Source organism: Phaenicophaeus curvirostris, chromosome 1 (genome assembly GCF_032191515.1).
Source record: "Phaenicophaeus curvirostris isolate KB17595 chromosome 1, BPBGC_Pcur_1.0, whole genome shotgun sequence".
Classification (NCBI taxonomy): domain Eukaryota; kingdom Metazoa; phylum Chordata; class Aves; order Cuculiformes; family Cuculidae; genus Phaenicophaeus; species Phaenicophaeus curvirostris.
Genome location: NC_091392.1, coordinates 55,514,862 through 55,659,040, shown reverse-complemented (window position 1 = coordinate 55,659,040; position 144,179 = coordinate 55,514,862). Strand labels below are relative to the sequence as shown.

At 39.5% G+C, this 144,179-nt stretch overlaps 1 long non-coding RNA gene across 1 annotated transcript; it reads left to right on the top strand.

Moving 5' to 3' along the window:
* Window positions 1-72,028: 72,028 nt before the first annotated feature.
* On the top strand, window positions 72,029-124,639 carry LOC138716653 (uncharacterized). The gene is made up of 3 exons (XR_011336698.1): window positions 72,029-72,178; window positions 88,983-89,092; window positions 124,409-124,639. It is a non-coding gene; the product is annotated as an uncharacterized lncRNA (long non-coding RNA).
* Window positions 124,640-144,179: the final 19,540 nt, after the last annotated feature.

The window sequence follows — 144,179 nt, the reverse complement described above, 5'->3', positions numbered from 1 at the left end:
ATCCTTCCAACAACATGCAAGAGTTCTTGCTTTTACAATTAAGCCACACAAATGCCTAGCAGAACTATAATTCTGAGCAGAAATCTTGGCAATACCAAGAAGTCTTTTTTTTTTGAAGAAACACTATTACTATTATAGTTTCTACCTATGGAAATTCTTTTTAATGTTCACAGAAAATAATCCTAGATTCAACTGTTAGCAGGGGCAACTCAAGGATGTGAATTACTCTGTTTCTCTCCTTTGGGAATACTTATGCATCAGTCAAGGTGATGGGCTACATTTATGACAGTAAATATGGGGTAGGTGAGAAGAGAATGATAAAAGAGTTTGTTCCATCTCTTCAGTCCACTTCATACTGCATGGTGCTGCAGCACCTATGCAGGGGATGCTGCAGCCCCTATGCAGGGGAACATATTCTGGCAAGGATTACATGCATCCTACCACTGGTTCACAGTCTGATTGCTAATCTCTTCTTGAACTTGCTTCGACCAGTCATCAGACTCCGAGGCTGGTGGCAAAACTGCATTTTAGCCCTTGAGTGACCCAGATCCACCTATCTACTAATCAAAAACACTCCAAGAGATTCTAAGTGAAGTGAAGACTGAAATCAGTGTAGATAAAACTTTAGCATGGAAGTGCAAATCTTTGCTGTCTCAGGTGGTGACGTTATATTCTCTTCTTTACAAACTCATGAAGCTCCACTGCAGAAGCATGGCCTCACACTTGTAGGGGAGAATCTATTCTAGGAAATAATGTTCTGATGGTAACAAAATTTTTCCTAATTTCTAGGCTATGTTCACTGTGGCCAGTTTATACTTGGCCTCAACCATCCTGACGTTGTCCTCTAGGGCTATTATTTTTTCCCTCACCTGTTTTACCCCTTAGGTGTAGCAAACACATCACCTTGCAGTTCTTGTTTTGCCAGACAAGTTAAGCACTTTCAGTTGCTTGTCACTACTTTGTTCATTGTATTTTTTCCAGCTTGCATTAATCTTTCTCAAACACAAGCAATCAGAACTATATACAGAGGAGGTTTCACAAGTACAATTACATAAGTAGTTTCTTATCTCTCCTGGAAAAAGGATTTATGGGGATTGTGCTTGCCTTCTTCAGAGTCAGATCACATTGATGGCTCGTAATCATCCTGTGTGCAACAGCTCATGGTTATTTCTCCCTCTCATTTATTTCCAAGTAGTGTGTTCTAGCAAAAAATCTTATTAGTAATTGAAAAACTTTGCAATCATAATGTTATATTTTGTTCCATTTCTATTACTTTAGACCTCAAAGTTGTCCACTTCTTCCCTTGAAATAGCCTGCTCCCTCACTGTGGTGACAAATGCTTTCAAGTAAGAATTGTCAGCAGTTTTCATTAGCTCATTTCTATTTCTGTGCCAAATACTCTGATGACAATATTGAACAATATAGACCCTGGCTGATCTTTTAGAAACTCCTTTGCTAGTCTTCCTCTAGCCAGAAGTTCCCCTTTCAATGCTACTCATTCTCTCTTTGTTGAATATGTAATTTCATAGTGACACTTCCACCTTTCATTCATTCTGAAAGACAGTTGTTATGGAAAGGTATCTGGATAGCCTGGCATGGTGAACACATGTTGGACTTTCATTTCTTCATATTTTCCCACATCTCTAAGTAATATTTCTTCAAAATGCTATCTAGACACTATTACGGATCTAACAAAGTACACAAGAAATGTTGGCATTTGATTCTGGACAAAGGTGGATTATCTGGAAACTGGAACCTGTTTTTAGCTCTCTAAGATGGGAGGGAGTGCAAAACAGTGAGGAAACCTTTTTTTTTGCTGCATTGGTTTCCCCACATCTACTCTAACTGGGAGACTTTATTTTATGACCTATGTAAATGTCACCTTTAGAAAAATATTTCTTTCAAGAAGGACAGTACTCTCTTCAAGTGTAATAATTAAACACTACTAAAAAGATCTCAGAATATGATACCTTGTTTTCTCCTCTGATCCAGTGTGTCTCAGTAGCACTTATTTTAGATACTTATCATTAAGAATTTATGAGGTTTTCTTTTCTAGAGCCCTGATGGCAGTGAATATCAAACGTATCAAATATTATCCACTGACTGAATGTTGTGTGTAAGCAAGGATGATGATAATTTCTTCACCATCACACCAGGACCTTGAGCTGCTACCATTTGAATTAAGGAGCCAAATCTCTATGGCAAGAGTCTACAATACATTTAACTTCTGGGTTTCGTTACAAAGAGGGATTTGTACCACTCATTCACCACTAGGTTAAACAATCTAATCAGGAGTTTGTAGAGCTGTCCTGTTTGCTTAAGCCCGCTGAAATTTTAAATAAACATTACGTATGTGGAAAGTAGCAGGAAGTAGAATAACCTTTAGAAGCCAGTTGTCTGTTTATTGCCCGTCTTATAATGAAGCTGGTTTGTTTGGTTTTTTGGGTTTTTTTTTTATTTGACTTGGATGTCAACTACTCACTTAATATTGTATACATGTGCTATAACCGTAAGCATAAAGGTGTTTTTTATGTCTTTGGTGTTTCTGTGTTTAGACACATCTCTATTTGTGATCATTCTCTCCTTCTCAAGAAATAATTGAGATGAACAATCATAATAAGCCAACTACTGTGAAGTTTGGAAAGACAGGGAGACCAAGGACCAGTTGTCTGGCTAGAAGAACACATGATGAGAGGCAAGTATGTGATAATCAAAAGAAGGTGCAAATGTTCGATTACAGATGAATCAAATGATGAAGAAAAAGCCCTGGATCTTTTTTACCTTATTGACACTCTTCATAAACTATAAAAATAATTTATCCCACATCGGAACTCTCATCTGGATGTTGCATTCATGAAAGATCATGCATGCCCATGAAGTCCCACATCAAATATCCTTGTAGAATGTAAGCCTTTGGGTCGTTATCAGGTATATTTACCCATGATGTGGAACTTCTGACTCAGAGAGCTCGTTTTACAACTCTGATGAGAACACATAGGGAGTGCCTGGGTGTGGGATTGCCCTTCTGTCATGAAAACAACCAAAACAGAATTTATAGCAAGGAGTGTTCAGAGCAGGTAACCTGTGTGAATGAATATCCTGTGTGGGCTGCAGGCCAGTTGCGTCCTCCGCTTATTGTTTGCTAAGGCACTGTGGTTCAGTGTAGGCATGTATTTATTTTGCATGTCTATGAACAGAAAGTGGAAGTCCAACCTAGTTGGCCTGGTTTGATACGTAGCTCACTAGTTTGATAAGTCTGGCTAATAATTTTTTCCACCGAGATATGCATATCTGCTGGCAAAACTCCACCTGACCACCCACTGCTGGTTACAGCTGGTCATAGCTCAGGCTAGCAGGCTTTAAAGCAATGCTGCTGTTTCTGAGGCTGCTTGGACCTTCAGTGGACCAAACTGAAAGAACCAACATAAAAGGCTGTAATGGTCCCAACGGTGTTTGCCACAAACACCTGGCACAGACCTTTCTGTGCATCCTAACAATGCTTGTGAAAGCTGTGACATCAACACCCACACACTGCAAAAGGGCAGGGTAGCTGGGTTAATCTGGTCTCAGTGAAAGCTTGCTCATTTAGCTTACCACAAAGCTATATCCACTTTCTTGGATCAGAAGGTATGCTGAAGTGGCTTCCCATAGGGAGTTGCATGTTATGTGGTTACACAGCTTCCTGGGGAGATGCTTGCTGGGCAGATGGCTCTCAGGTTTTCTAGGTTAGACTCTGTTAGGTGGGACACTCAACCTTTCCAGCAGATTAGCATGTCCATGGGCCACTGATACTTGAAAGAGGGGAATGGGCACAGTGATCCAAAAGCAGAAGAGGAGGCATGGGGCTCAGGGTCTTTCTTCCCACCACATAAGAAAGGAAGAATTTAAGGTATGAGAGCCAGAAAGATGTCAGCAATAGGCTGCAGCCACTGATTTTCTATTTTGCTCCAGGAGGAGGACAGTGCAGGACATCAGAAGCAGCCCCACCATCTGACTCTGGGAAAGGTACAACAGAGACACTGCTTTAGCCCATAACATCACTGACATGGCAGGGAGCCATGCAGAATGTCCCCCCTCAAGATCAGCCAGTTTGCAGGCTGACATTTTACATAAACCAGTCCCAATACTGGGTGGAAACCCAGGCTGAAATTTATGGTGGTTCAACTGTCCCAGGTTCAGGGCAGTGGTACCCATCAGGAAGGTGGTATGTGTACACAGCTGGGAGGTAGCTGTGTCAGCCACCAGTGTTTTACCTCCTTGAATGAATTTGCCGTGGTTTTAATTTTCACTTTTTAATGAAAGAGCCTTTTAAGGTTTCAGGTTTTGACCAGCATTTTGATGCGTTCTGTTAATAAACTGCTGGAATTGTTGTGTCAGTTGTATCATTTGGATAAGAAGATTAACCCAATGTCTGAAAATGAATGCATTTCTTAAGTCTATTTTTAATCCCTAAACATGAAATCTAAATATGTTTCTAGACAGTCAGAAAGGTGATTATCTCTGTTCTCTCCATCTAAGGCAATGTGCTTTCCTAATAATGTTATTTATAGCTAGAGGCTGTTAAAGTGTAGCACAGACAGTCTGCCTACACATCATGTAAAACTGCTTGCTGGAATAATTACACATTTTTCTTAAGCAATGTGGTAACCAAGAGATAGCTGAGTGCTAAGTAGCTTGACTGGCTGCTTACCTGTATGTCCCAAAAGCTGAGTTCATCTCGAGAGGAAGTTTCTTGCCATACTGTGCTGTTCTCTCCCTTTACAAATTTTTGCTAGGTGACTCTGATGCACAGCTGACAGCTGTAAGTCTTCTTTGACAGGGTAAGCTGCAAAGTGGCCCCACCGTTTTCAGATTTAAAGATGTTGCAGTAAGTTCAAAAGCAGATGGCTAGAGAGCGATGCAGAGCAGAACTACCTGTCTTACAGCTGAGAAGCTGTGCTTGGAACCAGGGCATTGGTCCCGAAATCAAACACTCTGTGGGTCTGCTTATGGTGCTCCTGAATGCCTCTTGGAAGAGATTATTCATCTCCTTCCAAATGAAAGAAGTTTAAATAGATGAGAATTTAAAAAGGAGCTGGGGCCTATGCAAGAAGTTCAAATATCATAGATAGTGAAGGGAAGAAAAACCTGCAACAATTAGTCACTATTTGTAGCAATTTGGAAACAAGAGCATGCCCAATTAACACATTTGGTTTAAGACACACCCCAAAAAAGCAATTGTTTTAATGCAACACAGACATACATAGCAAAACTCTTGCCCACAGGATATTCTGGAAGGCAAAACTTTATGTGTGTTCAAAAAGGAATCAGACAAATTCTTGCAGGAACAGCTCTTGCCAACTCTTTTGGATGGAACCTCTGGCTTAGGAAGTCCGTAAGCTGACTGTTAGGAGAAGGTTGGATAACTTGGGGGATGATAATTTAATTAATTGCGTATGCTTCTGGTATCCCTTAAACAACTTTTTCTAGCCACTATGAAGATTGGTAGATTGGGCTAAATAGACTTTTGATTAACCAAAGTACATCAGTTCTTATACTTCAGCGTTCTGCTCCTTCTCTGCCAAAGAAACAACTTCAATCAGATAATGTGTTTTTAAGTAGCAAAGAGAACGCAGAAAAATGGCATACTGAGAAGTAAGACTCATGGACTCCAAATAATGAAGTAACTTATGGCAAACTAGGAAATAAGTGTCATTTGAATTGATATCATGATGAATTGTGCTATAGAGTTAGATAGAGAAAGGCTTATTAGGGAAGTCAGCAAGAAAGTTAAAATATGGACCTTGATCAAGAGTATCCCAGTAAGCCAAACTACAGTGGATAATCACACCTAAGCAAATCTCTAACTTAATAGTGTTAGCTATTCTGTTCAAGGACAGGGAAATAAAGATGAAAGAAAATACTAAGAGCAGCAGAATTGGCCAGGGAGGGGAAAAAAATTATAAGGCAGCCAATTTCCAGCATCTAGAGGAGAGAAGGACGAGTAATGTGACATGAATATTAAAAAGCTAGCAAGATTTTTTTTTAAAAAAAAATTTATGCAAGAATAAAGCCTAAGAATACTCATCTTTTCTTGTTTTTACTCTGTGTTCTATGTGCTTGGTACCTTTGCTGAATATTATTAATAATGATATATTTGAAAGTTGTTTTTCAGATTGCTGTAATAAGGATTCAGGGCCCAAATGTCAAAGGATAAATAAAAACACTGGAACTTGTCTGGAATGACCTCAAAGACAGAGAAATGGAAAAAAAAAATAGCACAGTGAAAACACCATCTATGGATTAAGGTATTTGGTATACCTGAGCAGTGACAGTTAAGTTTGTAGTGTGCTTGGCCTTTGGTACTCCATGTGTGGTCTGTTTGCATTTCTTGGGGCAGGACCAACCCAAGCAGAGTGTCACTTTAGGAGTGACATCATGGCATAGCTGTACTCTAGGGTGATACTAAGAGAAAGTAAGACTCCACAGAAATCAATTACACATCAGTCATTTTTATTATAGGAAATAAAAAAGAGTCTATGAGACCTCCAAAAAGTGGCAATTTGTTTGTAAAAACATTGCTAAAACAGTACTGTAATTTTCACCATATAAGGTAAAGAAAAGGAGTAGATATAGGCAAGTATTTTTCCTCCATAGGAAGCAGAATTACTCAAGAAATTGAGACATTACCAGAAACAAGCTGAGAAAAGCAAACATTAGGAAAAATAATAAAGCTCTTGTGCCAGGAAGACTTGTTGATGTTCCCAGGCAAAGAAACATGTTAAGTACTTTAACCATTCTTTGGAATGAGGGATGTATCAGCACTCTCCAGAAATTAATCTTTATTTTATCACGTGAGTTGCTTCTATGAAACAGCCAGGAAACTATTGACTTGAGTCGCTCTCCTACCTAGGGAAAGCAAAGCTGTTAATGTAGATCACAGTCAAAGCACAGGATAAGTTATGATTTAATTATAGCTATTAAATATGAAGTCACACATTACTAATTGGAGGAATTGCCAGAAAGAATTTTAAAGGGAAGTCAATGATTTTATGATCCTGGACGTCTAAAAAGTTTCCTATGGAGTTTGAGTGAAAAAAATTACACTACAGGTTTGTCTATGCAGTACAGCTAGATGAGCTAGCTCTGCATGAAAGTTATCTGGGGACTCTGGCAGCAGCACAGCCATTAGCACAGTATTGGGCCCCTGAATCAGGGCTAATTAGCCCAAGGGGAGCATTGTAGTAGCATAACAGCATAATGGTGCTTCCATTTTGGGAGATACATTGTTTAACACTCACTCTGGACATCTCTAACACTGCAATGAAGTCAATGACCTTCTGAGCTCAGAAATGAAATATGTTAAAATAGTGTAAAGAAGTGTTTGAATAATCTCCATTTAAGTATAAGCATCAGCCTTCCCATAGAAGATATCCCAAAGATATCTAAAAGGTGAAGTCACTCAGAGTTGAAAAAGGTATCATGGAACATTTTTAGTTACTGCATGAGTATCTGTTTAATTTGTTTCTTTCAAGAGAAGATGTATATTGAAGCCTATGCAAAAGAAATATATCACTGTCATGGGGTAGACAAGGTTTTTTTGGTGCACTTGAAGATACTTCTGTAGCCTTGCCAATTCTACACTCAGTTTTAGGGATTTTTTCAGACAAGGATGAAGTAACAGGGCACTTTTCCGACTAAGTTAGCTCAACCTACCCAGCATAGTTTAATGGAAAATTACCATAATTTTTGCTGTCGCTCAGTATCTCCTGCTCAGTTCTGGTCAAAAGAGTAGCTTAATAAGACAAGACTGATTTTCAAATCAGAGAAGACCTTAGTGATGTCCGTGTGCCGATCATTTGCTGAACTTGTACTTCATCTAGATATTCAGATTATTCTGAGATATAGTCAAGCTTCAGATCACTACTCATATGGCAGCCAGGGAGTACAGCTGGATACATAGGCTCTGCATTTTAAATAAGCAGTGCTGGCTGCTAGTATATGAGGTACCAAGACAGTTGAAGGAAGGAAGTAATGACTGGTCTGGGTTGACTAGTCAAACATGTAAAGAGAAAAATAGTAACTGTGTAGTAGTCCTGTGGAGTCTAGGTGTTTAGTATTTTGCTACTTGTCAAAATGAAGTTTGAGTCTTTTGTCCCTGTGACCCCAGTCTGGAAGAACTGAAAGTTTTGAGAGCAAAACCCTACCCTGAAAAAGCGATGAGGCTTAGCTTTTGGTCACTAAAATTAAATCAAACTGCTCTGTTCATGACCAGTCATGTCAGAGGCAAATAAGAGAGGAGATTATTCTGTTAAGATGATGTGTCTTTAAACAAAGATTTAAAAAATATGTACTATAAATATAGCATTCCCTGGAGAGAGAGAAATAGTATGTGCGCAGACTTCTTAATAGAAAATGAAAATATCTGAGAAGACAAAAAACACAGTTGGAGAAAAAAGCCACCCCAAATGAGGCTGACTGAAATACTATCACAAAATGTGCTGTAACTTCATAGATTACAATTAAAAATAAAATGTAAGTTTCTGTTTGAGGATGAGAATCTCCCAAATCACATTTGCAACAGTAGAGACATTAAAGTTACAGTAATGCATTAACTCATGGTTTAAAGAGCTATTGTGACATATTTCCATGAGCTAGTACCAAAAATAATTTCTATTCTTATATATCAATAGCTACAAAAGCAGTGCAAACCTACAGACCAATAGTTTAAGGATACTCATTGCAAAGCTGCATGCCAAGACACAGTAGTTGGGCGAATGGCAGGTGTTACCTTTTAGTATGTGTCATTATTTGGAGCTTGTCTGGCACTAGTTTCCTAGCACCTCCTGTCTTAGAGTTGCTACAACAAAATATTTGCCCTCAGATATCACTACACTGATTATTTCTTATCACGTCATACAGTGGAGAAGAAAAGGGGAATCTCAGGTTTTACTTCTCTTTTTGTTTCCATGGACACAGTTTTCTAATTCTGTGAGGAATCAAGATCTGCTGCCTTCATTAACTTCTTTCTTGGAATGAAATTCTTTATCACCTTTTACAAGTCATTGAAATAATTCAGAAAAAAAAAGAAAAGAAAACAAATACAAGACCGAAATTAAAACACATACTACAATTCCAAGTAAACAGGAAGTTGTAGGTTAAGGCAGAATAGAAAACACAATTTAATAAATTGCCTTAGAGAGAATTCTATGAGGATGTTAACTCTACAATTTAATATAAAAACTCTCTTCTGATGTTTTTTGTGAAGATAGATTTTAGACTTTTTTGTTTGTTTTATGCTTATTGCATATTATGTGTAATATATGCTTGAGTGCTTTGCTTGCCAGGAATCTGTGTCAATAAGATACCTGTGTTTATCAGAAAAGAAGAAGAAAATGTTCAAGATGTTCAGGCATTTTCACCTGGAATGCTTCCTACCTAACACCTTGTTAAAGCAACTCTTAGCAATTTCCCATTGTTTTACTGTTTCTAAGTGTTAATTCTTCATATGTACAGAAGCTATTGTTCCTTGTGACAGACTAAACCTGTGGCAAGTCTGACATTCAAAAAAGCAGACTCAGCGTCCACTTGTGTAATGAGTTGTTGACTAGCCTTGGGTTTGCAGCAGCCACAGAAAAAGCTGCTCAGGGCTAAGGAAAGGATTTGTTCATTGAATGACAGGGCCAAGTGAACACAATAGGGTCAGGCTCCATCTGCAGCATTTAATGCAGAAATTTCCTTCCTTCCCTGTGCTGTGCATCTGCTGTGAGCTGCTGCTTGCCAGCTGCCAGATCCCACTGTCCCCCTTCCACCAAAACCCCGCTGAGGTAGGTGGGATGTATTGGAAAACTGTGGTCTGGGAAAGAGGAAGAACTGCACTGAGCCAGGAATATCAGGGATCAGGGAGAGGTGAATGAAAAGGTGTATGAATTGTGGACCAGAGAGCCCAAGCTCACTTTTGCAGGGGGTGTTCTGGCTGAGAATAGAGGACAGGAAACAGAAGGATTTGTGAGGAAGGATTTAGAGACAAGGCCAAATAGTATTCAGAACTACAAGGCTAATATTAAGTTTTGAATTTTACAAATATATTAACCATACATTTCTATCCAGTGCTACAGTTCAGTCGTAAAAGCAGATGCTAGAAAGTGTTTGAACAATTTTTATGATGTATTGCCACTGCTGCTTACTTGGCTGCTAGAAGATTTCTGTATATGAAAACGCTAAAACAGATCCTCAAAGAGACACATTGGCCACCAGTCTTCTGAGCAGTGAGTATGCTAAATGTATTAGATGTGCAGGATTTGTTTCTTTTTTATGTAAACTTTATACATAGGTGATTAAATCTACAATTTAAGTGACTTTTGGGGCTATTTCTGAAAGCAGATATAATGCCTATTCGGTGTACTTCTTTAAGTAGAGTTTATCAAACTTATGGAAGTATTTGCTTTTGACCAAAGAACAAGAAGTTGTAGCACAAAGGTTAATTTTCTGCAAGTGGCATTACAGTGCCTGACAGACTTAGGGCAAAAACAACTCTTTAATTAAAATGATGGTTTCTTCCCATGAAAATGTACGCTGCAAATTAGCATCTGTCCAGCACAGCAACATTTGGTTAATGGAAGACTGACTTTTTTCCATAGAGGTGTATTCCTTTTCTTGTTGTATTCCAAATACCAAAAGGAGGTATTATTGAGGTTGCTCAAAAGAGCTGCTCTTCTTTGAACACGCCCTACTCATAGCTTGGTCTGGTTGTCGAAACCAGCCTAGCCTTATGGAGGCTTGGAGTCAAATGCTAATAAACTTGTCCAATGCATCTAACCTTAAAATGCAGAAGTTTGGCACTGCAAGAGGCAGATAACATCAGTACCTCTCAAAATCGTAGGAAATGTGACTCAGTTTTATCTTATCTTTGTGCCATCTCCTGAGCCAGCAGACATTCAGTTCCTCTTGGGCAGGAGAGTAAGAACCAAACAAAATGTTTGATGTCTGCAGCAGCTGGTTACACTCATGCCTCCACCCTGGAGGACCTGAGTTGCTGCTGACAGCTGCACTCTGTTTTGCAGCTCTCCCTTCCCTGAATCATCTTGCAAACCCCACCGGAGACCACAATCTCAATTTGAGCAAAACCAATACATGCACATATGTCATAAAGATATTTTGGAGTCTTGTTCTGAAACTTGTCTGCTGAGTTATGAATGAAAATACAAGCATATTTAGTGTTCTTAGAAGTACAGGTTGTGTTACTACTTGAGATTTCTGTATATGTAAGCATGCGTGCAGTTATGTGAATGTATGGGAGTATTAAATTTACAGAATCTATTTCATATAAGACGGTCTCTTAAGTTTAAAAACAGACAGAAGTAATTAAAATGTTGATTAGAAGAGACTTTGGTCATCGGTGTGTACTGCCTCCCACGCAAACCAGTTGTATGTTGCCTTCACCAGATCAGGGCAGCCATGACTTTGTCTAGCCAGGTCTTGAAAATCCTGAAGGATGAAGATCGCGTGTTTCTCTGGGCAGCCTTACTCTGGTGCTACACTGCAGTTCTTGTGAAGAAGTTTTTCTGACATCCAGACTCAACTTCTATCATTGCCTGTGATATTTTTGGGCAAAATAATTAAGCAAGAAGCAGGACTTATAAAATGTTTAGTGCTCCAAGTTGCATAGAGGTCTCTACTTTAACACTACTAACACTACCGAGTTGGCTACTAAAGCTGGCCTGAGCATGTGCTTGTATGCACAAATCAGGCACCAGCCCTCCTACTGGCTGCTCCATAAAGGACTAACATCATTGTGCATGCTTTATTTATGTATGTGCTACTCTAACCACCTGGGATTTTGAAAAAACAGGTTTGAAAGTGTGAACATGTGATATCTGTTTCCTTTAAAATCATAATTGTTCCTGGTTTCAGTTTATTGTGCCAAATTCAGCAGGAAGTGAATGTCAATAAAGGGTTTTTCACTGGATGTAGATACTGCTGTGGTATACAAACATTTATTAGAGGTAGTCATGGTAACTGGAACAATGTATTACAGAGACTTAATATGCAATTCTTATTAATGTAGTATTCCACCGCTCCAAAGGCAGGAACTTTTGACTATTCCAGGCTCTCAATTGGCCATTTAAAATTGGTGTAAAATACAGCACTGGGAATAAACTTTTGAAATTCAAGGGGGAGTTAAAACTAGTGGCAGGATTACTTAAGTTCCAGAGTCAATTTAAAAGTCACACTTCCAAGAGTGGGTACTGTATCATTCTTCATCAGAAAAAGACAGCCTGAGTTAAAAGCCTCACAGACATGTTATAAAAATGTTTCAAAGGACCAGAGTATAATGGATTTATAATAATCTGCCTTCCAGTCAGAGATTTTTCTCTGCTAGGAAGAATGATCTGACTTAAATTTGTTACTTTATTTATTTGTGCATTCAAATTTCACAATGAACTGACATCAACACTTGCTGTGAAAACTGCGTGCAGATGGGGAGCTGTGTGGTTGTCCCTGAACTTCCAACAATGGACTCTACAAATATTTCTGTGTTAAACAATCTGTCCCGTGTGAAAAACAACCTCACCATTCTAGTGACAGGGCTTTAATTAAGTCTCTCTTCTGTGATCAGCAGAACCTGCTCTGTCTGACATGATAATCTTCTGTCATCTCCTTTTGCCTCTGGTCATCATTAGGAGAATGAAAGCCTCAAAGTCAGTCAAAGCATATGAAAAGGAGAAAGTAAAAGTACTTTCCAGAATATTTAAAATAATGTTACCCTTAGTAACATGAAACCCCTTCTGGCTCCTCAATGAATTTTATTTTGTCCAGTATCACATATGAATGCTGACTTGTTATTACTAGGTGCTTAAAAAGTTAAGTTGACTGATTTTTCATTAATCATAGAAAAACAATAACATGAGTGTATTCCCTTAGAAGAAAATCTCTTCCATCCCAATTACACTCATTCATTTTTCAAATTCTTACACAGGTACTAGAAATAGAGGCCAATTTCACATCTCTCAGGCTAAAGACTGCCATTTTAATTTCTTAAATCTGATATGATACTGATGAGATGTATGAAGTGTGGGTGTGAATGTGCATGTCAGGACATGATCCTGCAATTCCCTTAATCTTTTTTTTTTGGAACAAAATACCAATTTATGCACAGCTTCTAAACTTTGAATGATTCAGATATTCAAATCCTTATTAGTATCATTATCTAAACTTGCTTTTATAAAGAAGTAGAAAAGCAGAACAGGTATACAGCACTCTGCATGTCTCTATGAAGATTCGTAAGTCTGGTGTCTCTCCATTTGCTCTTGTCAGGTGATCCAAGAGAGGAACTGAATTATTACAGAAAATTGCATTGAAGTTGAGATTGAAGAGAGAGATCGGTGGAAAAACATCAAGAATCGGACTGGGAAAAGGGGACAGTGGGGGAAGCATAGAGAAGGGAAACTATGAGTAGAAGGGCTATACAACGAGAAGGAATGTCTGTAAAGATGAGATCTGGTAGATATAGACCTAGCTTTGCTTTAGGGGCAGTGAATGATAGATATGATTTTCCTTCTGATAGTCTCTATAGTAGCTCTAAGCGTGCATTTCCTCTGAGCCCATGGTGTAACTACGCACAGTCGTCTGATGTCTCTGCTACAACCCTGTGTTTTGAGAGCAAAGGGTAAGGAAAGCATGCACTTACAGGTGCATATTTTCAGTTCTTCTGGTTGCAGCTACGTTAATATTGTTTAGCTGCTTTCGCCCTTCTTTCTTTGCTATTTGAACTAGCAATCTGAGAGCTGACAGAGCAGCTCAACTGAGAGTGGCAGAGCAGGTGACTGTGGTTTCTTCAGCGGTAATCAGCAAAAACCTCCATGGTGATTGACATAAACTTGCAGGTTATGATCAATACACTGTGCAGCTCATGTTTTGGCATGCAGCTGGCCTCTCAGGACTGATTTGGTACAGAGTGCATTGTGAACGACCCCATCTTCTGAAAAGCCTCTATAATAGAGGCTGTTTCTGAGTCACGAAAAAAGTGGCTTATGGTTGCATGAAAGCATTTCAGATCACATCAAAAGCCTTTCCTGATTCATTCAGGAATGGATCTAGTTTGTTCAAGTCATGATAAATTACTAGCACTGATCAGAGTGTATCAACTATCATTTCTACCATGATTCACTAATCTGCAATTAGGGAATTAACTGTGCCTAAGGGAGCTCTCTGGGATGAGCATGACTCAACATGTTGGCCAGTGTGATGGTCACCAACCAACTCCTGAGCTGCTTCAAAAAACACTGCCTTCTATAAAATGTCTGTATTTCCCCATCGTAACTCCACCATGACAGCCTAAGCTACACAGGGACCCTGCCAGGTGCAGGAAAAGGAGAGGTAAGCTTTTAAGAGCAAACCTTGAAGCCAATTTTTCATTATTGTTTTCTTAGGTCCAGAGGAAATATGAGGATGAATACTGAGAAGTCATAAAAATGCAAAACCAGAAATCAAAATTTAGACCCAGGAAAGAGATTGCAGAAAGTTTCCTAATAATTAAAAAAAAAAAGCTGAATTGCTGCATTTTTAATAGTAACTACTGTGAATGAGGATGTGAATAAGCTGGTTCAGCAGGCCCTTAGAGTCATGCCATCAGCTACTACTGGGCTCCTATAAATCTGTGAGAAATACAGAACTGTATAACAGTTTCTTTAGGATAGGAAGTGCCTTGTCTTATGCAAGATGAAGGTAAGATGTAAGCAGGCCAAACTTTGGTTAGTATCACTGTGCATATTTTCACCAGATAGTATGAATAATTACTAATAACAATGAAGTGATTGTATTATATCAGTCGTTAAAAGGTCCCAAATATTTTGTAATAAAAATAAATAATTTCAAATGAAAAATTATTTTTGATGACATGATAAGCTTGAAATGGTGAGTATTCCCACAGATTCCAGGCTATGAGATTTCTGTTTCTTGAGACGTGTGTGGTTCAGGCCTACCTGTTGATACACATTTATATGCCATCCTGTACATGCTGTGGCTTTCTATCTATGCACTGGTAGATGCTTCTAGATAGACAGACATATTTACATATCTGGGCAGATACATAGGAAGGTGAACATATTTATAAATACAAAGGATTATAATGCCTGTATTAATCAAATATATGACAAATCTACATTGTAAATCGTCATTGAAACAAGAGAAATGTAGTGCATAAGTAATTTCTTGAAACATGTTACAAGAGTATACCTTCTCCTACTCTATACTTGAAAGCACCCCATACCGTTAAATGGACAATTTCTTGCAGATCCAGATAATGCAAAATGATGTCTATATTTTTCATTACAACTCTTGTCCAATCAGCAGCTGTAGTCATGAAGTTTATATGTTTACCAATATCACAATGGGCATTAGAGGCAAAATCCTATCCGTGTTCCTCAGTCTGCTAGAAGCCCAATGTCTTTGACTTTTCACTTTGAACAATCATTCTCCACAAGCCAAGCATGAAGAACTGAGACTATGATTTCACTCATCTTCATTTTACGTTGTTTGCAGTGTACAATGGGAAAGAAAACTGAATGACTCTATGCCATTTGTTAAATCATTCAGGATTTCTCTACACGTCATTCTGATAACGTAAGGAAGATTTGTAGATTTTTTGGTACTAGTTTTATATAAAAGAAAATAATACTTCTGAAAGGAAGATATATTTATGACTGGAAAAAAGTAGTGGCTTGTCTATGTATGATTCACTCTGTGTATATTTATTCATCTATCTGCTTGGACAACATGCGCATAATATTCAGAATCTGTTCACTGTTTTTTAATAATGCAGTATAAAACAACGTGCATAAGAGATTTTATACTGAGTTTCCTTTTATGTTCGACTAGAAAGGAAGGAAAAACCTGCAATAATTTTTACAAACTGGCAAGATTTTGTATAATTTTAGTCTGATCTGGAAGCAATAAAGAAGTATTCCTAATTTCTTGCAGTGTTTAGATTTTATGACAACACAAATAAATCCTTCCAAATCTGCCGGTAGTGCCTATTAGATGAAAAACAAAGAGCCAAATTCAGTGATTACCCTCTGACTGGTTAGAGTGTAGGAGGATGTTAATTAAAACCCCAGATTGCCATCCTTTTGTCAGGAGGTCAAGTGACCTAGGTTAACAAAGTTACGGGGCAAAGCCTTTTGATTTTGTGATTTCAAAGGTCCTTTCATCCTTGTGGGTCTGTCTCCAGCAGTCTTGGGAGGGTCAGCTGTACACTCACTTTCTTCTCCAAGCGCCTGGACCATCCAGCCTTGGAGATACAGCCCAAACAGTGCCCTGACTGCGTATCCCTGAGAGCACAAGTGGCACGTTTATTTTCACATTTTAATTGAACCTTTTGGAGGTCTAGAGGAGAAAAAAGGAGCAGGGAAGAGTGGTGAGGTTTTGGTTGCGGCGGAGTAGGAGAAATTGACGTACTCAACTTCCCACTTCATAGGCAAAAGCCCGTGGAATGAGGGATCTTCATCTCACAATCCTGCAGGGAACCAGACAAAGAGAATAATTTTTCCCCTTGCTCTTTATAAGGGAGCTGTAGGAGAAAAGATGTGGGCTCCAGATCCCAAGGGGCTGGAGGTGCTTGCTGTTAGCTCTGAAGTGGGAACTCAACTTCTGAAAGGGGAGTGATTTGAGACACTTTTCTGTGCAATTTCTAATTGGTTGTATTTATGTCACTGCCTAATCAAAGCTAGGATTTATCTTAATGAATGTCAGCTGCTTAGGAGAGGTAAAGGCCTAACTCTGGGTTTGGAGTTTCCCTCTGGGAACCAGGCATGCAAAACACAGCACAAGCATTGCAATACCTGAATTAATGTGCCTTGATACTTTATGAGCTACATGCTCTAGGTGTTTAGCTAAAGGTCTCTGCAAATATTATATAAAGACAAATAAAAAAGATCTGGCTTCAGACTTTCTTTACATCATTAAGTGTGCATGGATCCTCACGCATAGGATGTTCAGAAAAAAAATTTTCACAGAAAGGGTCATTGGACACTGGAACAGGCTGCCCAGGGAGGTGGTTGAGTCACCTTCCCTGGAGGTATTTAAAAGACAGGTGGATGAGGTGCTGATGGGCATGGTTTAGTGGTTGATAGGAATGGTTGGACTTGATGATCCTGTGGGTTTTTTCCAACCTAGTGATTCTGTGATTCTACAAAATAATAATCAAATTGATTTTGTCTGAATTAGAAAAATCATTGTAACTGTGGTGTAATTCTTAGTTACACCACTATGTCTGTGGAATGAAAGTGATACACATGACTTCTCTAATGAATTACAAGGACGTAACAGAGTTCATATTTCAGTATTTTCAAGAAAGAAATAGCCTTCGTCTCATGCCTTTACAGATGTCTCTTTGCAACTTAAGTTGTGAAATGTCTGCTGAAATCAGTCTGCCTTTGTGTGCAGAAATCTTTGCAAACAATGTGTATGAGGGGCAGAATGGGGTCCTAGCAATCAACAGAAGAGCTAACCCTTAAAATACTGTGCAGATCCCTTCACCTGAAAAAGGCATTTACTTTTTGCCAGCAGAAAGTCGGAATTCGTCAAGTAAACCATTCATTATTCTTGTTCCAACCAAGCAGGTGTGTGACAGATAAACCAAAGTGGCAAGCACAAGGGGAGTAAAATGTGTAAACCATTATATAAGAGTTCTTACTGTTGCAAGGATAATATAGTTGTAGTTAACACTGTAAACCATTAATCTTAGTAGCAAAGCACTAAAAGCTGAGATATATCTCTGTTTGCCTTTCCTAGGGCACTAAAAGAAATGAACTTGGAGATCTACAGACCCCACAGAGACATGTCATGTTTTCATTTCCTCTATCTCCTTCAGAGATAACAAAAGATCCCTGATGACTGTTCCTATTGTCTTGTTAAGGCTAATGACTTGTGCTTGATGACATTAAAACCTTCTTCTGCCACTGTTTCTTCTGCTTTGACAAGTGACTGACAACCCACTAGAGCATGGAGGAGAAAGAAAAACTCACTGCAGCCTGTCTCATCCATAAATCTCAAAGCTGGGTACCAGGGAGAAAAATTGCAGTCATACCACCTGACCTTGGTGCTCCCTTCCGCTCCACAGTCAAGGTGGTGGTGGAATCAAGCCTGTGGGAACCACCGTGGGTAGGTGGGACAAGATCCTTGGGGCTGGAAAGGATGCTGGGAGAATGGCAAGGTGCCAGAAGCCAGGCGCCCACTGCAATGATGCAAACAGGGTGATCATTTGCCTCTGTGCTGGTTTCAGTCTCTTTCAGGGAATATGAGAAAAGAACTTTATTCTTTTGGTCACGTGATGTTAAACTTCTTCAGAGAGGAGCAGACAGAGGTCTCTATAACCTCAACAAAGTTTTTCCAAGAGCTGTTAAGCATGTGTTCTCCCAGCTCCTCTTCTCCCTGGAGTAGGGGTGAAAAAAGAACAATCATTCACACATATCTTTGTTGGATATAATTTTCTTACATCTCAATCCTTAAAGATTAGCATGTCACAAGCATCTTTGTTACCTAGCAACTAGGATAAAGCCAAGAAAAAAAGCCTAAATATCAATTCCTTACAAGTAATATAAACACTAATACTCTAAGCTTTAAACTCTTAGGGAATCTTCCTTTCATTACTAATGAAACTATCATGCATTTTCCTAACATAATGAAGAAATTGTCATCTTAATGAACTCTGCTGCTATTGATCGATGTCTATTTTTGAAGTGGCTCTTGTGCTCTTCAAACGTTTTCTTGGCATGGCTTTATGCTGTAAAACTTTCATGTTAGCCACTGAATATCAAAATTACTTCGGTGACATCTGGCATGACGAAAGTAAACAAGATAATTCCTTATCTAGAGGTACCTGAAAGACAACTTCCTCTTTGAACAATCCCACATATTGTGGCAACTTGCAAACCTGATCTGTATCTCGCATTTTGCCCCCAACCTTCCCCCACTGTAAAGGGCAATGCTGTTCTGAGAAACTGCAGAATAGAAATGGTAGCACAGATGCTTTTTTTACGTTCATTCATAAAGCTATTCAGCATGGTTAACAAGCAAAATTTCTATTCTAACTGCTCCAGGAGTCACTACGTACAGGAAAGGATTGCTCATTAAAATGGTGATAGGAGCCAAGTCTCTATCAGACTTTAGAAAAAATGCTGTCCCTTGAGGACTGCAAAAGCAGCAGAACTCATAGTAGGCTTCACAACAATCTTCCAGGGGAATGATAATGGCTCTAAACTCCTGTTCCCACAGGCCAAACATACCCTTCTGATGCAGTCAGCTTGCAGGTAGAGTTTGTGAGTAGAAGATTTACACATATGTAGTTAAAACCAGAATTTGAACAAAAGACCCTTCTGTACTTGTATTCTTAGAATCAAAGAATCATTTAGTTAGGAAAAGATCCTTTAGATCATTGAGACTAACTGTTAACCTAACAGTGCCAAATTCACCACTAAGTCATATACCTAAGTGCTACATCTACACATCTTTTAAATACCTCCAAGGGTGGTGACTCAACCACTTCCCTAGGCAACCTGTTCCAGTGCTTGACAACGCTTTTGGTGAGGAATCTTTTCCTAATATTCAATGTAAACCTCTCCTGGTGCAACTTGAACCTTTTTTCTCTTGTCCTGTAGTTTATAAACATGAAGTTGTGAGTGTACCTCTGACCTAGACACATGAGTCACCATTCATTTCACATAGCTTCCTTGCTCTTACTTTGGTTGGTAAATACATTAAAACAGCCTTGTTTTGTTTGCTTGGATTAGTCCACTGGTCTTGTGGAGCACCTATTCAGCTCCTGGGTCAGGCCAAGATGATCAAGCCCTGACACCATGCAAGGTCTTAATTGTCAGGGCTTAGTTCTTGTATTTGAAAAATGGTCTGTCAGACCACTTGCAGAAAGGAAATTTCTGCTGGCAGCCCCTGATCATAGAATCATAGAATCATAGAATCACCAGGTTGGAAGAGACCCACCGGATCATCGAGTCCAACCATTCCTATCAAACACTAAACCATGCCCCTTAGGACCTTGTCCACCCGTGCCTTAAACACCTCCAGGGAAGGGGACTCAACCACCTCCCTGGGTAGCCTGTTCCAGTGCCCAATGACCCTTTCTGTGAAAAATTTTTTCCTAATGTCCAGCCTAAACCTCCCCTGGTGGAGCTTGAGGCCATTCCCTCTTGTCCTGTCCCCTGTCACTTGGGAGAAGAGGCCAGCACCCTCCTCTTTACAACCTCCTTTCAGGTAGTTATAGAGAGCAATGAGGTCTCCCCTCAGCCTCCTCTTCTCCAGGCTAAACAACCCCAGCTCTCTCAGCCGCTCAGCCGCTCCTGATACATAAAAATAAAATGTCCTGTTCCCATGGCCCCCTTTCCAAAAGATCTCAAATCAGGGGATGTAACAGGAATGAATGTCTCAAGGACTATGTTCATCATTTTGGCCTTCAGCTCAATGCATTGTTACAACAGCTGCTTGCAACAACTGTCCCTGCGATTCATCTGGGCCTTGCCAAGAGAACATGGATTCCTTACCCTAGTCTTGATAATAGATGCCTCTTGCCCATCTAGTTGATGGTGTCCATAAGGTTCCAGTGGCATCTTCTTGGAAGGTGAGGAAAATTCCAAGGCCTAGGTTTAAACCTTCTACCTCTCTCACAAATAGACACCCTTCCTGCCCTATCACACTGAAGCTGGTACAACTATTCAACTATTGATTCCCTAAGTTGTAGGTGACATATTATCTGAATTTTTCACAGATCATCTATATTAAAATAATGAACTTCAGTGGTATCCCGTCTCTCTGGTTCATCTACAAGTGGGTCATCAGTAGTGATTTCTAGTTTAATTGGGGGCTGTGTTGGTACAGAGTCAACTACTTTACTTACTTCCTTGTTAGACTCACCTGGCCTATTCCAAATGTGTCCATCCCAGTCCCTGTCACACATAGCTGTGCTGACTTTTATGGGGTCTAGATAGCTACCTCATAACAGCATTTCACAATGTTTTCTTTCTTTCTCTATACCCTGTGGAACTAATTGGTTTTTTCAAGATACTCCATTTTCCCAGAGTAACTGCCAGCTTTTAATTTAGCTTTAATTCTCAATACTTTACTGAAAGAATTCCACTTTCTAATTTCTTCTTCCAACTTCTCAGGTTCCTAGTTCTCAATTTTGCATATTGCATCTAATAGCCTGCACATCCTTTTCCTTTCCTCTCTCTTTATTTTACACATATCCTTCCAATTGCTGAATTCACTCCATATGGCTTTCAAATCACAGCTTATTGCCTTTAATCATTCCTTATCCCACTTAGGATCTTGCCATCCATTTACCATAAGCCCTTTCTGCAACAGATACGATTTATCAGGGGGATCAGTGATCATTCTAATTCAAGGATCGTGCTCACTACTGTTAATTCCGTCACCCAGCTCTAAGGGGACAGGCAGATTTACCGGGGATCTTCAGTAGAACAATAACACAAAAAGTTGTTGTTACAATGAAAACTTTATTTTAACCTGGACCCTCTGCAGGGTGGGTCATTTTACAAAACTAGTATTGGACATCCTCTGCAGATCAGGTCATTGTAACAAATTAACCGTAACTTGAGCTCAAAGTACACATATAAAACTCACTCATGCCTCAGAGGAAGCAGCCTATGGTGGAGGTGACACTAACCACTGGGTAATCATGGCCCTGCAATCCAACAGCAGCAGCTCTCGTCTAAGTTCCATCTAAGTTCCATCTAAATTCCAAGGTACCCAGAACCCCTTTAAAAGAAAAGTGGGTACATGACAAGCTTGCCTACACCTAATGGCCACCTGCCCCACAATATAGCATACTAAAATTTAGGAGTAGGTGGCACACCTTCACAGGGCCTGATGTGATTGCCTCCTGCCACGGGGCACTAGGATTCTGCCATTGCCTTTCACAATGACTCTGGATCGGTCATGGCCGTGAAGTGCATGGCTTGTGCCTATTGCCTCTGTCCAAAAGGAGCAGCCCACATCCTAACAGGGTGCCCCTGTCTCAGTGAGGATCCCATAGGGAATGCCCATGTCCTAGTGAGGTGGCAGTGACTGGTACATGCCCAGTACCCAGGGGGTCATGTCCCTTCAGGAATAGTGCTAGACTAATCACACTCCTAATTCTCAATGGTTAAGATTTTTGTCAAACGAAGAGTGAGTTTTTGGCTTCTCTCTGAACTTCAAATGCCACTTGCCGCAAAGAGAATTTTGAGCAGAACTATGTCATGGCTGCTCGGCTCAAAATTCTATATATAGCACTGAATGTAGCTTGCATGGAGCTCTGGGCAAAGGTTCTTCTCACTGAGAAGTTCAGGGCACAGCCCCAAAAGTGTAGGGTTCAGTCCCATTCCCTTGCCAGGCTCAGCGTCCATTGGTGAGCACAGTAATGGGAGGAGCAGGCTTCAAAATCCTCCTACACAGCACCTCCCTAGCTCTGCCTCAGTTTTGTAGCCTGCTGGGAAGCTGGGGAAAGGTCACGTAACATCACAGGGCCAGGCGTGGCATTGGCAAACCTTGCAAGCACAGACACATGGGGCAGCCACTTGGTCCTGGTGATCACTACCTTAATTCTGCTCAGGGTGACAGCTCATGTCAGCTTTCCTATGGAGGTGCTTTTCCTTGGGAGAGATCGGGACACAGCTCATCCCAGTTCTGTTCCCCACCATGGTTCTCTGCATGGTTTCTCTGTCCCTCAATGGCCTTGGCCTTTATATCCTCCCTGACTGGGTCAGGATGTGCATCCTTCCTGAAGACTTGAAGTATATGCCCACTGTCACAGAGAACATAGCCTCCAAATGGCCCAGCAGCATTGGCCTTTGCAGCCTCCATGACTGAATAAGAGCAGGTAAGAAAGCCTTAGTAGTTCCCAAGAGGTCCTTTGCCTCTTCCTCGGAGACACATGAAGCTGCAGGGCTGAAACCCTCTGTGAATCCTCAGTATGACATGGGGCCTGCTGGAGGTTTCCTCCACCCAATGTGCTACCTGTTGCAGTTCTTCAAGACTGGAGTTCTTCTAGAGGAAGCCAAGCCCGGCAGGACATTCTTGGTCTCTGAAGCCTCTACTCACTTCATTGTGCACCTAACCCTGTCATTTTCAGGGAAAGGGACAGGCAAGCTCCTCTTCCATGGGGATAGACTGCTGGGGAAAGAACATCTTCATTGATTACAACATGATCTGCCAATGGGAGGCCAACACTGCTCTGCTGGTCAGACACCTGAGGCATGTCTACTGTCTGCACATGAAAGAGCTCCAGCACCAACACTCCAAAAAGAAGGCAAGAGAAAAAGTCAAGAAGTGGGGAGCCTTCTCTAGCTCTCTGTGCAGCTCCATCGGGAGCATGCATCTGGTGGACCTGCAACATGAAAGGCAGCTATGCAATCAGATGCTGCTGTCCATGCATGGTGGGACATGAGGCAGAAGAGAACAGGGTATCCATGGCTATGAGGTGTCCCATGACAGTTCAGCATCCCAAGGGGAGGGCCCCACATCCTATCAGAATGCCCATGTTCTTTTGAGGTTCCCAATGACTGCCTATGTCCCGTTAAAGTGCCTGCTGTGTGCTCATGTCCCTATAAGGTGTGTTGTGGTTGCTCCCCATGTCCCTATAAGGTGAAAGTGGCCCCTACCTGCCCATGATTCACTGAGTTCCTTGGGTTTTTGGGCCTCCAACACCGGTGCTAGGCAAGCATCACCCCAGAAACAGAGACAGGTATTAGGAGGTGGGTTGATAACTATTCCAAATGTAGTATTTTCATCCCGCTAACAGTGAATTCTCTTCAGGATGACACCCAGCTGGTACATCAGGACATGCCTCAGCCTACCAAAGGCTCCTGGGATGAGTACAACTTCTGGTGACTGGAGGCCATTATTGCCCTGAGATTTGTCTCTTTGCTCTCTAGGTGACAGCAAAGCTTGCCAGGAAGCACAGTTGGAAAAACAGTATTTTCTGAATAAAATGAACTGACATGAGAGAACACTGTGAATTTGACCATAGACTCCACTGTGCCCTTCCAAATCACTTGCCATGGCAGCACTGCATTTAACCAGTTTAAGCCAAATTCTACTTTGTTCATTCCTATAATTCCACCAACGTCAAATGTTTTGCATTGCTCACATTATTACTTCATAGAGTTTTCCCTAGTCAAGGGCGATTTTGGTTAGCTTATGTAATAATTGCCTTGAATTTGCCAGCACAAGCTAGGTAAAATCTCTTCAGCGTCTCAGCTTCTTAAATACAACTCTGTCTCATTGCTATTTTTATTTTCCTTTTCCGATCCTCATTCTGGCCTGAATCAGAAATACAAGAAAGTTCACACCTGTCAATGTTAGAGCCCTGGAAAAGGATATAACAATTTCGTAGTACTTGCTCAAGCCTGTCTAGATTTAAATTTCCCTGTTCCCATGGGCATATATTATATGGTTAAAACTGAATTCAGAACACCAAACTGTCTGATTATCATCTTTCCTTAAACACATATTTTCAAGAACAAGCCAACTTTAATAAAGGACTTGAGTTTGAGTGGCTATGTCTGTGACATGTTAGGCACAATATCTGACTTTTTGTTTAGGGTGTTAGAAATTTAGAATGTCTTGCTTTTATTTCCAGCTCAGGGATGTCTTGCACACTACTGAGGTAGTGTCTTATGTCCACTGTGCAGCCATATTCAGGGAACAAGAAGTAAGGGAAGATGAGTTCTGCAGCTACTCATGTTTCACATGATCTGCAATACACATTTAGTTTTAAGCAGTGAGAATGCAAGTCTTTTCAATTTTCTCCAAAATCCATTTCTTTTCTACTACGAAATCTTCCTTGTTCAGGCTCCATGCAGCCCTAGGAAGATGTAATTAATCAATAAACTATTTGGGTATAAATAGAGATTTAAGTGCCTTTGAAACAGAACAATTGTTGTACTTATTTAATTGTCTTCTTCTTTTTGTTCTTGTTTTTGTTCAAGTTGTTACATTGTCTTATTTGATTACTTGGGATATTAGGGAACAAACTGATCTAGTAGCACTTACATAAAAAAGGAAAATCAGTTCTCTACATAACTCTTAGTGCCTTTCCTATTCAATTATCTTCTGTTATTTGTTTGATTAGTACATTTGACCTGACGATTCAACTGGGAAATTTGAGCTTTAACTAGTTTTGGACTTCTCTGTGAAAGGAGAGAAAGTAGGACTTTGATAGCTGGAGATAGTGGTTTTAGGCCATTATTCTAAACATTTTTTCATGGGAACGTCTTCTGGGAGTTGAAGTAAAGTCCTCCTACAGTTTTGAAATTACTGTCTCACCTTGTGTAGGGAGGGCGGGTTTCCTGCAGATTATAGCTCAGGGCAGAATCCACACTTTTTTTCCCACATGTATGTAGGAAGTTATGAATCAGCAAGCATAAATCCAGAATGCCTTCTTAAGGCTGGCTATTTCTCATCCTTATGAGTCAGTAGCACCTTTTCCATCCAGCTTGACTGTCTCCCCACCTACTCTTCTGGAAAATAAAAATAATATAAAAAAAAGGAATTCAAACAATTTAATTCAAAACCCCCGCAATACTCCCACACAAAGACTGTCCTTGCCAATTTTGACATACAATCACATAGGAGAAAACTCTGAATAAGGCAAAGACTTGCATACGGTTGTTAGAATGGACTTGTTGGTTACTTTGGACAAGTCTGATATTGCTACATCCCGTGCTGGCTTTCTCCTGAAGCTTGTTGGTCTTTCTCTAGCTCAACAATGACAACTTTGCCTGTTCTCAGATTTGGAAACTGTGACAGAGACAGGCTTGAGCAGAATACAGAGCAAGAAGGCTTGAGCAAACTGGAAAAATGTTGAAGATGCCTTCCCTAAGCTCCACAGGCACTGCCATCACAAAGGCTGGAGTCACATTTACACAGAAGTTGTTAAAGCAGGAGTTGATTATATGGAGATCGACTGTGCCATGATGAGGTAAAGCATCAGTCATGCCCATTGCAAACCAGCTCAGCATCCCTTCGGATGCAGTTATCCTATAATACTTGATATAAACGGGCATGGATTATTTATGTGACTTGAGAAATATATGCTCAGTACTTTGCCATGCACTGGGAGTGGTCAAGAGAAAACGTTGCCACCAAAGGTGCAGGAATCTATAAATTATGAGACATAAAATTGGATGGACCACCCATTGTGAGAGCTAGGATGCACTGGAGTAAGAGGAGCTGCTGTAGATGTTTTGGTATTTTGAAAATATAAGGCATAAGAGCTAGAGAAAGGAAACACAGGTTTCAGTGATGGTGAGAGGCACATAAGGTGTTGTGATACTGATAAGGTATATTAGTCCAATATTAAATTTTAGAATCTTCAATATTCATTGAAATAATTCTTAAAAGAGAAATTAAAAAAGGAAAAGTGCATAATATATATAAACATTCAGAAATAGTTTTGTATAATTCTACATTTGGTTTTATGGAAAACAAAGGATCAATTGAGTGGCAAAGCTAAGTATTTGTAAGAGAAGTGTCGTGGTTTAGCCCTGGTCTGGCTAAAGTTCTGCAGCTAAAACCATGCAGTTAGACTGACAAATCCCCCCCCGCCCCACCCCCAAGGAAAGGGGAGAGGGAAATGAGAGGAAAAAGATTTGGGTTGGAAACTAAAACTACAGCTTTAATGAATTAATGATAATAATAATAATAATCATAATGATGGTGATGAAAATAATTAGAAAGTAATAAAATATATACAAATATATGAGATTACACCCCCACCCCTTGATGACTATACATCACCACAAACACTGTAGAACAGAAACAAGGGAATGGGTCCACAGGTAGGAGGAAGCTGAACTCAGGAAGTGGATTCAGGAATGCATAGATCCGGGATTGGGAGCAATCAGATAGACAAAATCCTCACCGGACATTGGCTATCATAGAAGAGGCTGACCCTCGTGGTCTCTCAGTTTTTATAACGAGTATGATGTATACGGGATGCAATACTCTGTTGGTCAGTTTAGGTTCACCTGCCCTATTCTCCCCTCCTCACAGGTGCAGTCCTTTTCTGCCAGCTCAAGGATTTCCTTGGTTGCTAGAGGAATAAGCATAAGCATTGGCCTTTTTGCACACCAATATCTTGTGTTATCACTTCTAAGAAGGACTCTGTCTGAAAAACATGCAGTTAGCTTTCAGAGAATGAAGTTACTTAGAGTAACTGAGTTAAAAGTCAGAAAACTGACTCTATTTTAGCTCAAATCACAACAAAATTAAAGTTGTATATGGATCAATATGATATTTACTTATGCAATCGTTTATCTTTTTTCAGAAGCCTTGCCCCAAACAGTGTGCATTACTAGCTCTTCTCTAGTAACACATCAGGGGTGTAAAGTGAGCAATCGTCTGCTCTCCAACGTCTTTGCCTCAGTTGTGGAGAAATTTATGTGTGCAGTGGATGAAGCTGAGAACATCAGAAACAGCAAGGATAATCTCATAGTTGAGGTACCTACAATATGGCCATAATTGACATATTTTAACTTTTTCTCACAGGATGGAACTCAGCTCCTGCCTCTGTCAGAGACTTTACACATGTTGATAGGCCAAACTGACAAGATGCCTCCAAACTTATGTTCTTCATCTTCTATGCACCCCTGTAAACCGGCTGATCACTTCTAGATATGGTCAAGCAGAATTGGGCTTTGCATATGGAGTTGTTAAGTAGGCTAAAAAGTCAGGATCCAGGTGTCTCAGATGAACAGTCCTTATTAGTAGATAATTTTTAACTTTAGTTTGGGCTACAATTCTAAAGTGAATAGGGGAAAATGAACTCCCATAGAGCAATGTAGGAAAAGGTAACACCTTGTTTCTACGGTGATAACTTCCATAAACCAAGAGAGATTTAACTAATTATTCTGCCTTCAGAGATGGTGAGTAGCAGGCATTAAATAAGGCTTAGGGAAATAGAATCATAGAATCATAGAATCATAGAATCATAGAATAACCAGGTTGGAAGAGACCCACTGGATCATCGAGTCCAACCGTTCCTATCAAACACATCAAACACTAAACCATACTAAAATAGCTACAGGAAAACCAAAATATTGAAGATCTGCTGTTGAAATGGTATTGGTAGTTTAGGCAAGGATAGAGGAGGCCTCTCATGCACAATCATCTAATTTCTGGCTCTCATAATGTGTATGATTGCTCAAGGAAATCACCTGGACCTTCTTAACTCCCTGAGTAAGTTGTTCTGCTTTTCTGCTTTCTTCATGTTCTTCTAATATAGGTTTTTATTATTATTATTATTTCATAGTTTTAAAGAAAATAACAAGGTGAAAATCCATCACATAGTATTACACTGGCTTCTACAACAGGAAAGTAGACAAATTAGTTCCAGGGGCAGTTGTCTATAGAGCCTCTAGACCTAATAGAATAAATGGTACCAGGCAGTTAGGGTATGAAGTAGGTAATTTTTTCTGCAAATTGGTTTTGGAAAGGTTGAAATTTGTGCTTTAAAGCTGTGTTTCTGTTGACAATAGAGGAAAAGTGTCGCTCTAGAGGAAAGGTGTCGCTCTAGTCTTTGGAACTGAGGACAATCCTGTGGCCAAACTTTACAGCCCTGATATTACAAACAGGTATGGAAGTACTCATGGTGTAGATTATAGAGCGTTGCATGTGTTTTCATGAAAATGATCTCTAGGGCATAATTTTTTAAGGGCTGCAGAATCTTCTTTTTCCTTTGTGCAGACATAGCACACATTGGCATATACATAAGAAAGAGTGTAGGAGAGTAGTAGGACAAATCAAGATCCATATTCATCTTTGTTGTTAGCTTTACATTTTAGGGGCATAGAGGGCATCATCTGAGAGCCAAGATGTGGCATACAAAGTGTGAGATTGGAAACCACTGCTGTATAAAAGATGTAAATTTAAATGCTCAAAATTTTTAGCCTACAAAGAGAAATATTGAAATCACAGAGATTGCAGAGAAGTTTCAGTCTCAGACAACTCTTGTCATTTACCCCATAATTCTTAAGAGTAAAGATTTACTTACATCCCCTTAGAGGGAAAGGGCCTGTTGGATGTACAAGATAATTGAGACTGACTTAATGAACTGTGGGTATTAGTCTTTCTTTTATGAACTGGTAAATTCATCTTGGAAGAAATATGCTTTCTGTACTTAGTAAGAGATAAAGATGTCCCACTAATTGTTAAGCGAAATAAAATGAGATCCTGTGATATTAGTATGGATGCCACAGTTCTCTTCTAAAGAATGTAAAATGTTAATAATACTCATAGATATGCTAGCCTGTACCATAAAATAGAACAACTAAATACAGTCTTCCTCTCTTAGAAAAAAATATTGTTTAAAAATGGCTACAGTAACTTTCAGGAATGATTTCTCAGTGAGTCATTCGTCACCATAAAAAATGAGTTTAGCTTACCAAGAAAATGTTTGCTTCCTGCTATAACCAGAATTCAGTATATCGGCAAGAAAATTGAATCATCTCACTTGGCTGTAATGAACAGCTGAGATATACTGAAATCATAACTAAGTACAACAATCAAGTACCTTGACAAGCTGGAAGTGTTGTTTTAAGGTGAGCAACTGAAGCTATTAACTCCTAAATAAAAAAATGGATTTGATTTAACCAAAACCAAACACAACTGACCACCACATGAAACTGTCAAGTTGCAATGAGTAATAATAATACACTCGGTAGTGATCTAGAAAAAACATATCTGTGAGGGACTTACAGGACTGAACATAAGCTCTGTTGTATTCTTACCAGTGCTTCTGTAATTGGATGTTATCTAAAGCAACATTTTTTTGTCCCAGTCATGTTAAGGTCTTACGGATCAAAGATGACAAAAGAGCAAAAAACCAGTCCCCATAGAGAATGGAAGAGGATAAAAACATATAGGAACGCAGAGTGTCATCAATCTATGCTGTTCTTTTAAGCACTCATTTCTCACACCTGTCACCTAAGCACTGCATGAAACAAAACCAACAAAAAAATCCTAGACCCACTGTCCCTCCAAAAAAGTCAAAAGGGAAAATGTCAGGACTGGAATGCTAATCCCTGTTATTCATTTCTCTTCTTCTGATGACCTTTTCTGGTAATCTTGTCAATCAACAGCAAAAGCAAGAAAAGGACTACTTGTGTGAACAATGGTGGCAGAGAGAGAGATGGAAAGAGAGCAATTATCAAAATCAAATAAAATCAGGATGCAGCAGCAGGTAAAAATGTGTGAATAAAAATAGAGGCAACTTTTTCTGACAGCAATTTTTTGTGAGCTTTCTTAGGCCAGAGAAATGATCTGAAGGACATTATTAAGAGAGGCAATAATGGTTGCCTTCAGAAAAGAAACTTTCTTTTACCTCCTCTCTTTCCAGAAGAGAGATGATGCTCAGATGTGATAGTACTCAATACATTTTAAATATCTGTTTAAGGATATGACAAACAGTAGGCAAGAGCAAGCCAGCAGGAGGGAAACTCAGGGGTTTGGCAGTAATGGTGTGTCTATGTGATGCTGTACAGTATTCCCTGGATAGAGTCTTGTATTACACAGTTGGGTGCTTCCAGTTGTTGGACTAGTTCAACCACATATAGCACATTAAAGCATTTAATACCTTACTAACTTAATACTGCAACTGCATGTTCAAGGAAAAAGATGGAGTTGGAGGCCAAAGGGATATTAAGGACCTATTCTGACATGGAAGAAATGGAGAACAAGGCTCTGCTTTTCAGTCTCTGTGGAACTGGATATTACAAGCATTACTTTTTCTGAACTAACTGAAGAAATGCTTTTAGCAACCCTCCATGCCCATCCCTGCAGACCTTTCTTGGTGGGGATACTTTATGGCTGGAGAGATCTTTCTCTCCTGATGTTCAGGTCTGGTCTTAGTACTCCTTGTACTTAGCCCACCCTAATATTCCAGCCCTGTGGGTTGTAAGCAAACTGACAGCTCACCTGGGAAATATTTGCTGGAAGGAAAAAGCTAGAGGGTCTGGAAAGAGAAATTCAGAAGCAGAATTGGAGACGTAGGGGTAAGGATAGATCACCATGGGCAAGACTGTTTGAAAGGAAGGGTAAGGGTGGACTTGTAGAGGAATGAATAGAATGGGAAAAAATTGAACAATATGCAGGTCAGGAAGAGGAAAGGGTCCATTCTTGATGTTTGCCTGAAGACTCAAACATCAAACATCATTATTGTCCTGCTATGTAAACCCTTGGGAGAGACCAATAAAATTTCCATCCTCTCTACAGCAAGATTTGCAAAATCTCAGTTAATAGAAGTGTTCCAGACAGCAGAGTGACTAACCTCCCCATACCACTTCAAATCTGTCTCATAACCAATTTCCTCTTTTGAAGAGTTCTCATCCCACTGCACGGAAGTGCTCGCCCACATTTCTGGAACAACAGAAAAAGAAACAAAGGATGACAAAGTGGACAGAGCCTTACCTAACCACACAGTCAGTTGTTCTGTCTGCACAGGCGTAAATCTGAATTACAGTCACTCATGTCAAAAATGACTCCCTTGCCCTTCAATATCAGCCAGTGAGTATGGATGCAACACTGAGACTTCTAATGCTGTTCTCAAGGAGAGAGAGCTGTTAATTCAACTGAAATACATCACAGTCCAATCAGTGTTAGAAAGATCTTATTTAATTCCAAACCAGCACTGTTGGGTTTTTTTTTCCCAAATGGTCACTTTTTGAGCAATGTTACTTCAGATCAGCAATGATCCATCTCCAGGAATACCCAGATTATAGTAGAGTTGTGCCTCTGGCTTCTCCCAGATGGCAATCAGGCCAGCACATGACATAGCAAATTGGATGACAACATGCTTTGGAGAAGGCATGGAGGAAGATTCACCTTGGAACAGACATGCATGCAAGTAAACCTTTCATTTCCAGTCTCTTTAATACTGCAAAAAAGTAAAACCACGTGGCTTGCCACATGGAGGATACCAATTGTCATGCTGATTTCCACAAGGAAGACGCTGATCATTTCAGTAGATATCCATACTTCATCAAATCTATCCTGGCAAGTGTGTTAGTGACTAGTGAAATAGGGGCACGTGAAACAATTTCAGCTGAGCTCTCAAGGCTAAACAACCCCAGCTCTCTCAGCCACTCCTCATAAGACTTGTTCTCCAGCCCCTTCACCAGCTTTGTTGCTCTTCTCTGGACACACTCCAGAGCCTCAACATCCTTCTTGTGGTGAGGGACCCAGAACTGAACACAGTATTCGAGGAGCAGTCTCACCAGTGCCGAGTATAGAGGGAGAATAACCTCCCTGGACCTGCTGGTCACGCCATTTCTGATACAAGCCAAGATGCCATTGGCCTTCTTGGCCACCTGGGCACACTGCTGGCTCGTGTTCAGTCGCTGTCAACCAACACTCCCAGGTCCTTCTCTTCCACGCAGCTTTCCAGCCAGTCTTCTCCTAGTCTGTAGCACTGCATAGGGTTGTTGTGCCCCAAGTGCAGGACCCGGCACTTGGCCTTGTTAAACTTCCTGCCATTGGACAGGAGAATGCTGTGAGAAACTGTGTCAAAGACTTTACTGAAGTCCAGGAAAACCACATCCACAGCCTTTCCCTCATCCAGCAGCCGAGTCACTTTGTCATAGAAGGCGATCAGGTTAGTTTGGCAAGACCTGCCTTTTGTGAACCAGTGTTGACTGGGCCTGATCACCCAGTTCTCTTGCATGTGCTTCATGATAGCACTCAAGATCACCTGTTCCGTGACTTTCCCTGGCACTGAGGTCAGACTGACAGGCCTGTAGTTTCCAGGGAGTTGCTGAGGGAACTGGGGCTGTTTAGCCTTGAGAAGAGGAGGCTGAGGGGAGACCTTATTGCTCTCTATAACTGCCTGAAAGGAGGTTGTCGAGCTGGCCTCTTCTCCCAAGTGACAGGTGATAGGACAAGGGAGTATGGCCTCAAGCTGTGTTGGGGAGGTTCAGACTGGATATCAGGAAAAAATTTTTCATGGAAAGGGTCATTGAGCAGTGGCAGAGGCTACCCAGGGAGGTGGTTGTGTCACCATCCCTGGAGGTTTTTAAAAGATGGGTAGATGAGGCGCTCAGGGACGTAGTTTAGTGGCAGATAGGAATGGTTGGGCTTGATGATCCAAGAGGTCTTTTCCAACCCAGTGATTCTATGATTCTAATGCTGAAGGTTAAGAAGGTCTAAAGTCAGTGTTAGATAGTTATGCAGACCATTTGGTGTCAAGATTCATGCTTTAAAATTTTGACTATTGAGAAATCATATAAGCATGAACATTAGCAGCATCAACATGCTCTCCAGGAACAATATCTCTGGGTGTACCTTCCTACAACCAGAATATGCAGATATCCTATAGAATTTAAGACATTGATGAAAATAAATTAAGAATAAAGAATACTGAGCCATACTTTTATGGAGTAATTCATACTTTTATAATACTGCATGTATAATCCTACAAAACCTGAAATGCAAAGACATTGACAGGCAATTTGATTTGGCAGCCACTCATCATAGGTATGACTGAAAATGCCCACTGTTACTAGCCTACACAGACCCATGCACTTTTAGCTCATATTTCTATGTCCTACCACGGTATGCTTTACAGCAGCATTATATAAGACCTCATCTAAAATGAGCTAACAGTATGTGACACTTCAGTTGACTTAACATAACATAACCTGAAAAAAAATGCCCCAAATTCTTGGTATTATTAGGTAATTGTGGAACTTGAAAGAAGCTGGAACACTTCACATTTTCTGGTAGTGATACATTCCTTTGTGAGCATGTCAATCAAACCCAAAATGCATTACATGCACGAGATTTAAGTGGGACTCTGTGTTTGTTTCCATGTCCCATCTTAGCATATGTATATATAAATATATATACTTATGTATATGTGTATATATATGCACACACTTGCAGTGGAGACAACTTTGCTTTTACTGAAAGGAGGGCAAATGTAAGGTTTTGCCTTCCTTCAATGGAGTTGTACCAACAAATTCTATGGAAATTAATGTAGGCAGTTCTCTCTAGATGCTGTCATTTTTTCCTTTGAGGACCATAGAACTGGAAGGGACCTCATGGCTTGCCTTTTCAGGTCTCCTTCCTATTTTCAGTTACCCCCTTGTCTCACACACTGTAAGGCTTTGTTCTGGATGCTTACGTGAAGTGTATCATGCCCTATGATGTAGAAAAGCACACAACACTCAAGCTCTTTGAGAAGATTGCCTTTCTCTCTGTGGACCATGAATATGAGCCAGCTGGCCAAGAAGGCTAGTGGCTTCCTGTCCTTTTATGAGAAATACTGTGACCAGTAGGACTAGGGAAGTAATTGTCCCCTTGTACCTGGCACTGGCAGGGCTGCACCTCAAATACTTACTTCAGTTTTGAGTCACTACAAGATAAACATTGAGGTGCTGCAGCATGTCCAAAGAAGCACCACAAGATTGGTGAAGGGTCTAGACCATAAGTCTTATAAGGAGAGGCTGAGGGAACTAAGGCTGCTTAGTCTGGAGAAAAGGAGGCTAAGGAGAGACCTTGTCACTGTCTACAACTATGTGAAAGGAGGCTGTAATAAGGTGAGTGTTGGTCTCTTCTAAGTAACAAACAAAAGGACGAGAGAAAATGGCCTCAAGTTGCACCAGGAGAGATTTAGACTGGATATTAGGAAAAGTTTCTTCACCAAAAGGGCTGTCAAGCTTTGGAACAGGTTTCTCAGAGAAGTGATTGAGACACCATCCCTGGAGGTATTTAAAAGGCATGTAGATGTGATACTCGAGGACATGTTTTAGTGGTGGACTTGGCAATACTAAGTTAAGGGTTGGACCTGATGATCTTAAAGGTCTTTTCCAACCTAAATGATTCTATGGTTCTATGGGAGGAGACATATATTTTGCCAGCAGCTTCTGTGAATATTTGACAGGACAGGAACGCTGAGTTTGAAAGTGCTTGTTTCTTTCACACCTTATATGAGGATGCTCCCTGTTGTGCACTTCTGCTGTGCCACAATGGAGGCCAGAAGGAGCAGTAACTACTTACTCTCAGCTCCTCCTTTCTTCTTGAGAGCACAGAAATATTTTGGGTTTGTTTTTTTTTTTTTTTGTCTTTATTGGCTTTGTAGTGAATGGATCACACATAGCCTGGATATGTAAACCTGGAGTTTGTTCGTCAGAAGAGAGAACTTTTGCTAAATTCATGAAACTACTAAGCAAGTCAACTGACAATACCTGAAACGAATTTTGTCAGCCTTAAAATGCAGACAGATTTGGGAAGAGGAGGTATTACAAAAATGGATTTGCCACAGATTTGTACCACATTATTTCAAATCCCTTTTGAAATCCACTGGAAACTTAGAACCTCTGTTGCAGGGTAGATAAGGAGAAGTAGTCAAGACAGGAAAAGGCTCTTGCTGCCTCAAAGGTTGAAGCTTTAGCTTCAGCCATTTAGAAATGCATAGATGGTCAGGAAACATGCTTCCTCATAGTTGACTCTCTACTTGCTAGCAATGAGAAGAATCCAATGTCCTGCATTTTTACAATAACTGCAAGTAAGTAAAATAATGCCGTTAGATTAGATTTGAGGCAGACATGCTACAAAGAAGAGAAAGATTCCTGCCTGACCTAGAAAAAATTACATTCTTACCCCAGATAGGTTTACAGGATTCTCATAGACTCAGGTCACAAGCATCAGGTTTCTAAGGATCATGAAACTGTTATTTTTTTGTGTTATTATTTAATAATGTGCTTGATGGTGCCTTGATGGAAATTTAACAAAGAAAAGGGCAAGCTACATCAGTCTGAGAATATACCAGGTGGGGTGCGTTGCTCCATGATCATCTGGCTGTCTATAGAATGTCTGATATTTTATTTCATTGATCTACGTGGTCTTTTCTTTGGCTTTTGTTTTCCCTCTGGATTTTCTTTGACTTCAGCCATATTTTTTTAAATTCTCTTTTGCTGTTAGCTTGCCATTCTCTTCCTTTTTGAAATTGGGTCTGGCTTTGCATTTCTATTTCTTCCTGGCTTTCCTCAGGGATCCCTTATGAGGAACATATCACAAATTCAAGCTTGCAGACTGTAGTTACTGCTCCAACTATAATCTTCCATGCTATGATAATGTTTGTGAATAGTAATCTCAAAGCTTCTGTTACAGCTCAATGGAAAGTTCTAAGTAAGGTACTAAACCTTCCAGCCACTCAGAAGATTCAATCAGGGCAGTGGAGGCAGATGCTCACGTTTTGAGCAGGGCACATTACTAAGAGTCTTTACACTGTTACATCGCAGTGAATACGTGACCTTCAGGTTAAATTCCAGCCAATTTCAAGTCATAAATCTCCCTGGTATCATCAATGACTGCTAGTGTTTCATCTCCACTGTTTCATTCACTGACATCAATTTGCATATTTTTCCTAAAAGTGGTAGTCAGAGGAGCCAGGGACAGATCGTGCCTTAGCTGTGAATCTTCAGAACTGGAAAAGCAATTAAGCTTGCCCCCTTCTATAACTTGTACAAGGCACTTTTTTTTTTTTTTTGTGGGCTTGCCTGTAACTGCAAGATCTGAAGATCTTCACAATTGATCTTTATGTAGATTTCTCTGTATATTTATTTTTATAAGGTCTTGTGATGTTCATGGAAAGAATAGTACCGCTATTAGTAATTCCATAACTAAAACCAGCTTCCAGACTCCTTCTCTTCATCAGTAAATGTCTTATAAGAACCCCATACAGTATCTCCACAGTTGTACTTGTTCATGCAATTAATGTCTTCCTGTTTTGTGGGAGTTGCTTCCAGGCTGCAGGGAAAAAAAACCACAGTCTGCAAATACTAATATTTTTAATGCATTTGGGTAATATTTTAACTTCTATAAAATCCTCAGAAGAAATTAAAGTCCATAAAGCTACTTTAAAATAACAAGAGGGATAAACTTAAACCCACAGAAGATAGGAAACTGTGTGGTAAGTAATCTGAAAACCTAGTCTGATGATACATAGTTAGAAAGCTGAGATATTGCTAAGTAATGGGACACACTACGCTTATAACTCTACAGGAAGTCATCTGATCTCTTCATACTGCTACGCTGGTTGTAGGACAGTACAATGGTTGGACTCAATGATCCAGTGGGTCCTTTCCAACCTAGCGATTCTATGATTCTGTGATTCTATATACTGGTGATTATTCTTAACATTATAAACCACCGACCATCACTGTTTATCAGTCGTTTCCTGTGTGATTCTGGAGCAAGGATAAAGTAAAAAAAAAGGTACTATATACATTTTCATTCTAGAGATATGGCCTATGTATTTATTAAACAATAGAATGCAAGATATTAAATAGATAATTAAAGCATGGGTTTTTTTGTTATGTACTACATACTTAGAGAAAATTTCAGTGTTAGAATACCTGGATATCAGGTGCCTAGCCTTAAATTATACAAAGTGCTGTGGTGGATGGAGATAGTTTGGTGTCCCAGAGGATGACCTAGAATACCTATCTACTGGACTGCCTAGAGTATGGAACACAAGCTCAGGGAGCCTCTCTAGGTACCAGCTAAACAAACGTTAATGAGTTTTAAGACTAGGGTTTTTTTTTGTTTCCAAAGAATTGATTATGAAATTTGAGATTGTCTCATTGATAACTTATCCAAGTAAGATCCTTTTCTTTCTTTACTCTGTCTTATCTTGTGCACTTAATCTCTCCTTAGTGCAGACATGTACTGTCTAATTACAAAGCTTCCCGAGGGACAAAGAATTTGTTTTGGGACCACGAATTTAGTCCACATGATATTTGGGAACCCATAAGATCATAAATTCCTGAAAATGTTATATGCAGATTAAAAACAAAGCCCCCCCCCAAAAACCGAAGTGAGGAAACTCAGAGACAAGACTGCAGGACCATTTAACGAACAGTTCTAAATATAATAGGAATCAGAACATATTTGGCTAAGTGCTGGGAGAGGACTTCTTTGTACTTGAAGTACTCAATCTGCATGAGACAACAAGGATATTTTCCCTACTACATTCTGAACTGGTTTACAGTTCTCTAGATACTTCTGGCAGTAAATGATCCATAGGACATGTAAAGCTAAGAAATCATAATTGCTCTCTAAAACCTGGACCTAGAGCAGATTAACTTGATAGGATTGGCATTAAGGTCAGGTAAGAATTATAAGTTACTTGTGTCTCATGAATCCGTTGACACAGAATTTTGCTGAGAAGCCCAGAGAGATTTTGATATGCAATCATTTAAGTCTTATCATTTAAGGAGAAAGAAAGACTAGGTTAGTTTGTCATGTATTTAATTTTCTTTGGAGTGGAAAAACAAATACAAAAAATCAAAGAAGCAGCACATGGTTTCATACAGTGTAATTGAAAACATCTGTAAGTAATTCTGCTTTACTAGTCTTTCCAAGGGCATGTATCTGGTTAATTTAGTATGGCAGCCTCAATTAAACAATCCCTGGTAGCATGTTGTGACTAATTGCTTACTGTTTACCAGAGTCTTTTTTTTTCCTTTGAAAAAGGATCCTTCCTTTCTTGAAAGCATGCCTGTTTTAAATTGAAGCTAGTGCTTTGAATCTGATTATTTGAATTTAAGATGACCAAAGCAATAAAAAACAAGTAAGTCAAATAAATGAATTTACACTCCTCGCCATCTGTTTAGCAGGTGACAGAGAACATATGCTATTTTCTTGATTTATTGGAGAATTATAGTGTGTTAGTGATTTAAAGTGTGCTATAACAAAGTTAACAATCATTATCATAGGATTTGTATGTAGGGTAACAGAAAGAAATTTGTCCACCTGAAGTATTCACAATAGACTTTGAGTTCAGTGCACTTTCTTACTTTAGGAAGAAAAAAATCCCTAATTTTTCCCTTATCCTTTGCTCTCCTGAAACAGTCAGCTTACGTTTCACTCCTAGAGTGTTTAGTTCAACAACAGTGAATCGCTTATTCCCAATTCTAAAAAATTTGAAAAAATTATGGAAAAAAAAATTTGGGAGAAAATTATCATCTGAGAAACAAGAAATTGTACACTTGTTTTATTTTAAAGTATGCATGGTATATAAAGGTCTTTTTTAAAACAGTAACGGAATCTAATAGTTCTACGGACTAACCTATAGCCCTTTGTGTGTAGTGGAAGCATTTTAGATTGTTGATGCAAATCCGTAAGTCTGAATCTGAAGCTTAACACATCTAAATTTTTTTCAGTGTTCCCTAGAGCTATTCCACCACTGTAGGGAAAACCTTAACTTTTTCGCCTAGCCAACCAATTAAGGACACTGAAAACAGGAGGAGTTGCTTCAGTTTGGGGACTCTTGAAAGTTTAGCTGCTTCATTGAAATACCTTAAAGGAAGACTAAAGAAAGCTTGCATCGAAATCTAAAGAGCATTAATTTTCACAGGTTAAGGGACATGAGAAAGCATTAGCCTTATCTCACAGCTCTTCCTGGTGCCACAAGCACATTCCTGCTCTCTGCACTGCCAGTCTTCTCCAGGCTACTCAACGTCTAGATTGCATCTGCCTTCAACTCTCTAGGCCAGCATTTCTTGAAAACCATTTCTTGGCTGCTTTCCATAGCCATGCCTGAGCCTAGTCAGGTGTTACACAATTCCTGGATTGAGCTTTTATAGCTACTTTGAGTAGAATGAATTTTTAGAAACTTCTGATCTGGGAAGAATGGAAGCTGTGCCTGCTAGATGTGGACACAGAGCTTGTTCTCTGGTTTACAGCCCAAGGGCAAAATCCCTTCAAATCCCATCAAACAAAAGACTTGAGTGTAGTCATTCCTTCTAATTTTAAATTTCAGTACATTTAAAGAAATTCCAAAATTAATCACTATTTGAAACAAATTTCCAATGCTTCATTCTTTAAATACCCAAATTCAAGTGGCAGAATTTTTGGATATTTTCCCTGGTTTTCTCTGCCTAAAGTTGTTTGAAGAACATCACGAAGGTTTACAGATTGTTTCTTTCAACCAGAAAATGCATTTTTCAAGAGGAAAAACTTTGCCTGTCAAATGTTGCTGATCTCTCACAAAACCAGGGCTGAAAGATCCCTCCAGCATAGTCTTAAATGATTCTATGCATCACAATAAAGAACCTAAACAGTGTCAAACTGGTCATCACTGGATTGCCTCTAGGCATAGGCAGTTGTTTAAAGCAACAGACCTCTGGGGCCAGAAAATGGCCATGATGTTAGCTACTGATTCATGTTCTGCAGATGCCCAGACGCTGGAAAGCCAAGAGTGCTGCTGTGGCATGGGAATACTTGACAGCAGATATCATTCAGGGCATAGCTATTCCTACAGGCAGCAGTCACTATATCCAAAATAATCAGCAAGGCTGATTTTCCAGGATTTTCCCACAGTTCCACTTTCTCTGTAGCCTATTTCCTCAGCAGGTCCTGATCTAGTGTCACTGGGCAGTGACAATTATTTTTCTTACACTGCTGAAAACATCTGAACTGGTCATGCCTCACTCATTCATCATGCAGCTATGGTGGGGTACAAACTCTTCAGGCGAGATAGGAAGGGTAGGAGAGGAGGCGGGGTAGCCCTCTTTGTAAGGGAGGACTTGGACACCACTGAGCTGGATTGTGGCGATGAGGAGATTGAGTGCCTGTGGGTTAAAATCAGAGGAGCCCACAAGAAGGTAGATTTTGCTATGGGAGTCTGTTACAGACCACCCAGCCAAGGAGAAGCAGCTGATGAGCTCTTCTATAAACAGCTGGGTTTAATCTCTAGATCAATGCCTCTCGTTCTTGTGGGAGACTTCAGTCTTCCTGATATCTGCTGGAAGTACAATAGAGCAGAAAGGAAGCAGTCTAGGAGGTTCCTGGAGTGCGTGGAAGACAACTTCCTTGCACAGCTGGTGAATGAACCAACAAGGGAAGGTGCCCTCCTGGACCTGCTGTTTGTGAACAGAGAAGGCTTTGTGGGGGATGTGGCAGTAGGTGGACGCCTAGGACAAAGTGATCATGCGATGATAAGAGTTTTCTGTTCTAGGTGAAGTGAAGAGGGTGGTTAGTAGGACAGTAGCATTAAATTTCCAGAGGGCAGACTTTGAACTCTTCAGAAGGCTGGTTGGCAAAGTCTCATGGGAGACAGTACTTAAGGGCAAGGGAGCCCATGAGGGCTGGGAGCTCTTCAAAAAGGAAATCCTGGCAGCTCAGGAGAAAACCATCCCCATGTTCTGGAAAAGAAGCCAGCAGGGGAGAAAACCAGCTTGGTTGAACAGAGAGATCTTGAGTGATATCAAGAAGAAGAGAAATGTTTATGGGCTCTGGAAGAGGGGACAGGCCTCTTGGGTGGATTACAGGAGGGAAGTGAGATTGTGTAGAGAAAAAATCAGAAGGGCTAAGGCTCAAGTAGAAATCAGATTGGCCAAGTCTGTGAAAGATAACAAAAAATCCTTCTATAAATATATAAATAATAAAAGGAGTACTAGGAAGACCATACAGTCCCTATTGGACGCAGAAGGAACAACAGTGACAAGGGATGAGGAAAAGGCTGAGGAACTTAATGCTTTCTTTGCCTCAGTCTTTAATTGTAAAGAAAGTCGTTCCATCTGTGTACAAACCCAGGAGCTAGAGGAGCAAAATGAGGCTCCCATGATCCAAGAGGAGGTGGTCAGAGCCTTGCTAGCCTGACTAGACACCCACAAGTCTATGGGGCCGGATGGGATTCATCCAAGGGTATTGAAGGAGCTGGCGGATGTGCTGGCCAAACCCCTTTCCATCATTTTCCAACGGTCCTGGAAGACTGGGGAAGTCCCACTGGACTGGAGGCTGGCTGATGTTGTGCCCATCTACAAGAAGGGTCACAGGGAGGACCCAGGAAACTACAGGCCTGTCAGTCTGACCTCAGTGCCAGGGAAAGTCATGGAGCAGGTGATCTTGAGTGCTATCATGAAGCACATGCAAGAGAACCAGGTGATCAGGCCCAGTCAACACGGGTTCACAAAAGACAGGTCTTGCCAAACTAACCTGATCGCCTTCTATGACAAAGTGACTCGGCCGCTGGATGAGGGGAAGGCTGTGGATGTGGTCTTCCTGGACTTCAGTAAAGCCTTTGACACAGTTTCTCCCAGCATTCTGCTTCAGAAACTGTCAGCCTCTGGCCTGGACAGGCGCACACTCTCCTGGGTGGAAAACTGGTTGGATGGCCGGGCCCAGAGAGTGGTGGTAAATGGTGTGAAATCCAGCTGGAGGCCAGTGACAAGTGGGGTTCCCCAGGGCTCAGTTCTGGGTCCAGTCCTGTTCAATGTCTTTATCAATGACCTGGATGAAGGCATTGAGTGCACCCTTAGCAAGTTTGCGGACGACACTAACCTGGGTGGAAGTGTTGATCTGCTGGAGGGTAGGGAGGCTCTGCAAAGGGATCTGAACAGGCTGGATTGATGGGCAGAGACCAATGGCATGAGGTTTAACAAGGCCAAATGCTGGGTCCTGCACTTGGGGCACAACAACCCTATGCAGTGCTACAGACTAGGAGAAGTCTGTCTAGAAAGCTGCCTGGAGGAGAGGGACCTGGGGCTGTTGGTTGACAGCTGACTGAACATGAGCCAGCAGTGTGCCCAGGTGGCCAAGAAGGCCAATGGCATCTTGGCCTGTATCAGAAACGGTGTGACCAGCAGGTCCAGGGAGGTTATTCTCCCTGTGTGTTCAGCACTGGTGAGACCGCTCCTCAAATACTGTGTTCCATTCTGGGCCCCTCACCACAAGAAGGATGTTGAGGCTCTGGAGTGAGTCCAGAGAAGAGCAATGAAGCTGGGAAGGGGCTGGAGAACAGGCCTTATGAGGAGTGGCTGAGAGAGCTGGGGGTGTTTAGCCTGGAGAAGAGGAGGCTGAGGGGAGACCTCATTGCTCTCTAGAACTACCTGAAAGGAGGTTGTAGAGAGGAGGGTGCTCTCCTCTTCTCCCAAGTGACAGGGGACAGGACAAGAGGGAATGGCCTCAAGCTCCACTAGGGGAGATTTAGGCTGGACATTAGGAAAAAAATTTTCACCGAAAGGGTCATTGGACACTGGAACAGGCTACCCAGGGAGGTGGTTGAGTCCCCTTCCCAGGAGGTGTTTAAGGCACAGGTGGACGAGGTGCTGAGGGATATGGTTTAGTGTTTGATGGGAACGGTTGGACTCGATGAACCGATGGGTCTCTTCCAACCTGGTTATTCTGTGATTCTATGATTTGAAATCACTGGAGGTTTGTTTTTGTCATTTAAATAGGGCAAAACAGAGACTCACCAGATCTAGTTTCCAGTCTGTAGAAGAGAATGTGAAAAGTGCTGTGCCCTTTTTGTCTGGCTTGCACTGGTCTGTGCTGGTGTGCCAGGTTGCAGCTGTGCTAGCTCAGAGGTCTCTGCACCTAAGTTTATTGCATAACATGGCCAAACACGGCTGACTTTGCTATTATTCTCCAGTGAGGTGAACAAGAACTGAATTGGTGAAACCTGCTCTTGTTTCTTAAGAATAAGGATTAAAAAAAAAAAATAAAAAAACCAAGTTATTTTCAGTATGCACGTGGAAACCTTGCCCACAATGTGCCAGGACACTGAGAGATTAATAATTTTCCAAACCTTAGGTGATTTTTTCCCCAGCTGTGCGGGACTTCATGGGGAGGGACCTGTGACATTACCAACCAGGCAGGCATGGTGTCCTACTCTTCAGTAAGGACCACTACCATCTTCCCAGGAGAGGGAAAAGTCTTTGCATTAGATATTCAGAGGCTGTTTTTTCCCCAAAGATGACTTTATAACAACAATCATCTTCTGGTCCAGAGCTCAGGCCTCCACTGGGACAGTTTCAGATGAGTTTTGCTGACAGGTGTTGGGAGACTCAGATGAATATAGATGTTTCTGTAATATTGATTAGTAAGCCTTGTCCTTTAGTAATTTATATTCCTCATGTTGTAAGGAGCGTGAGGGCTAAAACAAATGAGGATTTAGATATCTTATACTAGGGTTTAGATGCAAACATTGCCTGTAGCCAGCCTCATTGCCTGAAAACCCTTCAGCACTGGTAGGGTTCTATAGTGCATCACTCTCTTCAGAACAGGAAACTTGGGACAGTTTTCTTCCAATCACAAAGCAGGTTCAAACCTTCTCTCACTTTACTCAAGAATTCAGGCGAACCTGGGAACAGGATGCTCAGTGTTGTGTGTACTTAATGGGCTGCTGCAAAAATGCTAGCTATCTTTGGACATTAAGGCATCATAGTGCATTACAGAAACCATTCTTGCAGATGGCAGAGTGGCCCAGGTCATGTGGACACACAGACAGCAAATCAATGCTAATATAGATTCAGGCTTTCTCTTGAAAGGGGAGACACATTTCTAGTACAGGAAATTCCGGTACCCGGTTAGAGGAGTAATATGGCAGCGTATAGAGCTGCACTTTATCTTACTGTTACTGCCAAGTCACTCAAAGGTACCAGTTCATGCCTGGCTATTTCAGCAAGAGAGCTTAGCATCTTCCAGCAGCCCAGGCCCTTGCCAAAGACAGTCACTGTTTTCATCAAGGTTGCCAGGCATTCTTCAAATAAAAGTCCTGTTAACTCTTTGGTAAGATCTTTTAATTTTCTTTTCCTTACCTGTAACCCAACTTGTGTGATGGAAAGCAATTCAGAATTAAACACAAACACTGTTTAAAAAGGCTGTACAACACCAGAAGGAATATGTGACAAAGAACACTGAGATACACTTACAAAAGCATTCTTCACTACCTGATTTTGACCATGGAAACACACTGATGCGAAGCCCTGTGATGTGGCAGCCTGCTCTTTCAAGCTGTTCTTATTTGATCTATTTCTAGGAGAATCTGAAAGACTCTTCAGTTTATTTAAAACTCAAGGCCCCTGTCTAATCAATGTTAGCAATGTCACAGAAACTGAACCAACACTCTGCCATTATTCTGAGCAGAACCAAAGTTTCAAAGAACTCATACTCTTCCTAATAAAATCTAAGTAATAAAATTCTCTGTGTTCCACCTCTGTGTTGATCTAATGGATCAGCACCATTTCCCCCCCCATAATCATCAATTCTTGTCAAAGAATCAAATGCATTTTGACATATGTTACAGGCTTTGAAATTTGCATTCAGTTAAGGTGTTTTAGAGGTAGATTTTGAACATGTTCTAACAGAGGCGTATTCCAAGAATACCCTAACCTTCTATTTTCCGCGTGAAGAATGGAGATGGTATAGCATGGCATTCATCACATGGCCACAATGAAAAGAATCTGTAAGAACTTTCATCTTAATTAGCTCACCAGCTGTATTTGCTGCCATGCCAACCTCAGGTACCATTTCCATGTGCCTCTGTCACTGAAGACTACCCTTTTTCCAGGAGAGACATCTCATTATCCTTCAAAGAATGAAAACATACTTGAGAGATACAATAGAGGGATAGGGCAGCAGATGCTGAGCAACATCTGAACTAAAAAAGATTTCTGCCAAAACAGAGTGATTGATATATTTGATAAATTATAGAGCAATGACCCTTTCTTTCTTGAGCTATAGCAATTATTAAGCAAAAACCACCCCATAGTAATTTCTTGGACCCCAACCTTCCCATTTTCTGATGCATTTGTTCTCTTTCAGAACTGGATGACTGCATGAGTTGCCCTGTCTTTCTGTCTTGCCACAGATGCTCAGGTTTCTGGTGACTCTGCTCCCCATTTAATTTACACTGTTGTCAAATTGCACAACAGTTATGGAGCCAGGGGCCACAACACTGCCAAAGCAGCCATTCCAGAACATTCAGCAATAGGAAAGGATCAACTGTTTGGGCTTGCTCACATTAAGAAACCCTGTGAAAGAGGTGATGCCCTTTCTGTCATAAACACTGCTCACTCCTGAGTCAGATGTGCTGTAGAGAGATTAATGTTTTCTAAATATTTTCTTTTTTTTTCTTATTATTTTTCCATAGTCTGGAGGAGCCTGTTTATTCCCACTGACTTTTGAGGGAGGCATGTGGAAGTTAAATGGTTAAATTTAGTTTTGTAGTTGATGACACATGAGTTCCTTTTAGCAAGAACCAGCTAGCTGGGAGGAGAAACAATGGTTTCTCCTTTGTATTATTTTGGAAGCTATAAAGCTGCCTTCCATTTTTCCAAGAGATTATACTGAAAACTTTCTATGCTATTTCACTCTGAATCTCATTGTGTTCCTTAAGAAGGTTTTATATTTCACAATGAGTGTTGTCAGCCTGATTTAGCCTTGGGATGAAAATAAAATATAACAGAATGGAAGTACAGAGAAATGAAGAAAATGACATGGAAAAATGAAAGACAGAACTAGAAGATGTTAAGGCAGAGCTGAAAAAGTCTTATACTTTCAACACTTTAGGGTCAAATCGTGCAATTATTTCACTCTACTCAGCATTTCCTAGACCTCACCTGGAATGATGAGATCACTTTTGGTCCCATATGTTCAAGGGACGGATTAAAAAACTGTAGGCAGTACAACAAAGGGTCACCAAGATGATTAAGGAGCTGGAGAAATAGTCATATGAAGAAAAATTAGGATTGCTTAGGCTAGAGAAGAGAGAACTTAGTGGGCACACAGTTACAGTCTTCCAGTTACCAACAAGACAGAGGTACTCTCACTACATAAATGCATGGTGACAGGCCAGGGACAATGGGAGTGAGTTGTTGCACAAGAAATTCCATCTGATGTTAAGAAAATACTCTTCATCAAGAGAAAAAAACAGACATTGGAAAGGTTGCCATGAGAAGAGGTGAAAATACTCAAGATCTGGCTTAGTAAGGCCCTAGATACCCTAGTCTAAGTCCCTGATTATTTCCTATTCCTTTTCCTTTTTCTTTTTCTTCTCCTTCTCCAACTCATTTTCATACAGTAGAAAATAGAGAAAGATAGAAAAGAACCCTGCTTCTTCATTTCCAGGAAAAAAAGACCAGTGCTTGTTAGTGGCAAAGGATTTTTAAGTGGTGTTTGTTTTCCAAGCATTTTCTTAACCAGCATCACCCATAAGAGTGTCTGTACTGATCTTACAGGTCAGTTTCCAGCCCCAGGAGCCCTCCCAGGAGACTGCAGGGCCTCAGAAGACTGTTCCCATCTTCAGGAAGGAAGGAAGGGAGTAGAGAATATTGAAGATACTGAGGATGCCTTGAGTTCCCCAGGATTTCCATCAGATCTGTGTGCTTCCTCTGCTGATATTTCAGCCCAAAAAGGTCCCTTCACTCCTGCCCCTACCATGTGGAATGCTTCTAGATACTATTTCACCTTCTGGGTCTTCAAAGCTACAGGCAGCTGGGAGATGACAGCTGAGGGTAAGAGAGAAAAGAAATTGCTTTGCTAAAGCCCTTTCAGGAACATTTCTGACTGGTGGATTCTGTGGCTGGGGGAAATGACTTTCCAAGGCAGCAACACTTGCCTATCTCTCTCAGAAGGATAACATCTGTTCTGAAATGAAGAGCTGTAGGTAACTCTTAAAAAAAAATAAAAATATATATATATTAGAAAAATGTGTGGACAACACCCCTGAGCAGAAATGAGCAAACTGTCATGAAACCCTTTTTTGGTGTAGACATATTTGACATCTGGATATTTTATTTTCATTTTTCAGCAAGATATATCTATGCCCAAAATTAACTACACGAATCAGAATTCTGGCTTTGTGAGGAAATATGATTTTTATAAAAGAATGAAAAATCATTTTAGTCGAAATATTTCTCTTACTATGTGCATTTGCTGCCATTACGGTAACTATTATTACTTTCTATAAATCACTATACAAACCCCCAAACATTCTAAAATTCCACTGTACCAAATGGCAGAAGGAAAGATGGTCAGAAAGGCAGAGACAGATAGATAGATGAGTACGAGAAACAGTGAGGTGATACCCTTTGCATGAGAGCCAGTGGAACCAATGGCTTGGTACCATGACCTTACAAGCAGTTTAAGCCAGGAGAATCCAGCAGCACTGCCAAAAGAGTCAGTCTTGCCCAGTCTTTTTCTCTGGCTGATTATTCCAACTTCTGCATCCCCTGCACCCCTCCCTTCTCCAGCTACTATAGCCCAGTAGAAGCTTTGAAGAAGAAAACAGCTAACCAAGCAATATGTGGTTATTTTTACCCATGTCAACTTCCTGACCCTTCATTGTGCTGCAACACAACTGTTTCTGGTGGCACATGTCAGGGGACCAGAAAAGGGCAAAAAAGAGTGATCTGTATGGGTTGGAGGGAAGTGCCTTTTTTTAGTGGAGGTGTTCTTTATTGCAGGTTCAAGCTGATAATGAAGTATATGGCACAATAAATGTTTTTATAGGCAGAAAAGGGAATTTGGAGGGTGGATAATTAATTTGTTTGTAGGATGCTTTAAAGGAGCTCCACCCTGTGGAACACAGCAGGCAGGGGGAAAAATTATGACTATTTATTAAAAAATGTAGGAAGCTGATGATATTCCCTGGTACCATAGTTTGACTAAAAGAAGGAATTTTCTTTAAAATAAATGAGACATACTGGCCAATCAGAGCCAAAAAAAAAAAAAAAAGAAGCAAAATGAGTTTTGATGATAAAGGAAGAGGAATAAATAGAAGAATGGACCAAGAGGAGTGAAAAAGTTGAAACCACAGCTTCAGAAGTGAACCTTCATTATGCTTAAAACACAGCACTGAATTCCACCTTCCCTCAAAGCTGAAAGTGCTCCTCCTTTCCTCAGTGCAGAGAAGAGAAAGGCTAAAGTAATCATCTGCAGGCATCCTATGATGGAGTGATGGAGGGACTCTATGTAGCTGTTATCATTGCTTGAAGGAGATGTAGAAGTGTGTCACAACTTTTAGGTTGTGACAAAGTGATCTCCACTGATCCTTGTTTGTAGTGTTTGGCAGCAGGACCATAGCACAACAAGTTGTTCCCAACTGTTAGCTTTTGAGATTTGGGGAAAAATTTTTATATGGAATGTTTGCCTATTAGCCTTAGTATCTGTATTTTCATCTAGGTGAACGTATCTAATAATTTTCTCTCTCTCTGAGCTCCCCATACCTTCAACACTGAAACACTCATTGCTCTTGCAGTAGGTCCATACAGCCACGGCAAGAAAAGGTGGTTTTCCTGAAACAAGGATGCAGCTCACTGACGTTCAAGGAGAGAGATGCACTGCTGACAGAGAGCAAAGAGGCTAATTATACTGCAATATACACCTCTTGGTACGTCAATGGCTTAGTCATTCATGACAAGGGACCAGCAAAGAGGCACTTGTACTTAACTTTAATTACTCCTGAAACAAAGGCATCCCATTGCCATTCTCTGATATGCAAAGGCAGGTACAACCTTAAATGTTTTGCAAGATGCAACACTGAACTTTGCTATGCATTAAAGAGCATTGTTCAGAGAATGTTGTTCTCTTACATTAGTAACTGAGTATCTGAGGCACAGATGGGAGAGCTAGATACCTTGGAGTCAGCTAGGAGCAGAATCTGGTTCTTCTGGATACTGGTTCTGTGCCTTATCTGGTAGATCACATTGTCTCTTAAGAGTTTAATCTGACATTCAATGTGCACTTAGCTACGGTCTAGGATACATCTCATTAATGTAAAATAAGACCAGTTGGGTATCGGCATTATGTGCAACAGTGAGCTAATCATTCATGGGAGGTTAACTGAAACACTGAATTTGTGGACCTTGTCTCTTAAGACTGTTCATTTGTCTTCACTGGAAGCATTAGGACTGTAAATTGTGTAAAATATTCCTAGGTTCATTTGTTTTATTCTTTTATAATGATGGCTCTGGTATTAAAATCTCTAGGTTTGTTTGCCTCTGGAAGGAGGGTTTTTTTCACTGGAAATCCTCTTTTCAACTCCTCTGCATGAAGCTCTGTGAGCAAGAATCATGCATGAAGAGAAAAGAACACAAGGGCTTTAGGTTAAGATCACTGTTTAGGCACAGGCCAATGATCAAACATCAGCTTGTGTGGCAGGGAGAGTGCTATGTAATTTATAAATCCGATGCCTTGTCCAAATGACCAAAAGACCTTGAGTAAATTTTGGTCAAAAGCACTTGCAGACAGAAAAGCAAAGTGTCTGTAAAATTCTATCCCTTGGAGAGTGTTGTACAGAGAGTTGCTACTGCAGTAGTTTGATCTGCAACTCATTGGAACCCATTGACTCATGGGTGATTTTCAAAGGGACATAGTGAGCTTTTGTCAGCATAGTGTTCATTCATTTAGGAAGAGTTTGGATGACTGGAGAGGTGTTATTCTGGAAATGCCTTGGGTTATTTATCCAGTCCTTAAAATAACGTTGTCATTGTATTGTAGCACAAACATTCTTTCTATTAACAAATTGAGTATTTTACTCATTGCTATCTTTCCTCATGCTTAAGCATGAATATTTCTCATAGCAAACTGTAGGAAATATTCAAGTACTCTGATTACGATGTAAAATATTTTTTTAGGCTGGAATGTCTTTATCCTGCTTGGCTTAAACTTTCTTATTATAGTACTTTTCATGAAAACACTAATTTTGTACAAATTTCTACATCTTTAGTATAATTATTCCAGTTCCAGCATTCCCATGTGCTTTGCTGTTGCTGACAGCACCATTGCTTTTTCTCCCTGCTGAAGGTGCAGGCCAGAGTGGAGGATGCTATGCTGCAGAGGTACGTCTGTGACAGAAGAAGGTACACTGAGGCTTCAGTTTGGAAAAAAATCCTGTTAGATTTATGGTAGAGCACAGCTTGCTAAAAAACACAGAAACCAACTGCTGGAAGTGAGAAACAGGTTGCTAATTTGCTCCTGAGTCTGTTGATGCAATTTCCACTAACAGTAGCCAGCATATAGAAATGGCATAGAAATGGGCATAGAAATGAGTTAGGAGAAAGTGTTCTGGAAAAATGTGGCATTGAAATTACAGCTATTTCCTAATAATATTCTTCCCAAAGACTTGAAAAATTAAAAGCCTGAATGTGCTAGTGCACCTATTTTTGTCTGCCCAAGACAGCATTTGATTGGCCTGTCGTCACAAATTCCAAAAGCATCAAATTTTGTCACTGATGATAACAGAAGCCTTTCTTTCACCACAAGATTATTAACAGTGGATCTGTGGTTGGCTGGGCATTGTTTAAGTCAGGGTAGAAAACTGCAACACTTTGTTTCCATGAAGATCATGGTGTAAGACAACTAAGCACTTGCTACCATGTGATAGCCACCTACAAACGTGGATTTTCTTAATACTGAGGGCAAATACTGAGGTGCACCATGTTGTCTGAAGCTAATCTTCCTCTTCTGGCATGTGCAATGGGTGCCTTTCTCCTTGAGAAGTGCTACTCAGGCAAAATAGAGATGCCTATGAGAAATACTTCTTCATCTATGTCTCTCTGACATAATCACCTCATTCCACAGTAAGTTCTTGGGTAAGGTAATACCTGCTGGGTCTTGGCTTGTGTGTCATGGTGAAGTTTGTCACACTTACCGCAGAGAGGCTGGACAAAGAGCCAAGTCACAGCACATGGGTGATGCCGCTCTGGGTCCACACTTCCACTCCCCTCTACAATTTGAAAAGCCTGGAGCAGGAATAGGTTTCAGTAAGAAGGACATTCCTCAGGAATCTGGATTTTCTCTCATGTCTTCCAACAGGAGAAAAACCAAATCCTGTCCCTATACTCAACTGATTCCTTGGATTCAGGCAAGTGAGCTGGGTTTTGTGCATGGGCTATGCTACAGTGCATTCGCTTATTCAGCTGGTCCTTCTCTGACACCAAGCACAGCCCTACTATGAAGATGCCCTGCCATGGCATCCCAGGGGAAGAGCTTTCCACAAGACTGTGTGTTAAACTTTTTGGGCTGACTGCTACCAGGAATACTTCTTCCCACCACTGTGATGTGGAATGATAACTTACTGTGTTAGGCTCTCACCCTGAGGACAGATCTGGTGTTGGCTTTAAAAAATGTTCAAAGAAATTTGTGAAAGGTTTTCTTATGCCTTTTAGTAGGTCAATGGGTCTCTGTAGCTTTTGCACTTCCAGCATGTACAGACTCAATGGCACTGATATCCTCTGCCCTCCAAAAGTAATACAAAGTACTTTGGGCTGGAGCCCTACATTAAAAATAAAAATAAATTAACGTGATTTGACTGCACACAGGTTACAATGGAAAAATTATTAAGATTCCTATTCTTAAGGCAATTAGAATATAATTTGGGCAATTTCTCATGTCTGGAAAATCTCTGTTAAGAATTATGTCTCTCTAGCACCATAAGACTAACATTTGTATATTGATAGGGAATATAAAAAAGGTGCTTTTAAAATAGCTAGATAGATTCTCATTGAGCATGAGTTATTGTCACTATAACTTATAGCATTTTGACACTTTTTTTTTTCTAAATTCTGGTTTCTTCTCCAGTGTGTGAACCAACAGAAGAATTTTGAACAATTCTGCCAGAGTCTGGGTGTTTAGTTGTTACCCCCAAATATTGTGTTCCCCTCACAATAATCCCACAGGTGTTCATATCTTTGACTTCCTGAAGTGTTAATATGATTTGAATTGATATATTCTATTGTCTCCTGCCTTGACCCTTAGTCGTTTTGAACTATGCTTTTAAGATAAGTAACATGACCACAGAAGAAGAATTTAGCTTAGGTACAGATCATAGGAAGATAGTGCTATAAGTGTGAAATAAACAGAGGTAACTGAAACCACTTGCTATCTCAGGTTCAAATCCATCCCCACATTTTTTTTTTTTTTTTTTTGAGATGCAGGTAAATGCCAGCTCCCACTGAAGTTACTGAAACAGGTTAGCGTCTTGTCTCTGCAAAGCATTTACTTTTGGTTGCTGGGTTACTCTGGAAAGCGAGATTCCACTCACTGGTGTAAATACCCTTGTATAGAAACTTATTATATTCACCAGTACTTTGCCATAATATGAGAGTTGGGTGCAGGATCTACCTCCTTTGCTGTGCAGGCTCTTTCACCTGGTGACTTTTATTGGTCCCGGGAGAAATAGGGACAGAGTTTCACCTGAATGATGACAGAAGTACCAAATTACAGCAAAGAAGGAAGCATATTTTGTTTTCATAGAATAGTTTGGGTTGGAAGGGACCTTAAAGATCATCTAGTTCCAACCTCCCCTGCCATGGGCAGGGACACCTCCCTCTAGATCAGGCTACCCAAGGCCCCATCCAACCTGGCCTTGAACACCTCCAGGGATGGGGCAGCCACAACTTCCCTTGGCAATCTGTTCCAGTGTCTCATCACTCTCACAGTGAAGAAATTCTTCCTAATGCCTAGTCTAAATCTGCCCCTCTCCAGTTTATACCAACTCCCCCTCATCCTATCACTGCAAGTCTTTACGAATAGTCCCTCTCCAGCTTTCTTGTAGGCCCCTTTCACGTACTGGAAGGTTGTTTTGCAGAGTAACTTATAAGTGGAACCTCTTGTATAGGGAGTACAGGGGATTTTACTTGCCAGAACTAGGAAGCAGCAGAGGAAAAGGAGTGCAACAAATGTTACCATCCTTCCCATGGTTTACAATACACATGTTGCCCAAAACACCAGTGTTACAAGGTAGGCATTGTGATAGTTCCTTCTGCTCAGCGCTGCATTGCCTAGCCTGAACCTGAGCAGCACCAGTAGCCCCATTGTGTCCCTGCTTCTTTCTGCACAGTACTTGCTTCAGTGGCGGGGTGATTGCATCCTGCCATTCACAAGACCACCTTACTCACCCAGTTTTCACTTTTTGTCAAGCAAAGTGCCTGTGCGGAGCAAAGCTGTTGCATCTCTGATATGTGCGGGAATCTCTGGGGCTTGGGATGATCAAAGATGAGACAACACAGGGATTATGAGGGACATGAAAGAAGTCCCACCACTGATGTCATCTTGAAGCAGTCTTCCTTGTAGGATAAAGTAGCCCTTTTGGTGTATGGGATCAGGACCTCTCAAGCAGCAGGTTCAAGTTGGCTAAGCCATAGATTCAGCAAACATGGATCATTGCCTCCTACCTCCATAACTCAGGTCCTGCAGGAACTTGTTTGAAGGTGTAGCGTCACTGCAAGAGCCAGATTTATTGCAATAGTTCTTTGGCATCTTCAGTGTCATGATACATTGAAACAACACAGCTTAAATAATACTATAAAACATCAGTAGCATGGCATAAGGACAAAAATACTACACTGTCTGAAAAAAACAAGTTGCAACAAGCCAGCTTCTGTAGTGGTCAGTATGAGATCTTCCAGGTTTGCATGAGTCTTGCCCAGTGTACTTCCGTTCTCAAAGTGAAAGTCTTAAAGTGAGCACACTTGTTGATTTTGCAACAATATCTGCAAATTTTATATGTATTTTCACTCTTTATTAAAAAAAGTAATAGCAGAATATACAAAAATATTCTAGACAATACACACAAAGATCTTGCTGCATAATTGATAGTTTGATTTATGAGTCTGTTTAGTATTCTTCCTATCTCAAAGCAAGATTTACATGTTTCACATCAAACCAAACAAAAAATATCTGGTCAAAATATGAGGAGAGGGAAGATCACACAACACTCCCAAACTCACTAACATGCATTTTATATTTTCCCATATATTTTTTTCCACATTCACTAGGATATATTTATAACAAGCCTTTAAATCTTTGATAAAGAATCCCAAGACAGATAATTAAAGGCCTTTTCTGTCAGCTGTGCTATGTAATAAAATGAATACTGATCTACCACAACAAAGAGTCTATACTCCAAAATGAAAGCCTCAACTCATTAATGGCCACATCACTAACAATGGCAGGACGTAAATATACTGAGTGAATGCTTTAGAGATCCAGCATTACCATCAACATTTGAGATCATATCGGTCTTCTTGGAAAAAAAATAGTTATTTTACCTACTCTGGACAATGGAAAGGCTTGTTTAAAACAAACTGAAAAATCTCACATACTTCTTTTTCCAAACCTGCAAACCCTTTAGATCATTAGGTGCATGAGACCAATTGTTGTCACTGAATTAATTTGGACTTAAAGCAGGAGTGAAGTCCTCTCACCCATCTGTCCATCTGTAATACACAGGATATTAGACAACCGATCACAATTGCCCCTTCTAGACTTAAATCCACCAATCTTTCTTCAAAATATCATACTCAAAACTGTATATGCTTGCATCCCCGACTACCTAGTTGTTTGAAAACAATTTTCAGTTCTTCATGTTTTCTTCTTGTAAAACTGTATTTTAAAAAGACCATTTATAATACATGTTTTGCATTTAGTCTCAATTTTCAGTCTCATAGGAGCCACTAAGGCCAGACTTTTCTTCTTGCTTTACATATGGTTGGCAATAAATGAAGCAGTTTTCATTTTGATGAAAATCTCTGTGTATAACCTGTCACCCTGAGGAAGAGGCACATCCTGTTTAATAAGAATTTCCTCCAAGTAATCCAAAAGAAGTCCATTCAAAATCTGCATACAACCAAAAGAAAAGAGTGGGAAAATGATTTATATATTATGCTGTAATAAGAATGTTAAAAGCAACAAATACAGTACGTATGTAAGCTTAGAGGGCTTGCAGTCTTTGCTTCTCTATACTGTTTTCAAAGAAAACACAGATTCAGAAGAATTCCTTATTAAAGCAAAAATGGAATCTAATGAATTTTGTTGGCACTATATTTTTGTCACTGATATTGAGGGTGACATAAGATGACAATTAACAGTAATATGAAAATGTTTCACAACTTTTAAATTCAAGAGACTACTAAAGATTTTCTACTTTACCAGGTTTTACCTCCGTAGACACTGTCAGACTTCCTTACAGCTTGTGGATATGTTAGAGGTGTTCAAGAAATGATTGGATACATCCATTTCATCAGATAAAAATCCAATGAGACTGTGTTGTTACTGAATATGAAGACAGTGTTTCTGGTTAAAGAAGTCCCTTCGTGGTAGTTTTCTGCTTGCTGGAAGAGTTTTGTGGGGTAATATCTCCACACGCGCTTAGGCTATTCTTGTATTCTCACCTGCACATCCACTGTGGACCATTGCTGGGAACTGGTTAATGTTCTTTCATCCAATACTGTTTTCATCTGATCTAACACAGTGCTCTCTATTCCTTTGAAAGCATTAGTCAGATCAACCAAGCAAGCCAATCTACCGGATTTGTGGTTGTCTGAAGGTACAAGAAATCAATACGTCCCTAGTGCCAAAAATAATCAATTTAAAAATGCCCAGATCACAGCAGCTGGTGAACCATGCTACGTAAAAAGGCAAATTAACTTAATCCCCTCATCCTCTCAAACTCTCAGACTTATGTTTTCTTATATCTGGAGCAACAATTTACAAGTTTTCTACCAACTCAGTAAAGATGCGGTAAGTTACTGATTCTGTTTCACCTTCTCATCTATAAAGTGAGCCTGAGTCATAAGGCAATGCCCTTATGGACAGTCATTGGAGGTCTACTGGACTGATTTTATAAACATTTAGATTGTGAGGAAAGCATATGGTGACCAAACTCTTTTTGTAGAGATAGCCAGTGTTTGGGAAGAGATTTTTCTCTTTGTTGTAGAGATAGACAGACAATTAGAACAAATCCTTCTGGTGTGCACCTAATGGAGCTGGCAGGTTTGGAGTGCAGGTCTTTGTTAAATGTGCAGCAACACACCACCGCAAAGCTCTTCTGTTCTTAGTTACCATTCAGGAACAACTGAACAGCTACAAGAAAAGATTGAGTACCAGTGATCTGATAAATCATGGAAGAGAATCCTGATTTTTGCTCTGAAAGTTTATCAGAAAATACTTAGACTGGAGCTGAAACAAGGTTTGTACCTTATGAGGACATAAACTTTTGCATCCAGTAAAGTTACAGGATATAATAAATTTTCTTAATTAGCAGGTGAAAGCTTCTTGTTTGTTCTCTGTTCCCTGAGAGCTTCTCAGCCATTTGAAATGTTACTTCAATTCCCTTTTCCTGCTCTCAGAAACTAACCCTGTACCTACTGCTCAAAAACACTCAATGGGACAAGTAGCACATTAACAGAAGACAAGCACTTTGCAGGGAATAACTTTCCAGTGCTCTTTGCTGTTTGTGCCCATTTCTGTAATTCAATGACCCACTTACTGAAAAACTTAGTCACAAATGGAAGAATATGAAACAGTACATTTAGATTAATCTATATGTAGCAAAATGGCCCTTGGGATTCTGATTCATGGCTGAGTTCCTCTGTGTAATGGTACTGCAAGTAGTAAATAATTATGGGCTTGTTTGAGTCTACCAAGGGGAATCTTATTTTTATTTAGGCAGTGGATGCTGTGCAATTAAAAACAATTATTCTAGGGCAGGGAAAGTATTTCTCCCTCAGGAACAGTAAGGCTGCAGGCTAATGTATGTCTCTCTTGAGAGACTCCTTCTTGCTGCCTACTGCTGAGGGCACTTATGTGTAGGTGAAGAGACAAAAAGAGGGACAGGAGCCTGGCATGTTACTAAACCCTAAGTGTCTCCCAAGGAATTGATTTTATGTGTCATTGCAACAAAAGTTCTGCAGAGAATTTGGTTCTTCCTATAACATTTGAGTAAAGCTGTGTAGAGAAAGCTAAAGCCATTCCACTAAAGATTTCAGCACTTTGCCATTTGATTCTGATCTGCCATTGAATGAGACCCACAAATGCCAAAATTATGTCTGAAGGCAAGAGAAGCTCCAAACTCAAGGCAAAACTGATAGGCCCTGGGAGACTTTTGCTGCCAAGGAGCTGCAAAACTGATGGGATTCTGCAGAGCATTTCAGTTTAACAGAGGCTGCTAAAGCTGACAGAGTCAGACACCTTTTAGATCAGCAGAAATTATGAGCTATTTGAAATATAAATAAAGATTTTGCATCTTATTCCTTACAGCTATGTAATCAAATTTACTTTTAGGTCACGGTGCAAGAAAAATTTGATTCTTCCTTTGAATAATCTGGTAAAACACAAGTAACTGGTTGGCTAAAATTTTAGTCATTGATATTTTATCAGATGTGGATCTAGCTGTATTTCCCTTCCTACCCCTCTCTCTGCACCCACAGGCTGTATCCCATTATGCCATGTCATGTTGGGTTACCTCTTACTTTAGCAACAGATGCCATGATGTGACACCCCATAATTCACAGAGACAGGAACAAAGTACTCTAAACAGCAGAGTGACTGTGCTTTTGTAATATCTGGGGCATCTGCAGACTGCTGGATGATGGCTCAGGTTTTTGGCTTTCTGCATAGAAGTTAGATAGCTCAGCAGATATGCAATGCTTAATGGGCTAAAATGCTAGGGTAATAAGTACCATGAAGAACCCACTGCCTGGAGTCTCAGCAGCCTATGAAGCAGAAAGTAATCAGCTCAGTCTTCTCCAGTGAGTGTCACTGCAGCTCCTATGTGTGGTTTCAAGGTGCCTGAATGCTTTCAAAGTGAAAGAGAAAAGTAGAGCAGACACACCATCCAAACCATAATATCTTAGTTCTTAAAGAAGTTGTTGCTTCGAAATACCTTGATGAACAACACATTGATGATGGAGCTGTTTGTGTTTCTAGAGGCGGCTGGCATAACTTGCTCATTCTGCAGACTCATATTGATGTTTATTCATTCTCTTTTTTGTGGTCAGGCTTCCAAAAAGGATATGAAGCCCCTTGTTCTCTCCAGAGAAATAATCCTAAACCAACATCAGCTCCACAAGATTTGTAACCTGAGATTTAGATAGCATGCAGCAAATTAATAAAGGAACACACATTGCATTTAAACTAATAAGTTAGAATGTTTTTAATAGTCAGTGATCTTCACTAGCATAATCCTGCTAAAGACTGTTACCTTATAGACGTGTTCAGTTATTTAGTGAAAATCACAGCCTCTGGGTTCAGTTCCTAGAGCTGATGCACACTTTAGGTTCATCTACCTCATTTCCTCATCTGAAAAATGCAGATAATTGTGAAATTTCCAAACGTTTGTCATTTATAACTCTGATTTTTTTTTAGGAGGACCTAAATCTTTTTCAGTTGTTAGTATACCAGGGTGATCCAGCATCACTTAAGGTTCCACACTGAATCGCAGAGCAGATTATTGCTGCTTTGTACTGACAATAATAGTTGTGTTAATGTTAAGTAACATCGGGAAAGATACCAGGGGTTGATTAGGCTTCCTTTGCTGTTTCCACCATTCTGCCTCAAGCATATTGAGACCATTAGCCTCTTTGATCGGGTAGGTGTGTAAAATGAGAACACCAAGACTCTATGAGGTTAATATTTATTTTACAAATATTATTTAATCGGGAAGAAGTTGCATTCCATGCTCTGACTGTAGATCTGAACCTAGTTATGTAGCAAAATGGCCAGGCTGCGTGCAAAGTGTTAGACAGAAAAGAAGCTACTGCATTTAATGTAGCATTTATCACTTTGTATAACACAGTAGTGTTACTGAATTAAATATGAGCTGAGCATTAAGGTTTTGCCCTGTGTCCTGGACAATCAGTTATGGTCAAGTGTAATGGATTTTAATGTTCATCCATATGAGCAGTTAGAGTCTGGAGAAGTTTATAGAATGTATGTGGGATCATAGGTCTTGAGTCCAAATGAGTCTAACAGAATCCCATATTCATGATAGGACAAGGCTTATCTTTCTCCTAAACCATCCAAAGCCTTCTGGTTTTGCTCTGTCCTTTGATTTGTTTAGTTGTGTATCGTTTTGAGATGTGATCTTTCAGAGGGTGGGGTACCCTATACTCATAGCTGCTTCTCTCCTGTCTTAGGTACACAAAGCCAGAGTGAAATCCTTTAAGATAAAAATGAACCATTTACAGCTCTGGCATGCCTATTTAATTTAACTAGTTGAAAGAAATTTGATACAAAACTCTAAATACAGAGAAACAAGGTTTCACAGCCAAAGTATTTCAGAGTTTATGCTGTTTGATGCTTTTGACGATCAACCAACATTTTCTGCATTAGCCAGCCACTCTATAGACTTAATCACTCAGTGGAAAACCCACTTTTCTCTTAAAAACTATTTTCAGCCAGATACTTTAGTAAATCCTTAACATGTCAATGCTTGTAATGTCTGCAGATGCATTTTTCTTTCTTATAAATGGTTAAGATCAGCAATAGACTGCTACCTGGAACAGTGGTCATACAGTATCCTGTATATAGTAAAGTCTTAGAGTTCTTCAGAACTTAAAAGACAGCAGAAAAATGTGGAAAAATATTATTGCTTTTCTGGTACTATATGTGTCAAAAAGAGAAGAAACATAAATTCAAAGAATGTAATTTAAATTTCCTTGAAATTTTGATTAAAGAAAAAGAAAGGTAAATAAATTAAACATGTACTTTTAAAGCCCTGCTGTTACTAAGCATTTCAAAATACAGCAGTGTTTCAAAACATTATTCTTTAACAAGAATGTGTACCTTTTCACAAGGGAGTTCTTTGGTGAGCTATAAAACAGAACAATAATGGAAGATTAGCCAATGTTCTGTTTTTATAAGAATCAAAATTAAAAAAGGAAAACAGAAAAATAAAATCGTCTGCCAACTTCAAGAGTTTCAAGGCATGAAATTCCTCAAGACTGAGACAGAATTTAATGATTTATATCTAAGGATACGGTGTAGAGTGTTGAAATATTGAAAAAACCCACCAAACCAGAAAAAGATTAGTTGACTTTTTTGTGATTAATGAAGATATGTCCACAAAGGGTTTCTAATTGTGACACCCCAGATGTCTGGGATGCATGAACATGCCACACCCAAAACCAATTTTAACTTTCAGCTCCTTTTTTTCCTGTGGAGTTACATGAAATAGAATACTGTTTAAGGCCAGCTTTCCCAACAGGAACATGTTCAACTCAGAAGTCGATTTAGAATTGGGGAAAGCAAATCTCTTTCCCTCCCAAAACAGGGAGGAGGCACACATGCTACATGATCCTTTTGCTTCACACAAATTGTGTCAGTACTCTGGATTTTGTTCGTTGTGACAGTTGCCATGAGTTGTGTAGTTTGATATTTACTTGAATTGACCTTGTAATTTGCAATATAGTCAATTCTAATTGACTATAAGCAGAAATTAGGTGGTACCAGGAGAATCAGTGATCATATAGGTAGTGTCATATGATGTGTAAATGTAAATAATGTAAACTTACTCACCCTCTGTCTTTCTTAGTGGGGAGGGTGCTGAAATGATGAGCTTAGATGAACTGCCTCACTTTTATTTGTGTAAAGGTCTATGAGGCAAATCCTCTGTGCTTGCTTTTACAAAAATCAGGCATATGTTATTGCTCAATCTGCAGCTCTGGCCAGATATTCATACTTAATAGCTCCTTAAAAATGCACAGGTCAAAAGATCTTTCTTGGTCTGTAAATTTCTGCGTGTTTTTATTTCCCGTTAGTTGTTGAAATTAGCAAAAAATTACTGATAACAGAAAATCAAATCCTGGTGCTGCCGGTTTTATTGCATGAGCCTATGGCGAGCTATCAGTCCTCTTCTAGGAGTCCTGGTGAATGTTAAAATGGGTTTGTTTTCTAGGCCTAGTTGTGGCAAGGCATGACTGCAAAAGGAGCTGAAATATTGTGTGTAAGTAAGTACAAGCCTCTTTTCACAGGTGACAAATAAAGACAATATTTTGAGAGGGATACTGTGGGTTGCAGCCATTTGTTACCAACATTCGTGCTCGATACTCTGTACACCATGCATTTAGATAACTCTGTTTCTTTAAAAATAAGATCAGATCTTGAAACAGGAACTCTCCAGCTTAGCGTGTTTGCTGAACAAACACTGAAAGGCAGCAGGGAGGTAAATCATTGTTGCATGCAGAGGGGAAGCGTGGCATTACTTATGAATGACTGCATGCATGGCTGCCTGACTCAATGAATGAATCACCCAGAATGAGACTGTGCAGCTCGAATGAGCACAGAAACTGCTCTGATTTTCATTTATAAAGCTTAATCATAAATATTGTATATTCTACTAGGTAAGGGAGGAAGCCACATTCAGTCCTGGTTAATGTGTTTTATTTCCAGGCCTGGATTGTTGTGGTACTCACCCCTCTGAGGTCACCTGTGGGTATACAATCCTTTCAGTTCCAGCAGTGCAAACATTTCAAACCAGGGTGGAGTTCACTAATCTGATGGGTTGCATCACATACACATTCATTAAAAAGAACAGTGCCACCGGGAAAAAAATACTGTGAACTCTCTCTTATACTGTAGAGTTTTAGAATACAGGGATATTTTCTAATAACTGAAATATTTCCATGCTGGATTCCATTATTAAATAAAACTAGGCAGAACCTAGCAGGCCAACATTTATAAAGCATTCACAGCATGGCAAATTCCTCATATCAGACTACCTAAAATGTTGGCAACATTGATGGTTTCAGGTGACGTACCACATTTTGGAGTCTTGGAAACTTTCATAGGAAACAGGTTTCAAATGATGAAATATTATCTGCACTGAGGTACAGTGCCTGTGCTGTGACTAGTTTAACTCTTCATGTGGAAGTTACGTCTTGTAGGATCAAAATTTTCACAATTTTATTTTGATTTTTAGAAAGAATGAACAAAATGGCACCATATTTTGCACTCTTCTACCTCTGCTTGAAAAATAGTTTTGCTACTTTGTGTAATCAGAAAAGTTTACTATGCCACAATCATCAGAAGTCACACTGTTTCTCCAGTAAAAATAAATCTTCATTGATAACAAGTGATGTTGGAAATCTACTCAAATGTTTTGAACATTTTCAGTGTTCCAAAATCTTTTAGGACTTTGTGTTTGATTTCAAGCTCTATGACTAGAAATTGATTTATACTAATGAGCTATGTTGTCATTTTATTTCAAGATATCACTTGAAAAAACAAACAGAAAACATGAATTTTGAAAAAGAGACTACTAAAATACATCTGCTGGGTAAGCCAGATGATTTTTAACTAAAAGACATTGTTATTCTTCGGGCTTTGAGCCTAGAGAGATTTAGATGTATCACAGCTGTGGTTTTTGAATATGTCACACAAAAAATTAAGTTATAGGACAAGGTAGAACATGTAACATAAATTGCAGAAAAGACAGCACGGAGATGGTGGCAAACAAATTTAGAGAAAAATCTTAAAGCTAATATCAAAAGTTACATTTACAGAAAAATCCAGCTAGCACAAAGAGAGTTTTCTGCTTCTTCAAAAGGTGTTCAAGATGAACATAGGCTGCTTCAGTTGAGATGAACAGAGGCTTAAGGTGAGGTGAAAAAGATGTATGAGTAACAAGGAAAGCAGGTAGTTAGATTATGTATCCTATTGTGTAAATTCTCAATCTTCCCTGAATAAATTTCCTTTGAAGAGATTTGTAGCAGGATCAGCAATACCTCACATGCAGCTGTACATATTGAGCCTAGGGACACTCCAACATATGTGGACAAGCCTCACAGGAGATCACTGCTGAGATCATGAGCAGTGTTGTCATGCACCAGTGATGTTCAGATGGATACCAACTTCATCACAGACTCACAGATACTTGCAGAAAATCTCTAGTGCTGCTGGGAATGTGCCCCAGGCAAATCAGGACGAGCATTCATGGTAAAGGAGTCCCTCTCCTTTAGTGTCAATTCTGCCCTTATAAACCCTGGCTACAAGCAATGCTGCTTTCTGTCAATGAGCTAGGGCCTGTGCTCCAGAGGTAGGGTACTCATGTGCTAGGACACCCTTTTCTGCATGATCCTGGTCACAAGTGTGACAGAGAACTCGGTCACAAAAAGCACAGATGCTCACCACATGATTTGCTGTGACCACAGCCATGGTCATGGCTCCTCATAACTCCTCTGAACACACAGCTGTTGACATGTGGTGTGGATTTTGAGTGTCTCATTGGTAATGCAGATTGGCATTTCCCGGTACACTACATCTAACATTTGCTTCTTGTAATCAGGCGGGACTGCTCTTGCAGAACATGGGGCTGCAAGCCACATGCTGTGTATTCTAGACACCCAAAGGACAGGGAGCCACAAATGGAAGGTGACAGTGTCTTACCAACGTGCTTTTGCAGATGCATTGTATTGAACATGCTAGTCTCAGTAGCTCTGGCTAATTTCTCCTACAGACAGGGAATTGTGGTGCCAACACCACCAGTACCGTGTCACTGTCAGTCATACACTATAGCCCCACTACAGGGGACGTGGTGCAACAATTCAAGAGTTGTGCACAGCTTAGAACTTGCAGAAAACCTCATTACTTCTGGCTGTTCTCTGCTTGTCGGTTAGCTCTAGATCTAGAAATCTCACCCTATTGCAACCCTTCCTACTGCAGCTGATTGTCCTATGAGGTGCACACTTCACTTTCCTTGAGGCAAAAGTCCAGATGCCTGCATAGGATTTCAAAATGCTGTCTAGGTCATGAATACAAAACTACTCTAAATGATCTGTGGAAATACTAGCATAAAAAGCAATGTCTTATCCAGATGCAGTATCTCCTATAAGCGTATGAAGATACCCTTGTAAAAGGGTACCCCAACACATGAACCTTTCCTCCTTGCAAACATGCAGGCACAGCTTCAACTTGATGGTTGATTGCTCTTGCAAAACCTCCTGTTGGGGCAGTGTCTGACCTGCCAGCAGCTCTTGCTTCCCAGTGGTTCACTGCTCAGGCTTTTCCGCACAGCAGCTCCTTCTTGCTCACACACAGCTTTTAGGACTGCTGAACCACATCTCCTCTGATTGCAAGATGTATTTCCTCCTCCTGCTTGCTTGGCACTGTGGCAACTGCTGTTGGGGTTCAGGGAAGAGCTGAGAGTACCCTTCCCCCTTGTTGAGCTGGGAGGCTGGAGGAAGAGAGCTGATGTAAGGAACTGAGATTCAGTAGCCTGAAATGCATCAGAAATATTGGTTATGATAATTTAACCTGCAGTGTTAGTCAGCTCTAGAGCTACTCTCATTCTCCTGTTCTTCCCTGAGAACAGAAACCTGTAAAAAATGCAAATAAGAGATCTAGATCTGGTGCCTATTCATCTCCAGGTTTCTGCTTGTCTTTTAGGGTCTGGGATTTAGGTTTGATTCAGGTCAAAAGCTGCAGAGCTCTAGGCAATACAGGTCTGCACCAGGAAATACACTGCCCCTTCTTTCCCCTCCAAACCAGAGCTGTAGAGTAAACAGCAGCTTCTGCACAGATGCTTCCACTTGTTTCTGTCCTCAGCTATTTTAGAAATCAACTTTCCAGGTCAGGTCTCGAATGCCTTTTGAATGGAACATTCTTGCATTTGCTGTCCTTCCCCCAGCTTTCACTGCCAGATCATGTAGTGCAACACAGACTGCCTAAAAATAGTAACATAGGAATCAGTTTTAATCCTTTCCTTTTTGTTTCATTATCTCGATTCAATACCTTTGATCTGTTTTATTGTGATTATACTTAAGTAAACAGTCCTTTCAATAAGGAAGTCAGTCCTTTTAGAAAACATGCACTTCTAAATAACTGAGTGAGGTGAGTCATGCAGCGGGAAAAAAGTTAAGAATCACAAACACCAACTCTGGCAATACATTGCTTCTGTTAGTAGCAATTTCTTTATGACCTTAAGACTTCCGTAGCAACATAAATATTTTACACAGTTAAAGCAATTTGAATAATCTTAGTTAGCTCAGGCATTAAAAATGCAGCAGTGAAGGAAGAGAAGCTCCCTAACAGCATCCAGGCTTAGAATTATGGTTGCAATCATGACCATGTCACTACATGTTCATAACTTTCCGGGTGAATTTACAACACAGAAGTCTCCTGTTTGCCAAAATGTGGAGAACTGAAGCTGGGACCTCTAGAACCAGCACTCATAAGCTTCATGTTGGGTTGAAGTGCTGTAAATACTTGGAGTAAATCTTGCCTCTGTGGGCTAAGTATTACATGCAGGGGATTGTAGTAGCATGCAGGTACTCCACAAAGAACAAGTTTCAATAATGTTATAAATTGAGCAGATTTAATGTTTATTAATATGATAATCACTGTTTGGTATGTGCTCTGTGTCAAAATAGGGGACAGAGAAATTTTGTCTACATCCATTATGTTAAATAAAATAAGGTTGCTCTGGTGAACCTCCTATGGGGGCAAATACTTCCAAAATTATTTCAAAGAAATATAATTGCAAAGCAAAATAATTGCTTTGTTTGAGAGCTTTTGCAGTTGAAAAAAAACCACCCAAAACAGCATAGGGTCTGGCCTGCAGGCTTTCAGGGAAGTGTTTTCATAACATGAAACCGGAGCTATGTGTTGCTTGTGTGTGTAGGAGACAAAAAGAGTTGAGGCTTTCATGTATTAAACGCTAAAATCCAGAAATAAACATCTCCCTAATGAAGATCATGCAAGCTTTCTTCCTGATTGCTTGGCTTTCTGGTTTGATATATATCTTGTCTATCTTATTTGAATTTGATGGTTTAAGGATTGGAGCACCTAGCAACTGTGGTTATTATTGCAAAATCAGTAACAAACATTGCTAAGGGTGATGAGTTTGTTTGCAGGTATGTGCAGAAAAAACACTTTGGATCTAGATCTTATATGGATCTGCTACATGAGCTACACCTTCCTGCTATAGCTAGTCTCATGTCTTGGCCCAAGCACTGGCCTGGACATGGTCTTTAGGAGGAAGGTGAAAACATGTTTTGCATATCATGTATGCCACATCTATAGGATGTGTATGCCATGACTTCATGCGAGATGTCATTTCTTAACTGTTGCGGCATTTTTTGTGGCCCTTGGACCCATATCAAGTTCAATATTTGCTGAATGAAACTTATTCATTTAAGCACTATGGGTATGGTATTCCACAAAGATGTTCTTGCACATGCAATATTAGCAGAACAGAAAATATTGTCGTTAAATAAATGTGCTTTTTACAATACACATATTAGTGTGTTTATTTCTGGTCTGTTCTTGTCCTACAGAGGAAAGATACTTGAGCAATGAAGGTGCTGTGGATCACTCTCACTGTAGACCAACTCTAATGTTATTACTTTCTTATTTACTCTATTTTTCTAAATACGTAGAAGATTATTTTAATAATTTACCTATCCTTTGCTTCAAGCTACTACTATGTAAACTTTCTGCTAGGATCACCTTGAAAATGTTTTATTTTCAACAGGAAGAATCCCCATTGTCTTTAGTTTTTCTCATATATTAGTTAAATTAAATCTAATCATTTTTTCTTTTGGCTAATGTTGCCATATTTCCAATGTCAGAATATTACTGTCTAGATTATTTCAGCTGTATTCCCAGTGAATGACATTACTAGTCTCAGGGCTGCCCAGAATAGAGACTAAGACATAAACTGTTCCTTCTTTTCTTTCACATGCAGTACTATCTGAACTTTATGTAGGACTGTTCACAGGAATAAACAGCTGGCAAGGTGAATCAGGGTTGAAAAATTTGGCCCTAAAGCTTAACCAAGGGGCATATCAGATCGGTTCTCCAAAGATAAATGAACAATGTTATCATTTTATTAAGACAAATACTACTTTGGTCTATAAAATAAACAAGCTTCCTCTCAGTCCTGTCATATGATATTCATGCTGGAATTCACTCAAACAAGAATCCATTCATTTCATAATAAATAACTGATGGTTATACAACACCTTTGACCACAAAGCCTTTTAAAGGCAGTGTTGTGTTCCTTCCACAGTTATAAAAAAAAGAAAATAAAAATCCAGAAAAAGTGAGACATAAGTTTAATAGCATGAGTAAACTGCAAGCAGATGAAAGATATTTCACAAGCAAAAGGCCAGCTTTATCAGAGAAGTTATTTTTTTCTCATTATTTCCTTGAAGCAAACAGACACTCAGTACGCACTCAGAGAAACTGAGTCACGACACATAATTGACCAACAGTCACAGAAACTGTTGGTTTTGGAGCCGGCTTTAAAACCAAGGATCTTCTATTCTCCAATTCATTGTTCATAGACCTTCTTTCCTGGGTGGACTACATGAAAGCAAAAAATACCTTTAATCAACTTTTTTTTTTTTTTTTCCCAGTGGAGGAAAACATAAAGGGAGGAATGCATGTCATGCTTGAAAATGCTGAAATTCACTTCAGTGTATTGAAAGGGCTTATAGCTCAGGGAACTCTTGACCTGAATCTGTTTCTAGGAATCTGCAGAACAAGTTTGTTCTTCTGGTTATTACATTTATTGTTTGGATGACTATAACCATATTCATGGAAAACATAAGTAAATCATGAAAGTCTTATGGTAGTTACTATGAATATTCAGTCATCTGAAACTTCATCTAGGGAGTATGTTGATCATTCATTACTTCATCATTGTAGTTGCACAACCAGATTGTACAAACAAAACCATACACCCAAAATGACATGTTGCTTACCACTAACAGTACACAGTGAATAATACTGAAGTGCTTTCCTGCCAGATTGTCTGCAGTGCAGGATGTGTCCATCTAAATAATGTGGTGAACCCCTAGCATCACGAAGAGGCAGGGAGTGTTCCCAAATGACTGGCAAACAGGAATAAATAAACTAATAGTCATTGGAGGAATGATTTGTGATAGGTTATGTGGTAACACTTGCTCTTTCATCCACATGTTTTTTTCTAGATGTGAGCAAACTTATCCTATGTTTCTCATAAAATAGTTACATTTTTGAAGCATGAAAGTCATCAGGCTAATGCAGGTCTAACAGCTCCCTAACAGTTTGTGGGTATCCTTAAATCAAACAGAATTTTAAAAGAGTTTGGATTTAGTATGTTTGAAGCTGAATCTTTCAAGGTACATTTCAAGTTATCTAGAAAGCCATGGACGCCATCAAAATTTGTGTATTTATAGGGTGTGTTACATCTATGCAAGCTTATGAAGGTTAGAGCTTGGATGTTAACTTATTCAGCTCACTAATATGAAGCTTAGAATGAATTCCCAGTACTGGTGGCTTTTTCATATATAGATATATATCTGTTCAGGCTTATCTTACCTCAGCCACACTCGCCACCACTTTAGTCCTCTTAGAATCATTTACACCACTGCAAAGTATGATTGAAATATCATCTCATCATAGCCTAACAGTCCTATATATTATCTCTGCTCCAATAATGAGGGCTCATAGGCCGAATCTCAGTGATGTGTTCTGCATATAAAGCATGCACAGATCTTTAGGAGCTTGAAGCACAGAAGCGTTTACAATCCTAGAATATTCAGTCTATGTCTTAACATATTGAATCCAACATTCTACCTTCTAATTTAAGACATTCCTAAAAATGTATTTTCCTTCTTCTGCATCCAGTATTTGACAAGTGTCTATTTTTTGCTTTTATCAACAGTATAGTTCCTATATTGGTTTGCAAATCTATAGTAGCAGTATTTCTGGAGAAAAAAATATACTGCTTTATTTCTTACTAGTTAAAACCAAAAGGAGCTGTGATGATACTAGCATTGGTTGCTTTTTCAGGCATATGTACAGAGTGAAAATGCCCAGCTGGACCTGTACATTCCTTCCTACAGTAGAGATTTTTGCTACAATGCTCCAGTAGCTTTTACCTTTTTACCTCGTTACCTCTTTATCTGCAGCTTTGGTACTTGCTTGTCCCTTAAACAGTTAGCAGGAAGAGGTTTCTCCTCAACTGGATCTTTTTGTAGATGTTCCTGTCACTGATAGCTTCCTACAAGGCCCTAGAAACAGACTTTTCGTAGAACACACTGCTGGAAATCACAATATTTTGAAGTCAGTTTTGACATAGTGACCATGCAAGACCCATACTGCTTACTGGTGAGATTCTGTCCTGAACTAACCCTGTCCTGCTGGACTGTCACTGGCTCTAGTGCCCATCCAAGAAAAATTTCAGACTGTTTATTTCTTTTTTATCTCTGGAGAATTTCTGCATCTCATCATGTCTCATGAAAACAGCCTGACTTTTACTTTTCTTAGGATAGAGCTTGTTCTGTACTCTTAAGACTAGATTGAATATTTTTTAGTTGCTGGAAAATTTGTCATATACTACAGTGGCCTTTGATTTATTCTCCATTTCCTTTCACTTCCCGTACCATTGGAGTTGGTCAATTTTCATCTTTTACGGGAGAATAAGGATTTGTTTTTATGCCAGTCACTTCATCCATAATGAATCTTCATCCTTCCCAGTGGAAAAAAGCCAGCCTAGATGCTTGCTTAGCTGTTCAAATTAGACACCGGATTTTACCTTACAACTCTTACACAGAGCACGTGGACTTTGGGACATTGAGTCTGGGGGAGGAGGTGTGACAAACAGTGCTTAACAGCAGGTGGTTTTGTTTTTTGATGAGACATGCTGTTATTTACCCAGAGGAGAAAAGGAAGGCAAACAGAGAAGATGGGGAAGTTTAGCCCATATGGGAGGGCAAGCAGAAGTGGGAGAACTGAAGTAAATGTAATCAGTAGTATTGTATGGCAGTTTATAACCTGAATCCAAGAAACATGGCAAGAATTCAGTTACTTGATTTGGCTGAGAGTCAGTGAAAGGGATGTTACTTATGGTTTTGAAGAATTTGGCAACAGAACAACTACATGTGAATGATGTTCCAAGGGAGGACATTGTACCAAGACAAAAATTTCATATAGATAATATTTGGCTCCAAACTTGCAAGATTTGGATATCTATGGTACAAAAGTCAAGACACTAACAGGAAAGATCAAACAAACCCAATGAATCTTTATTACCTCACAAACATCATCAAAAACTGTATAGCCAGCTGTGATGCTCATCTGCTCCTATGTAAATGAGAAGTAGGAAACCAAAAATCTGATTTTTTTTTCCTCTTGAAAAATCCACCTTGAAGTGTTTCTTCCTTGAAAAGTTAGTATTTTACCATTTTTCATCAGTTTTCAGTTTGCAGCTGCAGATCATTTACCACATTCCTGTGCAGCAGTGCTGCAGACTTGTTAACCTCTGACCCTAGTTTCCTGTTGAGCTGTGACTAAGCTGTGCCCCCAAGGCCTGGCTCCAGCAGCACGAGCGGACATATGCCCTCACTGGGGCCCCATATTTTGAGTGAAATCAGTCTGCTGCAATATTAAGCTCCAGAAGCTGGGATTCTGCCACCAGGGGACCTTTATGTGTTCTACCTCCTCAATAAGGCTCAGGGCATATGCCAAACCAATATCTATGCAGCTGTAATGAAACCACTGCGTTTGTCTCACTGTTAAGGCAAAATACAATCAGCCTTCAACGTCGCTTTGGCTAAGTTAATTTTCTCACATCTGCACTTCCCAGACTAGTTGGAAGCCTGGAGCTAGCAGTGTTCTCCAGGGGTCAGTATTGGGTCCAGTCTTGTTCAGCATATTGATCAATGACCTGGATGAGGCGATGGAGTGTCCTCTGAGCAAGTTTGCTGATGACACAAGACTGGTAGGGGTGGCTGATACACCAGAAGGCAGTGCTGCCATTCAGCAGGGCCTAGACAGGCTAGTGAGTTGGTCAGAGAGGAACCTAGTTCAGCAAAGGCAAGTGTAGGGTTTTCACCTAGGGATGAATCAACCCACTCACACATGCCAGTTGGAGGTTGACCTGCTGGAAAGCAGCACTGCGGAGAAGGACCTGGGAATCCTAGTGGACAAGTTAACCATGAGCCAGTAATGTACTCTTGTGGCCAAGAAGGCCAGTGGTAACCTCAGGTACATTAAGAAGAATATGTCCAGCAGGTTGAGGGAAGTTATCCTCCCCCTGGTGAGGCTCCATTTGGAGTCCAGTTCTGGGCTCCCCAGTTCAACAAAGGCAAAGCAGTGCCATACTTTATCAGGTAATTTATTAATGGTACTCCAAATTGCACACTAACATTTTTGGTGATATTTTGTTCATGGTTTCTTGTGTTCTGGATGAGGTGAAAGCAGGTGTAGCACAAAGAGATTTGCCACATAGGACTGGTGCTCTGAAGTCTGCTTTCATTTAGGAACAAAAGACAGGCTGAAGTTAGGAGGGAGGAAATATAGATCACATCTGTGCCAAATATCTAATGCATAACATTAACAAAAAAAGCAAAAGAGGAAAGGAAATTTAAACTTGGAGAGGGGAGGCATCTCTAGGGAAAAGGCACATTAAAAAGAATAAGAGGAACCCAAGACGAGTCTGTTCTTGATTTGAAGACCACAGCATAGCAGCCTGCTGAGAGGAACTGAAAGAGTCTCTTTTGTAACAACAAGGTCTTTGAGCATTGCACAACCATTTGAGAAGTGTTCTGGGACATCCACGAGACTTCTGTGAATAAACATAGAGGAGGATGCAGCTGTTGAACACTGTCTCACAGTTTACAGACATAAAACAAAGGTAAGTTCTGGTGCTCAGACTACTAACTTGGTGAAGATATTTGCTGAAGTCTGGGAACTGATACTAAGACAGTGTTGGGCACAGGGAACTAAGTGTCTCTCTGCTCCTTGGTTTTATGCTGCCAACACCTGCTTTTCCTTCCATTGCCTCATGGGCTTGGGAAACATAAGGGACTTGAGCCTGTATCTGTAGGTACTATTCCTTTGTAGGGATCTTGCTTGCTCAGGGAACTTCCAGGGCTCGGTGCTGGGTCCAGTTATATTCAATATCTTTATCAATGACCTTGATGAAGGAATTGAATGCACCCTTAGCAAATTCACAGATGACATTAAGCTGGGAGGAAGTGTCAATCTGCTTGAGGGTAGGGAGGCTCTAAAAAGGGATCTGAACAGGCTGAATTTATTGGCTGAGGCCAACAGGATGAGGATGAACAAGGCCAAGTGCAGACTTCTGCGCTTGGGACACAATAACTCCATGCAGCTTTACAGACTTGGGGAGGAGTGGCTAGAAAGCTGCCTGGCAGAGAAGGACCTGGGAGCTGGGATTGACAGCTGACTGAATATGAGCCAGCTGTGTGCCCAGGAGGCCAAGAAGTCTTGGCTTGTATCAGAAACAGTGTGGCCAGCAGGATGAGGGAAGAGATTCTGTCCCTGTACCCAGCACTGGTGAGGCTGCACCTCGAATACTGTGTTCAGTTTTGGGACCCTCATTACAAGGAAGACATTGAGGTCCTGGAGCATGTCCAGAGAAGGGCAACAAAACTGGCAAAGGGCCTGGAGAACAAGTCTTACGGGGAGCAGCTGAGGGAACTGGGGTTGTTTACCCTTGAGAAGAGGAGGCTGAGGGGAAACCTTATCACTGTCTCGTACTACCTGAAAGGACGTTGTAGAGAAATGGATATTGGTCTCTTTGCCCAAGTGATAGGTGATAGGATGATGGGAAATGGCCGCAAACTAAGCCAGGGGAGGTTCAGTTTGGACATTAGGAAAAATTTCTTCACCTCAAGGGTGATTTGGCACTGCAACAGGCTGTCCAGGGAGGTGGCTGAGTCATCATCACTGAAAGTATTTAAAAGATGGGTAGATGAAGCGCTTAGGGATATGATTTAGTAGTGGATAGGTGCAGTTGGGCTTGATGATCTCAAAGTTCTTTCCTAACCTAGCGATGCTATGATTCTATGATCCTGTCTTCTGTGAAGGCAGAAGTGAAACTTCCCTTCATTTCACTACGCGTATTCATTTTAGTCCAACATTTATCCTGTTCCATGTGCTTTATCCTGTTGTTTTACTGCCATAAGTTATTTGCATTAAGAAAAAGAAAATAAAATAGGAAAGAAAAAAGCCAGCAAGTCTGAAGTGAAAAATCTGTGTCCATATGCACACTATCGTTTATAACAAAGTGGTTGTCCAAGGTTTGAGAATCCTGATAAAGCACAAATTTGACTGACAGTTCTAAAAGTCAGGCTCAGAACCCACAAAGTATTGTAAACTGTGCCCCCCCACGCCCTCAGCACTTTCAGGAAAATAAAAAGAGTGACTATCAGGCTTTGGACTTCTCCAGTTTTCTTCTGCCTGCATAGCAGTCAAAAAGTAGGAAACTTAAAAAGTACAACCTTGCAGGGTTCCAAATATTTGCTTTTGAGAGTTGTTATATGAAGGCATTTACAGTACTCTAGCAATTAATTGTAATTGCTTTGTCCCTTAGTGTCTGGATGTCTTGAATGAGGATAGCAATATTAATAGTACTGATTGTAATTGCAGCTTCTCCTTCAGCCAAGTTCTGCCCTCTTTTAATTTCATAAAGCCTGACTGAAGATGTTGAGTGTTACTGTGGTCTAACTGAGAAACTAGTGTCACTGATGCTTTGGACCATATAAGGCAAACTTACTCTGCTGCACTTCATAGGCTACAAGCAAATTGCAGGGACTCCTGCTAACGATTACCTCCTGCAGTCCCAAAGGGTTTCCAGGGATCACAGCCCAGGAAGAATTTTGGAATGACTTTGTTGAATGATTTTGCTTATTGTTCTAGTGCAGATATATGGGTTGTTGTCTATGCAGGGAGCTGGCATTACAGCCCTTACAGTTAAGGCTGTTTTGATAGGGAAGTACTGTTTTTCTATCCTAATGCTTGAGAAAGGGCATCTGTTATTCTCAGCAGATAAAAACTGTCTGCAAGCTGGAACCTTGTAATGGGTGCAAATTAATATTTCGCTGTGGATTTATTGTAATATTTTATCTTGAGACTTGGGAAGGGTGGCAGCAATTTATTTATGCTAGTTCATGCCAATAAGGAATTCTTGATGTCAGTGGGAACAGAGCAAAATACTGAAAGTTTTTGGGTAGACCACAGAGCTGGTGTACTCAGCCCATGAAGCTCATTGATTAGATTTGGTTCATATAGAAACAGAACAAATTACTGCATGATGGTATTTTCTATTCTGAGAAGAAAAGATGGCTCTATAACCTTTCAGGCTGTGTGTAATTGGCCTAAGGACTGATTCCTAGTCCTGAGACTCTAGTCACATGGACTGGCTCGTGTCCTCCCTGTTCTATAGCAGATTTGTCTTGAAGAAAACTTGCTACAGACATTGAACAATAAAATAATGTGGACAATCAGAGCTCCAGTGTTCAAGCTTATTCCCTGGCTCTCTGTTACTTAGCACTGAAGCTATATCCTCAAAGTCCATTACAGACCTCTTTTCTGTAATTCTGTGAAAGTGATTGTTTGTTATAATGAGTTGCTAAAAGAAAGCCGGTAATCTTATTAGAGTAACTATCTTTCAATGAATATATGGTATGTAGGCTCAAGTATTTTGTCATTAAGGGATGTCCACTGAGAGAAAAGAAATGCCATACTTTTGATTAACAAGACTTTAAAGTCTTCCAGCTCCTCTGTTCTACTGGCACAGTTCAAGCTCATGTCACCGATGACTGAAAGTTTTAAGACAATCTATATGCAATAGTGCTCCTGTCTTTACTATGAACCAGTGCCCATACCACAGAGTCCAGAAGCACAATCACAAAAAATCACAACTACAGCTTTGCTGACATGGGAAGTTTCCAAGTCTCCAACGGACTTTTAGCCCAAAGACCTTAAAAAGTGTTTGCTGAAGAATGATAATCGAGCAACTCATAATGCTGATGTCTATATATCTCCCTGTTTCGTATCACAAGAGTTGTGTTCTGTATCTGACAATGAATATGAAGCCACATAGTTATATTAAAAATAGTCACTCACATTCTTCATGATACAGGAATAGGGGCAGGTTGGAGAAGAAAAACAGGCATATAAGCAGTGCGCACATTTCCTTTCATAGACAGACTTTTCCTTATGAATTACAAGCAGTGTTTAATGACTGAGACATAGAGGGAGGAAACATGGTCTGGTTGCATGAATGCTGGAGCCTTTTCTAGATCATGTATTGTGGAACACTGAGATCATTTAAAAGAAATAAGGAAGAACATGAAAGAACTCCTGTATACTTATACCAGATGTATCCTGGTGAAAAGACAAGGACTGAAAATTTAAAACAAAATGGTTTATGTATCATTTTTCTCCAGAAGAAAAGAATCAACCAGGTTGCTGCTTGACTTTCATAAGGCTTGTTGTAGAGCATATTACCTGTCATAATATCAGATATTTTTAATTTCTGTACAAAGGCACAGATGTACTTTTGCGAAATGGAGCATTCAATCCTTCCTCATGATAAAACCCCTTCAGTTTGAAACAAATGATCTTGACTAAATGTTGTACCGAAGTCTTAATACCAGGCAACTTTCAGAAGTAATTAGGTACTACTTTATCACTTTGTCAATTCTCTCCTTATCCGCAGATAAACGTACTATATAAACTCACTGTCTAAAAGGGACATGCTGCTACTGAGATCTTTGTACCCTTTCTTTCAGAACAGTGTTACTTTGTTTTTAAAAATGGTTCCCCACCTTACTCAGAAAAAACAGCTGCATTGATGATCAGTTATTACTCATTAGATATTAACTCATGAGCACTTATTCACAAGAGGACTCATTTGACTTAATCATGTTTTATAGTTTGATGAACTAAATACACATACTTGTCTTTCTGAGAGAAGTAGCATAAGAACAGCATAGTGTTTGTAACAGAGTGTCTGAGATGCGATGGTCTCTCCATGTGGAGCAGCAAGTCAAGCCCCTAGTGCCAGACCATACTTGTTTTGGACCTCCAGTGAGAGCAGATTAATTTGGTGCATACGATGCCCATCACAAAGTCAGCCCTTAATTTCCTCACTGGGAAGTTTTTTTCTTATGTGCTTTGAGATGAAAACAAGCAAGGGTGAATGACATGGTAAAGTTTGCCAGTTATTTTGAGGTTTTGTGGATCTTAGCCTGCAAGTGGTTTGAGAGATCAGGACTGGAATTAATTTTCAAAGCCATATCAAAGGATAAAATGAAGACTTTCTGTACAGGAAGAACTTTTAAAACGTGTGGGTGTTATTCATTTCACCTCTGAATATTTTTTATCTCCTTTGAGACCAAAATGTTTTGTATGCATTTGGCAATTAAAGTGATGGGGTTGTGAAACAGAGCTGATAAAATACTTTGAGAAAATCAGAAGAGTAACTTTTCATGAGCAAAGGAGGAAGGGAAGAGAAGGTAGATCTGATAAGATTGCAGCACATAACAGTGACAACCAGAGCTGCTCTGTATCAAGATGAGAGAGAAACAACTGCACTGATAAAAAGGAAATATTTGGCCACCGTCAGCTTCCCCAGAGCATCAACTAGCACAACAGACCTAATGAGTAACTCCACGTTGGCAGCATGAGTCATTTCTCTCAGCTGCATGAAAAGAGCTTAAAGACTATGCTCTAGGCACCCCAGCCTCTCCTATTTCAAATCAGCAGAGAATATTTTAGAGGACCTGAATGGAATAATTATCTGAATGGGAAATATTCAGAGGACTTTTGTTTAGTGGGGTAAATTATAAATCAACACCAGATAACCTGTGGAGAGAGGTCATTTGAATAAGAGCAATGCAGCCTTTGGAAAAGAAGCCAAGAGATCAGCTGGCCTCTGTTCATGTTATGGCTCAATGACTGAAATGTTTTGTGCAATTGTGACTGTTGTGGTTGTGAGACTTTCACTGGAACATGTATAAAAAGAACCCCCTGAATTATAATGGTAAGGGGTGTTTGGCCTGGTCACAGGAAACTCAGCAGGCTTCCAACTAAATACAGAAATTACATAAGCAAATACTTAAATTTAAGAAGAGAAGTAGCCATGTAGAATTAAGGTATCTTTTGGGTTATTTACAAGGATAGCAATAGCAAGGTAGCAAGAACCGTCTCTTTCTTTTCCCCACTCTCTCACTTGATTTGTTTCAGAGCTAGTGCGTGAGAGCTTGGTTGAATATACAGGCAAAAACAACTACACAACACTGGGAGCAGTCACAGGACCATATCTTAACTGCTTTCAGAAAGGTAGAAATGTTGAAAAAGCATTGCGATAGGAATTAGAGTAGTTTGGCTTCATGATACCCTGGGCCAGGCCTGGCCATGCTTGTAAATTACGCTGAAGCTGCTATTTACTTTTTTATGTGTTTGCCTGTTTAAGTAAATACAATGTTTGGAGTAATTTACAAAGAATCTGGACAACTCTAGTATTAATCCATATGGGAGATGACTCGGAAAAAAGTAAGTTACTCTGAGAAGGCTGCATGCAGGTGAAAGCAGAGATTTTGTTCACCTTTTTTCAAGCATTTGCTGAACCATGTTGTACCTAATATAGGGTACTTAAAATAGATAGATCTTGAGCTTAATATCTGAGCCACTGTTTTCATATATTACATGGTACAAACTGTACAGAAATTGGTCCATGTACAAGGTGCAACCTGCAACAAACAGTTTTGCCCCACTGGAGGCTGATCTTTTTAAGGCTTGCAACCATCTTTATACTTTTACTTATTTTCACACTACCCTAGTTCATTGGTATGAAACTAATTAAAATAGAAGCATCCTGGAGACAAGATGCATACTTAATTCTGCCTACCAGTAGGAAATCGTATGATAAGAAATGCAAAAACAGAGTTTTGGAGGTCAGACTTAAAAATTAAAACTGTCTTTTGCAAGACTAGTTCACGGTGTGAACATTTTTTTTTTCTCACTTATGTACTTCGACCCATCCAGGACATATTCTCAGGAATAGCCAGGGAGCTCCATTAACTTCACTAAAGCACAAACTCAGCTTGGCATGATCTTTTAGAAAATATTGTTGAGATTTATATGGAAAATACCAGTTTCACTTGACAGGCTGAGATAGTTGGGGTTGTTCAGCCTGGAGAAAAGAAGGCTGTGGGGAGACCTTATCGCAGCCTCCCAGTAATTGAAGGGGGCCTATAGGAAAGATGGGGACAGATTTTAGTAAGATCTACTGTGACAGGGCAAGGACTAATGCTTTTAAACTAAAAGAGGGTAAATTTAGACTGGATATATGGAAGAAATTTTTTACAATGAGGGTGATGAAACGCTGGAATGGGTTGTCAGGCAGGTAGTGGAAGCCCCATCCCTGGAAACATTCAAGGTCAGGTTTGATGGGGCTCTGAGCAACTTGATCTAGTTAAAGATGTCCTTGCTTTTGCGGGAGGGTTGGACTAGATGATTTGTTAATGTCCCTTCCAACCCAAAGCATTCTGTGATTCCATGATTCTCTTTAATAACTCATAAGAACCACAGCCTTTTCTCTAACAGCTTCTTTACCACTGTATAAACTCATTCAGAAACTTAAATTACTTTGACTGCCAATGATTAAAGAACATTTTACAAAGCCCCATGCGGCACACACTAGCCTTCTATAAAATAATGCAAAAATAATTGGCAGGAAGCAACTGAATACTTAAGAGAATTGTAGGAAATAGTTCAGTAAAGTTATGAGGCTAAATTCATCCCCCGTGTAATTCCACTGACTTCATTCTGTTTGTAGATTTGGAATAAGCATCTCAATGCACCCTGCACATGCTGGAAAGTGCCACTTTTAGGCTGACCTGTTATGCCACTGCTGGGCTCTGTGCTGAGCTAAATCCTGCTCTTGACTGCCAAGTTTATTCAGATTAGTGATGTGAGTATATATACCTTCCCTGGGAACTAAAAGATATTATTGTCCTGTCATCATAAAATGGAAGAAATTTTACCAGGATCTTATGCAGCCTCTTTGGTTTTCTAGGTGCTTTTTCTAAGCAATAGCAGTGCATGTGTATGTCTGTATGTGCATATGAAGGTATATATAGACACAGACTGTAAAAGTACTTATTCATTAATTTATTGACTGTAGCAGTCCTCTCAATCGTACACATATGCTTTAGCTAGTCAAATGCACTGAATGAAAAGAAAGCATTTTCCTGGCAAAAAAATAAGGAATTGAATTTAAAATAAAATTGGCAACTTGAAGTTAATAACTTGCTTTAATCTCTCTTCAGGAAAGACTAGCAGTTTAATTTTTTGCATCATTCTTTTAAGGCATGTTAGGACTGGACGTTGCTCAGCCCACCATGGAGTTTGTGATCAAGTTCTGAAATACTCCACTGCAAAACAGACACAGGAATCCTGTCTGTTGAGCGTGGGAGTGAGGGAAATGCTGGGCTATGGGAAAAGCACAAATTTACAGAAAAGCAGTAAATCATCTTCTTTCTTTTTTATGGCTACATTTCAGCTCAAATGTTTTTCTCATTCACTGAAACAAGATTTTCTCTTAGTTACCATGCCTGGCAGTGACGAGTAGTGAGCAGTAAGCCTAAATAACAGGGCTGGTAGAGGAGACGAACTGTGAGTCTTCTACCCCCTTTTTTACTTTACTTTCCACTGTTCAGTTCAAGCCAATTTTCCAGATTTCTACTGAGATTATTAATGTCAGTTCATAGTTGCTGCTGATAATTGAGTAAGGAAAAAAGCGATCAGTTAGTTGACATTTTAACCGCCTCGTCTGAGACTCCCAACTGGAGCTTCCTGCTTCCACCCCCATTTCCACCCTCCAGAGTCCCCAGTGTTCCTTTTCTTCTGCTCTCCTAGCCAGCCTGCCTCTGTCTATACTGATCTTGCACGCTCTGTGTCCCAGCACCAACCTGAGGCTAGTTATAGTGAATCATAAAGATGCCTCACTTAAGTATGAATAACATATGCAGCCTAACTAGCGTATTCATTATGCATTTCAACATAAATGAAAACATTTCTGTGTTTGTTTATGGATTTACTTACAAATGTTACCTCTTTTTTTTTACTACGCCATATATTTTGAACATGGTGTATACTGTGGATGTGAGAATTCTTTCCTGCAGCTGGGTACTTGTGCTCCAAGGTTACAAGCAACTTCATATGACACACAGACCCTCCTTTCAGTTTGCCCTGATATGACTGTTCTTTCCCTCCTCCCCTACGGAGAACAAACTCAGAAATTTTCTCCCTCTCCCTATGAATCAAATCAATTTGTCTAGCTGAGAAAAGGCTTGAAAATAAAAGGGCATGTATTTCATGTGAAGACCTGTGTACATATGTTTGAGAAGAAAAAAGATATCTTTCACAAGCAACCATAACTATGTCTCTGACATTTGATAAGGAAGAGAGAGATCTGTTTGTGTGCAGATTTCTGAAGCCATTTAATGATCAAAGAGCAATCCTGATTTTATCTTGCAGCACTTCCTCTGTGGTGATAAGATTAATTCTTTTAATGTTATGTTTGCCTACTCTAATCATAAATAGATGTGTAAAAATACAAACGTGCAAGACTTGGGGAGGAACATGGAGAATTACTTTGTTGACTTGAGACAGAATAGCTTTAAAATAGATATTTTTTTGCTTTGATTTGAATCTTCATTAATTTTTTGAATAAAAACATATAAAACTTCAAAATTATTGTTTGAATACAAATGAGACTTGTTTTCCTTTTTTCTCTTCTTCCTTTCAAATCTTCCTTCTTTTTCATCAATAGAATGCCAGGCTGATTCCAAGATCTTCTGACATCTACTCTCTACCCTACTGCTAATTCTGTCTCTCTCTGCTTGATAGACTGGATGTTGGATGAGGGCCCTTCCCTGCAGGAACAAAGTTGGCACTTGCAAAGACGCATGCCCCCGGCAGACGTCAATTCTGGAATGTGGCAGGGGATCCCCTTCCAGAAGTCAAGCGTGATGCCGGAAATGCTAGTAGCTATTAATACTGTCTGTATATTTATAATGAAAATTTGGCAAGTGTGATGTTTTAAGACCCATTCCTATCCGAAGTGTTATTGTGGATGCTGGCATGAGACCAAGTGAGTGACTTGAGTCTAGTAAAACTAACCTTGTGCTCTCTTTTTCCCCTCTCTGTAAGTATAGTCATAAGAATAATTGAGGCACTGCTGTAACTTACAGAAAAAAATGTGTTCTGGAAGCCTGATGACATAGTAAAGCATGAAACTCAAGTCTGGTATATTAAACTCTTGAGGAAAATTAACTTTGTTCATTGTGTATGGTGTAAAATGGCAAACTTTTATTCTGTCTTATACAGGCAAAAGATAAAACTGGTAACCTTTATAACCTTTGTGACCTTCCTATAGGTTTTCATGGTTGGGATATTTTAACAGTAGTTTCAAGTGTCTTTTTATTTAAAATAAATTCAAACTTTGCATGTATATTAACAGAGTTGCATAAATGAGAAAGAATTTATAAATGCATTGGTATGCATAGTGTAAGATCTAAAAATCTGAAAATTGGTATGCGAGTCTGTTTTTCAGCAGAGCTATTTCAGTTGCTTGATGAAGCGCCTGTTCTAGAAAGCACATCGTTTAACTTAGTTACACGCTAATGATCCTTACATTCCTACCATTTTTGTCCCCACAGTAGCACATCAAAAAAGCCGGTGGCATTTTGAATGTCAAGGTGAATACAACATTTACTAACTAGAGCTATTCCTGGAGATGTGTTGCTAGAGGGTAAGGAATTATTGGTCTCTCCTGTACTTGGATAGGAGACCATGAGGAAATCTGGATATAGGATGAACATCTACCTGCAGGAGTTATGTAGAAATGTTGCACCTAATTCCATTGTCACTGCTGAGCTGAGATGAATAGGAAACAGGTAGAGGTAACACCTAGATATTACAAGAGAGTTCAGGGTTCTTTATTAAAAGATGTGATAACTCTAAGTCCTGCCTTTACAGAATTAGATAAAAGGGGGACAAAGGGATATTAGGGAAAGTGAAAAGTATTATGATTAAGTTACTTTGGAAGCAGATTATAGTCAAAATCTTCACATGCCTGAGTGAACAACAATTTCACCAGCCTGTGCTGCCACTTCATCAAGTACATCAAATACACTTCATCGGCTAACTCCCCGTTAGCAGCTGTAGCATGGGGTCCAATAATGGCAATACCACTTTGTAATCCTCCTTGTTCTTTATTTTAAACCTAGAGGAATAAGGAGGGAGAATTGCAGTACAAATATTCAGTTTATCCAGTTCTTAACATTATGGTCTGCTCTGGAACAAGATATTTGCTTGGTTTTGCCTCGTGATTTTATGGCCTCCAGCACCTCAGTGCCCACACCTACTAGCCCTTGCTACTACTTTTCCTAAAAGCCATGTCAGCCAGCCTAAGACATCAGAGAGCTTCTCCTTTTCCTGTCTCCTCTCACCTGTCTTGGGCACAGGCTCAGAACGGGCAACAGAGAAGCAAAGAGAGAACAACAAGATATTCCAGATGAATTCCCTGCACAACAGTAACTGAAGGAGCTAATATCTGATGTGCATGTAAGCTGTCATGATTTAATATTTTCATACACTCTCGGTGAGAACAAATGCAGGTCTGATGATGACAGTTTAAAAATGAGCTAACAACATTGGAAGAAGGTGCAGCAACCATTCAGAGGTAGAAACAATGAGTTGTAGAGGGCATTAGGAAAGGACAAATCAGTTTACCAGAAACAATATTAAAAGATATCTCAGTTACTGGCTGTTAAAACCATCATGGAGAAAATTGTTCCTAAAAGATTATTGAATCTACTAGACAAAAACATAACAAGAAATCATGTTTTGAAGCTCAGGCTGGTCAAATTCAGATAGAAAAGAGAACATATGAGTATGATGTTAACTTTAGGAAGAAGCTTCCAGGAAAAGAAATATTACCTACTTTACATGTCTTTCTAGCAGGGTGAGTTTTAATTAAGCCTAAATTAGTGGCCTTAGTACAGGAAAAATACAATGGCCTGTAATACACACAGACACTGAAGTTCTGCCTAACAGTAAACCACATGAATAATGACATTATATGAGTCTATGATTATATGATGGATTCATGAGACCAAGAAGTGAATAACTGAGGTAGGAACTTGGCTGTGTAACCTGCTGGTTGGCAGCTCTAGCCAGCTTTAGCAGGAGGATATGGTCCCATTCCTATCTGTCTTTTTTACACTAGAAAGTCCTACGGAGAGAGAAATCCAGAAGACAGATCCTACCCAGACATAAGCTGTGGTTGCTAGACCTCGCAGATAGAGTCCTTTTTTTTGCTCACAGCTTCTTGCCATTTCCCCAAGTCTTGCTTTTGTATGTGCACAGGGCTCTTCAGACTAGAGGAAGGGACACGTCATCCCTGCCCTCAGGATAGTACAAAGTGTATTAGTCTAGATATACTCTTAAGATACAGATGGTATGAGTCTGACTCCTGCGTTTAGACAAAGCTTCACATCAAGACTTCGGTTTCCTGAATGAGTATACTGACCAATAAGTAATTATGTATAAGTGGATATTGTAATCAGCAGTTTGTGAATGAAGTGATGAGTTCCAGTTTAAAGAGATTAAAGTACCTGCATCTATGATCACATTACAATCAGGGTAGATCTAATCAGTGCAGACTCACTGGAGCTGAGAGAGAGATTCAACTAACTAGCCATTAGGGCTGCAATTTAGTTGCCTACACAAAGCCGTTTGGGAACCTCAGGGCACCTGAAAAGTCTGCAGAGTGCTGGCAGAAGTGACCTATTATTTACAGGAGATCCTCATCTCCTGGTTGTCAGCTGCAGGCCAGGGAGGTTGTTTAACAGCAATCAAAAATACACAGGACACCTACATCTGAGTAGCTCAGTCCATCTCTAGGCATCAAATTTTTGTTAGCTAAATCACTCTCCTGCCTGTCTATATGACTAGATGTCCACTGAGTATGATGGGAGATTTGACACCTCACACTCAAGTAGGTATTCACATTTAGGGGTCTTAATCTAAAGCTGAATGCTACTCATACCAACTGTAGTCCTGATGCTCTGTGTTAATGTCCGCAGCATAAATCCATGCAGACCATATCTCCTCAAGGATCACAGGTTTTTCCTGAATGCAAAACTGCATGCCAAGCTCATCACGTGGGGATAATTGCACCCAACTGGCTAAACTCTGAGAGATCCAAGGCTCAGCCTGGAGTTCCTCTGTGAGTTGTAAATACGAGTAATGTAAAGCAGTGCCACTGGGGAAGGCTTTATAGATCTGCTGGTTTGGAGAAATATGCCTAAACTCTGCTGTAATCCCTGCTTGAATGGTCTGAATCTTGTCCTAAATGACTTAATAATCACCTTGACACTATATAAAAATGTATGTATGCTTTGGTTTAACTAAGAATATATAGACAACAGGCAACAATTCAATGTCAAGAGCATCATTTATGGCAGGGTGAAATCCATTTCTATCATTAATGAAGAAATGATATTTTTTTAAAACTGCAAGGTGAAGTTCCTTAATCATTGTCCTATTTTAAGAACAGTATCTTTAAGGAGATCTACCTTTGAATGTCTGTAACAGTCACAAAGTAATTTTCAGCGCACATACTAAGGCGAGGGAAAACAATTGAAAGTTTATAACAGAAGTTTTCACTTCAGTCAAAGAAAGATCACTGAGGCAGATAAACTGGGTAATGAACCATTACTGACACTAACTTCCTCACAACAATAAAAACAGAACAGCCTGGGTCTTCCACCACAGGCAGTTTTATTTGACATAGTACCTACTACACAGTGACTGATGAGGTGAATAGAGAAAGAATCATCATAGAGCCAGCTGGGAAGACAGTTAGCAATAAGCAAGGAAAAAGAAATCACATTTCTTATGGCCTGCTATGTTACTCCTTTCTTCTCTTCCTGCACTGGCAGGGCTGATCCTGCTCTGCTAAAATACTTTGTACAATGCATATCTCAGCCCTATTTGTTCTACCAGCATTCTTCAGCCATCTTTAAAAGCTCCACTGAAACACAACACTGTTTAAAAAAAATAACAAATGCAGAATTATTTGGACCACGTCACAATGAGGAGGAAAGGGAGTCCTTGGTTTTCTGCCCTACACCTATTGCCATTACTGCAGCAATACATGCTGTCCCTGGGTAACTGTGAGCCAGCTGAGGCCAGACAGCCTACTGTACCTCCTATATCACCACACTCTTGTCCTTTGATTACAGAGCTGCAGGGTTTGCACTGGAATCATTAATTACAGGTGATGATCTATTCCCACTATATTTTCCTCCACACTACGCACCTTCCGCCTAGGCAGTTCTGTTGGGGCTTTGTCCTGCCTGCGTAAAGTGAGGAATGCAGAAGGAACTAAGTAAATGGGTGTGAAATAGGTAGTAGATGCAAACCTGTGTCCTATTTTACTTATCTGTGAGGACTTTCTTTCCCCTTGCCAGCACAAAAACCTTCCCAGGAGGCAAGGCTCAACACTGGGAACGGATACCGCTGCACTCTTTTCTGCTCTCTCAAACATCCTGTGTCTGAAGGGACTCCCTGCTTTCTTCCTGGGGTGTTTAGAGGACAAATATCTTCCAGGCAAGATCCATTCTTCTGTGATGTGGCTATGAGAAAGGTAAAGCAAAGCACTACTGTACAGAGCTGGACAATATGTCCTTTATTTCTAGGACAATGAAGCCTTTTTCTGAGTTGAAAAAAACACTTCATCCAACAATACTATCCTTGGCAGTACTACAGTTTTCCCAGCTTCCATGGCCTAAGTAGGTAGATTAAGTTTCTCACCTGATTAATCACACCACTGGCCCTTATTGTCTCTGCAGAACAAAACATCATCGCTTGCTGCAGTCACTGATGCTCTTTGCTGCTGCAAACTTTTTGGGAGTTTTGATAAAATCTTTTTTTTCTGGATGCTCCCTTACCAGTTACTGCTGACCCACTCATTTGAATGTATTTGTTCTATAGATCAGTCTCACTGCTGCGGATCTCAGCTGTTCTCAGTATCCAAGCTGAGCTCGTCCTGCTGCAGAACCGTCCTCTAGTTTCTTTTTTTCTCGCTGCCCCTGGAGTACCAACTAGTCTAGAATTACCTCACCAATTACCCTGTCTTGATTTTGGACTGATAATTGTGTCTCAAGTGACACATAAGTTGCTACAAAAGAATTGGGTTTGTCTGCCTGTGTTTCACAGTTTCTATCTTCAGTGAATGGAGATTAGTTTTTTGATATTCTCTTCAGATATGGCTCAGCCTACTGGGAATTCTACTTGTCCAAAGCCAGTGACACCAAGGCAGTGGGCTTCTCCTGTGCTACATAAAGGGGCTTCAGCTCTGCTTTTAACATTTGATTGGAAGAGAAAATGTTGTTTAAGATTCATTAAAAAAGATTCAATAAGGGAAGGGATAACCATTAGAACTTGAGGTAGAAAACAGCCCATTGAAAAAAGAGGGCTTGAGCAGAAGAACAGATTTTCAGTAATCTGCAAGGAGAGTCTGTGCAAACCTTTCCACATGTTTCGATTTTCACATGTTTCGATTTTCACATGTTTCAGCAAGCTGTCCTTGGAGAGGCAGCATGTACTGTATGGGCAACCCTAGACCCTGCTTTCAACCTGGAAGTCATTTGCATTCAAAAATTTTAGGCCTAGATTTGAACAGCATGCTTCAGAGTTGTGAAGGTACCAGACACAAAGCGCTGCTCTTTAAATGTTCCTACTTCCTATCATGGTAGAAGAAAATCTTTATGGATGTCTGCTCTTCCAGGCATCTTAAATCTTGAGGTGGAACGTGTTTGTTCTCCCAGGGATGGAGGCTACATCAAGCCTTCTTCCTCTTATGCATAGAGGCAGTTCTAGAGAAGGCGTGTTCCAGGGAGGGCTGCACAGAGAAGCCTCTATTTCCTGGCTAGGGTTAATGGGCAGAGGTCAAAGCAATACCATTTATCATCCTGTCATGTGACAGATGGTGGTAGCCTGTCCTTTTAGTGATCATAGTTGCATCTCCCTCCTTATATCAAATCAAAAGCAGCCAAAACATAATGCTAGCCAGTAATTTATTGAGAGCTGCAAGGTAATTCACCCTATTAATAAGGCACACTAGTTGACATGATGAGGATGAGACCATGCTAAACAACTGAAGTCTCATGACAGGTGAATGGATGAGACTGGTGTCACTGGGCATCTATCAGCAGCTCTCTTCCTGAATCTCACTTGTCCCATGTCACAGGGCTGGTTCCTCTTCCTTTCAGTGTGCTGCTGCAGCAAATTTTCAGTTTCCAGCCTGCTACATCGGTGTTTCTCATTGCCATTTGTGGAGTGGGCAGTGGTACTTAAGTTGGTATGGAAGGGCTATCAGTCTTCCAAAGCTCTTAGGAAACACAGAAATTGCAGGCGCCTGTGTCTGCTTGAGCATCTTTTCTTTCCCTTCTGCAGTGGGGAAGAAGGGCTGGTTATGACATACAGCTGCAGGATGAAAGGAATGAGTGTGGGATCCCCTATTTGTTTTGTGGCATATGACATTTATTTCATTATTCCCCTCTTTGGCTGAAGAAGTCTGTTGTAAAAATAAACATTAAGGCTTTGAGAATGCCTACCCCAGCTGCATCAGGGTGCTCTGTGTCACCCTCTAAACACGTTTCACTGGATCTAGGAAGAAATGTGTGCTGTGGGAAGTCTTATCTGAGGCATAGCATTTCTGAGCATGACTATAAAGAGGAACTTGTGCAAACTAGGCATCTCAGGCTCTCTCTCCACTGTCCTGTGACATGCTGAAGAGGCTCTGTGAAAGTGATCCTTCTCTGCAGCCTGGCAACTGTATGTAGGTCTTTGTACGGCCCCACAACCCACTGACTTGTAGATATTGTAGAAGTCCTTTCCTCTGAGTAAGATAATTGCCAGTCCTGAAAGAGTATTTTCCCTAATGCTACTTTGAATCACTTGGTTTGTGTGGCAACACTTAGGGCGAAATAATATGTTTACTTACAAATGTAGATTGTCAAGAATGGAGCAGTACTGAGAAAGACCATCCTTTAGAAGTACTCTCTCTCTCTGGATCACATTTTATCCTAAACTGGATATCATTATAACTGGCAAGAGAACATGAGTGAGGAGGTTTCTGGTAGGTAGATCACACCAAAGCTGGCTAGCTTATCTACATTTAAATGTATCTTGCAGCTCTACTAAAACATTATACAACAAATTGGTTTTTTTAGTAGCCCAGACAGGCTCCTCCCCATCAAATATCTTTGGCAGAAGAGCAGAAAGAGTTGCAAACTGCTCTGCCAAAATGCTAATTAGTCCTTAGGGAATCATGCAGTTATGCACAAACATGTGGCTGTTTATGACTTCTGCATAATGCATATGACTTAACTAATGCACTTTTTTTTGGTTTCCTACACAGGAGTTCTGTATATATATCAGTTAATATTATGGCAGCTGCACTTCCAGAAGTCGCATAAGAAAGGAACAAATTAACTTTCATTACTGGAATACATAGAAGTCAGCTACGTATTTCAAATTACAGTAAAATATCATTCATTCTCTGTATAGCAACCACATGTATCTTTCTGTCTCTTAATAACTTCAAGGTTCTCAGGGGACTTCGATGTAAGTCCAACATGGGCTCACTACCAGCTCAGAAAACAGGCGGAATGGGTGATGCAGTGCAGAGATGTTCCTCTTTCACTCCTCGCTAAAGGTAATTTGAGGGGATGGGAGTTTCTGTGTGGGAGAATATATGATGCAAGAACAACCTAAAAATATTTCTTTTTTGCTTCCATAGCAACTCCCATGCCAGTATCTCTTTGAATTTGTTAATTCATTCTCTCAACTCTCTTTCTGGGCTTTGACCAGTTTGCAGAAGTGCAAAGTGATGTTTACAGCTTGTGTTTACAGATGTGTGTCTGCAGTCTGTTCTGGCAGCAGAGCACATCCTCTTCTCTGCTGGCTGCAGTACTTGCTAGGAGAAAGGGTGATGGTCCTAAACCCACTGGCAGAGCAAAAGGACAGCAATTACCTTTTGCAGACTGCTCTCTGCTCTGTGCTCTGGCTCTGGCTCAGGCTCCAGCTGACTCCAAAACATCAGAAGGCAGACCCTGGCAGCCCTTGTCTCATTGTGCAGTGTTGCAAAAGCAGTGTTGCCCACATTTTATCTCTCTCTCTTCTGTGATGTATTGGTGAAACTCTGAAATCTGTATTTGCAAAAACTGATTTGAGTAAAATACACTCATTTGGCCCTGTGAGAGAAGGAAACAGAAAGGGCCTGAACATCTGAAGTGATTTTTTATTTTTGGTCCTGAATGGAAATTGTCTGAGCTATTTACATGGCTCTGTTGAAAATTTCCAGGTTAGCTGGATATGAGGGAGAGATGGAAATCAGGTGCATTTTGCTGTAGAAATCTGCCTTCTGTCTCATTGTTGTAAAGAATACACCTTAGACTGAATGGCTCCATTTTTTATTGGGATCTGGTAGTCCTTGCTCCTTTTCCTGCCACTGGTTCTTTGTATTCATGTCTTTCTGCCTTGTGTGTGATGACAGCAAGCATATAGTACGTCTCCTTCTTAATATGTTATAAGCAGAGCCTTGAGTGAACAGTGCTGTAATGAGGAAGGTTTTATTGCTTTCCAGATTTTTTTTCAGAAAAATTATATTATTTCAGAGAATGTTTGAGTGTTCCTGGAAATTCAGCGAAGGTCAATACTGATCTCATCCCTAGGAAGACCCCTGTAAAATTTCTGTGTTCACAGATGAACAGTTTTAAGTAACGTTAGGAAGAATTCCTTCACTGTGAGAGTGATGAGGCACTGGCACAGGTTGCCCAGGGAAATTGTGACTGTCCCATCCCTGGAGGTGTTCAAGGCCAGGTTGGATGGGGCCTTGGGCAGCCTGGTATGGTGAGAGGTGTCCCTGCCCATCGCATGGGGGTTGGAACTGGGTGATCTTTATGGTCTCTTCCAAGCCAAACTAGTCTATGACTCTATGATTCCGTGATTCTACATCATGTTTCTCTGGGATATGGAGGGTGAAAACAACCACAACACGTGCACCCTTCTGCAGGCCATAGTGGACAAATGCCTTGAGCTTGATACTGATTTGTGTGCAAGGAATAGTTATCCTGGGGGATGATAATTATGAAGTGAAACCAACCTGCTGGCAATGGGAAGGGGTTGCCAGCAAAAGGTCAACGGAAATCCATGCACATAGCTCTCAAACGAGTGCCCCACTGGGTTGGGGATGGCTCCCACCTCCAGGACATATGGCCTCAGCAGGGCCCTGGGAGCAGGAGAAACTACTCTCTGTATCTTGAAACCCAGATAGAACACCCTGTTTGTAATTCTAAACTTCTGAGGTCCTTCTGCAATTCTGTGGACTTTTCTTTCATGGTCTTGTCCAAAATCTTCCAGTTCCCCAATTCAACAACTTCTCCTAGACCCCAAACATTTATATCCTCCTTTGTTGAAGGAAACGAGATCCAGCTGACACAACCAAATGGCTGCTCTATAGTCCTTTTTTGTTCCCCCTTTTCAGTCCTTTGTCATCCTTAGACTAGAATAAAAAATTCATTTTGGTCACCTTATATTTGCGACGTCTGCCTTCAGCCAAGAAATTCATTAAAATAATCTGTCATAGATATATAAGTCAACACCATTTCAAACCGTAATGTCACAGAATGAAATAACAACAAAACACTCTGGAAGATGCCATTTAACTAATTCAAAACAGCTGCTCTGCCATCTAGTGTCATCTAATAATGTATGCTAAAACCCAGCTTCCGCTCTAAGTGCTGAAACACCTCTAGCATGTACTTTTCATTCTAGTAGGCCTTGAAGGGTTGTAACGTGTCTCTGAGTGGGTGACAGAGAGAGGGATGTAAGTCAGGAGTAGTCTCCATTCATAGAATGATAGAATCACTAGGTTGGAAAGGACCCACTGGATCATCGAGTCCAACTATTCCCATCAATCACTAAACCATACCCCTCAGCACCTCATCCACCTGTCTTTTAAACACCTCCAAGAGTTTATATCCTCCAATAACTCATGGAAGGGTGGTCTGCACTATAGATCTAACCACTGATAATGACCTATATCGCACACCTTTCCTACAATGACATGATGCCTTTCTTCTAGTGCATACAGCAGGCCTGCTGGATTAAAAAGAAGAACAACTTCCATAATAAAGATAGGAATTATACACTTTTTGCAGAGATGCACAGAAATGAGGAAAAAGAACGGAATTTCACAAGTACAAGAGCCACATGTGACACTGGAAACTGACATCTTGTAAACTTCTCCTTTGACCCTGAATCTTGCAGTAAGTCTAAGTATGTTATTTAGTGTAATCACATGACTAGAAAAGCTCTCCCATGGAAACAAGGTGAATAGAAGTTGTCTCTTACATACCAAGACTGTTCCTTAACTGGAAATGTGAGCTACAAAGTTAGGCACCACCAAAGAACTGCTGTCCTCTTCCTAGTGATTCATTAACTCTGTGGAGGCCACATAACAAATTCTATATTTTAGGTAGAAATGCAACAAGCCTGTCAGCAAAATTCAGTCTTCGCAAGTCCATCAGATATTCATTTTGCCCCAGGTATTTTCTGTCTCATAGTATGAGATTGGCTCCCGAAGTGAAAGATTGTCTAAATTAGGCCATAGATGTCTAAATGCCAGTGGTCTTTGCTGGATGAAGGGAACAGACTGGAATTTGTTTGTTTATTTTTAATTCTCCCTTTGTATGTTTGATATCCTCCCCAAGTGAACTTACATGCATCAAACTCAGGGAACTGTTTGTTTTTTAAAGAAGTTAATAATAAATAACAGGTGATAAATATCTTTGTCTATTTTAATGACATATGTAGATACATGAAAATAATCTAGAAATCCTTTTTTTTTTTTTCTCCCCTGAGGAAATATTCATGTATTCTGCCTGTTTCTTACCAATCTAGATCTTCTCACGTAGAGGCTGTCCTGATAGACCTTTAGAAATTGTCCTATTTTGCCAGAATAACTCCAAATTTGGATCAGTGCTTGCAACTGCAATTGATAACAGATGTTTGGCTCTGGTTAAACGATTTAAATCTTTAGTATGACTTTACACATCTTCTCCTGAAATGTCACAGCTCTTTGCACTCATAACTGGAAGCCATGCCAGAGCAAACCAATACTGTCAATAGGAGAGCTGAAAAAAAACCGCATGAAGCACCAGATGCTGCATTCCAGAAGCAATACAAATGTGGTTTAGAAAAGTTCAAATCTGAGGCTACTAAAACAATGTTATAAATACTGAAGCACATTAATGGCCAGCTTAATTTAGGAGCTGATGAGAAATACTCTCTTAAATCTTCTTTCTCAGCTAAGTCCAAGAGATTGACAATTCATGTGGACAGAAGTGCAGTGGGGCAGATCAGTTGTTTAGTTATTTAGCTGCTGCTGAAAAGTTTCCTTGAGTTTTTGAATTTCAAGCCCAAAGAGATGTTTATCCTAAAATAAGAAGAGAAAAAAAAAAAAAGATATTTTAGGACCATAGACACTGATTTTATCTTACACTAACTTCTCTAAAAGTATCTTTCCTACAGCTTTTCTTGCTGGCAGGATCTCTAAATCTACATTTGTTACCAAGGCACTATAGTCTGAAGTGCTGTAGAGACCTCTGGAGCCTCCTGAGGTGGCTCTGCTGAACATGCAGAACCTTATTGCATTGTAGGTGACAGAAGAAATCTGGGTTTTCCCTTTCCCACTAAAGCTGACCAAAAGACAACTAGGTTTTCAGGTGTTAAAGGGCAAGTGTAGACCAGCAAACTCAGTGCATGAGTGTTTTTACTCTGATGTGTTCTTGTTCTCAAAACAAATAAATGATCCTTCTCTCACCAAAATTGAGTCAGGTTTTGTTTTTATCACAATAGTCCCAGCTGTTACAAGTATCTGGCACTAATAATCTGTGGTTTAGACTGATTAGCATCCTACATCCCTTCATTTCTAAAATGGAATTTTAATCAGATTGTAATTCCTTGAAACCTCCATGTCGGTGAGTACTTCCCTAACCATTAATCAATTGAATTGTGCCCTCTATTAAGCTGCCTAAATCCACTCACATTGCTGATTGATAACTTCCACTGCCTCCAGCATGCTGCTGACATACTGTGGGGTTTTTTTTTAACATCAGGGCCATGACACTATTATAAGACAGAGAAAAAGAGCAGACGTTTGCATTGCTGCTGTTGTGGCTTTTCAGCTTTCCCATTTTAAATCCCTGTTTTCTTCAGGGATTTGAAAGTGGGTCATAAATTCATTCCAAAGTGAAATCACTTTCATTGGTCTAATCATGCAAGTACTCAATGTCTCTTCTTAGTTCTTAGTGTAGGAGTGGCTTAGCTTCTTCTGCTCAACACCCCAGCATTTATATTTTCTGATCTCTATACTTGCTGTTTTTGTCCTTTTGTTTGGCTGGTTGCTTTTGGTGCTACTGTGCTGAAGCACAGTATTTTTATTTTTATTATATATCTTTTTAATAAGCAAGTTGTAAGTTGTGACTTTCCAGTGCAGAAAGATAATAATAGTTGTTTTGGCTAAGAAGGAGAAAGAAGTTATTTGACTTGAGATCAAATGCTTCCTATACTAACACATTGCAAACAGGTTTATTTGAAATGTGAAGAAGCGGCATTTGCACATTGAGTCATGAAAAGATTTAATGATTTGTCACGACAACAACATGCAACCTGTGGGAACAATTCTGCAATCCTTACTCAAACCAAGGGGATTTAAGTCTCTTGGACTGGGTAATATATCAGCTGGCAATAAACAAAGAAACGCAAAAGATTCTTCTTAGGGTAGAAGTTTATTTTGGTTAACTAAGAGTTCATGATGTAGGGCCTGATTCAGGCATGTCCTTCATTAGGTGCCATTTCTTAGCTATTTGTTTTCCCTGAAGCAGAGTTGGTGTTTTGCATGCTAATTGACAGCAGTACACGTACTGTGTTTCAGTTTTAACCTGGTAACCTGTTCCAGCTATGGTACACCCATGCATTTATGTAATTAGCCAAAAGGCAGAGCCATGGACAGTAACACCCACAGTCCGGAATTTGGCCACCAGAAGAGACCAAAGGAAGAGAAATCCTCAGTGCCCCAAAGTAGCACAGAAATCCCCTTGAAAGAATAAGCTGAGTTCTCCTCAGGTCTTGCCACTGATATTAAAAAAATTAAAAAACAAAACGCGTGAACTCAAAGATTTCCATTATGAGTACTACTGCTAAACCTAATTAACTCTCAGTATGTGCCAGACATAGCAGACCTGATTAAAATCTCCTGTTCTGGTGTAAAAAGATAATCTAAGGCCTTTAAGCTTTTATTCAGATGCTTATGATTTCACTAGAGCACCTGCTGTACAGCATATGCTAATTAGAATGTTATGAATTAAAATCATCCACTTTGCCCTTTTATGGGATGAAAGAAGGAAGGAAGGACATTTTAGCAGTAGCTGATTGCCCATGGGAGCTCCTGAAGGAGTGGAGTTCCGCTGCTGTCTGCAAGAGTTTAGGATTAGCTTTCTTAATCACCTCTGTTGGAGATTAACTTCTTTTTTTCACTTCTACTTTATTGAAATTATGTTCCTTACCTTGCTATGTGTGGCTCAGGCTGCTGGAAAACTGCTGTTTGTGGCTAAAGGTATATTTTGGCTCCAGCTGAGAGCAGGTTTTGTTGCTGCAGTGGAGTTCTTTCGAGTTCAGAGCAAAATTTAAGTCCCTCATTTTTTTCTGAGACATTACACTTAGAACCAGAGCAAACTCAGAGCAACTGTGATGACCTTGGTGGTATAATAGATTGTGATTTTGACAGGAAAACTGGCATCTCAGGGGGTTGTGTAGTAGGAAGTGACTGTATCCCAAATTAGTTGAAGTCTGCAATAAAACACGTAAGCCATATCTGTTTATAGTTTGTTATCTCAAAGGCTTTAATGCTGGGAAGGAGAAGGGAAGCTTGCGTGCTTTTATTTTGAAGCAGTTATATAATTTATGATAGGTTCCTTGCTTAGTTATTAGAAAAAGACATGTAATACATTTTGGTAACTTGCTGTTTGCTAGAACTTGTGAAGTCACCCAATGTTTGCCTATAAAGATTTACCTAATGCAGGCTTTTAATAACTGTCACGTGTCCTCATTTGTTTCAGGGGAAGTCCTTTCCACTTCTATTGACATTGCAGCCTCCTGTGAACCATTGAGTGAGGAGGTGGAGAATCAGGGGTCCCATTTATAGCTTTCTAAGTCAATAGAAATAATCCCAGGGGAGTTTTGAAAAAGGTCTTTAATTACTTAACACTGACCCTGGAAAATAATCTCTTGTTAAAGCTAGCTGTTCAATAGGACAGCTAGGCACCTGATGCTTTGTCATGCTTTTTAAAGAAGCAACAAAACAACTGGAAGCATTTGTTATTGTAAAGAATATTTTTTAAGACTTTAACCTGAGTGTGTTCTGACTTAGGGGGTTTGCTAAGTCAATTCAGATGGCCAATTTTTTCATAACAGAAAATGCCTACATCTATGTGTGATTTCCTCGAGAAATGCAACATGATTTTTCTTTAGGTACTGTTAATATTTCAGCTTGACATTTCATTAGAAAAATACAGAAACTAATTTTCCTTATCTATTGGGTTATGCTATCTGAATTTATTCCAATGACTACAAGAAAGATTGGTACAAACTGCAAAATTTTGTACAGGGAAATCATGCTGTACCTAAATCTTGACCATACGTATTTGGTAAAGTCCTATCCTTTTACTCCACTATAGCAAGACAAAGGGAATACACTGATCATTACTGTGCTTCAGGATGTTCATATTTTGCTAATGCCACAGACCTGGCACAGACTATTTCTTGATATGTGGCATGTGACCACACAATTTTGCTGGGATCTAGCATCTTGGCTTCGTTATTACAATTTTTTTTTACCGTTCTGTTAGGCTCAGTAGCTCATGCAGGCATTATTTACAAAGCTAAGACTTTTACCAATGCATTTATTGATTTTGTATGAGTTCTTCTCAGGATAAAACTTGGCTACTTAGTTGATATTACTAGGGAAGATGTGGTGTCACACAATTGTGTTTGGGAGGTTGTGGCATACAGTAAAATGGACTGAAGAGCCTTATCCAGTTCCTACTGATACTCCATTCACCAGTACTACCTTTTATCAGCTGCAGGCAGTGAATGGACATGTATCTAAGCTGTTACCTTGAGCCAGAGAATGAAAATAGATGTGTGATAAGCGTACATCTTCTCACCTTGAGAAAATAAGTGGTGTGATTTCTCCTTGAAAAGGGTGTTAATTTCTTTTTTTCCTGTTTCTTTTTTCTAAAGAGAAACTTCAAGTCTAAATAGGAAAAATGAAATATTTATGACTCTGGAAATGCTTCCATAAAAGAAGTTTACAATTAAAACCTTGTCATATAAAAACCAGTATTATTTTAGTAAGGTAATGGATACATGGTGATAGAATAAATATTGAAGGTCATTGATTAAATGACCTCAAGTCCTAGCATTCCTAGTCACAGGAGTACAAGAACAGTAACATTATAACTGACATAAAGATACAGCAGAAAAAAAGAAAATTAACCTGTGAAACTTGGAGATATTAAGCAAGAACAAATTGAGAATGCCCAGTATAACCTTAGCTACCTTAGTTTAAAAAAATACAGGTTTTACAGAGAACATGGTCAACACAAATGTGGAGATAAATTAAAAACACCCTCTGTGTGTTGGAATTATCAGAGACGTGGCTAAATGCTTGATGGTGTGTATTTGTAGATTTTACACTCACCTCTGAGACCTTTAGCACTGGTTACTGTAAGATAGACTATCCAACTTGATGTGCTGCATTTGATTTAATTAGGGTAATTGCTGTGTTGGTGGGACAACATGGAAAAACTCAGCTTTCCTGGCCAGAGCAACTGCAGCTGCAGCATCGATGGGGCTGGACAAGGGGAAATGTAGTGTTAGGTGATCACTGGGGAGCGGGAGAAGGGTGAGATGTAGCATCCCATTAGGTCCTTACTCCTAGTAGGTCTGCATCCAGCTTTGGATGAATAGGAAGTTTATGGGGAACTGTCAGTTCAACTTCTTTCACAAATTCTAATTTCATCCTGCATCATTAACTTTTTTCTTTTAAAATCCTGTTCTTTGCACTGACATTAGCACTCATTAGTTGGTGGAACATAAAAGGCTCTTTTTGATAGTGGCTCACACAAAAATATTCTCTAATAAAGAAGAACGTGTCTAGACTTAGTACTGTAGATAATTCTTGCTAGGATAAAAGTAATTTCTATGATAAAGGGGAGAAGTATTTAAAAAAAGGGGAAAAGTCTTTAAAAAAAGAGAAAGTTTTCTTCAGTAATGTTTTGTGATGGCTGAACTTTGCACACAACTTCTTGCAGCCTTAGACATAAAAACACATCTCTCACTTGCATTCCTATTAATCTGCTGTCCTGATGAGAGTCCTTACTGTCGCTGCCACACATGTACTAAAAAGTGCCGTGGGAGAGTAGCACATAAACTATAACAAGCCAGCACAAGCCGCAGTCTGTTAGAGTTGAGGTCTTCTACATACAAACAGACAATAAGAGGATTTGAAAGGATGTCAAGAGTGAGGATGCAATGCATCGTCATTTCCAAATTCACGAACCTTAGTGGTTGTGAAAATTAAGAACCGCTATTAACAGCTAATTGTTCCCACACATGAGGTTCCTGCTTCAGCTTCAGGCCTGAAGAGTCCCGTGAGCATGAAATGTTACTAATTTTTTCCATTTCTGACAGCTGCTCTATAAAAGACATTACCGCTCCCTGTAAATCTTGCCTTTTTCATAATGGCCTTACTGCAGCTGCACTCCAGCACAACTTTCTGCCTAGAGTCGCTCTTAAGGCGCTGGCTCAGTGTAGGAGTGTCCAGTATCCCAAACCTGATGCCACACATGCCTGTTTTTAAATTGTCTTCAGTCACTTATAGAAAATATTTTGGGACAAGTCCAGTTTCCGAAAGATGTCAGGGATCCAGGATAACAGCACAAGAGGGATGTCCCAGGATGTCTGTTGAATTCACAAGCTGCTGAATGGACTGTGCCTCACTTCTCAGGACTGACATGAGCAGACCTGCAGCCTTGCTCATTTAGGCTAGCTAATATTTAACAGTGGCAAAATAATTTCAGGTTCCAGGATTTCACCCCATGTTGCAGGCATGAATAAGTGCTTCCGAAGGGTTTTAATAGGCTAATTTGACTGCTGAGTGTTGTAATCAATTCACAATGCCAAGTACAGCTTCACTTTTCTCTCTCCCTAGCCAGTCTTCCTAGCTCCTTCAAGTCCTGGACAAATGGTCAGTGTCTGCATGGGAAATCCAGATTTCTGCTTCTCTGCCAGGCAATTTGTGAAGTTCATGTACAATGGATCCAGGAAAACCCCGCTTTATCACACCATCCATACTCACGGCTTCCCTGTACAACACAAAGAATGGATGTACTGGAAAGCATTCTTGGGACAGGACTTAGAATTTGATGGCCTAAATAATGGTACAATGAGCACACTGGATTTTGTTGGAGAAGCTGAGAAGCTTCAGTTGGCATCTACCTACCCAGGAGTTACCTGGGTTAGAAAGGTTAGGAAAAGAGTTTGTAAATGCAGTATCCGATGCAGTAGAAAGAAAGAAGAGAAGGAGTGTGAGTGAGGTCTGTGTACTGTGTAAGGCAGGAAAAACCAAACAAATGACCCCCAAAAACTCCAGCAAAAGAGGTAGATAATCAAGATTTTCTAGACAGAAAGGTGGCTGTTAAAGAAGAACATGTAGCATAACAAAAATCTTAAGGCATATTCAGCTGCAAAATCTGTTAGCTTCAGGTCCTGACAAACCCCATTTTATACTTAGAATGTATAAGCAATCACAAAGGAAGTAGCTTCTGGATATGAAGCCATTTTATTTGTATTTACAAACACACATGCGTGTGCACACCCTTATCCACTTATTTCTGTACATACAAACCCACATGTTTGTGTGTTTATACTACTGTGCTTTCTTTTCTTGGATGTAATTCTGAAGTGCTTGGCCAAGTACCATCGCTCTAACCTGCCAATTCTGGACAGAGAATGTTTAAAGAAGGCCTGGGATGTGGAGATTTTCCATCTGCAGACTAGCGTGCTGGGTATACACGGGAGGGCTGGGACAACAGCAAAAAGGTGGGTGGTTGTAGGGCTGAGGTAATGATTTTTAAAGCCATCCACCTTGTCAAATGTAATATTTTAAGCCTCTTCCTCCAAACACTTTGTTACTTCCAAAATATCACCAAGGGAAGTTTCTCTCTAATGAGGCAGACAGTTGCAGCAAGTCTCTCTTCTCACAGAAGGGGCTCGGTTATTCAGACAGGCAGCAACGATCAATGAGCAAAGCAGCTTCTAGCATGTCACAAATGGAACAAAAAGGTTGGGGACATCTGAATAAGGAAGCTCAGCCATCACCGTCAGCCTTGCCTTCGGGTCTCATTCTGAAAATTGCAGGGAAGATGTGCTCTTCCTCCCTTGAGATTTGCATAGGACATTTACTGCATCAAGAATTCCTTCTGACATTTCTAATGGAAACAACTAGAAGAAAGAGGGAAATCAGATAGCAGAGCGCCTCTGCACGCTGTGTTGTTGCCAAGCAGATTATGTGCTGTAATCTGTAAGCACTGAACTGTGTTTGAATTACAAGGAGCCTCTCCTTTGCTTTTGTTTTAACCCTCAGGGAGAGGTGATGTTTCCGGACTGCTAGTGTCACAGCGTGACCTGTTAATAACCTGTGAGAGTCTTCCTCCACTCTGCCTCCTCCTGCTCCCCTAGGACCCAGCAGCTGCCGTCACATGGATCAAATGCCTGCCTTGTATGTGGTTCATTGAGAAAAATTCAAGCATGTGGCCTGAGGTTCCCCTGATGACTGTCTGGGGATGATGATTTCTACCATCTGTTCTGGCTGCCTGTGGCTCCCGGAAACACCGAGGTGTATGTTGCTTCTGGCCATACGTGGGATTCCTAATGAAACCCCAGCTGCTGTCCAACTGTCTGTGAATATCAGATGGGTTTGAATTATCTTTCTGCCAAGCGGGGAGGGAGATGCACTTTGTTTAACTCTTTAATCTGAACCGCTACACAACACATGCGTAATCACAGGGTACAAAGCCATTGAATTATTAGCATCTGCATCGCAGTGGCAGCGGTAGCGTTTGCATGTGTGCCAGATCTGTCCAATTTGAGATGCCCAGGCTGGTTGTTTCCAGGCTAAATATACAGCCCTGACTAAAATTCATCTTCCTGTAGCTCACTTGGAAGCCCTGTAATTATACCAGAGATTTATTTGGTCCCTTCATTGCTGATTTGTGTTAGAGGCAAATTTCAGCTATAAAAATTTTATATCGGTATATGACAAAAGGCTGCCTATCAAATGCAGCTGAAGAATTGCAGCAGTTTCAGAGTTATTTATTGAGATGGAGGAATCCACAGTAAATTGATATTAATTTTGGTATATGAAAGAGATTTCCAGGCAAAAAATCTTGATAACAAATAAATAGACATAAAAGGAAATTGCTTGTCTTTTGGGATTTCCCATCCTGTCTGTTATTTTCCCTGAAATATTTCATTTAGAGCACTTTTCATTTGATGAATATCAGTTTTCAGTGGACGTTGAGGGGCACTAAATCACTTAGGTGCCCAAGACATAGTAGAAAGGATTTGACATTCTTCCCTGTTAGAATTACCTAGACTTCTTCCATTGATATTCACGCTTTCTCCTTTGATATTTCAGATTATTTTCTTTGAATGAATAGATACTCTCAATAAGAAATCCACTGAGTTTTATGTGGATGGAAAAATTGTTTACATTGTCAGTGCTGAAGCTGTGAATTTATTACACAGTTGCTGAATGGATTAGGAACAACTGCTTACATTTCTTGCAATTACTGTTCAGGCAGGGCAATGCAGAACATGAAACTCACAAGCGACCTCAAAGAAAAGAAGAAAAGGAAAAGGAAGTATCTACTTAGCAGCAGGCAGTGGTAATAGCCTTCAGTTGTTAATTGGTAAAAGAAGACTATTAATGTATGGTACTGGATGCTCTGCATTTTCACAATCAGCTTCAACACCTCTGTAGCATGACCACATCCACTTATTTTCAGAGGCTGTTTTTCTACTAATATTGTGGATGCTAATCAAAGAATGCAAGTTCTTAGCAGTGGTTTGCTGAGGGGTATTCAATTGGTTTTGCTTTTGGAGCTTATTTTGTTACGCTATGAGGCAAAACAGCAATCTGCAAATGCATTCAGCAGCTAGTGCATGGGCATGGGGGTGGAAGGCAGGGTTCCCACTGCTGCTGGCATTCCCTTCTCTCGTCAACTGACTCAGACAGAGATGTGTACATCTCTTACATTTACACACTGCAGAAATCAGTATCAGGGCAGAAGACTTGAAAGCAGATATTACCAGAAAATTCAATAAAGCTTAGAATAATATTTCTATTTCTAATTTTCTACATTATTGATCTTTCTTTTAAAAAAAGACATTCAGAGACACAGGAACTAGATACGGAGACATTTCACGCATTTATCTTCTCCAGCCTGAAGTGACCCAGGAGCTACCTCTGCCTTCATCTTTAAAGCAGCTTTTCTTTTAGCAATGAAGCCAAGAGTACTGGCTTTTAGCAAATGTGAGCTACTTAAGCAGGACATGCCAATACAGAAGAGGTGGTTCATCCATAATGTAATTCTTCAGGGCCATTTCTCTTTTTGTGGTCTGGATATAGGAAAATGTAATCATACTATCAATGCCTGGCCAATAAAATAAAATAAAATAAAATAAAATAAAATAAAATAAAATAAAATAAAATAAAATAATAATAATACAGACACCCACCCCCCCCATTTTTTAAAATAGCTTTCAGCCTAGAACTTTTTAAGGAAAATCTGTTTTTTTTTCTTTCTGCATATATTTCTGCATCGTTTAAGAGAGATTTGACAGATGGAGACAGCTTGTAACAATGTACTTGAAGCCCTAAAAGACTAAAATGAGTAATCAAAACCATCCCAAAAAATGTTTTTTTCATGAATCTGTCTAAAAATATGTGTCACAGAGAATTTCTTTCCCTTCCTTTCCACTTTTTTTTGTTTGAAGTAAGGTGGGTGTTTATACTTAGCTGTATCTCATTATGCGTGATTTCCCTTTTCCATTAGTCACATCATATCTTGGCTTGTAGTCACAAGTGACGTAAAATGTTGTAAAATGTCTGTCATAATAAATAAATTAAGAGACAGTGAACTAGAAATAAGACATTCAGATCCCATAGTGAATCTCCTTGTCAAGTTCTGCCTTTGTCCACTTTTAATGACATTTAAATTATGATGGAACATCTGAAAGAATTATTCTGAAATGGAAAAATACATCCTGCAGTTTCCAGGCCTCAAATGATGGCTGTTATCATGCTCAAAGGGACAGAACACAAATGCTTCCCTCCTCTTGTTACTTGAAATATTTCCTTTGGGCTTAGATGGCTATTAGAGGGCTTTGAGTATACATACCTGTGGGAACATTTGGCCTCAAGGGATTCTTCTTGGTTGCTATTGAGAGTTGACTGTGGCACAGAATTCCCAGTTGTCTGTGCCACAAACCCTAACAGGATTAGAGGGAATGAGGAGGAAAACATCATAGATGATGGAGGAAGAAATACCTGCCAGAGCAATTTTGTTGCTAGCAGAAGAGAAGAAAGTCTGCATTTCCAAATACATGCAAACGTATTCCCTTTCTCAATTTATGAACATCCAGCCTGAGGTACCACAAGGGCTTGTCTTAGACAGGTTCTGAACAGCTACATTTTTAGTTGTAGTATAGACAGTGTGCAGTTCTGAAAAAGAACTATGATTTCGCAACACAGCCATCTGTTTATGGATGCATGTAGTAAAAGTAGTGGATGGCTAGGTTTTAGTGTACCTGATTTGGATTTGTGTGTGATTATAAGTGGAGTGTTAGCTTTCTATAAATAAAGGAAATTTCAGTACTTAGGGGCTGTTTTGATAAAAGCTCTAGAAGTAACTGGGTTACCCATATATTTCAACAACAAAGAGAATCCTAAACTTTTAAAGCCCTTTTATATTGTCCTCTTAGGTAGAGAGGAGGATTAAATTTTACATGGAGAAAATGAACAAGGGTTACTTGTCTAATAAAGGAAACACGTCAGATGCTGGACTTCTTTCCTACAGAAAACATGCAGGTGCTGTCGCTCAAAGTGTTCATAAGACTAAAACATGACAAATATACAGATAAGATTAATTCTCTGCTGAAATACAACTCTAATGTGCCTGTTTAGCTCTAACAACTATGGTGGCATTCTTTTGCAGTGGCAAACTCAGAGTGGGCAAAGAATAGTTAGCACTAAGTAAGGGAATCTTTTACGAAATTAGTTACCCACCTTCCATTAGAGCAACCTTCTGAGAGCTTTCCCTGCCTGTCTGCTGTTTCAAAGTTTTCAGCAAAGTTTCTTATGATAGCAAGTACATACACAAATAGTAGAAGTCAGAAGCTGCTGGGCTTCCTAGAAGGAAATTTTAAATAGCCTCACAAGATATTAGGTAAATCATTTGGACTGGCCGGCAAACAGATAAACCCAGACATTTTCAAGTGCAAAAATTGTGAAGTCTGCAAAGATAAAATGACTACATAAAATAGTACTCTTTGAAGGAAGTGTATTTGCCACGTTAGAGTAGACATCCTTTTTGAAGTTTGCTCAGGGCATGCCACTGAATTTCAGTTACTGAAGGTAACATTATTTAGGTGTAAACCAACAATGAATGTAAGTAAACTCCTTAACATTTGAGGTAAATTTGGATCTAATTTTAAAATAGTTATAATGAGCTGAAAAAACAAGAGCATTTTATGAATGTGTTATTAAGTACTTGGTTTTGACTGAGTATTTTGCATAGCATATTAAATGGAATGTATAAGTAATTTCACTGTGTTTTACTTTCTGAAGTGAGTAAGCAGGTACTGAAAGGGCCAGCAGATAATGACACAAACCTATCATTTTGTCAGGTCTTTCAGTTAAATCATATCCCAAATCCTTACTATACACAACTGTCTGCCACTGAAAATTTTAGGAAACGACAGCTGGAGTTTAGTTCTGGAAAACTGGTGTGATTACTTGGTAGCCTTGATAGGCAGCTGATACAGAGCAGGCTCCTTTGTCTTATTTTATCCAGTGTTTATGCTGAATTCTGACATGCTTGTAAGACTTAAGTCCTCAAACACCTATGGGGTCAATGGGACTACTATAGGAACAAGAGGCTTTTAATTAAGGTAATAAGTGTGTGAGACTCTGGCATTTTACAGTTTTCCTTTTTTTGCTTTCATGTTTTTTATTGTCCTTCTATTATGTACTCTAGGGGACATCCTTTATGCTCATTCATAGTGGTTTGCAGTGAAACTGTTGCCCTAAAAACACCCCAAAGCTGTCAATAACAAGAAAGATAATAAAAGGTGTGATAACAGGAATGACTGGAGGATTACCCCTAGTATGAAAAATTTTATAATAGAGAACTTTTTTGCTAGCAACTAAGAACAGAGAGTATTGTTTGGCATCTTACGTGCCTTTTGTGTTTCTAGGAACACACAGAGAATAGTTGCACAGTGGTATGGCTGAGGAGAAAGAAATGACATTCCAAAAAGCTGGATCGCTTTCTCCTGCCAGATTCTCCTCAGAGGCACTTGCACATTAAGTGAAAGCACACAGTTTCAGTTTCAATTGATGCAGCTCTTATTTATTCTGGTTACAGTTGATAGGGTGACTCACTGCTCTTGTAATGAAAGTCTGGTGTTTTGCCTTTAAAAAAATTCATTCTGAGTTTATTCAAGCAAACAGATTTTACTTGCAGCTTTTGTTCTGCTATTTTAAGATTTGGACTAATGGACAATGCTAAGAGATAGAATTGAAGAGATATGTTTGTCCCTGAATAAGCACAAAATGAAAGCACACCATTAAAATCCTAGTGAACTATAAAGGAAGGTGTACTGTGAGTAACAACATGTGTACAGGTCTGTGTGTCTTGAACAAGGTGTAATGTGATTGCAGTCTCAGCCTTTCCATGGACTGTGAATAAGAACATGAAACAAAGGAAGAAAATGGGGCCACATCCTCCCTCAGTGCAAAATGTCATAGCTCTGCTGAAGTAAATGGGACTCTGCCTAATCACCTCAGAAAAGGATTTCACCTTCTCCGTGCTCTCTCCATCTGGAACCTTGCCAGGCTGCTATATAGGTGTCATTCCATGCCACTTGCATGATCTTCAGCTTCCCTCATTTAGGTAGACAGCAACATCTGTCCTTTCTGTAACCCTGATCTGGGTGATATGACTTCTCGGGAGGAAAGCTGTGCTTTGTACTTCCTCAAGAAGTGGCCTCTGCTCTGGGGCTCAGGTGCACCTTTCCCTGAGCCACTACATAGTGGAGGCTCAGAGTCTGTGGTCTTTCTTCTCAAGGACATGCACTTGAACATATTAATATTTTACATGAGATTAAACAGTATGCTAGTTTTTATTTTACTAACATGGAAAACATGCAGATCTAGAGAGAAAAAAATAATGTGCTAAGTCCCAGATGCATTTTTCTTCTGTTTTCTGCTCAGAGAATTTTGTTTGGGTTTTGAGCCTCTGTGTCTGACTCCGTTATCTTTCTATCAGGTCATGGAACATCTTCCCCTTTCTGCTGGCTCTTGGCCTGCTTGTCCATTTCTGATAACCAATATGAACACAGTCCTCCAGCTACTGTGAAGGTACATTCCTCTCTCCCCACCCATCTGCCTACTGAGTAATGCTGTGATGTTTCTTGGACTGTGCCACCTCTGTGCTCTTAAATAATGCAATTACCTAGGATTTCCTGCTTTCACATTCAGCAGTAAAGAAAGCCCTTCTTTTTTCCAGCATTAGCTCAACACTTGCTCAGTGCATTTTCATGTGTTCATGAGCTTTATCTAGTTACTCTCCCTCCTCTCGAACCACAGGTTGTTTGTCTTGTTAAGTCCAGAGGGTATTTTTATTGTTTAATGGATTTAAAGATAACTTTTAAAGGTAGGTGTATATTATATTTTTACGAAAGTTATAAAGAAAAGGACAACCTAAAACCACACCTAGAATGTGAATCTACTGACTGCTTTGGTCTACTTATTTCTTAAATACATTATATCTTAGGCTGCAGCAAAATGGAAGAGACAGTTCTTACTATAATCTGTTTGAAGAGAGGGAATTAATGAACATATTATTTCTAATTTCAATATAATGAAATGTAGAAGATTATATAACTGCCAAAGCCAAACCTTTTAAAGAGAAATCCTGGCCCACTAAAGAAAACAGCACAATTTCCACTGCTATGAATGGTATGAACATATAATTTCACTGGTTCAGTGGGGTAATCAATGCAAACCAGGCCCTTTTTGTATACACTGTTTTTCAGGGTCAAGTGGTAAAATACAAAAGACAAGGACATGTGGCTACAACACTTGATATAAAGCTTGCATGTCCATTATAATTTGAGGTAGGGAAGGTATATCGTGTGTCTGTGAGAAGAGACAGAGGAAGGGCAAGGGGCAATCTGAAGTGCAGGCTGAAGTCCAGTGCAACTGGACTAGTACTTGAGATTTATAATTTACTGCATTATTGTGAGATTTTACCAGTTTTAAAGTAAAATAAGGGCTGCACTGTTACAAAATGAGGTACTGAGGGGCATGTTTTAGAGATTGGTGGGAATGGTTGGGCTCAATGATCCGGTGGGTCTCTTCCAACCTGGTGATTCTTTGATTCTACGATTCTATGAAAATGGGATTTTAATATCAGCTCCAGAAGGGTTAATTTTTAATTTTCTTGAGTGTCTTAAGAGAAGTTTTCTATTCTACATTAGCTGAACTAGGAGAAGAAAGTTTTACCTTATACTAAGTCAGAGTGCCCTGTAGCATGCTTGGAGGGATCTTTTCACTTTTACCTGAGTTCTGCTCTTATGTGAACATACAATAGTGTTCTCCACATTCTGAGGGATATGCTCTCACTTGTTGCAGTGCAAAACACAAAATAAAACAAATCTATGGAAGAAAATCTACTGTTAGGTGATTAGTACCCCTAGGCATATTTGTCTTTTGTATCCATGTTAGTTCACTTGAGATGGAGAAGACCAGACTTACCCTTTTTCCACATAAAAGCACCCGCACAGGTTGGCAACTGCATTTTACAGAATCATTTCCTGTGAGTCAATAAAAGCTCTCAAAAAGAAAAAACGGTTTTGCTAAACTGGATAAGTAATATCTGCTTTTATAATTTCCAGTCTTAAGGGAGTAATTTTTCTCTAGCCAAACTTCCATGGTATTCTAAATATAGACTCTGGATACTGCTTGCTTCTATTCTTCCTAGATTTCCATGGCTTTTGTTATTAAACAGATTTTTTTCAGGAAATTTTTGTATGTGCCTCTCCTTGTACACACAGTTCCAGTGCCAGATGAATAAACTTCAGGTTCAGCTCCATGCCCTTATTCACACTGTCTCCTAGTGTGCAAGTGTAAAAGAAGCAGGCACTGGAGAAACAACTAAACAAACAGAATTAGAAGAAACTAAATTGAAGGGTTCTCGGTTAAGTTGCACTAAAATATTCATTGCTAATTGAGTATTCTTTCAGTGTTCCAGCTTAAGGCCCTAGATTTCAAAGTCACCTATTAGTGACACAGGAAGTACCAGGCAAGAAATGTCTGTTCCAGCTGCCCAACAGCACCAGTTAATGTGCTCAGATCCATTTTCAGGGGTGAGGAAGCAGGTTGCTTGCTCTATTCATTCTGTGCCAGGATTGCCAGGGTGTTGAATGAGGTTGTGTTTACACAAGGAGTTCTTTGCTGATACAAGAATGCTGGTGTACTCCACTAGCAAAAGTCTTCTCAGGCAATCACAGGATACCATAGCAGAACTGAGGAAAGCCACCCCTCACAAGTGAGCAGGAGTAAAACAGCTCTTCATTTCCAGCTAAATCCTTTTCAATTAGAGAGTTCTGACAGTGTAGCTATGTTAGGGCAGAGGTATAAGGAGCTGAAAGCTGTAAAATACCCCTTCCATATTACTATGTGCAAAGTGTACATTTCTGAGTAAATGCATGTGTAAGGAAAAGGGGTGGAAGAGTGGAAACAATGAGACAGAGTAGCAAGAGTTTTCCTCCAGGAGTTCTTAGAGATTTGCTTCATGTAGACAACTGCCAATTTGTATTTTGTATTAAGGTTGAATAATCTAGGAGGGATAGATCAGGAACGAGAATTTAAACATTGGTATCCTAAACATTAATGTAAGTACAAGAAAAAATGGGTACAAATTGGAGAAGAACAAATTTGGTCTGGAAAAGAGAAGAAAACTCCTAACTGTTAGAGGAGTAACCTCCTGTAACCTCCTCTCTCCCTGCAGAGAAATGATAGGGGCAAGAAATGTTTACTATTGAGGGACTGATAACAAAGACTAGTAACCAGTGCACGTGATGACCCAGGATGACCTTTCTAGTCTTGTGTTTCAAAAACATAAATTACAGCAGAAGATAGTAAAAATCCAGAAAGACAACAGTACATTTTCCCATATTTCAAAGGGAAAGGAGTCTCAGCTCTTAAAAAATGCCTACATGAAAAATGCTACTCCACTTTGTTACTCATGGCTGTTTGAGCTCCTGATAATGTATAAGGCCAATGCGATAATTTAGTTTGAAATTCAGTGGATATTTTTTAAGGGGAACCCTGTGGCAGTTTGTAGAAGGCTGTAGAGGGAGCAGTATCCAACTGCACTCCTCTGTCCACATCAAGTCCCTTTGTGGCATACATCCACTGATGGACTTTTCAGGAAGAAGAAATTAAAGCAACTGTAGATATACAGATATATAGATTCTTCCTTGTCCCCACTGCTGAACTGTAGTTCTTGTATCTCAAGCAATAGTTCTTCCTGAGCTGGATGTAAACTCCAGTTGCTAACAAAAAGGAAGATTCCTGCAAGAATAGAACGTGACCCAGGTGTCATCAGGTAACCCAGGAGAAAAATGTTCCTCTCTGTCTGTCACTGGTAGATGTCCGAGACAGTTTTCTCTGCTTCCCAGTTGCTGCCTTCCTGGCATTGCTAGCTATTGTGGAAGTTGTGGATGAACAGTTTGAGCCTACCCTGAAAAACTGTTGTTCTTTGCTCTATGTTCATAGACCCTTTAAAAACATTGCTGCGGTTTATAATGAAAATTACACACATGCTACCAGTGGTGTGAATCACATTAATTACATGCCAATTCAAATGCCCTAACAGTACCTTATGCAGTGGAAATGCCACCATCTGGTGATTGCATCACTGCCGAAAGGCATGCTAGCGGGGGTGGTATTAGGGACTGAGCTTCCTCTGTTCAGTGAGTAGAGGAAATCCTGGTTTAGATTTAAAGATTAAGGCTCCCTGGAAGTGGTTTCTCCTGGTCAACAGTCCACGTTACAGACATGCCAGATAGGTTCTGCGGAGCAAAGCAGTAGCCAGTGGAATGAACATCATTGTTTTACAATGTAATTTTATTTCTTAGCTGAAGAAAGAAATGAGGGATAAACTTTGAGCAAGTTAGAGGGTTTTGTGTCTTTTGACCAAAGAATTTTGAATGTTTTGTGCTATAGTTGAAGACTGAAGTTCACAGCAAAATAGATTTACTCTCTAGAGCAAAGACCTGCTCTGTGTGGCACAGCAGAGCTGTAAAGTGGGGTATGCTGTATAATTTGCAGAAAATGTAAAGCAAATATTTGATGCAATACAGCAATGTGTTATGAGAAGCAGCTTGTCTAAGCAACCTGCTGCGCATTTTTATTCATCTTCCAATCACTTTGTATTATTTTCAATTAAATTTATGGCTAAAATTATCACTGTTGACCACAAGGGCTGCTTCTCCTTACGGACTTCTGTAAAGCCTAGTCCAAGGGACCTCAGTCTCCAATGGGATCCTTTGGCAGGCGCTCTTATCATGCACAAAGTGCTTCAACAGCTACAACAGCTGGTTCTTGATTCTTCCGTTTCCTGAGTACTTCTCAGATACAGATAGGGGAATGTGGGAAGGAAATACATCCATGTGCGTTAAAAGCCATGATGCAAAATAGCTAAGGTATGCGTATGGCTGGCTCTGGTGTTTCAGGGGTGCTAGAGGCATCACAAGGTGCATGCAGGACACCCTGCGCCATCGTATTACACACCCAGTCAACAAAATTGGCCATCCAGGTGTAAATAAGCATTGAAAATTGTGCAAATTATAAAGAAGAACAATAAATACGTAATTTTCTATTGAAGCCTTCCTGGTTTTACTCAGCCTATGTGAAGCACAGTTGTTAATGCATATCAGATTTTTTCAGCTGACTACTCTCAGCTGCTTCCTGCACCTCAAACCTCTCTGTTCCCAAGTCAGCTGTGTATGTTGTAGCCAGTGAGAAAGACTGGAGCTATGTGACTGAAACACAGAAACCCGCTTTGCAATTGATTTTTCCTTTCCATTGTTAGGAAACTTAAGATTGCTTAAAAGATTATACAGGGAGTTGTTGCCTTCTCTCTCATTGGCAATTTGTGAATTGTTGATTAAATGCACTAGACTGTGTTTTTTTCAATTACTTAAGAAAAGGCATAACTTGAAAATATTTTGTCAAAGGGTAACCTTCTCATTCCAAACATTTTTAACCCCACACTGGTATTGATTTCGTCTGCAACAGGTTCTTGGAGTCTCTGAGCTTCCCGTTGGCAGTATCCATTGCTTGCTGATGTCAATGGCAAAACCATTACCTGCCCTGCGGTGTCTGGTTCTTCCCCAAAAAGCTAGCATTAAGTGCTACCTGCTAGCAAACAAACAGAAAAAAGACCCAGAATACAGGTATCTTGGCTTGCTCTGCGTAAGGCCATCTGTCAGCTACCTCGTAGCTAAATTTTTACTGGCTAGCAGGTGTTGCCTTGTTGAAGACTTAATTGTCTATCGCTATTATTAGTTATCAGCTATTAAGTGCCAGCAATCTGTTCCCTACCATACAGTAGGAGACAGCTTTCTCATCTTCAAACAGCTCTCATTAAATTAAAATGAAGGAAGATAAGTAATAAACAACCATAAACTACTTAGTTTGGCTTAACTCTCACAGAACTAGATCTCCTCCCCTTCTTTCCCAGTAGATTTTTGTCTTTCAGTATATTCTTCTGAAAATGCAGAAAACTCAGGAAAAAAAAATGGATTTATGCAGGTGTTTATAAAATGCCATGCTGTTTGATTTGCTCCTAAGCAGTGACTGGAATTAATGTATTGCCTAAATATGCACAAGGAGGGATTTCAAGCCACAGGGATTTCAAGCTCTCTTGTTACCTAATCCTCCTCTCAGACAACCACATCATCCAATTAACATTGGTTCTGTCAAGAATTACAGAGTCTTCTGAGAACAAAACATTTCTCCAGGGCCATGGGGACATACTCTGGAGCAAAACAATCTATGTCTTATAAACACAGGAAGCAAATTCCCATGCTTCCTCTCCACACCTGAAGCTTCTAGAATAAAAACAACTGCCATATAGAATTTCTGAAATAATTTTTAAATGCATGACAGGCTTGATACTGCATTACTTCTCAGTGTCAGATTAGTCGTCATAGAAGTATGTTATTAAATAATTCAATGATTACATGAATTTCAGATTCTGCTTGATTGAAGGCTGTATGAAAGAGAATATATAGCATAAACAAATAGCAAGATACTTTTATACAGACTAAGTAAATTCTTTTGCAGACTTCTTTTGCAAAGTGAGCACAGACTACCTAATGAAGCAGTAAGCAAACAGTAAATTTAAAACACTATATGCTGAGAACCTTTGCTCTTCTGCTGGCTGAATCTGTGAAGCCTATATGTTTATGTCAATTAACTTAATACCCAAATGAGGTGATAAAAATAGGTAAGCTGCATGTGGTGCATAGTCCTTTGGAAAACTGGGACTTATGCCCTTCATAGAGTCTTGAAAATTACAGTTAAATTTGAATATTCTGAGTGGTAATGGGATGGCTGGCCTGAAGTGGGTCATTAAACCAAAACTGCTGTCAGGTCTCTCCAACAGCTATGGTTTCTCTTTTTAATTTTCTAGTATGCTGAAGCTGGGGACCTCACTGCTACTAAGCACAGTGTATCACATAGCGTACTCCCTCCTTTGCTCAGATACTGCCTGATTACTCACCCAAGTGTGTACCTGACACAGACAAGAGTGCCAAGACCAATAGGAAGAGGCTGTTATGGAGTAATAGTAAGACTGTGTAGCTGTGGTACTCAGCACCAAGTCCATAAAAAGAGTAGGGATGGAAATAAGAAGTATATTCTGTTTTATGCTCAAAAATAGTTTTGAATGATCAAAATTCATACGAACCAGGTCAGATCATCTTCCTAGCAATCAATCTTCAGACATGTTTGTGTGTACTGTACTATTTTCTCTTCTGAAATGTAAAAATTTCTGATAAGTGCCTGTCCTCGCAAGACTGGTTTTGCATAAAAACAGATGGTAGAAATAAATATTATTATGGTAGTTGCTCTTATACTTGTCTTTGCTCCGATTTCTGTGAGTATGCAAGTGGTGTATGTGTGTCACACTTTCATTTTTCATTAGAACATACTCTTGCTGAACAGTATGGTTCCTAATTTCTCATATTTCACTCGTATAAAGCACATGTTGTCAAAGAGAACTGGATGATATATTTATGTACATGATGTCTATGGGTCACATTTCTCCAAGTTTTCCCAAGGCCAAAAGAGATCGAAACTGGCCAGAATCTCTGCGTCAGAGATCCACTTCATGTATAAATATAAGAAATATGGTTGTTACGACTGATCCCTACACCACTGTTGATGGAAATCTAGCAGAAGAGTGCTTAGATGATGGATTATCCTCAAATATTTGTAGGTTACAATGAGAACTAGAATGAAAAAATTGTCCTTGGGGCTGGACAATGTCCTTCTTCCAGGTATTCTGTGTGGACTGCAGGGGGGCAAGACCTCTATATATTTTCCTTATGACTGTGCATGGTCCTGGACCAGATTACACATTCAGCAGAGAAGTTCGCTGTGCAGACTGTAGGTGCAAATTAGGGGATTACTGAAGGGCGGCAATTGCTGTTTTCATTGATTGTGGGACTTAAAAGCAGTAGAATTCTGTGCCCTAAACAGCTAATCAGCTTGGTATAAATTTGAAGATTAGGTTTTAATTTGAAAAATAAATATCAAAGGTATATTCAAAAAACATCTGCAGAAGAGCAGGCCATCCAAAATGCATGAGGATGTTTGCGAGCCAAAGCACCCAGGCTCTTCTCAGTGTTCTAGGGCTGTGAATAACAGTGCTCATAGCATTAGGCCATTAAGATTATAACGCAAGCCATCCAGCAACCGGCTTTAGAGGCCACCTGGGTTGGCAGAATCCATTAGACAGGAGCATGTAATATTTTTTAATGGTTCTCTGTATCCAGTGACTGAGAGAAACAGTGCAGATGGGCAGGTGATGGTTCACCCAAGTAAGTGCCTACCTTCTTTAAGTGTCCTAAGTGTCTGACCATGAGTTGTATTTCATTCACTTCCTCTCCGAGTCAATTTAAGCAATCCAGGCAAAATGGAACACCTACAATGAGAAATATTAAGAATTATCAGCCATCAAATTTAGCCAACTGATTATAGTTATTACTGGAGATGTTACGATGGAGCTGAATTCCCCAGTGGCAGAAGAAGGAAATTAATTTGGATTTACTGTTTTCTGGCAGGATACTCAGCAGTTTAACCTGTAAAGAGGAATCCTACCAGCTTTCTGTAGCTTTCCTAAAACTTCCTCCACTCTACTCCTTACTCCAGCCTTGGGCATTTTGCTGAGTTTTGGACACTTTGCAGACAAAATTGCCTTTTTCTCTCTGTTTTTCCATGCATCATTAGTCTTCAGTGTGTTGCTTCTCCTATGTGTTGCCTTTCCCTCTTGCACCTCCAGTGGGAACTACGCACTTACAAGAGTGATTTTCACACAGGCCTGTGAATAAACTTGGGAGCACAAAATTCCTGTTCCATTTTCTAAGACGGATAACACTCTAGGCTTGTTTTATCAGGTTTTCCTTCATCCCAAGTCTTGGTATTACTTCCCATTGCTTCTCACTCATCCACAGAAGACTACAAAACTGTCATTATGAATGAATGACTAAAACTGTCACCGAATTGATACTAATATACCTGGCCACTAGATGATTCCTGCCTCAGTTACACATAACTTGCATGCTTACAGCTATACTTTACTTACTGCTCTGGCAGTATGTATTGCCAGGTCAGCTAAACCACTGCCCTGTCAACTTTAAGAGATTCCCTGAGGCTCAGCAAAATTAAAGATCCACCTAGCAGCAAACTTAGATGTTCTTATTCTTGATTTTCCCAGATGGTCCATGCTTCCTGAGTCTCAGTAATTTTGGAGATCTTGCAAAATATTACCAACAAGTCACACAAACTGACCTGCTTCAGACTTGAGATGATGAAAAATATTAAATTATGAAAAGTATTAAAATTTTTTCCATTCCAACAGAGTTGAAACCAGACCCACTTCTTTTCAAATATCTCACTGAACTTTGAAAATGTTTGACACAGATTTTTTTATTAATTAAAAAAAATTTTGAGCACTATTATTGAAAACGTTCTTTACAGTGTTATAGGCAAACAAAAATTATTCCTCTAGAGAGTTATTTTTACTCTTTATCTTCATTGTTAAGTTTATTTATTAGTATTTGAAAATGGTTTTAATTCTCAATTTAAATTTTCAAGACAATTGACACCAAACTTTGAGTATCAGTTAAGCCCTCTTAGACTGATCCTGCTGTGGATAGCTTGAATTTATGAATTTACCTATTGAGGTAATTTTCAGATCTGAAACTGAAAGAATCTGCAACATGATGTCTTATTTTTTTAAAAAAAAAGTTAATTTTACCCTTATTTATTTGCATTCTTTGTAATTATGAATAGACATTTCATTAAATACTTTAAGGAAAAAATGACCTGTCCCAGTGAAATGAAAATAGCATTACAGAACTGAGCAAAAGTGCCTGAGTAAGGCATGCTACTACTTTGTTTTTTTATTATTTGCCTACTTTTCAGTCTTATTCATAGGCTGATCTACACTGTCCCTGTCACTTTGGACACCAAGTTCACTGAAAGCCTTATCACTGAATTAATGCAATGCTTGGTACAAGATTAATTAACTTATCTTATGAACTAGTGCAACTACAAACATAGCAGTACGTAGTTATTACTGCTTTGCCCAGAGAGAGGTTGTCAGTGTAACAGTGGATAAGTGATCCCATTTGTTATTATTTCTTTTGTATTCTCTCCAATGCAAAAAAAGACAAAGGTTATTGGGACTACATCACAGGGCAAACAACCTGCATTTCTGCTTCTCTAATGTCTTTTCTGGAAGTACTCAGAGACTGCTTGTACATGTGTGTTCCTCAACATACATGAGTGCTATGTGGCTGCCCTTACTGCTGCTTGAAAAGCATGTGTTTTGTGCTCTCAGTCCCTGGATTCTGGTGTGACATTCAGATGCTATAACTTGATAGGCAACTGCGAGGGCTCAGAGATGCTGAGCAAGCACAGCAAGCCCAACCTATGAAACATACTGAGCAGGCACATGGAATACAGGCTGAGATATGTACTGTTTGTGTTTCTAGCACAACTGCAGTCTTTGCTGCTGCTATATTTGTGCAGATAAAAAGCATTTGGGTAGTATCTTTTGGGTTTTGACCTAGGGGAACTTCTGCTCTTCTCCTCGTGCACTGCACTATGAATGTGTTGTAGAGAACAAGTATTTCTTCTTGTCATGTTTCTATTTCCCCATGGTTTTCTTTGGGGAAAGGAAAGTGAAAGAGGGATGGGTTATTTCTTTTCATTACTCAGAGACAAAGGGAATGGCAGAGATCATTAGTTCCTTTCCCATGGCGGAGGCTATTCTATTCACAGCTCTTTTAGCAGAAAATACTTTTCTGTATTAAGACTCTTGCAGATATTTCACTGGTTTAAAATCAAATAAGGGGTTGAGTACAATTTTCATCTCTCTGATGGAGATTGTTTTCTTTGAAGAGGGGAAGACGTAAATTCATCATAAGCAGCTCCTGAACTACTGGAATGCTTCACAAAATGATAAACCAATGCCAAATCCTGCTGACTGTACGAATCTGTGCCCCAAACTACCATATTTTAGGAGCTGTTAAGATGGAACCACTTTCAGAGGGATACTGGGGAGAAGACTAACTAACAATACATGCTGCAGCTGACCATTTTTCATTTCTTGCCATATATAAATCAGAGCTCATAGATGCTGAACTTTATTTATGGAAATCTACAATCTTATTATGTCTCTCCATTTCCTCTAGGGTCTATTTTTTCTTTATGATATATGTCCTTCAGTTTTCTTTCCCTATTAGCTTTAAAATTACTTCTTTTTCCTTGCCTTTTTCACTTATGTTTTCATTCTAAGTGTAATTTTTCATGATAAATTGAGGGAAATGCTAAAACCAGAAGAAACAGGTGATTAGGTGATTTTGCAGCTTGATTGTTATCAGCTTTTCTTTGACTTTTCTCAGGAATGCTGTCGCTGAGCTAGAAGATGTTGATGGCTGCTGTAATATTTGTCTTAGATCTTCAGAAAATTTCAGGCCTCATTAATCCTCTGGTTATGGTGGGCACTCTCTATTCAGTCTAAACAAGAAGCATCAGCTAAGCTCCTGTATGAAGTAAAATTGCTGAAAACAGTAGAAGCCACCACCCAAGCAGTTACCTTACAAAGAAGAACTGAAGCACAAACTAATTTGTGGAGAACAAAGAACTTTCTTGGGAAATTATTATATATTCACCGGCTGAGACATAAACTGGTAGGAGCTATGTGTTTAAAAGTAATCAGAAAGCTGGGGAAAAAACAAATAGGCAATGTGGGTGGCCCAGAGAGAAAGCAAAGGGAAAAAGCTTCTGATGAGCAGAGTACCTGCTGAAAAGGAGAGTTGGATTTCTGAGCAAGGAAATTATCTTCTGCTCTTTGTTCATACCACATTCAAGGAAACAGGACCTTGTGCACATTCTTTGCCAATACCCAGGATATCACCGGCAAAACATAATCTGGCCTAAATCAACAGTTTCTCCTACTGAAAGAAATGTGTCAAGATTGTGACTGGTGGCTACATGTTTGGGCCAGACAACAGTTGACTGATTATAAAGTTTACTTGTCTGCTGAGAATGTAGACATTTTCAGCCTTGAGAAATCCAAATCATGTATGCAGCTGGCTCAGCAAGGCTTGGGGAATTAAGGCATCAATGCAGCTCAGATTATCTTTCCTTTTCCACAATAATTAACTGCAGTATGTGATCATGACTGAGCAGGTGAATAATCAAATTCTAGTAGGTTCGGCAAATTTCTTCTTGGCTTTTGTAATACTTGCAAAATTAGTTCCCATTTTTATTGCCAAATATAGTTGAGTAAGATTAGAAGATGACAAATCTGCATTGCGTTGAGCCTAAGGCTGGAGAGAGGTGTTTCAGGCTGCTGATCTGGTTTGGTCACTGTCAGAGCTGTTGTGAATGCATATGATTGTTTTAAAAAGCCTTTTGTGTCAATGAGAGGAGGGGCACTAATGTTGTTTTATTAGGTCATAGTTTAATATTAGAGCTTTAAAAAGCTTATTTGTACTCCGATGCCTCTACTAACATGAGACTTCTTCCTAAATTGTGTAATAATTTTGTGGTCTGCAGGATTTTTTGAGTTTAGATTTGTAATGGATCTTTCCTGGAATTTCTTTCAGAGGCAATTGAATTTGTGACTCAGATTTAATAAACTACTGATGTTATTTTATTACATCACAAACTGGTTTTGGACTGATTTTTTTTTCTACAGATACCTTTATTATCTGTAGATTCCTGCATTTATTAATTCAATATCAGTTTGGCCTTAAATAGATTAGTTTCTAAAATATTTTAAGTACTTGTTTGATAATATCAGTACTTCCTTCCCCTTAGGACTACCTACGAGTATTTAACCGCCTAAGTATTAAAAAAAAATCATCAGTGTAAAAATCTGCTTTTGCCTCATGGAGCCTAAATTCATATTGGACTTTGACTAATTTCCATTAGAAAGAGAAATTGCTGATATAGGCCAGATATCTTGACAGGTATCCGGATCCAGCAACATAATCGAATTTGAGTCCTTTTGTATTTAAAATAAATATCTTGAAACATACTTGTATTCATCAGTTAGTTATGAGACACCCTTTAGAAAATGTTGCTGTTATAAGATCAGAATGGGAATTTTGTCTTTTGGTTATAGTATGTGAAACACACACTCAGAAAAAACCATGCTAGTTACCAATTGTTACAGATATTTAATTTTGATCTTGAAGTATTGTATCTGATCTCTTTTGAATTCCTACTCAAAGGATATTAAAAAACAGAATCACAAGGGCTGTCTCTAGTTTTCCCAATTTATTTAGACTTGGCAGGAACCTTAGGGTGTAAAAAGAAAAGGTATCTGTACTACACTTCTCCTGTCTCTTCCACCCCACTGTGTATCAGTGAGCATGTATGCTGTGTAGTCTGGGGAGTTTGCTCCACTGCAACTTTCTCAATACCTGTTCAGTGACGGAAAAAGCCTACCTGTTTGGCCTTGTTTTGACCTTTCAGAGTTGCACACTTCAAAAATTATTAACAGGCTGCATTTTATTTTTGCTAATTTTATTGCTACATTTTGTCTGTAAAAGAGAAAACAAGGACATACAGTATAGCAATGCCTTAAGCAAAAATAGCCCAGCTATCTAAACTGACCTGATGTTGGAAAATCTCCTAAGTAACTCCAATCCCTCCCTTCATCATTCTCTCATCCCCAAAGTAATAAAAGGAGTTAGAACAGCAAACACCTGGCATGTTGGTCACGCAGCGTGACTTTACATTGTAATCATCTTGTCAAGGAGCTGAAAATAGCACTGTGCTGCAATGTTCAAGCGGTACTGCTTCAGGAAGGAAGACAATAACCAGCATTTGGCAGCAGCCTACATGCTAACTGTGAGCGATACAGAAGTGTTCCACAAATTGTATCCCTCATCTCATCTTGAAAACATTCACCCTGCATCCCCTGGCAATCTATCACTGAGGCCCACACACTTCTTGTTGCCAAGTAAAAGGTGGTAGGCATTTACTGGGCTGCCCACAACCACAAAGCAGTCTTCCGTATAGCAACACTCACTCCGACTTTTAACAAAAAGTAGTGCATAAAATTATATTAATTCTAGTATGTTCAGTGTGCCATATATACTGCAGGAAGGAACGACACAAAAAGGCTTTGTTTGACTGAATTAAGGTGAATCATGAGCAAATACGAATCCTGATGCATAATTATTAGACTACACAGCAATCCAGGAGAATAAGATGCAAAGTAGAAATTTGGATAAGAGACCTTGCCCAAAGAATCATAGAGTCACAGAATCACCAGGTTGGAAGAGACCGACCGGATCATCGAGTCCAACCATTCGTACCAAACACTAAACCCTCAGCACCTTGTCCACCTGTGCCTTAAACATCTCAAGGGAAGGTGAATCAACCACCTCCCTGGGCAGACTGTTCCAGTGCCCAATGACCCTTTCTGTGAAAATTTTTTTCCTAAAGAGAATTTATGAAGGAGACCAAGAGGGTGGAGAGTGTCTCAGATAATTTGACACCAAGACAATGCCATAGAGGATTATGGGAATCAAAGGGATTTAAAAGAGGTTAAGTAGTAACCCCATTTTTCAAGAATGGATGCACAAAACTTCTTATGAATGTCTTCAAAAAAATGCACAAACTTTGGAACTTGTAAATCTGAGTATTTTCGTGTTCAGTCACACATTCATATGCACAGCTGACAAATTAACCAACAGACTAATGGTGCTTGTACATATTTGGGTTTGGGGACTGCGTCTTTCCTTATGAATATTTTTTATCACTCTACATCAGCACAACTCTCCAGGTTATCATCTGCTGAAACACACTTAATGTTACAAGATCAGCAAAGGGAAGAGGACTAGGGCACAACAATGTTTATTCAGATTTGATATTAGATTGGCAATTAAAGTGAATAAGGCTAGTCAACTTGCATTCAGAAGCCTGAAGAAACTGGTTGACTTAATCCCTGATCTCAATTGTATGATTACCAAATTGGGACATAGTAGGAGCTTTAAAGAATTCTGAGTGCTAATATTGTAAGAGTTTTCCAAATGTCAGGTAGGATGACCTAGATATCTGTGGAGAATTATGCTTGTCCTCATTCCCAGACAACACAATAAGAAAGCTGGTATTCCACTGATTAAGAAACGTGTGTGTATATATATGTATATATATATAAACGCTAGTCCTTGATGCTATTTCATAGAAAATGGTCAAACAAATATGTTTTTGTTCTCTGAGGAGATTACTTCAGTGCAGATTCCTTAATTTACAAAACTCATAGGCTGCTTGGACATATTCTGGACACTTGAGTTAGTAATGAATGTCTTTCTGATGGAAAACAATGCTATACAGAGTAACTCAAGCATACTGCATGACATGGATTAAGAACTGCCTAAATGGCAGGCTGACAAAAACAATCACCAAAGGGAATTGCCCTCAAATGGAGAAGCTTTTCAGGAACTGGTGCTAAGCCATAGCACTCTGCAATGTTTTCTTCTGCTGAAAAAAAACCCAAACCAGTGGATTTAAAAGATGGGCAGAATGGTAATTAAGGAAGAGAGCAGAACAGTTGTACGAAGCAACCTGGACTGTGTAGTAAAATAGGTCTATGTTAAACCAATTATCTATTAGTACAATCAAAGCAAAACTGCCTGTGCAGAAGCAGGAACTACAAATGAAAAAATGAGCTTTTTTTTTTTACCAGACATTTGGATGCTGTCCAGATACAGGCTTCTGCTCTCCACAGAGGGTGTTGGGATCATAGAAAATAATTAGTGAATTTTAGCTGTGAGGATATGGAGGCTAACACTGGAAGCAGAAATAGCAAAACAGCTCATAGAAAAGAAAGGTGACTTTTCATCCTTTATATTTTATAGGTGATGCTGCATGGGGCAGGGCATAGAGAAGAGCTTCAGAAATAATTCTAGGACAGAAGAAAATGGAAAGACTGTAAAGATTCAGAGTTTAGCTTATTAAAAGAGATGACAGAGTATTTAATTAAACAGTGCAAGTAGCACAACTAGGAACAAAATAGCAGTTACTGGAGAGTTTTTTATTCTAGCAGAGAACAGCATAATGAGAAACCAGGAATGCAGGATAAACCCAGGTAATGTTGAATTGGAAATAATAGAACTTTTTTTCCAACACTGAAAGTGAATACCTTCTGGAAAATACTTCAAAAAGAAATAACAATTTAACTGTTTTTAATATCTTTAGATTAACATTTGAATTGGATCTGATGCTGAAACAATCAGAAAGAAGTTAAGATCTGTGCAATGAGTGACTTCTTTTGTGGTCACAGAACTTTTGCATTCATTAAAAGTGTTGTTTTAAAATCCTGTTTCTACTCAAGCATTTATAGTACATATCTTTTTAATGCAAAATGCTTGTCTGACTTCCCCTTTCTGAGCAGTCCCTGTGTGGTAATCACAAGGGTAGGGCCTGATCTGTACTTTTAATTCAACAGGGAAAATTTAGCCTGATCTCCTGTACGCTTTTCACTCAAACTAACAAACTGTACTTTCACTTTTTTTTTTTGTTTTGATAGAGAACTAGCAGAAGGTAAAATATGGGGGGCATTTTTGTAAGATGAAATTTTAAGCAATGCTAATTCCTTAAGGTTTGTTAATGCATTATTTTTTCCCAAGAGTCTTCTCAAGTGAAAAATGAAAACCTGATTGCTATTTTGCTGTGAGACATTCTGGTGTGTCTCATATGCTGTAATTTTTTTTGTGCCCAGCAAAAAGGCAGCTGTAGATAGAGGAAGATATGGAAAATATATAAAATCAAATGTTTAGAAAGAGGTGAGGAAGGTAACAACTTATAATGAAAGGGAACGCATTTTGCTATGTTTGAATTCTACGTGATGTTCAGCCTCATACAGTGAATGTCAAGAAATTTTAAAATAATTGTATTTTAGGACATTGTGTATACTGGAACAGCATAATTCTTGCACAAAACTGTGTATAATTTTTTGCGGATTCTAACCTCGTTAATTGCCTCTCTAATCAATTAATCTCTTCTGCTGATTATACATACTAAAATAATATAAATTGAAAAAAAATCAGCTCTGGCACAGTATATTCTAGAATATGAAGATATAAACACACTAGAGAGTAGCTACCTGAATCGGAGTAGTTAAGCAGTCATAGCTAAACCTCATCATTTAAGACTGATGATCACTCTTTGTGCAACTGGAATATGACCTGAATACACATTCAAAACTGCTTGCATAGATTCCTTCTTGTGGCTGGAACCATAACTGAATCAGTTTCTAAATGCCTGATACAGCAAAAATGAGTGTTGTGCCTTATGCACTTTTCAGGTTTTGGTTTATTGATCCTAGATTTCATAGTCAATGGCCGCAGAACAGCAGACAAATGTGACTCTGTGGGATATCGCTCTCTGTGGATATCGCTCTATGATTCAGTTAATGGTAGAGGAAACTTCTACTGAATTGGTTTTTAGCTTATTGCAAATTCTTCTTGGACCAATGTCACTAAAACACACCAGTATGACTTCTGCCATGTTCAGTAATTCTGTGCGAGAGAAAACCAGAGAAGTGAGGAAGAGTGATTTATCTTGTCATTCCTGAGAGCAAGTCTCTTCTGCTTGGAGATGGAGCCAGCTGGCAGCAAAAAAGCTCATGTTGCCATTCTGCACTGACAACCTTAGTCTGTCAACAATAATACTTAGCATTTAAATAATTAGCTAGTTAATTCTTACAACACCATTGGGAGATTAGCCATCAAACACCTTTAGAAAGGCCTTCATTCTAATACCGTTGGCAATATTATACATTGAAATGCACAGATTACTGATATTCTTCTCAAACAGAAGCTACAAGGTGACATTAATATTTTATGTTTTAAAAAGAAATCATGTAAAAAAAATCTCAGAGGCTTAGTAATGAGAGAGATGCTTCTGCTCTTAAATCTTGTTTCAAATTCACCTTATGTCAGTAACAAATGAAAGGGAATTTTACCAGATGATTAGTTAATTTCAAATGAAATCACAAGGGATTGTAACTGATGTCAAATGAAAACCCACCAACGTACTTGAGGTAAAACAGCATCTCATTTATGTTGTTAATATGGAGTAAAAAATATTAAAAATTAAAAAATATGCTTTTCTCACCTTTACAGCTGGGACTCCAGATAGCATTGAAAGATGCCATCATTTTTCCAGAGGAGAGCAACATTGCTTGACAGAGTAAATGCTGCTGCAGCAGTGCAGATTTAATTTTTCCCCACTTAGAAAGCATCACTTTTGGGGTAGGGACTAATTTATGTCAGTGAGGACTCCTGCTGTTCTTCATCTGCTGTGGGTATCGCCTCAGATCTGTCCTCGGCATGTTAAAATTTATAGGTTCATGTTTTCCTCGTGGTAGGTGATGGCTGGTGGCCGCTTGCTGTGGAGAGTTTTCTCTGCTGCCATCCCAGTCTCTGTTCTTCCCAGGGCACCCCTCAGCTCCAGGGCTCCTGGCTGTGCCTGGGGTCTGCTGGGACAACAGGAGTGCAGCCTCCAAGCACATCTTGGAGGTGATAAAGGGAAGACGAAAGTGCTCACCCCAGTGCTGTTTCTAGTGGACACACATGTTGCCTATATGGTAAAAGGCTGGAAATATAAATGCATTGTTGAGCTACAAATGAATGGATTCTCCTTGTAGGCTCACCCAGAATGTCTTACTTCCTAGCCTGGTAATTACTGCCTAGTCTTTCTACTTAACAGCTGTCTTCTCTGTCTCCAATTCAGATATGAAACACACAAACTGGTAATATTCCTGTGACTACAAATGAAGAAGAATGACCTTTAAGAAAGGAATATGCCATCACACTTATGTCAACCAAACAAGGTGCTGTTTGTTTTATTAATACTGTGCATTTGCACACAAAAGTATGCTTCTGTAAACAAAAGTACAGTAAACTTCTGGTACACCCATTTCTACTGTGGGCCACTGATTTTTACAGAGAAAGAATAACTTTTTTGGAGTTAAACTATTCAGAAAATGCATTGCTCACATTCTTGAATAAAATAATTTAACTTAAAATGAACCTGTTGCATTGGTAATCACGTATCCACACATTTTTTGTTGATTTATTTGTTTACTGCAAGTACTATTGAACCCAAAATACGTCACAAGTACCTAACTCCCCTGCAGCCCCAAAGCTACCTAGTTGTTGGAATACATAGTCTGTTATATCATAGAATCATAGAATAGTTTGGGTTGGAAGGGATCCTGATCCCAGTAGATCAGGCTGCCCAAGGACCCATCCAATCTGGCCTTGAACACCTCTAGGGATGGGGCATCCACAGCTTCCCTGGGCAATATACCTATATAATTAATATATATTTATATATATATAAAAATATACTTTTATATATATACATATATATTTATATAATTAATATAAATAATGTGTTTATATATACAGTGACATCCTTACATTCAACATTTAATGGTACAAAGCATGTAAAAACTAACCTTGGGAATTCCTAAAATATTGATAGTTTGTATACAACATGTGCATATATATGCATGTATGCATGTGTGTATGCAACATGGGATTAGAAGTTCGTTTAATATACAGGCTGATATACTGATCATATATTTTCTAAAATCTTAGGGATGAACATAATGAAGAAATGTATGTTGCAAATGAGATTTTTCTGGATTGTCACAGGTACATATAGGTTCATATAAAATAAGAGCATGCCAGGGCAGTTTGTCAATTTAATGTATACAAGACAATAATAAAACATGGTATTCAAGTAATCTATATCTGTTTTTTTCATCACAGAACTGTAACTTGCCTGCCAATATACTTAGAGTGTTCACACACACACACACACACACACACTTGCATTCTATGGCAGAGTTTTAATGTGATAATGTGATTAATGCATGTGATACTTGATTTTTTTTAGGCTTAAAAAGTAGTCTGCAAAAATTCAGTAATCAACCTTAGCTGAATTTGGGGTTGACTTGTTATTGGTGTTAGCATTGAATTCAGTTCAGGAAATTCTTTCCGAAGATACCTTTAGAAACTACTGTTCAGCCAAACACCTCAGAATTTACTTGCATACATTTAGAAGCAGCCATCAATGTTACACACTGACGACAAGTGTGTGGTTTGATTAACAGGCATGATTTAAGTCTGAAGTTTTCAACAATTTATTAAAAACTAGGTTAAAAGTTATTCTGGAAAACATTTCCACAGCACATCTACAAAGACGCTTCAGATTTTTGGAGAGACTATCTTATACTAAAGTATGTCCACAGCAATAGACTGTCAGCTAGCAGTTTATTGATGTAAAGTTGTATTACTGTTTGTGTTTTGACAAACTGCTCTCTATTACTTCTCTTTATTATTTTTAAAAAAGTTTCAATAACCCTACTGCCTCATTTGACGCAATATTTTCTGGTTTCAGTTGCAAATGGTAAATGATAGACACCACATTGCCTTTTTTCCTCAAGGAATGCCTGTTTGTCCCTAGTGGAGCCAGCAGTGTCTGCCAGCTCTCTGATCAGCACAAGGGTAGTGGAGGGCTGGCATGGATGCATTTCCATCCTAAACGATGCTGTGATTCTGTAATGCAATATATGGTCTGTTTGTTTGGAGAATTCAAACAAAACCAGGAATTATGGTCAAGATAAAGCTTTTAATGATGTGTGCCTTATAAGTATGAAGCCTATCTGTCGTGTCTTCCCCATCATTTAGCCAAATTGTAAAATCAATTTCAAGCTCTTCCTACAATTAATATGAAAGAAGCTGACCATTGGTTGTCTATAAATCTTTGCTACTCAATGTTCGTTTATTAAAAGCTGTCATGAACGGTGGTCAGGCATAACTGAATTGCTTAAAATTTATGCCACGTATACAAAGTAAAGGACAGGTTTCATTTGCTTCAGCACAGCTATTCCTAGAGAGCAAAGGAAGGCATACATAACTTGAGTTTTTCTTAAAATACATAGGTTTACACTATTTGCTGACAGCTTTCCTTAAACACGCTTGAGAGAAGATAATGTGCCATATGAGGATGTTTGTGCAACAGTAGTGTGAGCATTCCACAAAATCATAAAATAACTCTTCGTTTAGCTATTTGCTTCTTTCCTCTGCCTATACTCTATTATCAGGTCTATGTAGTGTCTCATTCTTTAGCTTCTATGCAATTGCTTCTAATATCTCCTGTGACAAACTTTCAGAATGCCATTCATATTTATGCAAGTACTTACAAAGATTTTACAGCATGAATTACATTAGGAATATTTGACAGCATTTTCTTGGATGATGTAAGAGCGAAAATCTGGAGCAATGAAGTCTAACCCTCAGTGGAAGGGGACCAGGTTAGGGAGCACTTAAATAAACAGTAGAATCTTTCACATGAGAAGAGACTGAGAGGGCTGGGTTTGTTCAGCTTGGGGAAGGGAAAGCTCAGGGAAGTACTGTCACACCCCAAGGTAGACAGAGTAGGACCCAGAATTGTATTTAAATATTTAGTTTATTACTTATAATGCTCCAATTCTAAGATGAGGAGAGAGTCTAATATATTTTTTTTAGACGAACCCATTGATACAGTGGGGAAAAATTAACAAACTCAGCAGACCTTCTAATCAAAAGCTAATTTGTTTTTTTCCAGCTCTCATTTGCTCTGATAAAAGTTATAACTTCGCTTTACAAAATGCCTTGCAGATTTCCTTAGGTCAGCACATCCGAGCCAACATTACAATCATTATGGAAGTATTCAGCAGTCTCCTAAACCTGATCAAGAATAAGGTAGTTTATACCAAAGATGTATTGCACTTCTGAACAGCCAACCAAATGTTTATGGGCACTTTGGAATTCAAATTCGCACTTTTCTTACATATCATCAGTTCTGTCTCTGTGCCAGGGATGGTCAACCTGTGGCAAACAGGTCTATTATATATATAAGGCAAACAGGCCTATTACCCTGTCTTCAATTTATGACAGAGTTATTGTGTCCATAACTTTTTTCCCCTAGTGTCAATACAAACACTAGATTCAAAGCATAATCAGTGGTATATATTGAATCACAAGTCATCTTAATTAATTCAATGGTGGTCCTATTACTGATGAAGTCCTGAGCTGATGCACTGCCTACCCAAATGCCAGTCACCAAAGTGTCTCAGGTATCAGGTGTTTGGTGACACAGCAGGGTAGAACGCAACTGGTCCGTGTAAGGACTCTTCTGCAGTGCAGTATTGTGTGCATTGTGTCACTAGTCACAATGCTTTATTGCTGGGATCACACGCTAGCAGACTTGGTGTATGAAATGTACTTTTTGGAAATCATAGTATGACACCACTCAAACAGTCCCCATTCAGTCCACACTGTGCTAAGCGCTCTCTTGGGAGACTAAGAGATGTAGCTGTGATGGGACACATACAGCATCTAACCTCATGTTTTAAACCATGAGTAGTTGTATCTAATGAGGAGAAGCCTAGAGAAATCATTTGCCTGTAGGAAAGAAACTGAAAATGAGGTTTCCATAACAAGTGTAAAAAGCAACATCCTTCAGAAATATCCCAATAATTATTTTTGAAGGCAACAAAAGCATGCCCATTCAGAAGTTAGCTTAAAAATGATGCATGTCTGTAAGCCATGTTAAAACATGCTGCTCTTTTCACTTATTTTCACAAGAACATGTAATCTTATCTGCAGTGTGTGCCATCAGAAGCTACTTCACATTGGTCTGTCAGAAATCTGATCGGAAAACTTATCCACTGTTGACAGATTTGACAGGATTTTCCCATTTAAAATGAGTCTTTTGCATTGCACTAAAATGTATGGAACTTGACAGTCTGGATAATAAAGGAATACCTCAGTCAGTACCTGCTATTATGCTCTGTTTTGATTTAAAACGTAGAACCATACAAAATTAGAATTGCAAAGAGTCTTGGGTTTAAACTGTATGTGGGGCAATCTCCAAGTATAACTACTTACAGAACTTTTAGCCCTCTTCCTTGTACATTTTTTTATTGACCTGGAAAACAAAATCATCATTAAAAATTTTCAGTCATACAAAGAATGCTGAAATGATAGGAAATGGAGATGTGGGACCAGTGGGTACTGAGTAATTTGAATCTGTTGTTAATTTGGCAGCAGTCAAATAGTAGGTGTCCTAGAGCTAACAAGGAGACTTTCAAAACACAGACCACTGGCTACGTTTTCATTTAATATACAACAATTACGGAAGTTTACTCATTGTGCTTCTTCTGCAGGCCTATATAATTAAATTGTTCTTTAACACTGATTACTACCATTTCTGCTCAGATTTAGGTCTGCCCAGAGACTAAACTTCACCAGGGAATGAAGATGAGTGGAGAGTTGCTATTAATGCTCAGCTTGTGGTTCTAATAGGAGAGAGAGTCTACCAAACACATCTGGAGTTTCGGAAACTCCACTTTTCTGATTTTGGAAAAGCATTACCAGGAAACGAATGAAGGCTCAGCTCACAGTGAAAAAATGTGATCAGAAGGACTTCTATGAGAAAGGATATGCACAGATCTAGTGATAAGGAAAAAAGAAAACACGCACATGCCCATTCTTTTCTCCCCTCTCCCATGACGGCACTCCTACAATAGCTCTTGTTCTGGTATCTGCATTCCAGAAGGACGACAAAATTTTTTTGAACAGGCATGATAATGATAAAGAATGAGAAAACATTTCTATAATAGAAAACTCAAGAAGCTCAGTCTATTGAACTTACTGAAAGAAAGGAGGAAGGTACAAACACATAGCATATAAATACCTAGAAGAGAAGCATTAGAAGAGACAGCTCTTCAATCTATCCCACAAATGTGTAACAGCCTCTGATGGAAGGTAAGGTTAGAGAAATCCAGTTTAGAAATAAGATGCAATTCTAAAAAGTGATGGTAGTTAAGCAGCAAGTTTTAGACTTTAGAGTGGAATTTCATTTCTCATATTCTTAAATCATGATTGGACTTATAAAATATATGTCTCTATTCTGACTACTTTTATTGAAATCAGCTACTGAAGTGAGACATAGCCTATATTCTATACTGCAGGCCTGACTACAAAAATCCTTTATAAACTTAATGTTAGTGCATTTTCTGCTGCCACTTCCAGAAATACCAACAGAAGATAAGTGCAAGTGTACAAGGTTCCAATTGCAAAAAGTGTTTAATTGCATTGACAGCCTCTTTGTTAAGACTTCTGTATGGAGATGAGTTGGACTCTGGTGAACTGTTCACACCAGGCTGTTAAGCATTGCCTGTTCTTACATGAACTATATATACATATATAATGTATCTGAAATTGTAGGCACCTGAAATATAACATTCATTTTTTTTAGAAGATTTTCTGTACCTGAATGTTAGAAAGACCCAAGTGCACATTGAGAGAAGGGGATAGCAGAGAGCACATGGTAGCAATGCTGGCAGGAATGAATACTCACACACCTCTGCTGCAGGAGTTTCAGCCCCTACTCTGGAAAGCCAGACGTGGCTTGTTTGCCTTCTAGTGGCTTGAGTTTAGAATAGCTTCATCCAAACATACGTCTTGCAGAAGAGCTAAGTGAAACTGGGAAGCTATTAGCCCACAGACTCTTAGTATTATTATAATAACTTCTGAAATGTCAAAATGTCTTTGGTGGGAAAGACCTGTGAAATGCTAGATCCTGTATTAAGAATGTGTAAGGACTAGATCAGTGGTACAAGTGCATGAAGCAGATGCATAGAACCATGATTTCAAAAGAAAACATGTTTTCAAGGTAGATATGGCTTCTCTGATACTAGTGACTTTTCATTCAAATAACTACATTAATATTTTTTTGAATCTGTGGCACAAATGCCTCTGAAACAGTGGTCTCTCTGGAGCTGCTCTACTTATTGTGGGCTGCATCTCCCTCGTGAAGCTGGGCCTAATGCGTACAGCAAAAAAGACTGAGAGTACTTTACACATTGTAGCACAATTTGAAATGACCTACACAGAATCCCTTCATACCCTATTGGACTGTTTGAGAATAAGGGTACAGGAAAGGACTAAGTCGCTGCAATGCAGACAGAGTGTGATACAGATAATGCTGTTCCTGCTGCTACTGAGCATTTAAACTTACATGCTTCTGTTTTCTTCAGTGCAGCTACAGTGATTTACCCTACTGCTCAGAACTGGATTACAGGAACATATGAAGCAGAAATATATGAATTTACACCTCCGAACCTTTTATGATGTGATACCTTAATGAGTATGAAACTGTTCCACTTAGTGAATGAACACTAGTGTATTAGTGTGAATGTATTCTTTTCTGAAATACATCCCTGGTTTTTATCACTTATTTTTACCCTGTTACCATTTAAACTATATTTAGAAGTACAGGACTTCTTTAATGTTAATGATACACTATTCCTTGCTGGAGGACATAAACTCATTCAGAGACGTTTTTGTCTGCTGGGATATCAATACTGCTTTCAAAACTAGCTGATCTTTCTCCCCTCTAGTCACACTAGTGACTGTTTCTGTGCTAGCTGGACTAAGCTAGTCTGTACTCCTCTGATTTGTTCTGCTGAGCACTGAAGGCTTACCAGAAATCTGTTGCTTATATGCCATTCTGCTAAATTTAAATGGGTCAGAAACTCTCACAATGCTGTGACTAAAGCTATTTTTAAAGTTAATACAGCTTAAAGCTGGATTAATGAGCACACAGCCCTCTAACCGAGCATGAGCTCAGTATGGTGCAACAGGAAACTGCCCTTGGCAGGCACACATGAACAGCATCTTTCTATGTCAATGCTCATGGCCACCTGTTCAGATGGCCTAGTGCCCTCTCACAGCGTGGTCAAACAGCTGACTTTGGGTGTTCACAAAAGCAAGTTTAGAGCCATACGAGGAATGACACTGCAAATGCCAGCTCTTCAGCAGTTCTGCATGTGACAGCATCAGGACCACGTGCCCATTTCTACTCATCATATGTGTGCTACTAAAAGTATATCAGAACTGTCAAGAATACAGAATTTCTGGCACATAATTCTGTCTGCCAAAAATATGTATATTCTGCACTGGGAGAAGATACAAGTACAATATGGAGAACTGGATTCCTTCTGTTTCCATTTGTATTAATAATTAGTCTAATTTCGTAGATCAAATCGGGTTTCACTTTTCCCCCTATCAATAGGGAAAACCTTTCCATATATATGTGTGTGTGTATACACATATGATGGATCTTATTTTAGATGTGATACACACCCAAGCCATTAGTGTTCATTTTCTCCAGAAAAGCCCCACATAGATGCACTAAAACAATTTACAAGTGACCTGCAGCGCTCTCTTGTGGCAGGAGGAATGTGCAACAGAAATACTATCCCTAGTTGAACTAAGATAATGTAAGGATGTTCAATTACTCATTGTATTTATTTATTTATTTATTTTATGAATAAGCCATTATTCCATTTTGTAACAGTATATGAACATCCAAATGCCATTTAGTGTACTGTTTGGTACCCTCTAACAAAATAGCTATGAGAGACACGGAAGAACTTTACCTTCTAATTCCATTTCCACCTCAGATAACCTTGAAGAAGAAACATTTTTCAGTAAGTCCAGAAACCAAATGTGTTTGGACAGTAAAGGTCAAAAGAGGAAATAAACTCCAGAGGAGGAAAATAGACTCTTTAAATGTCTTCAAAAACTAAATATTGCCTATTTGCTCTCTGAAGAGTCCTCATGTCCTACTAACTGACCGGTGTAACTAACAACAACCTGTACAGAGTTGTTTCTGGACTTGAATCCAGCTATATTGCTGGATTGTGGCTGGACATCAGACTAATCAAAATCAAGCTTCTTGGAAATGCAACTACTTTAATGTACTAAGACCAAGTTAAGACGGTAGGAGCCATATTAAAAACCATTAAGAAACAGAAAATAACACTTTGACTCATCTGCATGTATGATAGGATTGTACTTTCATACAATTTTATGCATCAAATTCAAGTAGTAGCATTAATATAGTATAATTTTTTCACTGTTTCTTTGTGGAAATGTCCTGTTCAAAACCTGAACTTCTAGTCATAGTCATCTAGTCAGGGTAACAAAACGTAAGATTCCCTTGGGTGTAGTAACAAGTTACCACATTTTACTTACACAGACATTGTCAAATCAAATTCTCTAAGAAAAACACTTACACCTGAATTGAGTTTCTTTACTCATACATAAATGATTATGATGAGAAATATCTCATCTGTACAATAATCCAAGTTCTTCTGCAAATCCTGTTCTTGCTTTGTGTGTTTCTCATGCTTTTGCAACCAGAGTCCCTTGGTCTGCCATCTGCTCAGCGGAGATACACGTGTTTTCCACAGATGTTCTCATGGAGAAGGTAAGGCCATAGAACTTTCTAAGCCCAAAACAGCACAATAGCAACAGAATAGAGTGAACCAGTCAGTACCCATATGTGAACAGCAGACCCTAAAGATATTCAGCTGCTCTACAATTAGGGTTTTTTTTCTTTGTCTGAAAATTTATTCACGGGCACACACACACATACATGCCCAGTCTTAGCGAGTCACAAGTAAAGTTGTTGAAATTTTTCAATTAAGGAAAGACTGTCATGCAACGTTATGGAAAGACCTCTTTACCTGACTGAATATCAGAGAAAGAAATGGGACATGAAAACTCTGCAGATGGTCTCCAGGGACTGTTTGTATAGACCTTACACTGACCTGAGCAATGACTGGATTGTAATAAGCCTAAACTGAGTCTAACTCATGCCTGTGTCTAAAAACCTGTAAGAGGAATTATAGTGATTGGATATGAGTGATATTTTGTTCAAATAATCCCAGCATCAAGCCCAGTACCTCAACAGCAATCCTGTTTTGTGTAACCAGGCTTTTAGGGCTAAACTTGGCCAGAAAAAATGTTGTTATGCTTCCATTTCCATCCCAATCAAGGAGAATTACATTAAAGTTTTATGGGTAGAAATGCTTTCTAATTGATAAAACAATCCTGGTGAGATCCTCCAATAAAGTGAGGTTGCACAGTCCTGGAGTGATTGTGGAGAAAGAAGTGCTGAATACATGCTAACCAAATTCACAGATAATCATAATGTTTCAGAGAGAATAAATAGGCCAGTATGTTAGGCAGCTAGGTATCAATAAATTCCCACTGTCTGTTGCACCAGCTGATAAATCTCCCAGTTCAGACTGCTGGCCAGCCTGGGTCTTTTCTAGTGTGTATTACAATAATCTGTATATCTGAGAATCATGATCCTTCTTGTCTTGGCTTCCAGCCACAAGCCAAATCATAACATCAAACGAGGCTGCTTTTGGGTTTGCAAGAGACGTTTTGTACCATGTTACAGGATTTTGGCTGGAAAGGAAGAGGTATTGGAGGATAAACTAAAGACAAGGAGAACACTGAGCACTCGAACTAACAAAATATTCATGACCCTAATAAATTTTGTCTGATTTGCTAACGGAGACAGGAAATCAGGAAGGATAGAAGACAAATACATGTAAAATATTACAGACCCCACTGTGAAAAAAACAGACTGAAATGGATTTCAGAATTCTTTTGTCCTGGATCAAAAGGCAAAGCATTTCTCACACTCAGTTTTTACAGTCCTATCTATTACTGGCTGATTGCATCTTGGGGACCTACTGTGAGTCAGTGCATCTTTTAACTCCCTCTCATGGCTTGAAAAGAAATGTCTGCCTAACCTGTCTACTCGGTTTTGCAGATACAGCAAAAGTGACTCAAATCAGTGGTTTCTTCACACCAAAGCTTGCTTGGGAAGTTGATATCTGTCCCAGCTCTTGTGTAGTACACCAGCAGGGATGACTGTCCTTGGAACATGAACAGTAAACCCAAAGTTCCAGGGACCTATTTCAAATGGAGTTTTAAAAGTAAGATCTATCCCTAGTTTTCCCCAAATAATTATTAATTTTCCTAAAAGGTACCACTTAGTGCTAGTGGAAGGCTACGCTGAAGCTTTACAGTTGTTCCTAAGAACAATGGCCCTGAATTTCTCCCCAAGAAAGGTATGGGAACTGGAAAGAAGTCCAGATGAAACCTGTATGCAGATTTGACATCAGCCTTCTAGTTGTTAAAAAAAAAAAAAAAAAAAATCTCTTTTGTTTAAAAGTAGTTTCCAAAGAACAAGGAGGATGGCCACTACAATTGCACACCAGCAGACAACACTGATGCTTTTCCATGAAAGCATAGCAAAAAATTACCATTCGCCTATATGGATACACCTGACTTCTCTACACCAATCCCTTCTTCTTTTATTTTTTTTTTTTTTGGTCAGAGAGCTAGTACCTTTGCAAAACTTGGAGATAAAAGCCATTCAATCTTGGCACATGTTTGTGCAGTTACAGTGAGTTTGCAATTCAAGTCTGGGAGAAAAAGAAAGAACAAATCTCACTGGTGAGAATGGACTGCAAAACTGAGACAATCACGAAGGATCTTGAAATCTGTTTCTTTTCTTTAGATTTTAGAAAAATAGGGGCAGCATGTTGGTCTCCAAGTAACTCCTCCTAGACAGTGGGAATGTTTTTTACTTGACTACAGGCTGCCATATGATGTAGGCCATCATATGCTGAAGGCCACATTGAACCTATTCTTTTAAAATCACATGGCTCAAAAGAAAACACACATGGAGCCTCATATAACACTGATGGATGGATTTAAGCTGACTGGTGATTTATAGCTGGGGTTAAATTTTAATCACACCATTTCAGATTTACAATAGCATCATTCTAATGACTTTTCACTAGAAAGTCTAGAAAATTCCAGCGCTGCTTTACAGAACAGCTGTTACTTTAAGTTGAATTTTCTAGGATTCATGAGGCTCATGCATGTCTGGCTCTCTGATAACTTTTCTAGAAAGAAGCAGAATTCCATGTTCCCACCATAGTTTAATGACCTATCATTGGCAAAGAAGATCTTTCACAATGGGGAGAACATGAGGCCTCAGGTAATGGCAGCAGCCCTGTTAACAGAGGTTAGGGCTCTCTGAGAAGTAGACAAGCGTCTTCTTCCCAGGCTTAAAAGTGGAGCAGTTTTGTGCTGAAGAAACTGATATGAACTGATGACTGCCAGTTGTAGTTAAAATCTAATGTTCTTTTTTTAATAAACCAGCCGAGAAACTATCAACAAAAGTCTAGTGTCGATGAAGCTACCTCCTCGCATTTCAGGCTGCAGTACAAACTGAGAACTAGGGAGAATGTCCTCTTTCAGCCAGCGGCATCTCCCAGTAGCACCTATGTTTGCTACACCTTAGAAGATGTTCTCAGTATCGATGAACTCAAATCCTTCCCCTTCCGTTACATGTCAAGGAGTGTGTTGCCTGGGAATGTTCATTCTAATTGAAACACTGGCATTGAAGAAATCTCTCATCACAATGTAATCTCAGAATTTAAGGAGAACATAAATATTTTAGGATTAAATATGTTTTGGTTTCTATATCAGAAATACAGCAAAAGAGATATCATGCTGAGTATTTGACAGCACTGCTCAAAAGGGAAGTCTAACATGCCAGCGAAGAAAAAATCGCCACAATTGTTTAAAAAATATGAAATATGGCTATTCAGATAATCATTATTCAGGTTAAATATGTTCTTAAGAATGATGTTGTAAAGTGTTTTATTACCATTTCTTTAACTTTTAATTATTCAAATAAAATGCAGAGAGTCAATGATTGATATCAGCATAGCACAGGGACTTACTTAAGCAAAGTTTCGACAATACTTATTCATGCTCACTTCCTTAGTTCCTCATATCTTGTTGAAGAATGATAAAATTTATGCATTTACAGGAAAAGATCAGGCATAAACAATCACCACTTAAGTCCTTAAAGTGGTCTTCTATACAACAGCTGAATTTTAACTTTTGTGCATGTAAATTTAAGTAGAATTTCACATGCATTTGGATAGGTAATGTTTATCTCTGGAGGAATATTCATTGTTTTGACCACCAGAAGGCCTCCTTACATCAGAAAACTACTACGGCAAAACCATTATGCTTTTCCTCTGCTTAGTTTTCAAATAATTGCATTAAAGAAAAAAGAGCAAAGTGATCAAATTTTTAAAATTTTTTCTTTATGACCACATCAAATTTTGATTTTAGATTTATACTGTTTTATTAAGGGTTAGATTTGAGAAATATTTCTAGTAACGCTTCTCATAGTCTTCCCCTCTCCACTGAATACTTTTTCATTATTATTTTGCATGCTCAGTGCTGAAAGTTTTCTTCAGATATCCATCTCTTGCACCTCTAGTCTTCCCCAGTAGACACAGCTGAGTCATTTGTGTCATTTTTAAAGTGGGAAAAGGCCACAGTCCTCTCATATTGTGGTCTGCAGTTCATAGCATCTGTTTAATAATGAATATCAATGCAAAATTCAGATAATTGATGGAAGCAGTATATCGGAAATGGGATCAGTTCTTTGTTATGGATTCTGTCTTTATGCGATGTATCTAGAATTCTGAATTTATGCTGAAACACATTTTTTTCTCATCATTTGTATGTGAAAAGAGGCTTAATAATTAACAGGTTGGTTAGATTTAGCATTTAGGTTGAAAAGACAAATTCACCTCACTCTTTTTCATTATTGTCACTAAAGAACTACAAAATCAGAGAATTTTGCAGTCTCATGCTGGTGAAGGGGCTAGAGAACAAGTCTTATGAGGAGCATCTGGGAGAGCTGGGGTTGTTTAGCCTTGAGAAAAGGAGGAGGCTGAGAGGAGACTTTATTCCTCTCTACAACTACCTGAAAGTGTACAATTCCTTCACATGCATGTGAAACCAGCTGGCACAAATGATTCAACCAAGTGAAACTGAATTAAAATATATTTCTCACACAGAGAAATCTATATAAACCAAATCTTCCATATTCTTTCATACCTATTTTACAGTGTAAGCAGTTTTAAGATACCACCCATCTAAAGGACTACATGGAAACACAAACAGTAGAAGGCTTATAAGTTGATATTTTTCTTTCAGAACATTTCAGCAAATAATAAACATGCTCTTTATTTATTCTCTCCTGAAATTATTGAGATGAAGTGTAATGAATGCATTCTAGTTACTGGGTTTTTGCTCAGCCAAATATGCACTTAATACTTCCACATCTGGAGGTCACTTCTTATAGAATCGTAGAATTGCTTAGTTGGAAAATACCTTTGAATTCATTGAGTCCAACAGTACATGTCTACTACTAAACTATATCCCTAAGTACTTCATCTACCTGTCTTTTAAATGACACTAGGCATGATGACTTGACCACCTCCCTGGGCAGCCTGTTCCATTGCCCGGTTCTTTTGGTGAAGAATTTTTTCCTGATGTCCAATCTGAACCTCCTCTAGCACAGGTTGAGGCCATTTCCTCTCATCCTATCACCTTTCATTTGGGAAAAGAGACCAACACCCACCTCTCTACAACCTCCTTTCAGGTAGTTGTAGGCAGTGATTAGGTCTCCGCTCAGCCTCCTCTTCTCAAAGTTAAACAAACCCAGTTCCTTCAGGCACTCCCCATAAGACTTGTTCTCCAGACCCTTCACCAGCTTTGTTACTCTTCTCTAGATACGCTCCAACACCTCCTTGTCTTTCTTATAGTGAGGGGCCCAAAAGTGAACAAAGTATTTAAGGTGCGTCTCCACCAGTGCAGAGTACAGGGGCAGAATCACTTCCATGGTCATGCTGCCCACACCGTTTCTGGTACAAGCCAAGATGCCATTGGCCTTCTTGGCCACCTGGGCACACTGCTGGCTCATGTTCAGTCAGCTGCCAACCAACACCCCCAGGTCCTTCTCTGCCAGGCAGCTTGCTATGTACTCTTCCCCAGGCCTGTGGTGCTGCATGGGGTTATTGTGTTCCAAGTGCAGCACTGAGCCCTGGGGACACCACTTGTGACAGGCCTCCAACTGTGTTTAACTCCATCTACCACCACTCTTTGGGTCTGGCCATCCAGCCAGTTTTTTACCCAGCAGAGGGTATTACCCAGGCCAATGGCAGCAGAATACTGTGAAAGATGGTGTCAAAGGCTTTACTAAAGTCCAGGTACACTATATCCACATGTTTTCCCTCATCCATTAAGTGGGTAACCTTGTCATAGAAGGAGATCAGGTTACTTTGACAGGACCTGCCCTTCATAAATCCATGTTCACTGGGCAAAATGCCCATATCTGAGTCGGATACATGCGATGTGTGGTTTTTGAGTAGATCTGAGCCCTGGAAGCAGAGGCACCTCCAAATCAGTGTCAATGTGAGGCAGGTACTTCCACATTTCCTGAATTTCAGAGTTTCTGGAAGCTGTCTCTTACCTCACACAGCTGACTGGTCTCATCTTGCCTCTGTGGACATCATCCCTTTCCATCCCCTTCTGGGTTACAGTTGTCATACTGAAACACTAATTTGAGAATGAAAAGTATAGTTTGGCTTATTGCTCTTGAAAGATTATCACCACCCCCTGCAGTAATTACAGGCTCCATATTCTGGGAAAAGCATCACAGAGAGCAAAATTTCCCCCTCCCATCAGCACCAGACATCTCTGTTCACCAGGGAAATGTTTTGATGGCAAGGGATATTCTACATGCAGACTACTCAACAGATGCCTGTACTACCTGTATGACATGAGAATAACTCATCTCGCTGGGCTGTTCTCAATTTAGTTGTAGGTCGCATTTGTGAACCTAAGTATCTCCTGTAATTTCTCACCACCTCAGTTTCCCTATGCTAGAATGGATAGAATCCATTGACATTTGAAAAGCCATCAGAGATCTTGAGATAGAAGACGCCTAAGTACAGATCAAAGAGAACTATGAGCTACTACTAATAAAAAGAACACCACAGCTCAAGCTATAGCCTTAAGTATACCATTAGCAAAACCTCAGTGAGATTTGTCTGCAAGACTGGAGGTTGTGAAGGATGCCCAAGGACATGGGTAAGCACTTGAGGATCTGGCTGGGTGTCTTCAAAGTCTCCTCAGGTATCCTCTCCCTTTAGTGGGAATTATCAGTGTTTATGACCTGGCAGGACTGGTTTGTAGACATTCAATGTGCTTGTAATTTTATTTAGCATCTGTTTAAGCAAAACATTAGCACAAAAAGATCCCTGATACAGAAGGAATAAAAAAGAATATCTTTTATCTGTAAGAAACTAGTTGAAAGGAATGAAAGGATGATGAAACCACTTTTTGAGGTAGCTCGTAATTTTTGGAATGAGATATAAATAACGTGAAGAACATCACAAGCAGGCCTAGACTAAATACAACCATAATAATATTCTCTGTCATGTTTTTCTGCAAATGGATATGTAAGGAATCATTTTTTTTCTAAATCACGAGATAATTCTGCTTTTCCATTACTCTTTTCAGGCATATAGCTCATGATTTCATTCCTCACAAGGGAGAAGATAGGAAGAAACAATCAAGATGGTTAACATAATAAAGTCTGTTTGTGACCTGAGTCTTAGTAAACTGTTATTTTTAGCTTTCCCACAGCAAATCACAAACCCTTTGTCCTGTGACATAAGCCATTGTTTAAAAGGAAACCTAAACTGACTGTGATTCTCTTCTTCTCAAGTAATAATATTGGCCTGAAAACCTCAGGTATTTAAAACTTTGCATGATGTCATTCTTCTTTAACATTGTAACAAAATTGTAATGATGTACCCTCACAACTTCTTTATCCACAGAATGAACTTCTGAAAAATAATAATGATTAAAGTAACTGATTAATGTGGACACTAAGACAAAAATCTGACTTAGCCTGGGTGTATCCAACCATAACAATTTTAATCTCAGCTTTGCCACCAAACACGTTTATTTCTGTTTGCAGTAGAATTACTCTAATTATCTGGAGTTTCTTTCTTTCTTTTTTTTTTTTAATTTTTTGTTGTTGTTTTTGTTGGACTAAACATTAAAAAGCTACTCCAGAGCCCTAAACGCCCAGTGAGCTATAAATCAGCAAACAGAAATGCTGCAGACTAGCCTCAGAACTCACAGATGTTCTTGTGTACAACCCTACCCACAATGATCATGGCTCCCCACCTGCCACCACTCTGCACTGTGCTTTCTGCAGCTGCCTAAACAATATACACACCAAACACCACACCTTGAGAACTGACAAAACAAAGGTCATTCAGATGGATCTCATTTGAGAGCAGGAGATCTATATATGAGAATGCTGTCATATTCCTGCAGCTCAGACACTCCAGATATGCTCACTATTGCTTGCCACTGTGAGAAATACAGGGCATTGTTTTTGCAGAGTAAATCAGGGGTTTTGCTTTTGGCGCCATGATGTTAAGCTTGGGGCATTTCCAGAAGTGTTTAAAGAATCGAAAAATACACAGATTACTTGGAAACATTCTTTGAGCAGTTGGAGAGGCTCTTCCAGAAGTGTAGTTTCTTCTGAAATTTTCCACTTTTGAAGTTTCCACTTCTTTCTTGTTACTCTCTGCTTCTTGTTCTCTCCTGGACGCCTTTCCATCAGTGCTTGCTTTTCTCCTGTAACCTGTCTCTGCTAATGTTCCTATTCTCTCCATTTAATTGTAATGCATTCATTTCCTGTCTCTAAGTAGAAATTGTATTTTCTTTTCCATCGCTGCAGCATGTCTTTTGCCAGTGCCCCCAGGAGAAAAATTCTGATCATATATCTTCTGGTGGGTACTGCCTTTGCCCCTCCCAGCTCTCCCATTGCTTCTCTGCCTGGATGCTTGGAGCTGGCGAGAGACAGCTGATGGCTCTTTGGTGGGTGTTTTAGGTGAAATAAAAGACCCAGATATGTCTGTGACCACAGCCCTGGCATTAGGACTGACTTAGTAGATAGAATTTTATATACTAGACAATAGCTAATGGAATGAAAATTAAGTGCCTATGTCCGTAATTACACCGTTGAAAATTTCTCAGCTGTGACATATTCCTGAGAACCTTTAAACTTTAAATCTTTCAGATTTTCCAGACTTGAAGCTCTGCAAATCAGTGCCTTGCTAGTATTTAAACATAATTTTGAGCTCTGACCAATGTAGTATACCTAGCAAGACAAGCTTAGCAGTTCAGATCTCACAAAATACTGAGCCATGTGCCTTTTTCTTTTGAATTGCTCAAGGTGTTTCCAGAATTCATACATAAAATAAGAGTAACCACAATGTGGGAGGCCTGGGTTTAGTTCTATCTCTTGTGGAATTCAAGCCAATGTTTCATTTTTCTCAGGAATAAATCCTAAACCCAGACTATAGACCGTGCTGGCATGAGCCAGTAGAAGGTGATAGTCTGTACTTCAGACTGAATTGTGGGAGCTTCAGAAAGAGTCAAAGACACTGACCCTTCCAAACTTATATCTGCATGTTGAATAACTTTACGGCTACACAATTTAGGCAGCAATGAGGTTCCCAGAGATGGGGATTCCAAGCAGTTATCCAATTTGCTTGTTCCTCTCAGCAATACTATTTTGAATATACGTACTTGAAAAATTGTAATTCCAAGAATACACTATTGCCACCAAAAGTGGCTTTTTGGAGATGACTTCCATTACTGTCCTCCTCAAGTCCAGAAATTGTGTAAAGCTTACAGATACACTGAAAAATTTGTCAAGACTGATGGTCTTCATACAAGCACCCCAGTGAAGCTCTGTGTTCACAATTGTATTTATACAGTCTATTTACACACCATTTACTGTGTTTTCAGTGTGTATATAAAATAAAAAAACCCTCAGTTTAGGCAGGATTTTACAGAAAGCCAAACTTATCTGTTGTTTCTTCCTCTGATTTCCCCCTCATCATTCCAATCTTTTCTTATAGCGTTGTTCCCCAGACCACCATTGGTAGGGTCTAGGGTATCTCAATCACAAATTGGTTAAGGAGAGAGATTCTGTGCCCAGGTAAATAAGTTTTACAACCAGTGGTGGGTAGTTTTAGTGTGCTTTAAAAAAATGTTGAATTTGAATTTTAGCCATATCAGAGAATAGTTAAAAAATACTCACACAACAGAGAGAATAAACAGATAGTAAAAGAGAAAGGCTGTGGCATTTTTTTAGGTATATGGCTTTTGTGCTACATATTTTGTGCCCAGTATAGTGGCTGAACTTGTAAAACCACCAAGGTCAAGTCTGAAACTCAGAACAGAGATGAACTTGTTTTTGTCATCATCAATTTGTGGCAACAGCAGTTTTATCAGCAGGGTGTAGTAACTATGGCAGAGGACTGTCAAACTGCTAGTTGAGTCTCTGGGAAACCTATTATCAGATAGGGCAATGATTATTATCACAGTCCCATCATCCTGGTTTTGCTGAAATATTCTTGTAGAAACGTGAGAAAATAATTGATGGAGACAATACAGAGAATTAAATTACTTGTCTTTGAGAATGTGCCTTTACAATAGGCTCCCTACCTCCTTCCTCACCTTACTGTGCAAAATTCTCTGGAAAGAGAAGCAAAAACATTAAGGCACTGTAGAAAAACCTAGACCCTTTTTTCATTGCTAGAGACTGAAAACTGTCATAAAATCGTGTACGTCCCACATAAAACTCAACCTGAACAGTGGAAATTGAATCCTCTATAATGCTGATAAAGTTACATCAGTTATAACGTAGTGGCCAAGGACACTGGACAGTAGCTAAAAACGTTAAATAAAAATCTTTGAAGGGAATGTAGAGGAAAAAGAGTGTAGACTAGAGAAATGGAGGAAGACTAGAGTCTAAAGATGTAATTAGCAAACAACTATAAGGACTAGACAAGTGAAAAAAAGGAGATAGAGAAATGAAATAACAGAAGGGTTGGCCAAGCAGATAAGGCCACAGAAAGTTCATTCCAAGGTCCTTCCTGAGGTCACTTCCCTGTAATTGCACAAGTGGCAGAAATATTTCATTTTCTGGTATTCTCCCTTTGGCAAGCAGCCTTCTTCATAGCAGCTTTGAAAATATCATACAGCAAGGAATGCACGTATCAGATGCCCTAAAAACGTACTGAGTACCCTGTATTTCATGAACCATTCTCTTCCTTTAGATTTCTGTATTGCACACAATCTAGGGGAAAGAAGTAGAGGGAAAGTAGAAAAGATTTTGCTTTTTTTCCATACAACCATCTAAATTTTCTAAGTATCTTCAAATGCCACTGTCATCAATGTATGTATTAATCTATAAGTAATGCAACAATAATTGCATATACAAATCTGTAAATAACATGTCAATAATCACATGTAGAAGTCAACAACTATCTCATCTTGCATGATGTCTACAGATGGAAAAGAATCTCAGTCATTAGTGCAAATATTTTCTCCTTCAATAGTCAAAATGTTCTAGTTGAAATTAAAGACAATTTGTAGCAGACATTTAATAAAAGCCGGTGGCAAGCAAAATTATCATTTTCAGAAATTAGACCACAATTTCAGGTCAATACAAACAGAAAGGATGAGGCTAAAAGTAGCCTCTATACTTGTTTCTCTCTTTCTTCTCAATCAATTTCTCTAATTATTTCTTATGCTTTTACTGTCATAATTTTGTTTTGATTATCTGCCTTTAGACATAACTTGCCTTTATCTCCCTCAGACAC